Here is a 135083-nt window from a genome sequence, read left to right on the forward strand (position 1 = left end):
AGTTAAATCATGTGAATGATTTATGTAGATTTTATGTTGTGTGGCATGTTCTCTGGTAATAGTATTCTACGTGGATATTCTTCCATAAAAATATTTCTTTTTTATTATAATTAAAATTTTATAGTTTTTTTTTTTTTTTTTTTTTTTGTCTTCAGTCATTCGACTGGTTTGATGCAGCTCTCCAAGATTCCCTATCTAGTGCTAGTCGTTTCATTTCAGTATACCCTCTACATCCTACATCCCCAACAATTTGTTTTACATACTCCAAACGTGGCCTGCCTACACAACTTTTCCCTTCTACCTGTCCTTCCAATATTAAAGCGACTATTCCAGGATGCCTTAGTATGTGGCCTATAAGTCTGTTTCTTCTTTTAACTATATTTTTCCAAATGCTACTTTCTTCATCTATTTGCCGCAATACCTCTTCATTTGTCACTTTATCCACCCATCTGATTTTTAACATTCTCCTATAGCACCACATTTCAAAAGTGCTATTAATTATTTTCATAATTAATTTATAGTTATAGTTTTAAAAAATGTTAATTTTTTCTCTTTAAAATGTATACAGAATTATATTTTTCTCTGTATTCAACATGCACTTGTTTTATTTTACAAATAAAACAAGTGCTTTTTTCTAAATAGTTAAGAAAAGACACTTGATTTCAGATGAATACTCCAAACAAATTATTACCACTCAACTATATGAAAACTGCACTAAGACAGTTAAAATCATCATCAGTAAATCTTGCAAAAGTAAAAGCAGAAAACACCAAGACATATCGTAGACTGGTAGAAAATCAGAAAAAGTTTCAAGCAGATGATGGAGTTGAAGAAGTTTATCTAAAAAAGGGTCCTCTAGATGTATTCATTTACAGAGCAGTTGTTGCAGGTACAATACTTGGTGTAATTGACAGTTTTGCTACATTTTATACCTTTGCTCATCAATAACTTGTTACTTATAATGAAAAAATTTAAACAATTCATGAAGGATTTATTTAAAATTTGAAGAATATTTGTATTTTTAAGAATTTTTCTGTATGAATAACAAATAAAATTCATTGGTTTGAATTGTGAACTTATTTTGTAACGCATATTTTGCTGCGATGAGTCAAATGAATTCATTTCCATTGCCTAAGCTATTACATATGGATATCCAGATGAAACTTTGATCTACAGGATATTTTTATTAAGGTCTAGTGAACAGTTTGTCTGTTTTTTATTCTTGTTCACTCAGTCCTGAGGGGTAAAATTTAACCTTAATGTCCACAGAACTGTGGTACTATACTATTTTGGAATTGGATGCTATTTTGGAATTGGATGGAAATAAGCATCCAAGATATTTTAGCCAAAACCTTTATTATATACTATCGAAGTACCTACATCTTTTCAAGTGATCAGTTCTCATTGCTGTCCATGGCTTTGTGTTCCAAGAAATGATAGAACCCTACTCTAGTGAAAAATGAATTTTTACTGTCCTATATTTCAATGATGAATATTTTGACTAACATCCACTTGGTGATGCCAAACTTTTTCACTAAAATAAGCATGATCCAGCTTGTCAGTTCAATTTTCAATAACAAAAGATCAAGAACAGTTTGAGTAATTGAAACATTGATTGATTCTTTCAGTACATGAGTGGACTACCCAACAGGATAGTTCATAATTAGGTAGGTCTAAGTTGATGTAAGTATGACTTTGTCAGTACACCCAATTACCATAAATAAATCTAGTTAACATTAAATACATATAAAACCTTATTTTTGTCTGTTGCAACATTAAATACATATAAAACCTTTTTTTTGTCTGTTGCAGAGAAATAGTATTACATACCCCCCTCTAATCTGAAAGTGTTGGGCTCGCACAGGTTTGGCTATGTGTTAAGAGCCTATGTGCCACTTGGGGCTGGTTTTGTAGCACAACCCCGGGGGTGCTACAGCAGGGAGGTCCAGGAGTCCCACAGCTTCATCACTGACACCAGTGAGGGCTGATACCTCATATGCTATTATGTAATGGTCCAACAGAGCTGGCTTCCCTGTGACTGAAAGGTCATCACTGTTCATACAATTCAAACTTAAAGCACTGATTTTTCCTGCTAAACATCCCTAAGTTTCGCACAGTTCCTGAGTTCCTGCATCCCTAAGTTTCGCACAGTTCCTGAGTTCCTGCAAACTCTGAAGACTTAACATTAGTCGCCAGCCAAAATTATATTTGCCTCGTCTCTGCATTTGTGGAATGTACACAGTGACAGTGAAAATTACAGTATCAAGTCTGTCCAGATATAATGTTCTCCATCCTACCGAAGTTACTGATACATTATGCTCCGCAGCAATAATAAATGTCTGCATAGCCAGCTCCCAGCAGTTGTCATGTGCCAATCTGCTAAGATTCATATTTAATTGTAGTATCTTCATTTCTGGGGCATACACCTTCCAGTCCAGTGCCTCAGGCTCTCATATGGATAGGCTGGGTACATAGCTATTAACTATATCAGTACCTGAAGACAGATGCTGCTATTGTTGTTGGGCTTAGGGCTATCTCAGCAGATTGCAATGGAGTAGATATGAGCACTCAATGCAAAGGCTTGATTACATGCATGATATGTGGTTCTGGGGCACTGGACTGGAAGGTGTATTCCCCAGAAATGAAGATACAATTAAATATGAATTGTAGCAGATTGGCACATGAAGAGAGCCTCTGTTAACTTCATCGCTGCATGATATGTTGTCTATATTGCCAATGTCAAGTAAGTCTGTGGTCCAAAATCTTCAAAATTTACACATCCATTACTAATTAATTGAAACTTTCCAAATCAACAAAAACCCAAAAGAACCAATCAAAAAACCACTGAGCATTCGTCAGTACATCTTCAATACTCAATGTCTCTTACTCAACAAACTTAAAAATATGTAACTGTACTTAAAAAACAGCACAGATCTACCCTTAACACAATACATATTTTTTGATATATTATTTGTTTGTATTACGTACACAAATTTTAGGAGGCAAATTTTTTTCCTACAAATGTAGGAAAAATTTTAACTGTCTCCACAATACATATATTGTCCTTGAAAAACAGCTAAGCTGAACAAACAAAATAATATATAATATTACAAAATAATATAATAATGCATGTTACTAGATAGTGGTGGCTGCTTAGACAATGCTTTCACAATATAATTACATTTTTAAAAGCATGTGATATGTGCTCTTGCAAAAAAAAATGTAAGCTTCTTCTGTTAGACTGACTATGCAGTCAATGATTCACATAAGATTACCAGCTAAACCTGGTAAAAAATCTGAATATTGCAGTTGTATTATGATGGGCTTTCTTCTGATATATGAAGTGTAATCAGAATTGTGCATTTTTCATGTTAAATTTTTTACTGTTGACAAATTTTTTACCTTGACAAATACATTGGTCAAAGCAGTGCACTTGTAGAACATATGGTAGAGATGCAGTACTCTGGTAACAAAATGGAAGTGCTCTGCCAATTTCCAGAGAAGATAGGGTAAACATTGTTTAGAGGAATGGCATAAAATACAAAACCAATAAAGATTTAATTATTGCTTTAGTCTTCACTAATACTTCTAAGAGAAGAGAATAAATAAATTAGTAAAGACTAATGGATCTATATGCTAGACATTTGATTAATCCATTGGCATAACTTTTTCTGGCATACTTGTTGCATTAAATACAATTTAATTTTGCACTTTGTTGTTGCTATTAAACATATTTCTTTTTGAATATGCAAAACATGTACTCATGCTCTATGACCTTAGTTTATATTTTTTTCTAAAAATAAGGTTACAAGTAATTTTATACTAACACTACAGGTATTTAATTGTTCAAAAGGCAGAAACATGTTGAGAACAATAAAAGCTGGTCATTGTTGCTATTAAACATATTTCTGTTTGAATATGCAAAACATGTACTCATGCTCTATGACCTTAGTTTATATTTTTTTCTAAAAATAAGGTTACAAGTAATTTTATACTAACACTACAGGTATTTAATTGTTCAAAAGGCAGAAACATGTTGAGAACAATAAAAGCTGGTCATTCATGACATCAATGACTAATAATCATTAATGAAAATAACATTGAAAATGTCAACAAACAACTTCAAATCAAACAAAATAAGACAATGATAAAAAGTACCATTATATTTGATAATGGTTATTGTAGAGTGAAGGAGGTGGCGGCATATCTATAAATGAACTATGTACTTCAGATAATGATTTTCAGTTCATAATTAAATGTATATATAATCAAATTTCAAATTAATCCTTTCAATTTTCATATTAACATTTTTACTCCATAAAGTTCAAACAAATAATTCATAACTGGGACTTTTGAATCGCTGAAATGATGGAAAAAATCTTTTTTTTAAATAAGTATTACAAGTGGTAAAACAGGTTTGACATGGAAACCAAATTAACAACCATTACAGAAGTAGAAAATAATCGCCTGAACCAAAAATCAGCATGATAAAAAATTTAACTGAAACATCAAACTTATATTCAATTCAGTTCAATTCAATTTATTCAGGTACTCAAATGTAACATTATACACCTGGATTTAAAATTTATAAAAATTTACAAAACTTAGACAAGGCAAAAAAAAATGCATATATTGTCTTTTTGTATATTGGTGTCCATTAGAAAATTGCCCTGCAATATCTGTAGGTAAAAAGGGAATTTTATTTAATACCAGTGCAGAATTCAAAAGAGGCAGTGAGAAAAGAAGCAGCCATGGGTTCATCATTTGGACATGAGCCTTTTCTTATGAATTTTTAGAAAACTATGGAAAAAATTGCTGCTGTTCAACCTTATTCTCTGAAATTTGCTTCTCTAGAATATGTTATAAAAAAGAACAATTAACTTTGAAAGGTTATTTTTTTATAAAATATGCTGTGGGATCTATGTTATAGTAAATTTCTATCCTTAAAGGGCAAAATGACCAAAGCAAATGATACCATTGATATCATCTCAAAAAAAATTCAATGAGTTTATTAATAGTGAAAAAATGCTGGCAGTAATGCATTAATGGTGCAGGGAAGTAAACCATAAGGAAGTAAGTCAGAAAAATGTGTAAATTACCAAATAAATGCTTTAGAATAAAATTTGTTTCTTCATAGATCTTCTTTGGTTAATAGCTCTTAGACTGGTTGGCAGCAGCTCTCCACTCTTCTTGCTTATCAGCCTTTCTCTTTAGCTCCCAGTAAGAATCACAATTCATATTGTCCATTATCTGTTTTATGAACTCTAATCGAGGCCTTCTCCTACAATTTCTCCCTTCCATCTGCCCTTTTAACACATTATAAATTATCATCGTTTAAAAGTAATATACTATGTGAACATTTGAAAAGTTACATTTATTATTCAATGCAATCAGTCTCATTGTATTTCTGTTTGAAGGCTGTTTTATATGATTCTCGAGGGAAATGTTTTTAAAAATTATTTTCAAAGAGCCCACCTTCTCGATTACAGCTACCCAAACTCAAAAAACTTAAATGGCAATGGTAACATTTGATTACATTACTTGACAACCCGAAAAAATAATGAATTTTGTTGAGTGGGTGTATTTTTATTTTCTTTTCAACAAAAAATTTTCGCTTGCTAGGTGTGATAAACCATTTGGGGTAGTACTTTTTTAAATTTCAGTCTCCAAAAAAATAACTATATGACGTGATAACTAATTAAACCATTTGAAATAATCATCTATGAATTAAAATGTGAAAATTATTTTTAAAATTTTAAAACACAAATTTCACCCTTAAATGTTTTACAAATTATCAAGGGTTGAAAATTTATGTTTTTAAATGAAACTATATAGTTTGTGACCAACTCGTTGGAAGGCCCTTTCAATGACAAGTAAGTGGTGAAATTCTGTGTTGCTAATTTAAAAAATAATTTTCATAGTTTTAATTCACAGATTATGATGATTATTTCAAATGGTTAAGAAGTAAGTCATGTCACATAATTTCATAATTATTTTTGCTGGACTGAAATTTAAAACCTAATTTAAATTTAAAATTTAACCAAACCCAAATGGTTTTTTACACCTACCAAGCAAAGGGGTAGATGGATTTTAATTTTCTTTACACCAAAATTCATTATTTTCGCGTTAAGTAATGTAATCAAATGTTACCATTGCCATTTAAGATTTTTGATTTGGGGTAGGTGAAGGTGAGAGGGTGGGTTCCACCCCTTTGAAAATGATAAGTCCTCCCCTGATAATGGTATACAGCCTGCCAACAGAAACACAATGTGACTGATTGCTGTTGAATAATAATGTGGTAACTTTTCAAATGATCACCCGGTAAATTTTAACAAACTACTATGGTTAATGGTGTAAATTGTATATTTTTCTTAATGATAACTATAATTATATTAACAGGAGAATACCTATTAAACTTTGTGGAAACTGATTTTAACAAAAATTCAGTAAAAAAAAAAATTCTAAGAATAGATATTTTATTTTTAGGATAACAAAATTTCCTAAGAAATTTTATTGTCCTTATAGTCTTATCAGGAGGAGATAAGACTAGCTTATCTCCTCCTGATTTACTTCCCTGCAATATTAATGCACATCAGCCAGTATTTATTCAATATTTATAAACTCTGAAATTCTGTTTGGTTATTTATGTTTTATTTATAATTATTTTATATTTTATTTCTATTAAGAAATAAAACAAAGTACACAATTCTACAGCTCTACAGTTCTAACATAAAATACACAGTTGTCGAGTAAATTACCTACTTGTAGATATTTTTGTATTTTATTACTAAACAAATTAAGCATAAAAATACCACTTTTTTCTTTATTTTTATTAAGAAATAAAATATAAAAATTCCACTGAAACATCTTTGAAGAAAACAAAATTTTTTGAACTTAAAAACATACAATCCAGGAACAAAACTTTAAGAAAAGGTCTGCGTGAATAAAATATCCAGAAACAAGAAGTTTACTTTAAAACATACAAAAACTTGGAAACACTAACTGAAATAAACTACGCAAAAGTTAAGTGTAAATAAAAGAAAAGGAAAACATTGGTGATAATGTAATAATATTAAGGAAACCAAATTTAAAATCCAATAAATTTGGATAAAGCTCTCAAGCTTTCCACAAAAAATCCAATAAATTTGGATTTTGAACTTTTTAACTGCAGTAATAAGAGAGAGAGCTTTGATTGAGAGCTTTCCAACAATATATCATAAGTAGTATGTATTTTCATTGGTTCCAGAGTTATAGCCACATAAAATTTTAATTAATGTAATATTTGGATCTTACAAGAGGAAGGCACATCAGTTCAAATTTGATTTCACAATCTTTTTTTTTAATTTAAATATATTGATTAACCTCTGGTTATAAAAAAAAATAAAATAACAAAAAAAAAGAAAAAATAACAGAAGCTAATGGAATAAAATTTTATGTGCTTTTCATTTTTTAAAAAATGTGTATATGTAATTTAATAGGAATACAAGGATTTAATAGGAATTATATTAATTAATTTAATTTAATAGGAATCTGTTGTGTTAACTTTATAATTATTTAGTATTATTAATACTGTATTAATTATTTTTAAATAATTGGGATTAAACATTTTAACCTTTTAAAACATAAAACTGAAAAAATGTGTATTCGTAACAGTGTGATCAGTATAATCAGCATCATTCATATATTTATTTTAATCTACAACTGCTAAAGGATTAATAAATACTTCACGTACTCTTCGATTCTTTACTTTTACAAGATTTCCTTCAAATGCTGTAGAAATCACTTTGATCTTCATGTATTACTTTCATTATAGCTTTAAGCTTCAAGACTTGAATTCTAGTGGTGGATGCATCTTCCCAAATCAGCTGATTTGGAAGTCGAGAGTTCCAGCGTTCAAGTCCTAGTAAAGCCAGCTATTTTTACATGGACTTGAATACTAGATCATGGATACTGGTGTTCTTTGGTGGTTGGGTTTCAATTAAACATCTCAGGTATTGTCGAACTGAGAATGTACAAGACTACACTTCATTCACACTCATACATATCATCCTCATTCATCCCCTGAAGTATTATCTAAACTGTAGTTACCGGAGGCTAAACAGGAAAAAGAAAGAAAGGTTTTCCTTTGCAGTAGTTATTTTGCCAAAGTCACATTGGTGTAGTAATATCTATGAATAATTTGTGTCCTTTATCTAAAGATTCACTTCAACTTCAGAGTTGCCTACACCAATATACACAAAAATACTATAACGCAGGACCACTTGACTTGGTAAGGGCCATGTAAACTATAACTCCACAAGGTAGTTTCAAAAAGGTCCCTACTATGCTTATGAGCCAGCCTCCTTTTTGGAGGACAACACAAAAGTAACTTTCCTAATAGATGTAGCCATCCCATCAAGTAACAACATCAACACTAAACACAATGAGAAGCTGCAGAAATATACAGATATTGCTTTTGAAATTAAAGAAATGTGGAATCAAAAAGAAGTTTATATATCCCAATAATTATATTTGCGGAGATAATAATACCATCAACTTTGCACAGCAGTCTTGAAAAACTGAAGATCCAGTGGAAGTCCCACCCGCTAATGCAAAGGAGCATGATAATTGACACTTGCCACATTGCTCGGAAGGCACTTGGTCAGCAATAGCAAGCCTAATCTCGTTTGTATATACTCCAAGTTTAAGGAATGTCACTGGCAAAAGTAAAAGCTGTGAAAGTGTGGTATAATAATAATAAACAGTGGTTACATACAAAACAGAATTTAAAGTAATCATCAGGATTTATTCACTGGTAGATAAATAATGCAAGTAAGTATAAAGTTGTTTCACTGCAAATTAAACTACCTTAACAGTTTATGAATGAAATTTAGTACATTTACAGTAACTCACTGGGCCATTTCTTGTTTTCATGTACTGGAATTACAAGTAATTCCAGTACCATAATTGCATTAAACGTCACCATAATTTCATCAAACCTAAACTAGATATTCCCTCCTTATCATAGCACTCTTTTCCTGTTTAGCCTCCAGTAATTACCATTCAGATAATACTTCAGAGGATAAATGAGGTTGATATATATGAATGTAAATGAAGTGCAGTCTTGTACAGTCTCAGTTCGACCACTCCTATGATGTGTGTGTGTGGTTAATTGAAACCCAACCACCAAAGAACACCGGTATCCACGATCTAGTATTCAAATGTGTAAAACTGATTTTACTAGGATTTGAACGCTGGAACTCTCGACTTCCAAATGACCTGATTTGGGAAGACGCATTCACCCCTAGACCAAACCCGGTGGGTTATGCATTCCTAATGTGGGTCTGGTAACTCTGCTTGTGGAAGAACATCTATTTAGTGTCAGTGGTCAATATTAAAAGACAATTGTTACATGGATCTATTACCTTTAAAAAAGATTCCTTTTAGCCCCTTTCTGGATTCCTCCAATTAATATATTTTCTACTACTTTCTTCTTAGTTGGTAGGAATCCATTTCTTAGGTCTGCTGTACCAGTCTTGTTACAATATGTTACAAGCAACATTTGCATTGAACACTGCTGATGATTCCTTTTTATTTTTGTTATTAGATCAACATAGTTTCTGGTGGTGCAATTTGCAAATCTACAACTTTTTTTATACACTTTGCAAATCCACTGTTTCCATTTCTAAATTTGTAGAATTGAATAAATCATTTTCAGCACATCTAACTTCACTCAATTTCTGGGTATTTTGCAAATCAATTCCTAGTGTACAGTGTACAGTTTTTATAGGATCAGACAATTCATTTACAGAATCTCTTCTTGTTACATTTGGTAACAAGAAATTGTTTCTTTGTGAATCATCAAATCTTCATTGCCATGGAATGTGTATGTGCCTGCTAGGACATCCATTTCAACAATTGTAAAATTAACTAACTGAAGAAAAATGAACTTTATTATTAAAAGAAGAATTTATACTCTTGGTGAACTCATCATTGCAAATCAACTGATTTTGAAGTTAAGGTTCAAAAATCCTAGTAAAGGCAGTCTACTTCTATATGGATTTGAATACTAGATCATGGATACTGATATTCTTTAGTGGTTGGATTTCACTTAACCACACATCTCCAGAATGGTCAACCTGAGACTGTACAAGACCACTTCATTTAGATTCATACATATATTCCTCATTCATCCTCTGAAGTAATACCTTAAGGTGGTTCTGGAGGCTAAACAGAAAAAGAAACATTAAAAGAAGTATTTATATTCTTTGAAAAACTAAAGTACATATACATATAAAAAGACTAATTTAACAAATAACTTTTAAATTCAGAAATGGAACACTCAGGATGAAGCAAAAACATGAAAACAGTAGCATTTCACAAGTGAGACACCAGCACAAAATAATAGCAGAAGCAGCTATTTTTAAGGTAGGGTGTCCATTAGGCCCAATTTTCCCAGAACAAATGGGACTTTTTTTTGGAAATATCCTGGTGTCTTGTAATATTTTTTTGAGACTCTCAAATTCCTTTTTTTGCAATCATGCTTTAGTTTGTAGTTCACTGTACAATATAAATATTAGGAAGTGCTTCCTAGTACAAACAAGGAAACAAGAACATGGAACTGTATTTTATTATTTATGTTGGTAGCTCTAGTGCATTTTTCAATTGTCACCAGCTAATTTGAAATATGAATAACTTCCATTTCCAGTTTATGACTTTCAGTACTTAAATTTGATGAATGTGGCTACAGTATGTGGTCTTGCGAAGCTGACTTGGGAATATTTAGATATTTTTATTTATCTGTGCAATCATAGTTTATAAACATACCTAAACAAAAATGTAGTTTTAACAATAAATTGAAAAGTGAATTTTGTTTTGTTACTGGAAGTGGAGAAACCATGAAATGTACATTGTGCAAGTCAAAATCTGATAATGGACATGGTGGACAATTTAATGTGCAAGTCATGTTAAACAAAAAAAAACACTGTATGGCTTTTCAAACACATAGTGCTAATAAAAGCACTAGAGTGACTATTTATCTATCAAGGCAGAAAGAGAAATGGCCAGGCACAAGAAGTTGATGGCATAAGAAGCCATCTCACGTCATAGTAAATTGCATATCATAGTATTTAGGTGAATGGATTGCACAACTAATATATACATATACATATATATATATATATTCTGAGAATGGGGTGATGGTGGAAGTACTGGAATTCGTACATGAAAAAAATGTCAGATTATGACTATGTGAACTAGTGAACTATGTGTTGGAGTCTAAAGAAATATAAACTTGAGAAGGTGATTGAAATTTCTGCACATACAACTGTATCTAACAGTATGTCCATGATTCTGTGTAGGAAGTCAAGAAGTTGTGTCTAATATGTGACTTCTGATACTCACCATGTTATTGTCAAGCTTATCAATGGATGATTTTTTCTTCATATTTTCAATACAGGACCCCAATGAGGAACATTTGGAAAGATGGGATAGAATTCTTGGTTTTCTTCATAACTCTCCTGTTGTTTTAGGTGCTGCTGTGAATGCTGAATTTGTTCTTTGGCACAGTGAGGGTTACAGATGATGGTGGCAAATTAGTAGAAACTTTTATTGTGCAACATGGTTTGAGAGTTTAGTTTGAAATTAATTATGTAAATAATAAAACTAAAACTATTTTACTATACTCTACAACTAAGACGACTTCAAAGTTGAATTAACACACTGATGGAAATGTCTGCCAAGGCATTTGCATCAGTGGCATCCTGATGGATGCCAAACTGATGAATGAAACCTACAGTAAAGCCCACCAGAGCTAGGTACAGAGGTGATGGTGGGGCAACCAGGGTTGTCAAAAGGCAGATTCTTTCACTATGAGGTTTAGGATGATGTCCTCAAATAATTCTTTGTAAACCCTCTTTTTATTCTGTTATCTCTGTACATAATGCCAGTTGAAACCTTTTTCCACATCAATTAATTGTCTTGATAAACAAGATATCACAGCTGTGGAAGTGTGTGAAAAAATAATTTAATGGGCAAATATTGCAATGTAAAAATCAGGTTTCTGTGTTATGTTATACATGGTCAGCTAAGACACCTGGAAGAAAATGGACAATTAACTTTGCAAAAATTTCAGTTATGCTGATGTCTTTTATGATTCTTGCATTGAGTACATTAATGAATGGTGCTACGTTTCAGAGATCGGATGAATTAGTGAAATATCCTGGAATATTGTGGTTTGTAAAACACATTGTTCTAAGATTTTCTGTGGATGAAGATGAGCTGTTTGATGAATTGCATGTGTACAAAACTACAAGCGTAAGAAGGAAGATTGTGTTGAAATGAAGACATGAAGTGCCCATGAAAAGTGGTGTGAAATATGTTTGTCAAAATTAAGAATTAATTAACATTAAGAACATTGTTCATTTGGTAGAATTTTTCCTGGCAATTCCAAGATTGGATGCTGCTGTAGAATTTTCTCCTTAAATGAAATGTCTTTTTGAAAATGAAATATGTTTAGAATTTCATGAAAGATGATAAAACTTGAACTAATGCACATGTCATGGAAATATGAAAATAAAAGCATTTACCTCTGCAGAATAAACAAAATAGTAATTTAAATTCATTATTTGTCAGTAATTAAATAAATCTGTTGTTTTATTATTAACAGTGCTTGGCCATCCCTGAATGCATTTTTACCAGTTTCATTGAAACTAATTATGCAAATGATTATTTTGTGTCTTTCAGTGGAACAGTTTATTAGTTAGTTGATAGACGAGAAAAAACTAAAACTATTTTACTATCATCTACAACTAAGATGATTTTAAGGATGAGTTAACTGAATGTAAATGTCTGCTGAGGCATTTGCATCAGTGGCATCCTGATTGAGGCTAAACTGATGACTGATATGTAATTAGATTCTCTTAATCTATTTATTCTTTCTTTGGTTTTAACATTTTCTTCCTCTTTATACTTATCACCTTCTCTTAATGTTTATTCTTTCTCTGATTTCAACATTTTCTTCCTGTTTATTGTTTTTTTGGTTTGCAACATTTTAGTCCTTTTTTTAATTTAAATATACTGATTTATTAATAATTATTAACCTCTGATTGTAAAAATTTTTTACAGTAAACAATTCAATAACAATTTTTTTTTAAAAATGAAAAAATCATAAGTTATTTGTGAAATAACATTTTACGCACTTTTAAAAATGTAAATATGCAATTTAATATGCGTACAAGGAAGTTATGTGGTGTTCACATCAGACATTTTCATAATTATTATGTACTCTATAAGAGTTATGAACTGTGTATAAAAGAAGGGCAAAATGAATAAGAATGCATTTTTAAAGTTATATTTCTTTGTCACACCATTGGAACATTAGTAAAATACTGAATGACAACAGCAACAGTCAATAGTATGCATAAAATCAAGTATACATAGTTAAACCACCTAACAGGAGTAAAATTCTGTTCATAAACGCCTTTATTTTTTCCAAGGAATTCAGCATGGAAAGAGGTTTTTTGTCCTTACCAACAAGCAAGGAGTAGTTTTCTTAGGTGTAATTTTTTTGTAACATTTATAGATTGCTCATGGCGTATTTCGTGTAGTTTCATTTTTGGGTATTATATATTTTTGAGTAGTGGTAATATAAAAACAAAAAAACAATGATTGTTTTTTTTTGTCATTCTTGGTAATAATAATGTTTCGTTGTTTATCCATTACAAAAAGTCTGGTAATTGGTTCGAGGAAAATGTATAACTTTTTCACCGCTAAATAGATCCTATTCATCTATTTCTGGAGCAATTACGTGATCCCTTTTAAATGCTAAGGATAATAATTGAAATAAACTTATACTCGATTCTCTTTAAGAGCTATTCTGTTATAAACAAACGGCGTAGAGTTGTAACAGGCTATCTCGAATGTTACGCATACAAATTATGTGTTTTACGTTTTCATTTGGCTGCGACAGAATTTATTTACATGAAAGCTGTATTCTGAGTTATACGTGTTGACAAAAACACGATAGACTATAAAATATTATATAGATACTTGTAAGGACTAACGAATCACACAGTGCATTACTGCACTAACGCAATCACGCACAATGCAGTAATATCTCACTACCACAAACAACATCCAGGCTAGCTCTTAACTAAACACAGAACCAATGAGCTAAGATTGCGAGTGTAACGTCAAATGTATTTAAAACTGAAATGGGTGATTTTTTTTCTGTGATGTTGGTGAATCTGACTGAGCTGACCAATCATATTGAAGTATTTAAAAAGGTGTTGTTATTGCGTCGTGATACATTAAAGTAATTTGATATTTTAAAAACAAAAAAAAACTTATTTTCTGTTAAATGTATGTCTTCTACTGATTATTATTATATTTACAGTGACAATTACCAATACTATTCTTCATGTATGGTAAAAAATTGCAGAAAGTCATCACTTGAGGGACTATATTTTTTGGGGTGTCAATAGTGTATCGAGTGGCGTCGGTTTGTAGGATTCTGCATGGCAGTTTGAACGGATTTCGTGATCGTGTATTATTACTCCTTGTTGAATTTTGTGCTTTATATATTCGAAATTAGTGAGTATTTCTGGAATAATAATTTTACGTTAAAGTTGAGGTATTGTTTTATTGAGGACTGTGTGATCTATTCTTTAACCCTTACATGTAACTGCTGTATGTAGGCTAATATTATTGTATCGATTGTATGAGATAGATATTTAATGTTCTCTTTTTATATTAATATTTTATTTTAGAGTAATATTGTATGAGTACTATTTGGAGAGTTTGGTTGCTTATATGAAATAATAATGTCACTATTCAATTGTAATATTGAACTTTTGATGTTAGTGTGTTTTCCCTCCAAATAAAAACGGTTGATTCTCTCATATATCTGGTGTTTATAACTACCGAGAATTAGATTGCTTCATTTCTTTACATACTGGTAGTATATTTCTTTATTCATTTATTTTCCAATACTGTAGAATGCCCTGTTTATTTTTAGTGCCTGAACCCGGCATATACGTGTAACTTGCAGGTCTTGTAAGATCTTGTTCAGCATTTCACCTGTAACGACAACTATTGAAATTCTGTTTACATTGAGTTAAAAATGTTATTTATTAATTGATGTGCAATTTTTAATAAAACGTCCACTGGGAAATTCCTATTACATTATTACCAATGTGATTTATACAATTTAAAAATAATATACCCGTTTGGTTAAATTATATAGTAATATGGTAGAACTTTTATATCGACATTGGTAGCCCCTATTCTCTTTACATTCTTTATTGTTTGTTATTGTAAGAGAAATATGAGCTAATTGAAATTAAAAACCAAGTAGGTGAAACCAGTCTAATCTAATGTTTTCAGAATTTGGCATTGGTTGGGCATGAACTAGTTACAACTGGAGGCTTAAATCAAATACTTAATTTTAATTCTAGGAGAGCCACTATTTTTCTTTTTTTAATGAACAGATATGATGAGAAACTATTATGCATATAAAACTTAATACATATTGAGTTCATTAGATGCGAATAAGAGTAACTTCAAGTTGTGATGTAAATTTAAGTTATAATAAATAAATTAGTTAAAGCAGCTTAAAATAGTGTTCGGTGATCAATCGTGGTAGCAAACAGCCAAGGGATGTATGTTCACCTAACTGATTTCTGGATCATCGACATATGCGAACATTAATTTTTAGAAGCGTGTTTTATTATGTGAATTGTGATTCACATAATTTTTCCCTCGATTTATTTTTATCTTAGTGTTATGAAATCAATTGCTTAGTCAAAAACAAAAAAAACTTAATATGATTAAAAAAATTCCTTAAATGTTTTTAATGGAAAGATTGTCAGTCTGTTTAGTTATCATGTAACTGTTGATAAGCCTACCACCCGTTTACAGTTTTAGGCAATTAGATAGATAAATGTATTTGCTTAATTCAGAGTTTTAATACTTGTAGGGTTGCTTCCAGTTGATTTTAGATAAGACTCATTAAAGTTAACATTAAAAAAAATGTTTTTTATATTTCACTGACAAATATTTTTTAACACCTTTTCATTAACAAAAAATTTAAGTAACTTGGCAGAAATTATATCAGTGTTGAGAGGTATCAAATTTTATGCCACAATTCTGTGATCGGAATTTATTTTTTATAGTATTTATTATTTATAAATCTAAAATATTCATTTCCAGTTCAGAGAATCACATCAGAAATTATTATATCTTCATCCTTTGTAATGTTGTGGAATAGAACTTATTACTATTTACATTGGCTCATAGCTTAATTTATGCTCTCTAAGCATACTTAACATTGTTTAAGGCGTTTGACACCATTTGTAAAAAATCTGATTTTGACAACACATAATTTCCTTGTAGGCTTATTAAATTACATTTACACATTTAAAAAAAATGAAAAGTACATAAAATTTTATTTCATTAAAAACTTCTGATATTTTTTCCTTTTTTTGGGTTATTGAATTAGTATTCATTGTACTTTTTTTATAGTGAAAGGTTAATAATTATTTGAAGTCAATATATTAAAATTAAAAAAAAAATAGATTAAGTGTGATTCGAACCAATGTGTCTCCCGTAAGATCCAAATATTTCATTAATTAAAATTTTATTTGGTTATAACTGGGACCAATGAGCATAAGCATCACTTACAATATATTGTTGAAAAGCTCTCAATGGAGGGCTTATTACTGCAGTTAAGAGAAAGTCCAAAAACCAAATTTTTTATATTTTGGGTTTTTTGGACACTTTTAGCTCAGTCGATTGCAATCAAAAGGAGAGGTACACAACTAGATGTTACAACAGTCCTAAATCCAAAATTTCAACATCCTACAGCTAATTGTTTTTTGCGAGATATATATACATATGTACATACAGATGTCATGCTGAAACTAGTCAAAATGGATTTTTCTGTTGAAATCTGAAAACCTAATTTTTTGCGATCTTCCTTTAGTTGTACAAGGAAGTAATAAATCAGTGTTTCTCCTGATAATTAATTTCTGGATTTATATTTTATCTATTTGAGGACAAAGTAGGTGACAGTATTTGTTGCACATTTAAAAAATATATATATATCAATAATCATTATTTGATACCTGTAATATAAATTATTAACTGTTATGTCCAACATAAAAGAAAGTTTTTGTATTGTTTTCCAAAATATCTAGTGATGTGAAATAAACGAAGCTGGTCTTGATAACCAAACTGAGAATGTACAAGACTACACTTCATTCACACTCATACATATCGTCCTCATTCATCCTCTGAAGTATTATCTAAACGGTAGTTACCGGAGGCTAAACAGGAAAAAAAAAAAGGTCTTGATAACCATCCTTGATCAAGGTGCAGTAGGTACTATGATAGACTACTTGAAAATAATAATTGCTTTTGGCATAAAAATAAAATTTAGGACTCTTTTTAGACCTGTTTCATTGTGCTATTGAAGGCAGAGTTTTCTTTTGATGGAGTGTGAAGTTGTTTTTGCAATCCTGACACGTAATTACAGTTTGTACCACAAACAGTGTTTGTATTACAGTTTGTACCGTTATGTTCTCCTTATACATTTATTTTGCATGAATTAAGGTTCAGATTGATTAATTTATTAAAATGTGAAAATCAAATTAAAAAGATTATCAGATTTAAGGATGCAAGTTAATAAATAAGTTTAAATTTTTAATTTTAAATTGAATGCAGACCATTAATTTTTACCAACTTGTAAGTTAGCAAATTCATATTCACTCAAATAGTAATGTTTGTTAGTAAGAATCTTGATTTTATTAATGATTATTAAATGTTTTTACTTTTTATGTTTGATATTTATGCATAAAAAACCGTACTTAATCCTTAACCTTACCATGGCAGGATCATGACTTGTCAAATCAATTTTTATGTATTGATTGTAAAAATTAACAGATAAATTTTCATAGATGCGTGATATTTGCTTGTATTTTCCAGGGTTAAAAATTTTTTCCCATTATATCTTGTTAATTTACCATGCATTTTATTCCGTGACTATGATCTTATACATTTTTCTACAAGTAATAATGTCTAGGATGTTAAATTTTTTTTTTCTTGTAATAATAGCTAAGTTTAATAATCGTGCATTATAGTTTTAATCTAGGGATCGGTGATCTGTTCATTATTTCATATTTCTGAAGTTGGCTTTTCATAAACTATTGTAATTGTTGAAGTGAAATTGATGAATTGCAAAGCAGAGTACAGGCTGTTATACCGATTGTCAAAATTTTAGTAATTACATAGAGTTGTAGTATTTGGCATGAGTGTACTCTTAAAATTATTTTGCATTAGTAGTTGGAAAACTTTGCAGCCTACTTCAGTATTTTATTGTATAATAGTTTTTTACCAAGTATTTCAGAAAATAAATGTAATTTTATATGCAATATAAAAAATACAATTTTGAAAACATCTAATTTATTTAATGCAAAATTATATTAGTTTAATGTTTAAAATGTTTTAAGAAATAGTTATAACTTGTTTACATGACTGTTATTTTAATTATGATTTTGTTGATAATGATTTAATTATTTTTTTGTTTACTTAATTATTTTTTTTATGGATAACATTTTTTTGTAAAGGATATTAATTTTTAAATGGTAATGGATTTTATACTGACGTTCATCTAAGTCACCATTGTTTATTAAATTATTCTGTGTGTATCTTTACTGTCATATTTTTGTAACTTCTAATCTTCATATGTGTGGTCCCACTGTAGTATTTTTGTAATTTCTTTATGCTGGTGTCAAATAGTGCATATCTATACTACCAGTTAACACTCTCAAGGTTGGTTTGTCCTTTGCCATTCTTTATTTGGTTATTACAACAAAAAAAAACCCAAACTATATTGACAGTGTATTTATAGTTTGAAAGACTAAACTGATGCATTGGCTGGCACAAAAAGTATCATATCTACAATTTTTTTTTAATGAATAATTCACCATATAAGCCTGAAGCTTGTGTGTGGAAATTAGTAGTGTATGAAAAATGCCATGTCTGACCGGGATTTGAACCCCAGACCTGGTTGTAATTTGTCAGGAGTACAGACTGTTGATGACATGATTATAAACAATACAATTAAATGAGTTGAAAAACAAAAAGAAAGTTTTTTTATATGTATTTAGTAGCCTATGGAGGCAAACTCAATTTTATGAATGTTTGGTATGTTAAGGGAGCAGGGAATAGATTGTTTTTACCAAACTACCATTTTGTTTAAATTTTGTGCATCTCATCAGTGAATAACATACTTGTAATTGGTGATTTAAAATTACAAGGTATTCATTTAAGTGCTGTCTGAAACTGACAGTGTTTAATTTTTCAATTGCACTTTTTAATTAAAGGTGTAATGAGAAAGTAACATGATAATTTGTTTCATGTTTCTTATCTCACAGCATTTCTTGTTAATGAATGGATCTTCTAGGACATTTTTTCACTTCTTATTTTACTTAATCATTCCAATTAGTGATATAGAAGCATGACATTTTATATTACATTGCAGAATAATTCTTATGTTTAATATTCTTCATAATTATTAATTAATTTGTCAAACAGAGATTAGCATGCATGGGACTTTGATTACTATTACAAGAGATGGAAATGATGGCGGGAAGTATCCACTCGTGAAACAACATTGCTTTATTGGATCCAGTGATAGCTGTGACATTCAAGTAAAAAATTCATCTGTGTCTGAAAAACACTGCCTTGTTACTGCTTTCATTCATGGTTATGTAAGTTGAATTTTTTATTTCATTGGTGATATTCATAATAATTCACAGATATACACCCAAACATATGAAGATTGTGTTACTAAAGAAGAAACTCAACTTATGTTTTATGAAATTTCTTCTCCGGTTTTTTTATTTTCTCTGAATGATGTTATACATTTTTACTCTGTTGTACTGCATTTATTAGTAGAAATGTAGTGCAAGTACATAAACTTGAAGATCTTGCTAATATACTTTGTGTGTTTATTGAGAAGAGACTAATTGTATTTTGTAATATGGTGATGACCTGTTCTGAATAACAGCACATTCATTTTAAAACTAATTGTTTCTATAATTATATGTTTCTTAAAATAGATAACTTGATTGGTTGAATAATGTGATGTATTCATTCCTCCTTGCTCTTTATTTCTGCATTGCTACAATTACCCATATTACTCTACTTTATATACATTGTTGAACTGTGAGTAATCGGTTATCATTTGCTAACTTGTATTTAAAAAAAAATAATTATCCAAATATCACAGTTACTCTACAGTGATTCAATTATGGATTAACATCATATTTTTATAAGGAATCCCAAAAATTGTGCTTTAAATACAATTTATAAGTTTTTTTTGCATGGGATTTGTAAGTTTTTTTAGAGTAACAAAATTATGTTTCACTCATGGAGGAAAATATATGCTGCACATGAAATGTGAGAAAATATCAAATTTAGTTTTTGTGAAAAACCATTTTCATTAAATAAAATTTTGAAAATGCATTAAATTTGGTTTCTCTGCTCATCTTTTCTTAAGTTTATTGCAGGTTTGTTGCACTTTTGCAAAACGAAAATAAAAGAAAAGCAGACTTTAAATAAATTCTCTACAAATTAAGATATATCTTATATTTTACTTTAAATTTTAAGTTTTTAAAGTCTCAAAAATCTTGACTGTTGTCAGTAATATTTCATCCTAAATCCATTTTCATGAATCGGGATTTATATATTATACTAAATAATTTTCCAGCAAAATATTGAGAAAAATCTTTCTGTCAGCTTTGATAGCCCGGGAATTTTTAGTAGAATTTCAACCATTAAATTTTGAGCCTAAACGTTCTACTTGATTTTTTGATACTTTCAAATCTCTTACAAAGTCATTTAGCACAACTTGTCATATAAGCTGTGGCTCTTTTGATTATAATTCATAGTCTGAATCACTACTGTCTTCTTCCATAATGTTTGCTTCTTTACTTTTTTTCATAAGTTTTCAAAAATCTGGGGAACTGGAATTGATTCACTGTGTGGTACAGGTGTGAGTGCAAATGGCAGTGAAATATAGATTACAGTGTGTTTAGTCTTACAATTTCCAGAACATTAATTTAACAGAAATATTAATTGGTTAAGTGATTTTTTGATTAATGCCAAATCACAGTGACCCAAACCCAAAATGGCATGGTCTTCTGCGTGCCTTTTAGCCATAATGTTACATTGACTGCACAGTTGCACATTATATTAGGAACCCATATCTTATCCTGATTACTGATTTTTCAGAAAAAGTACAATGTATAGGGTTTTTAATTAAAGCTGTAATGTTTTTCTTATGAGATTTTATAATGAACTTGCCACACAAAACAAAATCTGTCCAAGCCATTTACACACTTAGTCGGCATTATGAGACTGTCCACTCATTTATTTCAGTCATTCCATTGACTGAATAGATTATAGTACTACTAAAAGCAGTAGGCTAACAAAGTCGACAAGCTTTGAGTTTTGTAGAATTTACAGACATGATGAATCTTGTTCATGTAAGCTTCAATAGATGTCATGGTATGTAATATTTATGTTATGACTTAAATTGTTTCATGGTTGACAACTGATTTAATAGTTAAAAAATATACAGAGTATATAAATATAATCATATAAAATAAAATAAAATATTCATATATAATCATGCAGATCATATATCAACAATTATCAGAATTTACATTTTGAGAGTTTTTCAGAAACAGGGTTATGGAAAAATTCTGATTTAAGATTCATTTTCAACATTAAAAAAATTGATTGGTTTTATGTATCACTTGTTAAGGAACAAAAATTGTGTTTTAAAACAGACATAGTAAATTTAAAATGATAAATTAATGAAGAATATATTTTAATGCGACAATATTAAAAAATGGATTTTAGTCGGCAAAAGGTTTAGCAAATATTCTATCGGCTGCAAGTTTAGCTTTTTGTGTAATCCTTATAGAACCAGTTTGAAGTCAGCCCACAGGTAAACCACTATTGTAATAAGTCTATTAAAGAACTAGACACTTTTCCTATTGTGGGAAGAAGAGATGAAGGATATTGATTATATTGATGTTGGTTATATTTCTAATATGTTTGATTTTCAATTTTACCGTAAGTGTTTTCAAAAAATCTTTTTCACCTTATTTTAATTTGCTTATTTTAATTAGGATTGCATGAATACTTTTCATGGTCTTTCATTTTTTGTCTCCTTTAAACATTTTTCTCCTGGTACCTCCATTCCAATCTTCCTTCCATATGCATTTTTTTACTCTTGTACTTGATATGTGCCAAACTAACTCAGGCTTTTGTAATAGCCAAGGGCGTTCTAATTCCTTCATTTCTCTTTATTGTAAACATTTCTGATTTCGTTTAAGGTATAAGCACTTATTTTTGCTGCATGTAGTTTCCTAAACTTTGATTGCAAATTCCAGTGTTTCAGGTCCAAAAGTTGATCTGCCACAACTTATTATACTTTCTTTCATAATTTTTTCATTTCCTACTTCACCATTGAACTGTCTCTAATTTCATTATTCTTGACTATTCTTTTTTGTACAATTCTTTGCCTTTGCTTTTAATGATAAAAAGAGTACTTTCACTTTTAGAATTAATGAAGAAAAAAAAACATAGTACGTTTAAAATGATGAATTAATAAGAATATATTTTAGAATAACAATATTCATTTAATGGATTTTATTGGTTTAACAAATAGGCACATCAACTGAAAGTTCAGCTTTTTGTGCAATCCTTATAGAGACAGTTTGTTGTCAGCCCACAGGCAAAACCACTATTCTATTGATCCCATTAAAGAACTAGACACTATTCTCATAGGAAGAAGAGTTGAAGGATATTGAAGAATGAGGGTGGTTGAGAAAGGTGATCAACTGTCAGAGAAGGTACCTCAATTTGAGTTGGCTTATTGCCTTAACAAAACTACTCATTAACAGATGCATTATTAATGGGATGGTTAACTTAAAAGTAATTTTAAATTAACAATTGAGTTAAATACTTGATTTTCAAAACAACTTGGAATGGTATTAAAACATGCCACAAAGCAAAATCCATGACAGTAGTTACTAATAATTTAATTACTTACCAGTAATACTTGTAATATTGACAGTAACTAGAAATATATTGCTGTAACATACCAAGAGAAAACAAACAGTATATTGTAGGTTATAGGGATTTTGATTCTGTAGTTATTCTTCATAATAAATCTGATGTGGATACCATATGATTTCCTTTTACGCCTGTTAAATTACATATACACATTATTTTTTCAAATGAAAAGTACATAAAATTTTATTTTATTAATAACTTTTGATATTTTTTTTATTATTATTGAATTATTATTTATTGTAAAAAAATTTTATACAGAGGTTAATAATTATTAATAAACAAATATATTTAAATTAAAAAAAAAAGTTAAAAAAGGAGCTGATGTGGGATTCAAACCAATGTGTCTTTCCCTTAAAGATCCAAAAAATTCATTAATTAAAATTTTATTTGGCAATAACTCTGGATCCAATGAAAATAAGTACCACTTAACGTTATGATTTATCAATGAGGGCTTATTACTACAGTTAAGAAAAAATCCAAAATCTAATTTTTTTTTATTTTGAGTTTTTTGGACACTTTTGGGCCAATTGATTGCAATCAAAAAGGGAGGTGCACAACTAGATGTTATAACAGTCCTAAATCCAAAATTTCAACATCCTACGGCTAATCGTTTTTTTAGTTATGATACATACATAAGTACAGATGTCACGCCAAAACTAGTCAAAATGGATATTTCTGTTAAAATCTGAAAACTGAAATTTTTCGCAAACACAGTACTTTGTACAAAGAAGTAAAAAGGATGGTGCGTTGGTTTGTTGTATCTGCTCACATTTTTCTTTTAGCTGGTATTGGTGCAGAGCGGACCATTGATGGTCTGCTGGGCAGCTGCACACCAACTCTTCCACTAGAAGCAGTCCGTTCTCAATTAATTTACAGATTACTTAATTTGATTTCTAAGCATAGATTATTTTTATTTGTATTTTATTTACTTACTATTATTATTTATTAATTTTGTTAACAAAAGAAAGGGATTATTAGTTAATATTTAGCAGTGAAAAAGAGGATTCTTCATTTAGCGGGAGAGAGTCAATGCACATCATGTGGTCTACTCTGTGTCAATAGCAGCAGCTGGACTGTCAACTAACACATACATACACAAGACTAAATGAAGAAGACGGCATCCCGAAGCCCATTCCCTGTTATCAATATGGCGAAACAGAATGCAAGGATAGTGGGAGTTTGTTTTCTCTCTACTAATTGCTGAACCTGGACAAATGTCCCTTGCTGCTGTGCCTTTCTATTTTATCTGGCGGGTTATCATCTGTTTTGTGACGGTTATAGGTTTTATTTGTTTTATTTTATTTATGAATGGATTTCATATTTGCATTCTGGTCCCTTAGACCAATGAGAAACAATTGATTGGGGCTGATACAGGGATACTACGCATGTATGTTTTATATACTTCTGGCAGTATTCCCCTTCAGTCCGTCCTCTGAAGTCCTTTTGGTCAAACAGGAATTTTCTTTCCATTGGGGCCCTAGTGTTTAGAGGAATCTTTCAGATACACGTGTGACCAGGAAGGGTTTGGGGGGGATTGCGTGGACACCGTCGTGCTAGTTCACCTGAAACAGACATAAAAAGGAGGCTTCTTCTGTATTGCAAGAAAGACAGACCTCGTTCAGGACAATATGACAAACTTTTCATGTTTCAACCTACCTACTTATTAAATTTTTATACAATTTTTTTTTATGAAGCGTGGCAAAATCGCTCTTAACGTTCCCACACACGCAAAAAAACCCTAATAATGTTGAAAAATATTAATTAAGATAGGATGGGCTTAGATTCAGATGTTTTCAATAAAATTTGAAAGTTAACAATTTATTTCATTTATCATTTTGAATAATTAAGTGGTTTTACTAGTAGTTAACACTGGTCAGGTAAGATATACTTCTGTTAGTAATAATAACTATTACATTAGGTTGAGATCAACAAAATATCAAGTCAATGGATTTGGTATAAAAGATTTAAAAGATATTTTATTTTATTTTGTTTATTTAATTGAAGATTCCACTAACATTACCGTAAACAATGAAAAGAGTTCGGTCAGGTAGCAGCATCTTATCTGTTTCCAGTTGAGGACACCTTCGGAGCATAGTACAACAAAACCATGTGTTCAATTATTATTAAGCACTCATTTGTACATAAGATTTTATCTATATCTATACTGTTGTAAGATATTTTAAATTAATATTGGTCCATGTATTTATTTTACATTTAATTTGAATAAAATACAACACACCTAAATGCTTAATTATTTGTTAAGCACTAGTAAGGGTGTTATATTATACTTTATAATTCAGTAGTATTGTATGATACTGAAATGGAATAAGTAAAATTGATTTAATTTTTCTCCAAAAAAAAACAAAATACGCATTTCTATACATTTATGAATTGTAACAACTTTATGCTCAATATGAGACTATGCACACATCTCTTTATAATGACCTCACAATAAAGGCTCGAATTCATTTGTGGAATTCCCTGTTGGCTCACCTGATGAAGAGGCTCCTGGACTGGTTTATCATACACAAATCCACGTCCTGCCTTTTCACTGTGGTTCATCTAACACGGCGTGAGGTCTTTTCCTCACCTTACGGTGTAGAGTCCTCTCGGCAGATGTTTCTGAGATGACTGTGCTCGGATACGGCCGCTTTCCCGAACAGTCCGCGCGCCTGTGCTACTTCCGACACGGTTTTTATTTCCGCGTCGTAGCAAGTGTGACGTTTCTGACAAACCACGACGCTCCGAAAATCGTCCGCAGCGCCAGGTTTTGGACGGCCTTTAGCTTTTTCTGAAACGTAGAGCACAACAAGCCCTCCCATGCCGGGTTGGCGTATGTCAGAATTGACAGACGAAGAGTCGGTATATGAGTATCTTAGTCGCCAGTGGAATGGGGTTGGCTCTTTAAGCACTGGGTATAGAGAAGGCCTGGCGGTCTTTGCCCTCTGGGTAACATATTTTACATGCTCCCCTAATAGCACGGCCACGGATTTTTCCTCGTTGACCCTGATTATCCACTTATCAAGCCACGGCTACACTAAATCCAGTTGCCGTTGGAGTCCCTCGACCGCGTAATCCATATTTCGGGATGTGTAGTAATATGCCGTATCATCGGCGTATAAAGCGGTGTTGATGCCTTCCGACAACGACATATCGTTTGCATATGCCGTGCACAGAATCGGGGAAAGGACTGCCCCCTGGGAACCCCGGCGGTTATCGCCCTGGTAGTTAAGGATTCCCTAAAGCGTACTGCGAACTGTCTTCCCAGTAGGTAAGACCTTATTAGCTTGACGTGGCAGCCAGGGACCGTCATGTGAGCTAGTTAATATATTAGGTCGTTATGCCAAACTTTATTGAAGACTTTAGCCGCATCCAGGAAAACGGCCGCGGTCACCGCTTTCCTGATCAAGGTTATCCACCAGTCGAACTAGTTGGAAGGTCGTCGAGTGGTCTTCTCCGAACCTGAACTGCTCAGACCGAACCCCCGGCCCCAGGCATCGCTGAAGTCGCTTGAGGAAAATTCTTTCGAACAACTTTGACAATGTCGGTAGTAAGGAGATCGGCCTGTAATTCTGGGGAGAATATAGAATTTTCCTCGGTTTGGGCAGGCATACCACCTTCGTCGTTTTCCAGCATTCTGGAAAATACCCTACCTAAAAAATGGACGTGAAAAGGGTGGCCATGGTCGCTATGAGAGCGGAGGGAAGGTTCTGGTGTGCTCGGGCCTTGTTCCATTCCTGTGGACTTGTCGGGGCTTGTGGCTTTGATAACCATGGTCACTTCAGCTTCAGTGACACGGTCTATTTCGCAGGGGACATCCTCTAACTGAGTGAAATAGTCCGCGAGGAAAGAGTCCAGCTCGGTTGCATGGTCGTTGTTCGGGTCGGCGTTGTTTGGAGTGAATTGTTCCTCCAGTGTGTCCGCGAAACACCGTGGCCAAGCCTCGCCACCAGCGGGTGGCGAGGTTTCCTTCCTTCGCTAGCCGTTTATTCAACCTGAACACCGAAGAGATGTCGTTCGATATCGAGACGAGATAATCTATCCAAGATTTTTCGCGATATTTTTTCAGTAATACTTTCACCTTGTACGTTTGTCTGAAAAATGCCCGCTTGTCGTCGGGGCACAGGGTGAGGTGATATCTCCAAAGCCGATGCTTTTCCAAGATTGCCTCGGAGATGTGAGGTGGGAGATCGTTACGGAGGGGCCGTGCAGCTTTCTCCGTAGTGCTATGAGACAAAGCCTCGTTTATAGATGACGTGACGCGATCGACCGTGTCGTCGATGTCCTGCAGTGTGGTCAGGAGTTCTAGATCTACTGGCCTAAACTCCCGTTGGAGAGCTTCATGGAACTTTCTGCCCCTGCTAGACCCAACTTCAATAAGACCGGAGAATGGTTGAGCTGAGGTTCTCGATAGTTTCTATTGCGAACGGTATTTGTACCGCCCTCAAAATCGCGATGTTGAACACGTCAGTTCTCGACCAACCATTTGCACTCACGAAGGTGGCCATTTCAGGGCCTGTGATGACTAGTCTGCGGGCCCTCGCAGACTCGCAGTTCGGCCTGCTATATGCCGAAACCATTCTGTATAATACGCCTAGATGTTGCATATGTATGCAGGTCTGTTCAATGACATTGGTGTGGATCTCGACTCGCATATGCGTGATTCGTCTGTGGACTAAAATAGCGGTTCCACTAGTGACGGGGCTTCCGAAGGGTCATGATTTGTCCGGCTTGAGGTGTGTTTCTGCTAACAGTATCACATCAATTGTAGGTCATCGGCCAGACACGGAACGCGCGTTCACTGCAGCAGTCGCAAAGTTTGCCCAGCCATACCGGGTGAGTAAGGTCATGAGGCATTCAATGAATGACTGTCCTAATTTTGGTTTTGGTCGGTTTTGTGGCTGCGACCTTCTCGGTCACTGAAACCAGTTGGGGGTTTTGTGGTCTGGGAGGAGGTGGCGCCTCTTTTTCCACTGCTGGGATAGCCACGGGCTGAACCTCTTGTGGCTGGGGTTTTGGTATTCCCCTGGCGACCTGCACCCAGCTATGCCCATCAGTGATCACGGGCTTTTGTGGGATGCCCTTCTGTCGTGCCAAGTGCTCCTTGTAATAAGGGCATCCCCCATAATTTGCTGGGTGAGGCCCCTTGCAATTCACACACGATGCAGACTCTTCTTGCGACTTTAGGCAAGATGTCATTTCTTGGTCCCCACCACATTTGACGCATAGCTGTGTCCTGCGGCAATAGTTCAACAAGTTGCCAAACTTTTGGCATTGTGGCATTGAGTGGGGCCTCCTTGTGACATGAATACCATCACAGTTATTTTACAGTAATACATACTGTCCAGGTTGTAAATGCCCCTGGTGGCTGGCGTTCGTTTAAGTTCCACAAGGCACGTAGGGGTTTCCCTACCGTCCCTTGTGTCAGCTTTTTCACTGACGCCACATCATAGCCTAGTGAGGAGAGCTCCTCTCCCACTTCTTCGCAGTGGCCCCAAAGGGGATACCCCGGACCACAACTAATTCTCTCTCCTTAGGGAGCTGGTAAGTGTGGAAGGTGCCCTTTGAGTGCAGAAAGCTCTGCACTTCCCAGAAATTGCCTTTGCTGCTTAATTGCAGCCTTATTGAGAGCTCGGTGCTCTTAGCAACGATTAATCACCATTAGCATTAGCGTAAATTACTAATACAAGGGGGTGGTTAAACCTGGAAAAGTCTCTGACTGTGAATGTCGAAGTAAAATTTAGGTAAAAATGATTTGCGTAATACTAATCACTACTTATCTATAAAATAGTTTGAAAGGAATATAATTACTTTGTCACAAGCCTAAAAATAAAATCTACATATTTAACTAATAGTTAGACACTTATTTAAAATAAAAGTAAACTGTGCTAAAACTTATCTGGTTTGACCAGAAGGTCAAACAAAAGATAACACTATCGCTGGCTGGACTAGGTGTCCTAATGATGGTACGTGTGTGTTGGTGATGACACTGGAAATGTTATTCAGGTATACACACTCAACACAGCACTAGAAAACACGTCATTTCATAACCACTGCTAAACAGAGACTATCAATACAGCTAGTATTAAACATTATATTTCTATTAAAAACTAAAATTCTATATCTACTCACTCCTTAAGCCTATTTTAAATATAAAAATACCAAAATGTTCAGAAAAATATTCTCTTTGCACTAATATTTCTTTTCTTAAAATATTTCTGTAAAGTACTTAATATTCTCACAAACATGAGGATACTAATGTGTCGAGGGTCCAGGGGGCAGAGCAAAGCAAGCTATAATAGATAAATATCAACAATATTTTTTATTCTGTTCTCTGTGGAATTTAAAAAAGTGAAAGTTTTGATGTAGTCATTTTGTCATTTGTTGTAGAAAGATATATGCTGGTGTGTTTGAAAATGAAGTTTACATTAATATATAAGTTTTTCATGGTTGTAAGCTTATGTTACAGGTTTATATACTATACATGCTTTAAAGAAGCACAAAAATATTTAATTTTAAGTATATTTTGAATTAATTTGTTTGATGAGGTTGTCTTTATATTATATTAGGTAACCCTACAGAACCTTAATGAAGATAATAGCACTTTTGTAAATGGGATTGCAGTTGGCGAAAATTCTTATCACCTAAAACATAAGGATATTGTTACCGTTGCAGATAGAAGTTTTCGCTGGGAATATCCAGAATCAAGGTAAGTTATAAATCTGTGTTCAAATAGAATGTTTAATGATTAATTCTGAGCAGTGTTTTTGAGAAGAAGCTGTTAATTTTATATCATCATTATTTCGTTACCTTGTTACTTTTGGATGTGTATTTTGTAAATCTTAATAAGTTGGTGGGAAGTTTCATATTCTAGTATTGTCTAGAATTTTTGGAATAAGCATTGATGGGAACTTCATATTACCATTGCTTGGTGTGAACAAATCTCAGTAAATAGTCAGTCTGTTAAATTTGTCATTAGTTATATAAAATTAACAATATAACAAACTGAAAGTTAAATTAAATGTGGATTTTATCAGTCAATTGACTTATTTGATGGTATATGGCAATCCTTTCTGTTATGTTAGTCTAGGCTTCCTTTACCTTTTTATTCTTTCTTTCATCTTGTGTTACCAGTTTAAGTGGGTGTGATATATGCTCATCCACAATTTTGACCTTTGTTCAAGATTCTGTGTGAAGCTTTTCTAGTTTGTTGCAAAACAATTATTTTCTACTTGATCAATCTTTGTGACAAAACATTCTGTTGTTCAAAGCTTCTATTCCTATGTGGTTTTTGAATTGTCCAGATATGGTTCTCATAGAAAACTTTACTCCTTACAATTAATTTTTTAAATTTTGCTAACAGCATGTAAGCCTATAATGGATACTAGCAGCATTATTTTCTACAAGTAAAAAGTTGTGTAGATGTTATTTAATCTCAAGACTTAAGCTGTACATCCTTAATAAATTCAAAGGATCATTCATAATAAAATAACAGCTTCATGAGCAATTTCTCCTCTTCCTAGTTGTGATTACATCTCTAATGAATTACTTTGAATGAATACTTGAATTAATTTTAGATAGGTTTATCTGTAAAAATCAGAAAATTTCAGTTCCTTCAGAATATTTATTGAAATCTTTTTTTGAAGAGGTTAAGATATTCACTATATTGTATAGAAAAACGTTTAAACACAGGATGTTAAAAAATATGATGTGGGCACCACATGACTTCCTTGTACCTTATTAAATTTCATTTACACATTCTTTTAAAATGAAAAGTACATAAAAACTTCAAAAAAAGTTCATTAAACATTAAAAACTTCTGATTTTTTTTTAATGAATTATTCATCTTAATAATTTTTTTGCAGAGGTTAATTATTAATAAATCAATATATTTAAAGTAAAAAAAAAAAGTTGAAGTGGGATTCAAACTGATGTACCTTTCCCTAAGATCCAATTATTTTATTAATTAAAATTTTATTTGGCTATAACTTTAGAATCAGTGAAAATAAGTACACTTACGATATATTGTTGAAAAGCTCTCAATAAGGGCTATTTCTGCAGTTAAGAAAAAATCCAAATTTTGGGGGATTGTGAGCTTTTTTGGACACTTTTGGTTCAGCAGATTGCAATCAAAAGGGTAGGTGCACAACTAGATGTTACAACAGTCGTAAATCCAAAATTTCAACATTCTACAGCTAATTGTTTTTGATTTATGCGAGATACATACATATGTACGTACAAATGTCATGCCGAAACTAGTCAAAATGAATTCAGGGATGGTAAAAATCAATATTTCTGTTGAAATCTGAAAATTGAAATTTTTTGTGATCAAATACTTCTTTTACTTTGTACAAGGAAGTAAAAAACTGTTATTTCAAAATTCAATGGTTTTTTATTTTACATTGATATTTATATTATACATACATACTTTGAAAGCAAATTGGGGAGATTTTATTAGTTATGATTTAAAAATTGCATGCTGGAAAGCCTCCCATTCTTATGGATGCTTTCTTGCAGGTGATGCATAAAATTTTCCATATGAAGATTATCAAGTATTATATTGTTAATTTCATGAGAAATTTTTTCTTTCAGTTCATTTAACATGTGAAATATAGTAGAAAAAATCTAATTAAGGTATCCCCCAAGAAAAGAGTCATTGCTTGTGAGATCTAGAGAGCAGCTGGTCATTTATCACTGAAACAAGAAATAAGAACCTGGTAACAGGTTGCAAAAATAAACAAGCTCTGTCAAGCAGTATGGCTTGCAGTGCCATCTTGTAACAATCATAGCTGTTGGCAATTCTCCATTTTTCAAATTTATATTTTATAATCTCTTAACATCTCACAGAAATGTTTAATTGTATTACTTACTTACTGCTTGCTCATCATTGTCTTTAAAGAAATATGACCCTAAAATTTTGAATGCTGAATTTGTGACCTTGGATGAATGGAATGATTTAATTGAGTTTGCTGTGGTTTGTTTGTATCCCAGAATCAATAGTTTTATTAATTCATGTCCTTAATGATGAAAATGAGCTTAATCACCATGAACATTTTTTTTAGAAATATTCAGAATCACAATTTTTAATTTAAAAAAATTACAGACCATTATTTTTATCCTGATTACTCCAATTTTTGTATGGGTGTATTTAAAATTGTGTAACAAACGTATGTTGAACTCTAGGCTCTGATATTTTAAGAACCTGAGCTCGTTTTAACTGAGTGTCTAGCACTCTTAATTAAGTGATTATTGCATTTGAACTGTGTTTTGAGGAGTTCTCATATTTCGTGATCTTTGTAGTGATTTGTCATCTCATATTGAACCTGATGAACAACACCTTTTCTATAAACGAATTGAGTTACTACTATGTACACTATGACTATTAAAATACACTCTAAATTGCCTTAGTGTTTTTATTGATTACCATTTTATAGAAAACTCGACAACAAGCAACACTGATTCATGCTCCACCAATCCATCTCAGTAACTATAATATGGATATAAATAACTCCTCCCATGTCTGTGCTCTCATCCACATTACTTTATACAGTTGACCAACCTTAGTAAAATTACACCTGAAAGAATTTTTTGACTGACTATTTATAGCTTATAATTTTTTCTGATGGCATAATCATACTGAAAAACTACTATAATATTTCCAGGTCTTTTTTGTATAATAAAAGATGGCAGAGAGGGCCATGTATAAACAGATTCCTAATAGTTCCATATGTTAGATTAGTTAAATATTTGTGTGCCGTATATGCTCTCTGTGATTGTAAAAGGTTTTTTATTTTTGATATCAACATTATGTTATGTCCAAAAGAACAATACCCTTCATATAACCTCCATTACTTTGCTTGCCATAGCTGTCTCTATTCAAAAAATTTGCACAAATAACAGTCAAATTTTGCTTTCACATCATCAACCATTTGTGATTTGTTGCTATAGACTTGTGACTTAACATAACCCCAGAGAAAAAAGTCTTAAGGGAGTCAAATGACATGATCTTAATCCAATTGACATTACCATTTTGTGAAATTATTGAATCACCAAAATTTTAACGCAATAACTGAGTTATTTTAGCAGCTGTATGGTATGTTTCACCATCCTGCTGAAAATACATCTCATTCAAATCCAAATTTTCCAAATTTGCAAACAAGAAATCACAAATCATAGCTTGATAGCATTCACTATTTATTATTACAGCATCATCTTGATCATTTTTGAAAAAAAATGCCCTAGTGACTATTTCATAATCTAGTGATTTATGAACCAGTAGGTGGGTTATGACCAGTTCATAATTCACCTAACAAACGTTGAATTTCTTTTTATGTAATGGTCACTGTTGAATCATTTGTGGATTGGAATCGTCCCAAATATGACATTATGCTTGTTTAAAAAGACACCAAACTAAAATTGAGATTCATCTGAAAAGATGATTTTTTGATGAAAATTTTGATCCACTTTGAGCTAGAGTCCAGTCAGCAAACTGTTGACATAATGAATGGTTTTCGAGCTTTAATTTTTTATTTAATTGAGCCTAAATCACGATTGTAATGGATGTAGACCAAAACCTTTATGAAAATTTGACTATGTTATTAAAGAAATTTTAATTTTCATGAATACTTGCACCTACAGCAGCAATAGTCTCTTGACTCCTTGCATTTCTTTTGTGAACTGGTGTTTCAACTCGTGTAGAAAAAATTCTCTCTTAAGTTTTTTAACCGAACAGTGAATTGTACTTTTGTTTGGTGATTATGCACACCATAAATATCGCAAAGTGCACAATACATAGCTGTAACCAATTCCATATTTTGATAATAAATTTTTATTATTTGTAAATGTTACTATAATACTAAACAATACTATACTAACAATATATATAAATGTATATAAAAAAATTGTTTATCTCCAATTATTTTGCAATGATTTCATATTTGTTTTATATTAAAAAAAGTTGTATCATTTAGTTACAATATTGGTAGAGGAATAAAATATTTGATATTCAATATATAGGAAGGAAGTATTTAACAGTATATTTTTTTTGTCTTTGAGAAAATTAAGTAGGAAGAAGATATATATCTACTTTTGTGATTTGAACAATGTCTTTTTGAAGAACTATAATTAAATAAATTGATTTTTGATTTTAATTGATTTTATTTGATTAATAAATTGATTTTTTTATGTTGTCAGTTAATGGCAAACTCTCGTCGAAACCTTAACAATTTTGTTGTTTTTGGAGTTTGGATATCATTTGTTTTTTTGCGTTCTGTTCATTTGTTAAATTGAAACTGTTTTTATTTTTATATTTATAAAAATTCTGGTATCTTGTGTATTTGCTTATAACTTTTCATCGATTGTATTCACGTATCTAATAAAAAATCAGATTTGTTCTAAAATTAAATCATAAACGTTTTTGGAATTTCATGGCCAACTGTTTTTTGCAATGTTTCATTAGCTTCAGTTTTTTCCAATTGTGATCATGCTAGTATAATGCCTTTTCACTGACTGCCCGTGATGAAATATTGCACTTATAACTATATATTTTTTCCCAAATAGTTTACAAGCATCATTAGACACTTATTTTATTCCTTTAGTTTTAGTTTTTTGCATAAACATACTGTGTCGTTTTCAAATAATTTTATTTGAATATCAACAGTTTTCCTAAAAAATGAATTTCCATTCTATGTATGAAATCTGTTTCCACATTCTGCACATCTACCTTTGACATGAGTTTTTTTAACTAAAATTATAAATTAAATCTTGGAGAATTAAACTGTTATTTTTCTTTAAACTATCCGTTTTAATATCTATGTGTAAAACTAAATTATTTTCTTTGTGTTCTGAAGCATACTTACATTTATCATTTGCACAAATAATCATGTATTGGATAGTGTGTTCTATAAATGTTCTTGAAAGGTTCAACTTTGTCAATTAAATATGTGAAAAATTCAACAGCATCTTGTCGTTGAATATTGAAAGTCTCTTGTACAAATTTTTTTATTTCTATCATTTCAACGTTTGCTCTATTTATATAATTTTTAAGTTGCTTATGTAATATATGATTTTACAGTAATTTCAGGATCTCATTCTTTAGTAATGAACAATTAAACAAACATTGAATAACTGAATTAGCATAACACGAAACTGAATCACCATTAGAGATAATCTGTGCAATTCTTTTGCGTGGTTTGTATTACTTGCATCGTTCGATTCTTGGAACTCATTGATGTGTTTAGGCATAACCCAGATATTATCATTGACTTTTTTAAATTAATTTTTCCCTTTCCAAGAACTAGAAGATCAGACCTATGTTTACTTTTTAATCTGTTTTATTCATGTATTGCTTCAGAACTGGTCTTGATCGTGGTGGATCAAATGCAATCTCTCAGTAGATGTTCTTGAGAAAGCGACATATGCTTGACCGACTGTAAAAATATTACCAGCATCTACAAAGGCATTTTTTATACTCATTCCTTGTGATTTATGTATGGTGATAGCATGGCGTAAACACATGAAATTGTTCTGTGTTAGTTAATGCTCTAAGAGCAAAATTCTATAGCTGACTACACAATGAAGTTGAATTTTTAAATATTGTCGAAATGATCTTGGGCAATATTGCTGTTCTCTCCTTTTCTTTCATATTTTGTAATGTATCTATTGATATTTTGGTTTTTATCACCACAGAATTGAATATCTATATTTCCTTCCCATGCAAATAATATTGATGGAATATAATCATTAATGTATTCTTCACTTTCATTTCGTGGTAAACATATAACGTACTTGTTTTCAAGGGTTTCCTGCTCGCAGTGGAAGACACAACAACCCTCAAATCAAGACTATCAGTCTGAGGTCATGGAAAACCAAATCTGCAAACCTTGATGAAACCTCTTGTCGTTTTTTTTTATTATGTTGGCAATAAGAATTGTGATGTCTTTGATGAGTATTATCATGTCAGTAAAAAGTTGGTGAAAGAGATTTATCTAGAATATTGCATGTAACAACATATTTCTGTATAAATTCAGCAACTTCTTTATTCATAGATTCCCCTATGATAGGAGCATTTTCCACCCACAACAGTAATTGAAAATGTTATGTTTCTCTACTTTGATATTCCTGCCACCAAAAGTAGTGCATGATTTTAACTAAAGGATTATCTTCCAAACAAATGAAGTTGTGTAGCATGAAATTGAATGTCGATAAATCTTGAAACTGATATTGGATCAGCTGCAATTATATGTGCAATTATTATATCCATGCGAGAATAAAATGTCAGATGCACAAAATGCCAAATGCATTTAAAAAAAGGTTAAAATTATATTATTTGCTAGAATGTATTTCATTTTATAATTAATAATGTTATTTTAAGAATGTGTTTTAGTTTAGTCTTATATCACTAAATTGATTTTTAAAATTATAATCAAGTTTTTACTTGAAAGAAATATGAATTGGATATGTACTTATGTGCAATATCAACCTAATAAAGACCTAATTAAAAAACATTAAATATTTACTCATTGTTAAAATTTACTTATTTATTCAAAGATAAAAACTTCAAATAGTAGGTTATGTTACAATGAAGCTATTAAAAGTATTGTTTTGTGTTAATATTGTTAAGAATGAGAACATGAGAATTATAATTCAAATTACCTATAAAATTAATAATATGTAGCTGATGGTCAAGTCTAAAAGATTTTACCAAATGCACAGAAAACAATTTAACCTAAGTTAAAGAGAAGTTTCAACTCAAGTAGAACAGCAAGAATACTCAATCTGAAATTATGTGATTTATATATCAAGTGTAGTCAATAACTAGTCATCTGTTAATAATAAGATTCTTCTTATTTTTATGAAAAAAACAACTTCAAAATTCTCATCAAATAAAGCATTCGATCTTCATGAATGAAAATCTTTATTTTTTTTTTGTTAAAATATGTTTTTTCATGGAATTAATTATATCAAGTTTTTTGTATGCTGCCTAGTACTATCAAGTGCTGCTATCTAGCGATGCGATTCATAAATGGGTTAGGAGAAAATATCAGGGTCAGAACAAAAATTTCACATTTTCAAATTAAAAAAAGTATAATTACAAAGATTATCATATATTTATAATATAAAAAAACAATCTATATTCATTAAGAATGTCTATTTCTGTGATGCTAAGTAGCTTTATTTCATCAAAATTATTTTTTTTATATTTTTAACAATTTAAAAAATTTTTAAATGTCGATTTGGAGTTGGTCAGAGTAAAAGTCTTCTGTGTTTCTGCTGTTGGACAAACTCTCACCAGCGTCATTCTACCAAACGACTTGATTTGATGTGATCACAGGTGATTTGATGATTTATGTATAGTAGTTTTGTTAGATGTGGGTTTCCTACATACTGAAGTTACACATTGATTATTTCTGTTATTAATTTCAATATTAACGTCAAAATTTATTTTTTTATTATCAATTTCATAGGTAAATTTCAATCCATTATAGTAGGAACTTAATTTGTTCAAAGTAATTAAATGCTCATTACATATGACTGGATTATAAACTAAAAAAATATTGTCAACATATCTAGTTGATAATAAAATATTACAAGTTTCATAGCACTACATGTTTTGCAGATAATATGAATAAGTGATCTTTTGTAAGATTTTGGCTTTGATTTGATAAAATATGATCATGCATAATGCCTTAAATGTTGCACTACATTATTGAATACTTACACAGACAAAAAATGTATTCAGTTGAGAAAAATGTTCTCTTTTATTAAATGAAAAAAAAAAAAAATTAGATGGCTGTTTTATTTAGATTTATGAGGTTTTTTGTATTTTTTTTTTTCAGTAAACAAATGGTTTTAGAGATAATGGATGTATCATCTTCAGCTTCTAGAAAAAGAAAGTATGAGTGTCTGTTACCAGATCGGTTGGTTGCTGTAGTCTCTCCACAGCCTCATGGATCTAATTATAATGTTAGTATGCACAATTATATTTGGACAGCTCAAGACTTGTATTAATAGAGAGATATGACTATAAAATAATATTTGTTATAATTTTGAAATATAAAATTCTAAAATTTCTTATAAATCTTTTGTTTCTGTCTGATTTTGTTATAAGTTGTGTAAAATTGGTTGAATTTGCTTTCTACTATTTGATGCAGTAGCTCTTAATAATACTTAATTGTGCTAAGTGCTTGGTACAAAAGTGGTTGTTAGTTGTAATTCATATTAGTTTTTTTTTACTTACTGTTTTATTTATTTATTAATATTTACTACTGCATAAGAAAGCTACCTATTGTAATGGGTACCATCGACTTCCAGAAAATTTTGCCATATCTTCGCATGTCACATCCCCCAGACCCCAAAACCACCTTCAGTCCAAAAGTTTATTTACACATTTATATATTTTTTTTCCACTTTCTTGTGGACACGATAACTGCCGTAATTTTGTGCCAGTCACTCTCATGTTGATATATAAAATATAACACCCCAAAATCTCAGTCAAGTTAATGGGAAAAATCAGACCATGGGGGTGGAATGGAGGCTTTTTAAAAAAATATATATATTTATTATCGCTATAACTTTTTTATTAAGTAAAATATCGAATTTGTTTAAAGTTCCTACTATTTGGATAATGGCCAAAAACTTAAGTAAGTAAAGTTTTTTTTTATATTACCAACCATTGGCCCAGGGGGTAGATAAATGGGGTTTAGAAGACAAAAAAATCATACCTCCCTTAATATGTACAATATAAAATCAATCTAAAGTGTTTGTTAGTCTTCTAAACATTACCTAAAACTTTTGTCTATAACAATTTTTGATATGACCAACCCTTATGGCAAGGGATGACCAAAATGTTGCTGGAATTTTAAGAAGATGGGGCTTGTTTTATGCTAAACATGTGAAACTTTTTTCACATGCAACCATTGTCGTATTGAGTAAATTTGAAGTTTTTCTTAACTTAAAGGTGGAAATCTTTTTTATCCCCTACGTAGCAGTGGTGAAATCTACCTCTGCCTTCCGGCATGCTGAAAGGGATTTTTTTTTACTTAAACACCTAATGTTAATATACAGGGTCATTCATGGGAACTGGATGTTTTTGAAGTGGGTTGTACTCGGGCGTTCGTGGTGGGAGGGGCACGTGGCTGGTGTCTGACGTTTCCTTTGTTCATAGCATTTACATTTTAGTCGTTGAGATGGAGCCATGGACGTTAGACCAACGCCTGTACGCGTATGACAGTTTTGTGCGAATTGACGAATCCGTAACTGCTGTTCAGCGAGATTTCCGCCGTCAGTTTAATATCCATCGTAATGCAAGTGTCCCTTCTCGTAACACAATATTGCGATGGGTAAACAACCTTCGAACAAGTGGTTCAATATTGAAGAAAAAACCACCGGGTCCCCCGACGAACTGCTAGCACTCCAGAGAACATTGAACGAGTAAGGGAGTCCCATCCGCGAGTTACGAAACCAGGGAATCGATTTTCAAAATGTGTTATTCCAGCAGGATGGAGCTACAGTGCACTCAGCGAGGGCAACGATGGCTGTTCTTCGTAACTTGTTTCCGGGACGGATCTTTCCAGATTCGGTGACATTCCTTGGCCCCCTCGGTCCCCCGACTTGAGTAGTTGTGATTTTTTTTATGTGGGGGTTTCTGAAATTGCGTGTGTACGGCAATAAACCGCGTACATTGGAGGACCTAAAGATCGCAATTCGTCATCACATCACCCAGATTGTTGTAGACATGCTGCAAAGAATTGAGGCCAGTTACCGTGAAAGGCTACAACAATGTATTGGCCAAAATGGACATCACTTACCGGACATAATTTTTCGTTCATGAGTAAGTAACAAATGCTTTGATTTAACAAGCGTTTCAGTACCAATAAAACTTTTTTAAACTAAATATTCAATTTTTTATGATTATTTTAAAAACATCCGGTTCCCGTGAATGACCCTGTATAATTATTTAAAAGTGAATATTGGAATTATTTATTAAAACATAATCTAGCTAAGTATTAATTAGATCCTGAATGCTTATTTAGGGTTTAAAAATAAATGTGTATATAGTTTCTAGCATTAAAAATTGAATACTTTGTAGAAAGGCAATAAAATATTTATTGTTTAAATTAAATCTGGTTTTAATCATACAGAAAATTCTAGAAAATATTAAATTCAGGAATTCTACTTGGAAAAGTTAAAAACAATGCAACATTTATGGGCAATGATGTTACTAGTTAACAGTTTAATTATTGTTACTACATTTAGGGGGGGAAAAAAGACATTTTTGATAATATAGATTTATAAGAAAAGGATAGTTTTATAAGAAAAATCATTCCATTTTTTTTATGAACTTAATATAACCTTTTAAACCCTGATTTTTTAAATATATATTTAGTTATAAATATAATTTTCATTCTTTTATTCATAATAAAAACATCATGAAGCAAAACTATTCAAGCCTGTATGATTTTTCTCATTTCTTTCCGTATTGTTTTTAAAATGAAATCATTGTAACCACAACATACTAACCAGTATGAATCAGTTTATATTAAGGATTTATATAACACGTCATTAAGTAATTCATTATTGTACTCTTTGATTAATCCTTGCAGTCAAGTTTTATTGCTGTATACCTTTTGACTTGCTTATATATTTTTAATTAAGCAAAGTGATACGAACGCACTATAAAACTTTAAAGTGGGTGCACAAATGTGAAATTTTGCAACTGTTACAAAAGGGTGAATGTGCAGTCAAGTTTTTGTTATTGTTAGAATATCATAAATGATATCAAGAAAAATTGAAGATTTGATATTGGTGGAGATGATAATAAAAGAAAAATGATAACATCTACTCATGCGCTACATAAAAGCAATGATCTTCGGGTTTTTACAGCAACACAGTTTAGGTTTTCAATTAAGTGGCCCTAATTAAAAAAAAGCTCGTCAGTTGGATTTACAACTAGAAGGTGATAATGGTTTTAAAGCCGGCAGTCAAGGCTGGTTAGACAAATTCAAAGCGCAACACAATGTGTCAGTTTGATATCAAAGGCAGAAAATTAAGCATATACAGTGATTTGTTGTTCAACACTAAGAAATTCACAGACAAAATTTCTAATCATGGCTTAACCTGTGACCAAGTGTACACTTGCGATGAGACTGGATAAAATTGAAAGACATTACCCTGACTTTTATGTCTAAAGGTTTAAAGTAAAAAAAAGAACGAATTACCATTGTGTGCATTAATGCCAGTGAACATCATAGATTATCTTTGGCCGTTACTGGTATATCTAAAAAGCTGAGGGCATATAAAAATTTGAATATAGATATGTTACAGGAAAAATATATTTTTCAGAGGAGTGCATGGATGACCCAAGAAATTTTTAAAATATAGTTTTATGAGTGCTTCGTTCATTGAGTTATAAGTCATCTAAACAATAAAAACTGTAAATGACTTATATAATAACTCATCTAAATTATAAAAATTTACCCAAAAAATAACCTGCTGGTGCTAGATAATGCTCCAGCTCATCCACTTGCAAGATCTTAAAACATCTGAAGGTACTATTATAGCACCTATGTTGGATATCAAATATAGATAGGTTTATGTGCTGACAGATCTAAGTGTAATTGAAAGTTTAATGTGATACTATGGAAGAATATTTCTGCAAAATATGGAATTTTGTGAAAGTGAGATGCAAGTTGAAAAATGTTGGAAGAATTATGAATTAAAGATGCTATATTTAATATTTGCAAGGCATGTCGTAACTCACTATCCACAACAAATATTGATATCATATTGGAACAAATTATAGCCTGTGTTACCAGGAACTGTCAGTAGCATTTCTGTTGAAATGGTAAACAACAATTTCATATTAGAATTCAAAGAAATATGCCAGAATATAACTGGGATGGAAAACGTATCTGGCCAAGATTCCAACTACATACTCAAACATTTCCTGTAAACGAGCACATTTTTTCCTGAGCCAATATCAGATTACAGTTTGTTTTGTCATCAAACCTTAGGGCTCTTTCTAAGAACTGAAATCGCTTTCGGGACATAGTACAATTAAAAATTTTCACACCGGTACCCTCTTTGTTCCCGAGTTTTTCAGTTTGCAAGTATGAAGATTTTAATACCTGTGCATAGTAAAGTAACCCAAAGAGGGCTTTATTCCTCAGTCCGTTTGTATCCCTTTCCTGTACATAGTTTCCTTTTATAGAATCAGTGTATATATTTGAATAATCTACTATTTTTTTTAATATCAGTAAAAAAATACTGCCATGCTTCCAGTGGAGTATTAGCTTGTCTTGCCATGCCCTTACAGTCAGGCAGGTAAAAAACTATTTTGTTGCCTGGTGCGCACTGATTGTGTAGGTTTATCTTTTTTCCATTTGGTCTGTTCCTTTCCAATATAATATCCTCGATAGTCTAAAGGAATTTCATCTTCGAAAGTGCTATTGTCAGCAGAGTCATCATTCTGTATTTCTTCCTCCAAACTCTGTTTCATATCCATATTTAAGATCGTCAACTTCTTGTTCTTCAGGATCAGCATCACTACCAATATCACTTATCTCCTCTGGAAAATTATCCTCTTAAAATTCATCCTTTTTCAAACACCGAAGAATTGATTGTTCATCCATGTTATGAAAATGTGAATGTATTCAGTGAATAATACGCAATAATTAATTTAAAGAAATATGTAGTCATAAAATATGCATAAGAAATAAATGTTTATTTTGTAACTATTTAGTTACTAAAACAAAGTTAAAAGGAAAAAATATAACAATGTGCAAGATTTTCAATAGAGTAAAAACAGTCACTGTGAGTCATGGTGACCTGCACGGGTTTCTCTTTGATCAACACTCTACTCAAACTAAATGAACAAGTTTGTGTTGTGTGGATTGGGAGGAGGGAGGAAGATATAAGGCATGGCCTAAAAGAGCCTCCTACAATGTAGTTGAACAGAAAAAACAATAGTGATGTGGGTCACAGCGACCTCTCCCAGGTTAACTCTGTTAAAAGAAAGGGATTCATGTTTTTTTTTATAAAAGGTTTGTTTTTTTAAAGTAGGGCGTTTTATTTTTAAAAGCTGTAATTGATAAAATACATCAAAATATTATATTAAAATAACTAACTGCTATACATTTTTCATGTCGTTATACTAGCTTTATTGTTCAGTCCTCAAAAAAAATTCCTTACTAGTGATTAAATTAATTATTACTTATCAAAATTCAGAAAGCTTATTTGATACGAGGTGAGAATGGATTGTGGATCAGCAACTGTGTTCTTTCTATCTATGATATTACATTGCAGTACATTATACTTTCCATTGTACTGTTAGCAGTGCCAATATGGCTCCAGACACCCCAGGTAAGCTACTGCACATCTGTGTGTTTTGGTTTTCTAATCTTCGAAGGATTTTATAATTACTTTGTCTTTCAATTTTTTATTATTTTCAAACCTCTGCTATACAAGTCACTGTTTTAAGTAGAGAAAAAGGTATAATCACTAGGTGTGAGACTGTACAGTGGTTCTTTGAAGATTTCCTAACAAAGTTGTTTTAATTATTAAACTGTGTATGTTCACTTATCATTCAGAAAAAATCCCATTAGACAGATTCCTAATTTTTGTTCTAAATCAATGTTTTTTTTAGAGAACCATTTTATTCATTTTTTTACATTTTTTTCTTTCATGATCAAGGAACTCAATAAGCAAATATCTCTTTGTTGTTTCAAAAAACATTGGCCATAAGTTTCCAGTCAGAATGTTCTTTCTTAAACTTCTTGGATCATGGAGATGAATGCTGTCTTGTTTCAATATATTGTTCATTATCCAGATCTCATCTCTAGCGCCAATGTAGTTACGTAGTTCACCCTTTTTTTTATTACATTTGTAAATCACTAAATGCAGAATGTTTAGAAATTTATTTGACATTGTAAAACTGAAAATGTCTTTTTTTTATGATCACATATTACTAACTGTAACACTCGTTATCATGAATGTTCATTCTGCTTTCTATTTGATTCTAAATTATTCCATTTTTTATTTTCACCTTCATACATAATAGATTTATAAACATGACAAATTTATTTATACATTTCAGCAGCAGATTTTTTTTTTTGTGTGTGGGAATTACTGCTAGAATTTATTACAACAAATATATTGTGTCCAGGCAATGATGACACAGAAGCGTTTATCACCCCCCACTGCCCCTTCCAAAAAAATATGCAGGATGAGCATTCAGGTAAAAAGTTATATGATTTGATGACATGAAAAAAGTATGTATTTAATATTTTTTTATTCATAGGAACAGATGACCAAACGACGTAGAACAGTGATTGGATCAGAAGATTTACAGAATTCATTTTCTTTGCCTGCAGTCACAAAAAAGTCAAGTAAAGTGTTTGCAAACAAACGTCCCAGTTTTCCAGCTACTGTTTTGCATTCAGTTAACAGGTATGTATGTGGGTCCATATTTTTTTAAATTATTTTTTTTTTTTACTAAATGATCTGTTAGTTCATGTATATTCTCATGAAAACTTGGTTTCAATCACTGTTTAACTTTGTATTATTTGTTGCATTGATATATCAGTTTGTAAAATTTTGATTCTGTCAGTTATCTTCTGCTAGGTATGTTTAGCATTAATCCTCAAGTGGGTGTGCCTGGGAATTGAATTCCATTGAACGAAAATTATGTTTAATGTTGATATTACTATATATACCTTTGCGGCATCAAATTTAACCTTCCCCAAAGCCATTTTTTTATGCCAGTTGGAGTTAGAAGTTAATGTATAATGTTATGTTATTGCTATAAGTGATATTTTGGTGTGAAGTTGTTGTTTTGGGTTACTTTTTACCCTGTTGCGCTCATCCAAGTAAGTATAACTGATTACAGATTACCAAATATTTTTTATTGCTTTTGGTTTCTTCTTGGAGTTGTTATTTTTATTTAATATTATTTGTAAAATAATTTATAATCTAAGTTTGTATTATGATTTTTCCTACATGGAGTTGGGTGACAATTTTTTTCTTATCTAGCTCAAGATTTTTGAGAAACCATGTATGAAAAGATTTGTGAGAAAATCTTTTAGTGTGAGAATTGGGTAAAAAGGATAACCAATTGAAATGATTTTTCATATGTAGAAGAGGAATTATCTACTCTAATCATGAAACTTGTTCAGAAATGGAATATGATCCTGGTTATGAGTAGATGATTTGGATATAGAACGATAGTTTCTTTAAGTCTGTTTAATTTTTACTCTAAAACAAAAGCTATAAATGTTATTAAAATATCTCCAGGGCCCAATGGATCTGCAAGATATGTAAAAAATAAAAAAAGAAGTTTTCCAACAGTAATTCTGTTGATGCGATCCTTGAAATAGTAAAATACACAAATGAGTATATTGAATGAAAAAAAAACTAGAAATAAAATACAGTTGTGACAAGTACACTTGTCTGACTTCTTGACCCAAAATTTATTCATTAGTCAACATGTTATGTTTGACAGGTTCAAGAAACGAGAATCATACTAATGTTTTAGAACATTGTTAAAATATGGAACTGGTAATCAACTATGAAGAGCATATATGAGTTACAAGGAATTTCGACCTAAATGTTTTGACAGCAAAATAATGAGGGAGGAAAGACAAAAGACTGACACAACTGGCTGCTGTTTGATCATTTGTAGCTGCTTTACAAAATAATTATCTTTGTTTTTACAACATAGGGAAATTTGCAACAAAACATAAAAAACTGGAACATTTTAGAGAACAATGCCACTTCATTGTTTACATGAAGGATAAACCAGTGAAATATGAAATCAAGTTATAGGCAGTGTGCAGTTACAAAATGTTTTATATCTCCCAATTTGAGGTTATTGCAGGAAACAGCCTCCCGGACTTAATGATGTGTCTAACAAACCTTTTGACATAATACACTGGTTAGTTTCTGATATAGAGGGAAGTAACAGAAATGACACACTTGATAATTATTATATTAGCTATTCACTAATATATATCATTGTTAGAGAAGAAAATAACATGTATTGAAGCATTTTTTTGAAAGAGCAAGAAAGTAATTCCATCTAAATCTTTTCCAAACAAAAATTGAAAAGTAGAATCCCTTATATTTGGATTCCAAGATTACATGAGACATCTTATGTACCCAAAATAAATAGGAAAAACACAACAGGAAAAACCACTTACCAACAATTATCAGTAGTAATATACATTCTAGCGCTTTCATAAAGTTATTTTCATCTTCAGGAACATATAGTAGTTAGTTATGTATGTTATTACAAAAAATTGAAATAAATTTAATTATTTTTTGCTTCTTCTGAGATGTCCTATAAATAATTTATATAAAAATAAATTCTGATGTACAATATTATTTTAAATGAATATTATGTACTCAAAAATAGTTTTTCTGCGTAAACTTAACTTATCGTCAATTATTTATGATGTCTATATCTAGACAAAAAAGTTAATGTTGTGTTTTTGCAACTTCAGTAGCAATGAATATTCATAAGGAAAGCAATGAGCCACCAGCAGTATAGAGATATAAAAAGAAATTAACATTTGGCTGACAAATGTAAATGATATGTTAAACACTACAAACAAGTTTTCTAAAGTACAGCCTTATGCTAATCTTCTGAATAAACACTTCGGCAAATACAGTGTTTTTGTTCACCACTTTTCAATTGATTAGCAGATGATACCATACTTTGGTTGATATTCTAGTAAAATATTTATGAAAGTAAAAAATAACATTCTACGAGTCGGAGCGTGGAATGTTAGAAGCTTAAAAAAGGTTGGTAGGCTAGAGAATTTAAAAAGGGAAATGGATAGGGTAAACGTGGATATAGTAGGAATTAGTGAGGTTCGGTGGGAAGAGGAAGGCGACTTTTGGTCGGGTGACTTTAGAGTAATTAACTCAGCGTCAAATAATGGGCAGGCAGGAGTAGGTTTCGTGATGAACAAGAAAATAGGGAGGAGAGTGGAGTATTTCAAGACGCATAGCGATAGAGTCATTGTAATAAGGATAAATTCAAAACCTAAACCGACAACGATTGTTAACGTCTATATGCCTACAAGCGCCCATGATGATGATGAGGTAGAATGTGTATACGAAGAGATTGATGAAGCAATTAAACACGTAAAAGGAGATGAAAATTTAATAATAGTTGGAGATTGGAATGCAAGCATTGGAAAAGGCAAGGAAGGAAATATAGTGGGTGAATACGGGCTGGGCAAAAGGAATGAAAGAGGGGACCGACTTATAGAGTTTTGCACGAAGTATAATTTAGTAATTGCCAACACCCAATTTAAAAATCATAATAGAAGAATATACACTTGGAAAAAGCCAGGCGATACTGCAAGGTATCAGATAGATTATATCATGGTTAAGCAAAGATTTAGAAATCAACTCGTGGACTGCAAAACTTACCCTGGAGCAGACATTGATAGCGACCATAATTTGGTGATAATGAAATGTAGATTGGGGTTTAAAAACCTGAAGAAAAGGTGTCAGATGAATCGGTGGAATTTAGAGAAGCTTGAGGAAGAGGAGGTAAAGAAGATTTTTGAGGAGGACATCGCAAGAGGTCTGAGTAAAAAAGATAAGATAGAAAATGTAGAAGAAGAATGGGAGAATATTAAAAAGGAAATTCATAAATCAGCAGAAGCAAACTTAGGCGGAATAAAGAGAACTGGTAGAAAACCTTGGGTTTCAGACGATATATTGCAGCTGATGGATGAACGTAGAAAATATAAGAATGCTAGTGATGAAGAAAGTAAAAGGAACTATCGGCAATTAAGAAATGCTATAAACAGGAAGTGCAAACTGGCGAAAGAAGAGTGGATTAAAGAAAAGTGTTCAGAAGTGGAAAGAGAAATGAACATTGGTAAAATAGATGGAACATACAGGAAAGTTAAGGAAAATTTTGGGGTACATAAATTAAAATCTAATAATGTGTTAAACAAAGATGGTACACCTATATATAATACGAAAGGTAAAGTCGATAGATGGGTGGAATATATTGAAGAGTTATACGGAGGAAATGAATTAGAAAATGGTTTTATAGAGGAAGAAGAGGAAGTTGAGGAGGGTGAAATGGGAGAAACAATACTGAGATCTGAATTTAAGAGAGCATTAAAAGATTTAAATGGCAGAAAGGCTCCTGGAATAGACGGAATACCTGTAGAATTACTGCGCAGTGCAGGGGAGGAGGCGATTGATAGATTATACAAACTGGTGTGTAATATTTATGAAAAAGGGGAATTTCCGTCAGACTTCAAAAAAAGTGTTATAGTAATGATACCAAAGAAATCAGGGGCAGATAAATGTGAAGAATACAGAACAATTAGTTTAACTAGTCATGCATCAAAAATCTTAACTAGAATTCTATACAGAAGAATTGAGAGGAGAGTGGAGGAAGTGTTAGGAGAAGACCAATTTGGTTTCAGGAAAAGTATAGGGACAAGGGAAGCAATTTTAGGCCTCAGATTAATAGTAGAAGGAAGATTAAAGAAAAACAAACCAACATACTTGGCGTTTATAGACCTAGAAAAGGCATTCGATAACGTAGACTGGAATAAAATGTTCAGCATTTTAAAAAAATTAGGGTTCAAATACAGAGATAGAAGAACAATTGCTAACATGTACAGGAACCAAACAGCAACAGTAGCAATTGAAGAACATAAGAAAGAAGCCATAATAAGAAAGGGAGTCCGACAAGGATGTTCTCTATCTCCGTTACTTTTTAATCTTTACATGGAACTAGCAGTTAATGATGTTAAAGAACAATTTAGATTCGGAGTAACAGTACAAGGTGAAAAGATAAAGATGCTACGATTTGCTGATGATATAGTAATTCTAGCCGAGAATAAAAAGGATTTAGAAGAAACAATGAACGGCATAGATGAAGTCCTACGCAAGAACTATCGCATGAAAATAAACAAGAACAAAACAAAAGTAATGAAATGTAGTAGAAATAACAAAGATGGACCACTGAATGTGAAAATAGGAGGAGAAAAGATTATGGAGGTAGAAGAATTTTGTTATTTGGGAAGTAGAATTACTAAAGATGGACGAAGCAGGAGCGATATAAAATGCCGAATAGCACAAGCTAAACGAGCCTTCAGTAAGAAATATAAGTTGTTTACATCAAAAATTAATTTAAATGTCAGGAAAAGATTTTTGAAAGTGTATGTTTGGAGTGTCGCTTTATATGGAAGTGAAACTTGGACAATCGGAGTATCTGAGAAGAAAAGGTTAGAAGCTTTTGAAATGTGGTGCTATAGGAGAATGTTAAAAATCAGATGGGTGGATAAAGTGACAAATGAGGAGGTATTGCGGCAAATAGATGAAGAAAGAAGCATTTGGAAAAATATAGTTAAAAGAAGAGACAGACTTATAGGCCACATACTAAGGCATCCTGGAATAGTCGCTTTAATTTTGGAAGGACAGGTAGAAGGGAAAAATTGTGTAGGCAGGCCACGTTTGGAATATGTAAAACAAATTGTTAGGGATGTAGGATGTAGAGGGTATACTGAAATTAAACGACTAGCACTAGATAGGGAATCTTGGAGAGCTGCATCAAACCAGTCAAATGACTGAAGACAAAAAAAAAAATTTATGAAAGGAAAACCTGTGTGCTTTTGGGTATAAGGTATGGTATTTATGTTCTTCTCAAGGATACCTTTTCAATTTTTCTCTTTAACAAGGAAAAGAAGTAGAAGTAGATTCTATATTTTGATGAGATGCTTCAGTTCAAAATTTATTCCACATTGTTGATAATCCTGGAAAGCAGGATTTATTTTAATTGATTTTTTAGTTTGTATAAATTGTTAGGTTTACTGAAACAATTGATTAGGTCAACTGGAACAATTGATTAAAATAGAATTCAAAACCTTTGGGAGATTCTCGTTCTCTCTATAAGGAACATCATGGAACGTACAATTATTATTTGATATCACCAGTTCAATTTTTATTACAAAATGGAGCCACAACTCATGTTGCTCTAATTACAAATTTTCAGTCCATTGAATGTCAAAAAGTATTCTAAGATGAAAAAAAAGGAAATTTCAATCCATCAGCCAGATCTCATCAAGCAATACAATTGATATACGGGTGGGATTGATTCACTGGAAAATGGTGTCAGCAACTATCAAATAACACTGAAAAGAAAAAAATGGTGGTGGCATTTGTTGTCAATCTTTTTTTGATTGTAGCTTTAATAAATTCTTGGAAGCTTTATCAGTATGTCCATAAAGAACAAGTGCAACTCAAATTTCAACAACCTGTAGTTTATCGCATTGTTTATCATACCACAAATCATTTACCACAAATGCAGAGTCTTGGACGACCAACAGTGCTTTCAACTACAACAACTCAGCGACACTTCAGTTGATGGGCATCTTCGTGGATAAAATGTAAATAATAGAAGAATCTGCTGCCAACAGTGTAAAAGTACAACAGTATTTTCATGTTATAAGTGTAAAGTTGGACATCTCCCAAAATGTTTTATTGATTACCATAAAAAATAAACTTGATATATTCATTGCATACTGAAATAAATCGTAAACATTTAATTTATATTGTTTCATAATTTCTGTTCTGTTTAATTTTTATTTAAGATATACAAAAAAAAAAAATAGTAAGCTAAATCAGTTAAGGGTGTCAATTTATACATTCTTTCCTGTTGAAGTTGCGCTTTCACATCATTTTATAAATCAATAAATAAACATACCTGATGGTAAAAATCAAAGCATCTATAAAACTTAAAAAATCATTTTATGACCAGTGCATCAGAGCAGGGTAAATTTATATAATTTTTTTACAATTTTTATTAGTTTTGTTTTGTTTGTTTTGAGTCTCAACTTCAGAATTTTTGTTGGACACAATTACCTCTAAACACTTAAATTTTCTTAAAGGTGTAATTTTCTATTCGAAACTTTCCTCTTATATTGTTAATGGATTTGTTCTTTCTGCTAAACTGCATTGTTCAGTTTTGAAGTCATTGATTTTAAACCAACCGTTTCTTTATTAAAATGTTAACCAACTTTTTCAGGTTTTTGAGACTTTCCATAGTTATTGCCAAAACATCAACAAATATAAGAACATTTACTTTGTTCCACTGTTAATTTCGAACTCTGATTTTTTAAGATTCTTTAAGGTTTCTTTGAAAACTATGTTGAATAGTACTGGTGCGTAAACCATTTCTTTGGGTTGCCTCAGAATTATTATTGAATAATGGAAAACAACCAAATTTATTTAGAGTAAATTTGTAATCCAATGTATTCAGACTAGCTACTCTTTTCAGAAGATCCTAACTCTTTTTTTTTTTTAACTGTAATAACCCTTACTAAAATCCACCAAAATACAACACTTTATTCTGGCCCCAATGAGTTGATTATTGATTACTTCAGAATCGAAACTTGGTCTGTTGTAGATCTTACCTTGATCCATGATAAAATTTATTTAACTCTTACAGTGCACTTGTATTATCTTGAGAAAAAACTGTGTAACTATTGTTATGATATCCATTTATAGCTCCTACCCAGTAGTTTGTCACCTTTTTTGTGAATTAGGATGTTGATAGCTTCTTTCCATTTTTCAGTCAACTTTTCTCCAAATTTCAAAAATTATTTTATGTACTTCAGAAAAAATCTTTTTTCCTTTCATAATTTCTTTTGTTATACCATCCTCATCTGGAGCTTTGCTGTTTTTTTTGTTGCTTTTTCTAGAGACATTTTCAGGACCCATGATCATACATTTTGATGTTCATTCTGTTCTTTCTTACTTTCTTAGTTCTCCATTAAAAAGTACACAAAAATAGTCTTTCCATATTTTTAAGCCTTCAATTTTTTGTATCACTTGTTCCATTCCCCCATATGTATTCTTTTGTAAACTTTTATCAATAAATTTTTAAAGAACTATCAACCTGTTTAAAAATAATTTTTTTTTGTAGTTTCTGGAAGATATTATGAAACAGTAAAAAAAACAAAAATAAACAATTGTGTAAATTCACTTTACAGTTGAGAAACTACACTATTCAGTAAGCTACGTTTTTTCTATTACCACAAATTTCACTAATAACCTGAAAATGTCATCTCTGTAATTAATAATTTTATATAAAAACTTCACTAGACTAAAATTAAACAGAATCATTACTTTACTAAGATGATATATTTTCAGGAAGTTTATTGGAATAATTAAATTTTGAATGTTTGTTAAAATGGTAAGAAAGCTTATTTACTCACCTCACTGATGACAATCTTTTCTCATTACATACAGTTCCAGCACCTTCAAAGAAGCAGTGAATAGTTCTTCCTTAAAATATATATATTTATAATTCACTTGACAGAAAAAGAAAAAAATTTTCTTTATCTCTGGAGGGGAATCCCTTGGTCAGAATTTAGTTAAGAACTGTTTCATACATAAGTTGTTTCTAATTTTTTTTAATTTTATTATTTAAAATTTTTCTAAAATATGAAGGTGACCAAATTATTAGTCTAGGTGTCTTAAAAATTGTTGTGATTTCACTCTAAAAAAAATTATTATCCTTAAAAAAGTGCTCTCAAATTTTTAACATTCTTGATGTAAATATTTTTTCTTTTGCCCTGTATTTGGCTTGTTTTACATAGATATTAGATATTCGTAATATTTTATTTCATATCAATTGACAGTACTGAAGGCAGTTATTGTTTGTGACCTTCAGATTAGCTTTGTCTAATCTCAATGATTAGTTTTTTATATAATACTGTTTTAGTGAATAGTTCTGTTGGTTTTTTTTTTTGTCATGAGTAGAATCATTAGGTTTAGCATAGCTGAATATTATTTTTGTGCCTTTTAAATAAAAATTTATGTCTTCAGAATGGATTAGGCTATTTTGAAATGTTATGTTTCTTTTTAGATTTCTCAGTTATATAAAATTCACACATCTGTGAAATAAATAAATGTGGAAATTTTGTTTTTGAATTTCTGAATGGCAGCCTTACTCTTAGCTTAATATTAAATTTCTCACTCCACTATTAGCTCAAGAACTAATCATGCTACAAAGTAATTATAAATTTTTAAGTGTTTCATAGTGACCAAGATGACACCTTATTCCTTTTTTCAAATCTGTTTTAAACCAATCTGGTCATAATAGAAAATGTTAGTGTGTGTCTATGCTCAAAACTACATTATGTGAAATGACATAAAATATGTGATGTATGCAGACCTTAAACATAGATTATTATATCTATAAACTTGGTAATAATGTTTACTGCATCACCGAAGTGCTTGCTAATTATCAATGAGTAATTGATTAATCATTGAAACCAATACTCATGCCATGAGATGTATAATTTTAAAACTTATATTAATAGATCTTTCTTTTATGGATGGGGCTCTGTCAGTAAATTTTGTATAAGTCTTAAAACATGAATCTTAATGCAAATCAGTTATGAATATATTTAAAAATATTTTTCTTCTTTGTCTATGGGGTGACATAAGTATTTCCCTCTTTTATTCTTTCCTTTTATATTTTTAAAAGTATGTATGCTTTCAACTATTACTTATTCTGCTACTCTTGAGCTATTACTTCATGATGATAAACCCCATAGTAATGTATTACAATATTCTACTCTGTTTCTCCATCTTCTAAATATTATATATGTATCAATTATATATATATATATATATATTAATTAAAGCAACTATCACTAACACATCTCTTACTAGTCTAGCTCATCAACGCTAAGCCCACTGAAGAGGCATTCCTGCCCTGCACTGTGAGGTGGTACCAAGCACACCCTTCCTCCCATACCATTAAGGCAGAGTATAATGGTTCTATTGTTAGGCAAAGTACATCGCAATTTATAGCCTTGGTAAACTCTTTATTGCCTTGCAATTGAATTGTATATTTTTTTTAGAGAAATAGTATATTTTTATCTGTTAATATTAAATACATTTAAAATGTATTCCTACTCATGTACTTATTCATGTATTTATGTTTTCAGGAAAAAGAAACGTTCATTTATAAGACAAACAGTTGCACTTCCAAATTATAATTCTTCAAAGAAGTTTCTTGTGAATGATGATGCTACTCAGGTGAATTTTGGAAATTGTAGTGCATTAGGAAGTACTTCAAAGACACTCAGTGGAAATGCAACCATAATTTCAACTTCAAAGAAAACAATAGAAAAGAAGAATCCATCTGCATTAAATAAATCTGTTGATAAAAGCACTTCAGCATCTGATATTCAGCAATCATCTGTTTCTGTAAAGTCAACCTCTCATATTTTATCAGGTACTGGTTACAAAATCCCCACATTAGTGACAAATTCTTTAAGGAAACCTGAAAAATTAATTTCTCCAAGAAACAATGCTTCTGCTAAATCATCTTCAAAGAGATATTCAAAACCTAAATTTATTCTGAAGAAGTCTAAATTGAATTCTGCTGTAAAGAAAATAACATTGAAAACCAAAATAACACCTCCAAAAAAGAACATAGTTGATAAATCATCATCTGCTGTGATGTCATCTAATTCTAAAATACCTGTAAGAAGTAAAATGGTAGGTATGACCACTTCAGGTTCTTTTAGAATCAGTTCTGGAAAGAAGCAGCTGTATGACTTTAAAAGTAAAACACCTAGTAAAATCAACAAAACGCCAAAAAGAACTAAAAAAAAAGATAAAACTGATTATGAAAAGCAGTCTACTAGTATGGAGACCTTTTCTCCTCTGGCCAAGGAATTAACGCCATCTCCTTGCAAGAAAAAAACAGAAAGACAATGCATAAAACCTTCCATTTCTTTTGTTTCAGAATCTAAATCACAGCAGTCGAGTTTAAAAAAAACACAACATGAAATTCATGATGGGTTTAAAATCCTTTCTGGAAAAAATAAAACAGAAAGTTTTCTACAATCAATGTCTAAAAGTATTACACAGTCAAGTAGTTCTTTGTCGTATGTATCATTGGAGGAAAAACATTTAACTAAATCTGCAAGAAAAAGTTCAAACCGTAATATGTTACGTGAACTGAATTGTTCACAAGAAGAGTTATCTAATGAAAATATAAACAGCTATAAAGATATAATGTCACCTAGGAATTCATGCAGTCTTGAATTACAACTTACAAAGTGTGACTTAGAAAAGAGTATACCTAATAGATCTGATACAATTAATGCCAGAAAATCAGGAAGAAGAGACTCATCATTGCAGTCCCTTTCCATTATGTTACAGTCAGTTAATAAATTCTCTCCAAAACACAAAAATGTACAATCCAGAAACCAGACACCTGTAAGAAAAGATGAGATGGATGATCAGTCCAAGAAAGGTTCATCATCAATATCTAATAATTCTGTTTCATTATCTGAAGCCTATAAATTCACTCCTAAAAGGGGAAATTTACTATCCAGAAATCAGACACCTGTAAGTCACGGTGAGATGGATGATCAGTCCAGGATATGTTCATCATCAGTGTCTAATAATTCTGTTTTACTACCTGAAGCTGGTAAATTCACTCCCAAAAAGGGAAATTTACGATCCAGAAATCAGACACCCGTTAATCTAGGTGAAATGGATACTCAGTCCAGGAGAGGGTCATCATCAATATCTAATAATTCTATTATACTACCTGAAGGTAATAAATTAACTCCCAAAAGGGGAAACTTACGATCCAGGAATCAGACACCCATAGGTCATGGTGAGATGGATGATCAGTCCAGGATAAGTTTATCAGTGTCTAATAATTCTGTTTTACAACCTGAAGCTGGTAAATTCATTCCCAAAAAGGGAAATCTACGATCCAGGAATCAGACACCCATTAATCAAGGTGAAATGGAGACTCAGCCCAGGAGAGGGTCATCATCAATATCTAATAATTCTATTATACTACCTGAAGGTAATAAATTAACTCCCAAAAAGGGAAACTTACGATCCAGGAATCAGACGCCCATAAGTCATGGTGAGATGGATGATCAGTCCAGGATAAGTTCATCAGTGTCTAATAATTCTGTTTTACTACCTGAAGCTGGTAAATTCACTCCCAAAAAGGGAAATCTACGATCCAGGAATCAGACACCCATTAATCAAGGTGAAATGGATACTCAGCCCAAGAGAGGGTCATCATCAATAGCTAATAATTCTATTATGCTACCTGAAGGTGATAAATTAACTCCCAAAAGGGGGAACTTACGATCCAGGAATCAGACTCCTGTAAGTCAAGATGAGATGGATTTTCAATCCAGGAAAGGGTCATCATCAGTATCAAATAATTCTGTTATATTATCAGTAGCCTATACATTTACTCCCAAAAGAGGAAATCTACGATCCAGGAATCAGACACCTGTTAGTCATGGTCAAATGGATAATCAGTCCAGGAGAGGGTCATCATCAATCTCTAATAATTCTGTTGTACTACCTGAAGGTAATAAATTAACTCCCAAAAGGGGAAATTTACAATCTAGGAATCAGACACCTGTAAATCACGGTGAGATGGATGTCCAGTCCAGGGGAGGTTTATCATCAATCTCTAATGATTCTTTTATACTACCTGAAGCCCACAAATTTACTCCCAAAAGGAGAAATCTACCATCTGGGAATCAGACACCTGTAAATCAAAGCGAAATGACTGCACGGTCCAGGAGTGGGTCATCATCAGTCTCTAATGATTCTGATATACTACCTGAAACTGATAAATTTACTCCCAAAATTAAAAATTTGCGATCCAGGAATCGGATGCCAGTAAGTCACGAAATGGATGTTCAGTCCAGAAGTTCATCATTATTGTCTAATTGTTTTATTTTATCAGATGCTAATAAATTCACCCCCAAAAGGAAAAGTTTATATTCCAGAAATCACACATTTACTCCCAATGGTCAAGTTGGGATTGACATTCATACTTTAGGTGCTGTGAGCAATAAAAGAAACAGTAACTTGTCACAATCAGTAATTGACCAAATTGAGACTGATGTAAAGAATGAATTTATTGATGAACTGTCCATTTCTGTTAATAATATTTTACAAAGTAATGAGAAGCACTTACATAAACAAGGTGGGAGGAAATCCTACTCATTTTTAGATGAGGTAAGTCCCTCTTCTATTATGAATTCATCTCTGATGACTACCATTGCAACAGAATTAGAAACTAATGACCAAGCATCTCAGAATGTGTTATCTAATGAAAATATAAAGAGTGATTCGGTTTCACTACCTTTAAATGAAAACATAACTTTAAGGAAAAAAAGAAACAACGTAAATTATTGTGTAACTGCAAAAAAACTAACGTCTCAAAGGAGATCTGTGAATTCTAAAATTACTGTCCCATTTTCTGATAGCAAAGGAGTTATACGAAGAAAAAACATTAGGGCTATAAAACATTTTGAGCGAAATTCTTTGCCTCCACAGTGTAATCAGAACCCATTAATAAATCAATTTGAAAATACAGCAGTTGGAAAAAGAGCATCATTTTTATCTCATAAAACAGTTATTGGGAAGAGACATTCATCAAATGGACCAATTAATTTTGCTAATATATCTGAAACAACTGTTAATCATCATAATGATTTTAAAAGGATTAGGAGCATTTCAAAGGGACTCTCTCCCAGTTTTCAGTCCATTCAGAGTCCTAAAACACATGGTTCTTCTATTAAAGACAAAGGGAACAATTTTGGTTCTGCATTAAATTCAACAAATTCTTGTAAAGTATCTATATCCCCAAGGTTTAAGTCAGCATCTAGAAGTTCAGTAACATCAGTGTTTTCTGAAAATAGTGTTTCTCTGCAAAAAACTACACAGAAGAATCAAGAATCAGGTCTATCTGATGAAATGCTTGCTAAAAGTATTTTAGTTTCTAGCCCATCAAAGAGTATAAATATTGGATTACCTGTTCAAGAAATATCAACAAGAAAGGCAAGGTCTGCTCACAAACACTTTCCTGAAGTTGATACTTCTGTCAGTAAAAGTAAACATTCTACTGAATATAAGGCTGAAAAAGCTGCTAAAAGATTAAAATCTGAGACACCGAAATCCCCAGGTAAGAATTTTTTATATAATAAATAAAATGTTTTTAGAATTTTATACAATGAAATTATTGATATTTGTCATTATATCTTTAGATTGTTACATCAAGTAGATGTATTAATTCTAGAAATTGCCTGCATATACCTAGGTGTTATTTTGTTACATCAGGTATGCCAATGGTATTACCAGAGCTCAGGACACAATGATAAACTTCTTCAACAGATTTTCCCACAGCTGTTAGAATATATCAAAGTACATTTTCAAAAGTAAAAGGATTTGAAGGAGGATAAATATCAGTGGTTATAACCCAGGAAACTGCACTGAAGTGAACTGTGTTAACGGTTCTCAGCATCATGTTATAAATATTACATGATGCTGACCTCGATAGCCAAGATCATGCTTGTTTGTGTCGTTAAAGACTGATTTGATTACGTTTTTATAGTTAAGATAAAAGGAAAAATAATATACAAATAACAAAAACAGTACCATCATATGACAATTTTCTTATTAGTAATGGCTATAAAATCCTTTCTTATTTACGGAAGGGTTTGGTTCAAAACATTCTTATTGGAAGCTCATTGTTAGTGGTTGTTGACAGATGCTCAGTTTCACAAATATTTTTGTACTTTATATATATACTCATTAAGTATACTTAGGTTTAAAATATGTTTATTTTAACTTAGTATATTTTCTAGAGCTTTAATGCACTATTTATTGTGTTATGAGAGGATTTGTAGAAGCAAATATATATTATACAATAAGAAGGAATAGATGTTTCACCCTGGTTTAGGATTTGTTGCCACATTTTTTTTACTTGTCATGAAAGAAGTACATGATGGTTGGGTGTACATTGTAATCTCCCTTATCGAACAATCATGTCTTGTCTTCAGTGGCTGTTAAAGTATAAGAGAAGCAGCCATAAATGTGTAGTCATCATGTGTGTAGCTGAGCAGTTATAGCAAGGCGCTTGCAAAGGGTAGTAGATATACGGCTGTAAGTAGAGGAAAAGCACCTTGCTAGAACAGCTCTACTGTACATAAATGAAAGGCATGATCTTTTCAACTCTTGTAATTGTTTTTACCTCGCTGATTTACACTGTTATTAACAACATGGGTTGATAAATACAACATAATTGCTACACTTTATAAAATCTAAAATCTTTTATATTTGAAAACTGTTAACAGACGTTGCTAAGATTATGGAACTATGAAAAAGTTCCGTAACCCTACATAAGAGTGGGGAATACCACCAGTTAATTGCCCAAATGATTATATTTACATGATTATCCTTGGGTAATGTTTTTTTTCTATTGTAAAATTAATAAATAATTGTGTTTGGTTTAATTATTTATTTTTTATACTAAAAAGAGTATTGTTTAATTATTTTCATCCTAAATAATACACTATGTTTAGTTTTTTAATACTGCATAATTAGGTTACTGTAATTATTTTTCAGGTTTTAACATTTTTACAATAGACAATGTTACTTGAATAATTTTTAATAATTCAGTTTTTTATATTCAATAATATTCTTCAAAGGAACAATTTTTTTCTAAAAATGATGGAATTACTCAATATTCTTACTCCCCATTAGCTAGGCAGATTCTATTAATGTAATTCATACATTGCAGTAGTCTTCAAAATCTTTCCTTTTTTAAATTATTTAATACTATAATAATATAATTTCCTTTGAAGAAAAGGACTGTAGTTTGAATTCCATTTAGTTAGACATTTTTTAATGCACTGTGAAATTCATAAAAAAAGTGAGTCGTAGATTAAAGATTAATGACGATCATATTTACCATTACAAAAGCAATAAAGGATAAGAAAACTCAGTTCAATTTTAGAATTGATATGTACTGTAAGGTCACAAGAAAATTAAGCAAATTAATTTGATCTTAGTACACCTACGAGGTGTTCAACTTAAAAGAGGTCCCATCAATCAGTAGTTTATTCTAAATGCATATTTTTGTTAAAATGCACCACATTGGTGTGATGGGTAAAATAATGTGGAAGATGTTTGTACCAACTGGACCGGGATTGGTGTCTGTTTATTGCCTGCACATTTATTAACCGATTACATTGATAGACAGAAAAAAATTTTTAATATTTCTCTAAGTGTGATACAATTTCTTGAATTGCTTTTTTGCGTACATTACAGATCTGTAAATACAATTTTTCTATCACTCTTAGTTTTAAATAAATTATGTTTCAAAAAAAATTAAGGGAAAATATAGTTCAAATCTGTAAAATTTATAATCTTGCATGGCCATACTGTGATAGAATGGTTTTGTTGATGCTTTTCTTTTATAAATAGCCTCAGGCACATCCCGAATTAATGTCCAACAGTAATCGGCTAGTATGTTAGAATTCTATTTCCCTTTATAGTGGCTTTTCTTCACCAAAACGCATTTATGGAAATGTTCACCATGTTTGTCGCTTACGTCTTTGAGGTTGTCCGGGAAAAAATTCAGATGTGAGTGGAGGAAATGTATTTTCAAACACATATTACATACCATAGCTCTGTATGAAGTAAGAAGTTGATTAACAATATTGTATATATTTTGTTTGCCAAGAAAATTTTTGCAAATGTCTATAAAGCCCAAGCTGCACTTTCTACATTATTATGAGTTTTTATATCATCATTGATCAACTCTCTTATTTGAGGACCAACAAATATTCCGTCTTAAATTTTTCCTTCACTTGCATTTGGAAATTTCTGCCTGATGACAAATCCAGGACTATCCTACTTCATTGCTTTTACAGAATTTTTCATTAGCACTAGCGTGATATGGTGAGGGGTAAAAAATATTTTTTTGGGTTCAACTAAGGGCTCATGAATAAAATTTTCCCCATTTGGAGTTGTTTCATTTCTTCCACTCTTTGGTAACATAATGTTTATCCCTAGCTCAGCTGTCCCGTTTGGAAAGAAAACACATACTTAGTGTAGCCTAACTGCATACCTAACAAAATAGCTATAACTTTCAAATCACCATGTATGTTCCAGCTATGTTTTCTATAATTTTTTTTTTCAAGAACATCTTTCATCACATCATATCTTTCAATTTAATATCATAAGCGATTGTATAGAAGGATATTTGTAACCATTGTTTAGTAGAACCACTTTTAAACTATACTTGGACTAATCTATGAAAAGGCGCCCGTTTTCAGGTTTATGAACTTGTCTACATAAGCTCATCAATAGTTGTGCAATAAACCAAATTATTTTCTTCGATAAAGTACTGTGAAAGTTCTTTTTGTCCGCTTTGAAAGCCTGAAATTTTTGTATTTTTGAAGTAAATTTCAACCTTGCATTCTTGATCCTAACAGTTCAGCTTGATTTTTTGATAAATTTCAATCCATAACCAAATCATTTAATTCACCTTTTGATATAAGATGTTGCTTATTGGAAAATAATTCAAAATCAAAATCATTGTTTTGTTTTTCAGTACTGCTTGATTCTTCATTGCTGCTTTCGAAACATACATTTACAGGTGGCTCAGGAACTGGAATAATTTCACTGGGGTACAGGCCTGATTGCAGAATGCAATGAAGGATATTTTACAGTATGTTTAGATTTTTTGAAATTCCAGATACACTTGTTAAAAAAAAAGTAACAATCAGTTACGTGATCCTTTGGTTCACGACAAAATGTAGATACACCAAATGACAAAGCCTTTCGTGTACCTTTCAGCCATCCTCTTAAATATACAGAACAATTAGTGCTTACTATATGAGGAGCCCACGTCTTATTGTGATCAGCAATTTTACATCGAAATTACAAATGATATGTTTTTTTAGTTAAAGGTGTAATGATTTTTCTATTTGATTTTATGATAAACTCACCAGATAGATAACAAACAAAAGGCATCCATATCATTTACATAATTTTGAGGCATTATAACACTGCACTGTTAACAAACTTATGACTGAACAAAATTAATTCATTCCTAAATCCAGTGTTTAATACAAACAACACAGCTGTGTTTTCAGCTACATGTTTTGACTTGCACGGACATGATTTATCTTGTCCATTAAGGCTCACCTTCAGTATTATATATGATGTCACAATATGACTATGATATGATTTAATTCATTGTCTAGTATTGTTTATTTATAGCTTACAAATTATGTTAACAAAGTTAAACAATAAAAAGTTAGATAACAAAATACAATATGGGGCTTAAAATGCTAACTATACATTGAAAAATGAAAAAAATCCTATAATTAAAATTTTTAACTTTTTCAAAAATGGTGGGTGATGGAAGGATTCTGAGTTAATATTTGTTTTCAGCATCAAAAAACAGAATAAAGTTGTGTGTTGCATGTTAGGAAACAAAAATTATGTTTATCAGTGTTAGTGGCAGTCTGTCGAGCATTGGCTATTGAACAACAAGGTTGTGTAATTTTGTGTTGTTAATTGTTAAAATGCAATTGACTATTGAAAAATGTGTTTTTGTGAAGAAACTTATTTAGAAATGAAATCTCGTGTGTCTGTGAAAGTTCAGAGAGAAATTTGAAAAGTAGGACCCTTGTTATTTTTATGAAACTGTACTGCCAAGTTGCATAAAAACACAAGGGTCCTACTATGTCACCTTGAAATCGCACACCATATGCCTACTTTTTGTAGATGTAGGGGAGATTCAAAGAAAATGTGTGGGTTTTCAGTACCCCCAGGTCCAGTAATTCACATCTCAGGAATGAAACCTGAGACTGTACAAGACTACATTCATACATAACGCCCTTGTTCATCCTAAGTAATACCTTAAGGTGGTTACGGAGGCTAAGCAGAAAAAATGAGAGGTCCAGTAGTTATAATTATTAACATACGCACCAAGGTGAAACCATGGTTCATCTGTGAAAAACATTTGATCTAAAATGCCAGTGTTGTCTCTAATGAAGTTATATACCTATTGACAGTGGTGAATCATTTTTAGCATAGTCACCTAGTGTGATGTACTTTTCCCAGCTTAGTCTCCACAAAGATTTATGAAATTTTGTAACTGACTTGTACAGTCTGAGTCGTTAAAATTGACGTGTGTTAGGCACATTTCTAGTCTTAACACCGAACCTGTTTCTTGAAATTTTTTACCTCTGAATAACACTTTTCTCTGGTGCCTCCTTTCCAAATTTCTTCCTGAGGTTTCATTTCTAAATAAGTTTCCATCATAAATACCCATTCTTCACCAGTCAATCACATTTTAACAATTAACAACAATTACACAACCTTGTTCAAAAGCCAATGCTCGACACAGACTACAATAATCAGTCAAAAAATGTGCAGGCAATAAACACACACCAATACCGGTCCAGTTGGTACAAACATCTTCCACATTATTTTACCCATCTCACACCAATGTGTGCATTTTAACAAAAATATGCATTTAGCATAAACTACTGAATGATGGAATGTCTTTTAAGTTGAACACCTTTTAGGTGTACTAAAATCAAATTAATTTTCTTGTGACCTTACAGTACATATCAATTCTAAAATTGAACTGGAGTTTTCTTATCCTTTATTGTTTTTTTAATAGTAAATTAGATCATCTTTAATTAAAATTCCACAGCGCATACAAATGATCAAACTAAATGGAATTCTAACTCAAACCTTTTCATCAAAGGAAAACTATATTATTATAGTATTTAATAATGTAAAAAAAACGGAAAGATTTTGAAGGCTACGGCAATGTATGAATTACACTAACAGAATCTGCCTAGCTAATTGGGTATAAGAATATTAATTCCATCATTTTAGAAAAAATTGTTCGTTTGATAACGGTGTAAATTGGTGAGGTAAGAACAATTACAAGAGTTAAAAAGATCATGCCTTTTATTTTAGTGTAGCAGAGCTGTTCTAGAAAGGCGCTTTTTCCTCTGCTCAGCTATACACATAACACACAGATGACTGCACATTTATACCTTTTCTTTCTTTTTCCTGTTTAGCCTCCGGTAACTACCGTTTAGATAATACTTCAGAGGATGAATGAGGATGATATGTATGAGTGTAAATGAAGTGTGTAGTCTTGTACATTCTCAGTTCGACCAATCCTGAGATGTGTGGTTAATTGAAACCCAACCACCAAAGAACACCGGTATCCACGATCTAGCATTCAAATCTATGTAAAAATAACTGGCTTTTCTAGGACTTGAACGCTGGAACTCTCGGCTTCCAAATCAGCTGATTTGGGAAGACGCGTTCACCACTAGACCAACCCGGTGGGTTTGCACATTTATACCTGCTTCTCTCATACTTAACAACCATTGAGCACAGGACAGACATGATTGTTCGATAAGGGAGATTACAATGTACACCCAACCATCATGTACTTCTTTCATGACAAGTAAAAAAAATGTGGCAACAAATCCTAACTCAGGATGAAACATCTATTCCCTCTTATTCTATAATACATATTTGCTTCTACAAATCGTCCTGCAACACAAACACAATAAATAGCATATTATAGCTCTACAAAATATACTAAGTTAAAATAACATATTTTAAACCTAAGTATACTTAATAAGTGTATAAATAAAGTACATAAATATTTGGGAAATTGAGCATCTATCAACAAACCATTAACAATGAGCTTCCAATAAGAATGTTTTGAACCAAACCTTTCTGTATATAAGAAAGAATGTTATTAGTCATTACTAATGAGAAAATTGTCATATGATAGTCCTGTTTTTGTTATCTGTATATTATTTTTCCTTTTATATTAACTATAAAAAGAAGGTATTCAGTCTTTAACAACACACCTGTCTCACCTTCATTAATTGTATCACTTCACTGCAGTTTCCTGGGTTATAGCCACTGATATTTATCTCGTCTGAGAAAATAGAATCTATAGTCTTTTCTCGGCTGCGGGACCCTTCCATTTTGCAAGTTTTTCTCAACAGATATCAAACTGCTATCATTCCTGATATCAAGTTTTAAGGTTTATTTTTTGATAGCCACCTTACATGTATCAAATACATCAAAGAATTAAAAACAAAATGTTCCAAACTGTTAGATATACCGCCAGTTTTTAGCAACACCAATTGGGAATCCGATCGGTCATCTATGATACGTTTTTACTTCTCCTTAGTCATTCCTGTTTATATTATGGTTGTGTAGCAGACTCTTCAGCATGTCATACCATGCTTAAAATGCTGGGTTCTGTACATCATGCTTTCCTTCGGCTTGCCAATGGGTGCCTTTAGATCAAGCCCTGTCGCAAGCTTACTTGTTGACTGCGGTGAGCCATCACTTTGGGATAGATAGGACCAGCTTTTAACATCTCAATTTGCTCTCCCAAAGGACAGCTAAATCACTTGGCTTTTGAGTCGGTCCTTAAGAAGGTATGAGGACCATCCACGTTGTACTGCACCTATAGATGTTCGTACCCGACGTCTACTGCATCAAATGAACATTGACACATCTTCATTTTTTCCAACATATCCATGTTTAAATCCTCCATGGGGAATAAGCCTTATAAATGTTATGTTTGATCTTACTGTATACAATAATCAACAGCACCTACTGTCTTCCAGGAAATGTTTCACTATATTCTCTCCAAGATAAACCCAGACACAGTAGTATACACTGATGGATCAAAACAGAACAATACCATTGGTTGTACATTTGTTGTCAATGATAGAACGTATATGTTTGGTCTACCTGGTATTACGAGTGTGTTTACTGCTGAATTATACGCTGTAAATAAGGGTCTAAACGTCATTAACCCTAAGTACCAACATATCCTTATTTGCAGTGACTTGTGTAGTGCTCTCCAAGCCTTAGAAAATTTTTATTCTAGACATCAAATTCATCATCATCAAAATCTACCACACCATCATTGATTTAAACCATTGCAACCACACAAGTGAGTTTCTGCTGTTTTCCTAGCCACATGAGAATTCCAGGTAATGAATGTGCAGATTCCATTGCTAAAGACATATGTAACCAACCTCCATTCAACACTCGTATTACTATGTCTGACTTTATTAATTGTATAAAACAGTCTCTTCGTGCAGTGACAAGGTGACAGGATAGCTACTGTTGATAACAAACTCCAACACATTAAAGATTCTGTGTTGTCATAGGACTCCTCATGCAGAAAAATTCATCATGAGGAAGTAGTCCTCTGTCAATTCTGGATAGGTCATACCAGAGTCACGCACAAGTACCTCATGTCAGAAGGACATGCACCACTATGCATACGATGTAACTGCTGCTTAACTGTGTGCCACATACTTGTGGATTGCATATGTTATGTGGTGTTGCATCGTAAATTTAAATTGCCCATAAATACCCGTCAAATTTTGGGCAATGATAATGATGTTTTAGATCATGTTTATATTATGTTTTATATTTTTGTGTCTTGTTGCTCTTAGACATAAAATTTTATTTTTTTGCATATAGTTTTTGTATTTGGAAAGTTTTTAGTGTGTTTTTGATTTAATTTTTACGTTTTGTGGTGGTTTTTTATTCTGTTATACGAGAAGGGGCCCCCTCATGGATTTTGTTAAATTCTATGTTTATGAAAATTGTATATTGTTTTTTGTTTTCATTTTTATGTTTCTTTTAAATAGTTTTATTGTATTTTTAAGATTCTGACTGTGATATTAGTTGCAAGTTTTTTTTAGTGATATTAGTTTTAAGTTTTTATTTCATTTTTAATATTTTAGTTTCACACAAATATGAACTTTATCTTGTCGACTTGTATATATTATTAAATCAGTAATAATAATATCCATAACCATAATAGTAGAATTACTAATAAATTAGAAAATTAAATTTCTTTGTCATTCATTCATTCACCCAGGAAGATAGGGAATGAAGAACTTATAATTAAGAGCACTTATCTATTGCTTACATGCACACAATTTCACGCTCATATATGTATGTATAAATAAAAATGAAATAATAAATTATATCCATTCATTAATTATGATTCTTGAAAAAGAAAATTCTTGTAAAGGTTCAGAACAAGATCTTGTTTCATTATTTAATATGTATATAAACAAACAAAATATAACATTACATCAGACTATTAGAGATTTATATATACATTTACAAAGGTCATTCAAACAAACCAGACTTTTGTCTTCGTCGCTTACATAAGAACATGAGTGGACTGGCTCAAAGGGATATTGATGACCGAAGATCCCGATCTCTTCAAGAGAGTGAATGTGCACTCTAGCCGCCTCAGCATTCTTATTTCTGTGGTTGTTAGCATTATGTCGGATCAAGAGGTTCGATCATCAGATGTTCAACATAAGAGGGTCATTCAAATATAAACTAAAATTTTGGCTTGCAGTGAATGAAAGAGCAGTGAATGTGGTAGAGTGCTGCGGACTAATTGGATATATATGGAGGGGAGCAACCAGCCAACCACAACTGTAGGTGATGTTTCCTCTCAGTAGCAGAATGTCTGATCAGGAGGCACCATCGTCCAGTGTCCAACAAATTATAATCAGATATTTTGCCAGCAAAGGTGTCAAGTCCTCTGAAATTTTGATTCTACCCTTGGCAGAGTTCAAAGACTCTACCCTGATAAGAACTCAAATGTTTGATTGGGCCAAAAATTTCAAAGTGGCTGTGATGCATTGTAAAATGAATGTCATCGCAGACCAGTGTCAATAATGACAACATTCATGCTGTTCATGAACTTATGGAAGGTGGCTGCCACATAACCGTAGCTAAAATTGCATTAGAGGTAGACGTAAATGTTTGGAGTGAGCATAATACAATGTTGTTAAGATGTTCTTGGATACCGCAAAGTGTCGGCGAGGTGGGTTCCACATCTTATTACTGAGGCACAGAGAAATGTCTGAAAGACATCTCTTAGCAACTTCTGAATCGCTTTGAGGAAGGAGAGGAATTTTTGGAACTTATTGTGATCTGTGACGAATGTAGATTACATTACTATGCCTCAGAAAACAAGAGAAAGCATGGTGTAATGGAAAAGTGGGGAGGCGCACCAGTCAAGGCCAAGAAATGCTTTTCAGTTGGAAAAGTTCTGGCAACTGTATTTTGGGAGTCAAAAGGTGTGCTGCTGATTGATTTCCTGCACGAGCAAAGGACTGTAATTACAACATATAATGTAAATGTCAGATGATATTAATGCTGTTTATTGCAACAAAAGATGCCAGCAACAGATTCACAACATTCTTCACGACAGTGAATGACCGCATACAGCAGCTCAGACTTGTGATAAACTTTCTAAAATTCATTGTACACCTCTTGACAATCAAAATATAATTTTCACATATTAAGAAGCTTTATGAAGGGAAAGATTCAAAGATGATGCTGCAGTCAAGCATTATGTGCGAAATTGGTTGTTGGGGCAGCCATCTTGTTTTTTGATTAGGGAATCAGGAAGTAGCCTATCAAATGCAGATGTATTTTCGTTAAAGGAAAGTACGTAAAAAAATAAGATAATTTATTTGAAATTTTATGTAATATCAATAAACTTATGTAAAAAAATTCTGATTTATACTTGAATGACCATCGTATTATTGTAAAGTTTCTTATGAATGAGACATCAAATTTTCCAACATTTTTAAACTAGGCTGGTGTGCGGTTTTGGAGTTTGGGCTTGTCACATACCCAGAACTAAAACTTGGCCAGCAAATATAAAGGAGGGCATGAAGCTGTAGAAAATTGAAATACAATAGGTGTTCAAGTACAAATGTGACAGATGGTTAATGATATTGCTTTGGAAGTGGGTATCAGTCATGAAAATGTGTGTTTGTTACTACAAAATTCCTTGGTTCTGCAAGGTCTGTGTAAGTGGGTTCCAAGACAGGCATGTTAGGAAATTTGTGAAAGGCTCTTGAATCAATTTTGATGACAGGGAAAATAATTTTTTGCATCAGTAATCATATATGATGAGATATGGGTTCATCGTTACACTCCCAAGTTAAAATCTACAATATTGGAGTGATGTAGGAGTGGAAATGCTTGCCCTGTAAATGCGAAAAGACATCTGTCCACTGAAAGAATCCTGACAATTGTCTAGTTGTTCTGGAAAAGCATATTGCAGATTGAATTTCTCCACAAATATCATGATGTAAATGTGCCAGCTTTTGAACAAGTACAAGCCACTACTGGAACAAAAGGCACCGTCAGCCAGTCAAAGATGCAACTTTTCTTTGCAATAATGCAAGTCCCTACACAGATGTCAGTACTTGGGATTAACTAGACAAGATTTACTAGAAAACCTTAAAACAACCCCTGAGATTTCTTTTGTTTAGGCCATTGAAGGCACTGGTATAACATTGATTCCAGAGCAATAAGGAAGTAGAGAAGGTTATGTGTATACAAATCTTAATTACAAGTAATTTTACAGTGTATTTAAAAATTAAAATTACAAAGATAATGTAAAAAAAATTAAACATAATCAGGGGCTTTAAATCATACTATAATATAAAGAAAACAAAAAATAGATATACAAGGTATAAAAAATTTTAATAAAGAACTTAAAAATATCATTTAAGAATTTAAAATAAAAAAAGAAAATTAACAAATCATACAGAAAGAATAAAAAGGGTGGAAAATGATATCCCTTTAACAATATAACTTATATAGGAACGAAAATGAACACATAAGATTCAAAAATAACTTCACAGTTAAGAAGCTGTAAAAATTTTCAACATTAAAAATTATTCAGTGATGAATAATTTAAAGTTGTGTATCCTTAAAATTTTTTCATATTAAAATAACAATAGAAGTAAATTAAATAACTATAAGCATTTATAGGTTTAGAAATTTTGTAGTTTAAAACATTTCAGAAGAAAAAAATCTGCTTCCATTTCATATATTTTAAAAAACATTGCGCTAGACCAATATAACCAATAAACTCTAACCAATATAACTCTTGTAATGCTATCATATTATCATATAAAATAATACAAGAAAGTTTTTTTTTTTTTTTGTCGTCAGTCATTTGACTGGTTTGATGCAGCTCTCCAAGATTCCCTATCTAGTGCTAGTCGTTTCATTTCAGAATACCCTCTACATCCTACATCCCTAACAATTTGTTTTACATATTCCAAACGTGGCCTGCCTACACAATTTTTTCCTTCTACCTGTCCTTCCAATATTAAAGCGACTATTCCAGGATGCCTTAGTATGTGGCCTATAAGTCTGTCTCTTCTTTTAACTATATTTTTCCAAATGCTTCTTTCTTCATCTATTTGCCGCAATACCTCTTCATTTGTCACTTTATCCACCCATCTGATTTTTAACATTCTCCTATAGCACCACATTTCAAAAGCTTCTAATCTTTTCTTCTCAGATCTCCGATTGTCCAAGCTTCACTTCCATATAAAGCGGCAATCCAAACATATACTTTCAAAAATTTTTTCCTGACATTTAAATTAATTTTTGATGTAAACAAATTATGTTTCTTACTGAAAGCTCGTTTCGTTTGTGCTATTCGGCATTTTATATCGCTCCTGCTTCGTCCATCTTTAGTAATTCTACTTCCCAAATAACAAAATTCTTCTACCTCCATAATCTTTTCTCCTCCTATTTCCACATTCAGTGGTCCATCTTTGTTATTTCTACTAAATTTCATTACTTTTGTTTTGTTCTTGTTTATTTTCATGCGATAGTTCTTGCGTAGGACTTCATCTATGCCGTTCATTGTTTCTTCTAAATCCTTTTTACTCTCGGCTAGAATTACTATATCATCAGCAAATCGTAGCATCTTTATCTTTTCACCTTGTACTGTTACTCCGAATCTAAATTGTTCTTTAACATCATTAACTGCTAGTTCCATGTAAAGATTAAAAAGTAACGGAGATAGGGAACATCCTTGTCGGACTCCCTTTCTTATTACGGCTTCTTATGTTCTTCAATTATTACTGTTGCTGTTTGGTTCCTGTACATGTTAGCAATTTTTCTTCTATCTCTGTATTTGAACCCTAATTTTTTTAAAATGCTGAACATTTTATTCCAGTCTACGTTATCGAATGCCTTTTCTAGGTCTATAAACGCCAAGTATGTTGGTTTGTTTTTCTTTCCTTCTACTATTAATCTGAGGCCTAAAATTGCTTCCCTTGTCCCTATACTTTTCCTGAAACCAAATTGGTCTTCCCCTAACAATTCTTCCACTCTCCTCTCAATTCTTCTGTATAGAATTCTAGTTAAGATTTTTGATGCATGACTAGTTAAACTAATTGTTCTGTATTCTTCACATTTATCTGCCCCTGCTTTCTTTGGTATCATTACTATAACACTTTTTTTGAAGTCTGACGGAAATTCCCCTTTTTCATAAATATTACACACCAGTTTGTATAATCTATCAATCGCTTCCTCACCTGCACTGCGCAGTAATTCCACAGGTATTCCGTCTATTCCAGGAGCCTTTCTGCCATTTAAATCATTTAATGCTCTCTTAAATTCAGATCTCAGTATTGTTTCTCCCATTTCATCCTCCTCAACTTCCTCTTCTTCCTCTTTAACACCATTTTCTAATTCATTTCCTCCGTATAACTCTTCAATATATGCCACCCATCTATCGACTTTACCTTTCGTATTATATATTGGCTACCATCTTTGTTTAACACATTATTAGATTTTAATTTATGTACCCAAAAATTTTCCTTAACTTTCCTGTATGCTCCGTCTATTTTACCAATGTTCATTTCTCTTTCCACTTCTGAACACTTTTCTTTAATCCACTCTTCTTTCGCCAGTTTGCACTTCCTGTTTATAGCATTTCTTAATTGCCGATAGTTCCTTTTACTTTCTTCATCACTAGCATTCTTATATTTTCTATGTTCATCCATCAGCTGCAATATATCGTCTGAAACCCAATGTTTTCTATCAGTTCTCTTTATTCCGCCTAAGTTTGCTTCTGCTGATTTATGAATTTCCTTTTTAACATTCTCCCAATCTTCTTCTACATTTTCTACCTTATCTTTTTTACTCAGACCTCTTGCGATGTCCTCCTCAAAATTCTTCTTTACCTCCTCTTCCTCAAGCTTCCTCAATCTCCAACTATTATTAAATTTTCATCTCCTTTTACGTGTTTAATTGCTTCATCAATCTCTTCGTATACACACTCTACCTCATCATCATCATGGACGCTTGTAGGCATATAGGCGTTAACAATTGTTGTTGGTTTGAGTTTTGATTTTATCCTTATTACAATGATTCTATCGCTATGCGTTTTGAAATACTCTACTCTCTTCCCTATCTTCTTGTTCATTATGAAACCTACTCCTGCCTGCCCATTATTTGAAGTTGAGTTAATTATTCTAAAATCACCTGACCAAAAGTCGCCTTCCTCTTCCCACCGAACCTCACTAATTCCTACTACATCCACATTTATCGTATCCATTTCCCTTTTTAAATTTTCTAGCTTACCAACCTTTTTTAAACTTCTAACATTCCACGCTCCGACTCGTAGAATGTTATTTTTTAATTTTCTGGTGACCCCTTTCTTAGTAGTCCCCACCCGGAGATCCGAATGGGGGACTAGTTTACCTCCGGAATATTTTACCAAGGAAGGCGCCTCCATCATTGCTATATGAAAATGCAGAGAGCCACATTTTCTTGCAAAAAAAACAGCTGTAGTTTTCCATTGCTTTCAGCTGCGCAGTACTCAGAGGATTAAGTCATTCTGATTCACGCCCCTAACAACTACTGAAAGAGCTGCTGCCCTCTTTCAGGAATCATTCCTTAGTCTGGCTCTCAACAGATACCTATCCGATATGGTTGCACCTTTGGTCCAGCAACTCTGAATCACTGAGCACTCAAGCCCCCTCACCAACGGCAAGGTCTCATGATTCATAGAGGAGGACAAGAAAGTAAATGCATTGAATCAACTGTTTTTAATTTTCGCTCATTTGGGGAAACATAAAACAATCTTTTTCCCACCTCTTCAAAGTCGGCTGGAAAAAAACTTATTTTTTAAGGAAATACTTAAACTCTATGTTTTATACTTTAATTAATGGGCTCTAAGAATAACATGTCTGCCGGCCTCTATGGCGTGAGTGGTAGCATCTCAGCCTTTCATCTAGAGGTACGGGGTTCAAATCCCAGTCAGGCATGGCATTTTCACACTCACAATCATTCATCTCATTCTCTGAAGCAATACTTAACTGTGGTCCCACAGGTTAAAAAAAAAAAAGTAACATGTCTAATCTATTAGGAATTTTTTTTGTCATTTGTTTGGTTAATTCAAAAAAAAATTTCATTGCATTATCAACAAGATATTAGCTCGTCTATAACTGGACTTTTTACTTACTATAAAATAATTTCTTTTGTCAATAGTCAAGTAACAGCTTAATGATAAAAAGAGAAATATTATTACCAATTTGAAATTAGTAACAATTTAATAAGTTTTTCAAATAGTTTTTAAATCATCATTTTACTTATTCCTATTTGTTCAGTACTAGTTTAATTTCAAATTGCCATTTGTATGGTTTATATTATTCATTTTTTGAATCTGTTCACTTAATTAAATGGTTAGTTATACTAGCCCCAGAGAAAGTTGTGACTGCCTTCTTGGTATATTTGCCACTCAGTACAGTCATTCTAATTTCTTAACAAAAATTCTGAAAAGGTCACTAACCTTTTAATGTTAAGATTAATATTATTCCATAAATATAAGCTCATTTTATTTAATTAATCATTAGATCTTTTGTGCAGTGGCTAGTGTAACAGAAAGTGCTTCAGCATACAAAATGTTTAGTACAGTAAATTTACTCAAATAAATTGTTTAAGTGCGTGTTCTCCTGCACAGTTTATAGATATACAAATTGTAATGTTTATGAAAAATTTCAGAGCTTAGCTATAGTTTTTCAGCCAAAACAAATTAATCAAAATATAGGAATGAATTCCTTCTATATACTGGTCATATAAAATATGGTGAAGTCTCCGTAGCTAAAATGAAAGCATTAGGGAGATTTAAAAAACGTATGTGGTAAAAAAATTGTGCAACAGCCATTTTAACCACATTGCCAGTCTGTATTGTTGCCAATGTGTTTTATGGCTTTGTTTTTTGTTCAAGAAAAAGAAACAGTGTTTTGTGGTACGCTGAACTGAAGTCAATTTTTATGTGCATATCAAAAGGAGGCTTTTCATGAAAACAACATAATATGCAGGTACAATCAGTTCAAAAAAACCTGCATTTCTTCTTAAACAAATTGCCTCGAAGGCCATCGGTATTGGAAGAAAATGTTGAACAAATTAGAGTGTGCTATCAGAAGTCCTAATAAATCCATTCCTTGTCTAAGACTTGAGTTACAGATTGCAAGAATAACCATTCATAAAGTCCTATTTAAAAGGTTACTTGTATGCATACAAAATACAGGTACTGCTAGGAATAAAACCATCCATTACAGATAAAATATTTCCAGTTCGCTGTTGAAACTTTAAACAAAATAAGTGAAAACAAATCATTTTTAAATGATGTAATTTTTACAGATGAATCTACTCTTCACCTTAATGAATGTTTTAAATAGACACAGTTCATGATTCTGGTAATCTGAAAACCAACATATAATTTTGAGAAAGCCCACAGTACCTAAAATTAATGTTGATTTTATGTAATAAAATATTGTGTAATTAGACCTTTTTTATACTGAAAAGACTGTTAATGGAAATATGTGTTTTGATGTATTAAATAATTGTTGGTTTTCTCAAGCATATAAACTTGAAAATTTACATCAAATTTATCTCCAGAAAATTTTTTTACCTTAAATTCATTCATTAGTGTGTGGCTTTTAAAGAAAAAATTGTAGATAGATGGATAGCCCAAGAAGGTGCTACATCTAGTCTCCAAGAAGTTCAGGCCTAACCCCTTGTGATTTTTCTTGTTGAGATACTTAGAAACAACTACATGCAAACATCACATGACTTATTACTTAAGGAAAGAATTAAAGCAGTTACAACTGTAATAGAAGATATGCTCTTCAATGGAAGGGTACACATATTGAAGTTTATGTTGTAATTTGAGATAGAGAATTTGACAAACAAAACAATATTTCTGAAATGCATAATTAAAAACATAGTTTTTTAAGTGAAGTCTGGAATGCATTTTCATAGGAATCAGAACCTTTAAACAATATGTAGAAATAAAAAAAAGTATTATTAAACTCAAAAAATTTTGCAATTTTTTCAACCTGTAGAAAAATGCCATCATCTCTGATCCATATATGTTGTTGTTACAGTTAGTCCACTTTATGTAAGCTGTACTTCATATCGATCTTCATTAACATCCATATGATAGTTATTTTGTCGTAATATAACTTGCTCAAAACAATATTTGTTTTAAAACTGATGAACAAACTTGTATTCAGAATTAACTTACATGTATCATAGAAACCAACTACTGCATATCAAACAGGATAATCTAGGATTTTATCAACATCTTTAAGAATTGTGACCAAATTCTTATTTGCCTCTTAATCATATGCTGTTAAGTAATAAAGTGAGTGAAATATTATCATTAATTAATTAATTTTCAAATTCAGCTATCATTCATTTCTGTGCTGTTTTCACCAAATTAATTTTATAATTTCTACATATTGCTTCAAATCATTTAAAAATATTCACTATCATGGAGAGAAACATTCTTTTGAACAGCTGCCTTTTTTCTTTGGTACATGTTTTTCATCTGTTTTAACTTTGCCATTTGTTCAGTCTTAACAATTTTTTTTTTCATACATTAGGATATTTTTCAGATGAACTTTTATTTTGCAGATTTATTTTATTATTGCAGATGAACTTTAGTTTTGACATAGCTGTAGTAAATCCATTGTTCATCATGTGTTACATGTTTAAAAACACTACATCACCATTAGAACAAGTTAATTCTCGTCATTGATTGCAAAAATGTTTCTGGGAGAATGAGCAGGGTATAAACTTTGCTGCAATTCAAACTTTCAGTTATAACGACATAATAAGAACCACTTGAAAATACTACAGTTGTCTGCCATTTCCTGACAAACCAGATTATACGAATGCATATAAATACATTAAATTTTGTGATATTAGAAGTGTTAACCTTAATAACATTCCTGAGCGCAATCTGTAATTGATTCAAGTTAATTTAAAAATAATTTATACTACTTGTAATAACATATGAGAGTTAAATAATCATTGCTTTAAACATGTTTTAAGAATTCCTTTCAGTAAACTTTTTCAGAGTAAGTGCATACTGTGTTAATCATGCAGTTGCTTATTAATCGTACTTTCAATAAAAAGTCACAGCATGTAAAACGATCAACAAACAAAGAAATTGAAAATGGAGAGTATGACTTGTAATCAGTGGTACCAGTCACATGTTACTAAAATTTCTCAATAGTGTGCAATTCAAAAAATTTGATTGCATTTTGTTCACATCTCATATCAATGAACTGCTCAATAAATAACTTTTTGCTTTTGACTGGAATATTAAACAACTTATTTTACCTGATTGTAGGTTATAACTTATATGTTACTTACTTTACATTAAAGAGATTTTGTAACTGAATTTGTAGCACTACCTGTACTGTAATTAATTTCATGCCATTTTATTTTTGATTATGTTTAAAAAATTATTTCTGTTCATTTGTTTTGATTATAAGTAATTTCTATTCTTTATTTCTCAAAAAAAAAAAGTGAAATGATTGTTAAAATATGTATTTTTATAATTCGGTTGTTTTTTTTTAATAGATAAAAAGAAAATGGCAGCTCTTTTGGTTTGTCATCTTAGAAGTCGATCAAGTGTTAAAAAGAAACCGTTATATTCTGATATTGTTAAATCAAAGTTGTCATTGCCTGCTGCAATGTCTTCACGTATTGTTCATAAACAAAAATTGAGGAAATCAAATTTATGTCAGGTAAGTTTTAATGCAGATTATTAAAAACTGAAATGTTAATAAAGAATAAGACTTCACAAAACATTGTGCATTCTGCATTCTTTTTGTTATTTGTTTCAAGGTTTTTAAGGGTGTATGTTAAACAATTTTTATTAAAATTATTACTTATAAAACAAAAACTGTTAGCTGGATGATGGACCAGCACTAATTTGATTCATGAAAGCATGCAGCAAACCAAAACATAACAGTATGATGATCTAATTTAATTTAGAATATCCATCCAAGAAAAAAAAACACTTTTCTTTATTTTTAAAATAAAAATGGAGTAAACATAACTTGTAATACAAAAATTAGAAAATTATGATAAAATGATATATTTATCTTAAAAATAAACATTTTTAGAAAGTATACCACTAAATTAAAATTTTATCAAGTAAAACAGAAAAAAATATTTGTTACCTCAATGTATTTCTTCAGTATCTGATAAGCTACTATCTTTTGATCTATTGTCATCATTTCCCAAATCTATCGCAATATTTTTACACAAACTATCTGATTCTCACACTTTTTTCTTTAATTATGTGTTGAATAAACTTTTTCCAAGCATATGCATCGACTCTATTAACATCTGTCAATAGATTTTGTTATTTTTCCCTTTGACTTGGTCCACATCAATTTTATAAAGTTAAAATTTCATTATATCAACGACGCACCATGACACAATTTTTTTATTTTTCTGTCTCGTCTACTTTATAAAGGATATTTTTTTGTTTAACTGATTTTACTAATCTTTATAAGTTCTACTTTTAACATGTCTTCAGTGTACATGATTTTGTTCGATTTTAATTTTTCTAATTTTGATTTTGTTCAGTTTCCTATTTTTGGGTCAAAGCATTTAGAATTTTTTCAGTTTTCAGGCATTGTTGCAGTGTATTATACATTATCATGGTGGAGCCTTCAGCAACAATTTCATCAGTTTTTTAAACCACTGCATAAAATTGTCACCATTTATTTCATTGTGATACTCTTTTGAAGATCTGGATTCAAATATCCATAAACCACCGTTCAAAAACCCATTTTCACTTCGTGCATGTGTTACTATTAATCAATTACCTTTTTCAGCAGGGGTTTTCACCCCAGTTGACAAATGTCTCATAAAAGCGTCTTTTATGTTCTATTTCTTTAACCATCCATACCTTTTCCCTGATTTATGTTTCACATAAACCAGTTTCATCTAGATGATAAATTGTCTTACCCTTTTCACAAAATCACTTAGTTTCTCTTAAATATTTCTTTGTTTAAGTTAGAAAGCTATTAAAATAAAACAAGTGAACTGTTTTTCTGATAATGGTTTTAGTAAAACCATCTTAACTTTTTAATTGTTTCCATACATTTTCAAGTCTTTTTAGAGCTAACATGTTTACCATGAATTTTGTGTTTCTTTATTAAATTGAAAATTATTCTTTCGCTAACGCCTATTCCACTACTTGCTTTTCCAGCAATATCTGACTGCAGTTTTGTAATTATCTTGTTTTAAGGTTTTACGTATATATGTTGCTGTTTTTTTTCTCTGAGCTGTTTAAAGGTTTTCCCGATTTGCACAATCCAACTGGCACAAAACCTTGGTAATTTAAAATTAATGAAAATAACACTGAATAAAAAGGAACTACAAAACTGTATCATACCATACAGTTACACAATAACATAACTGAAATACTTTCTTTCATTGAACTGATAATGGTGTAAAGCATTACAAATGATGTTGTTGTTATTAAATGTCAATGACAAAGACTAAACAAAATTTGTAGTTGCTTATAATCAGCATGCCACGATACCAGACAAGTGATAGCTTACAGTACATTATTATATACATAAAACAATAATTGCACTTGCTTGTAGAAGTGGCAGAATGACTCAGCCTAAATATAATTAGCCCAAAACTTCAACATGTACTTAAGCCTCTAGACATCCTTTTGTCTGTGAGATTCAGTATGTTATTTCACAAATTCATACTGTGAATAACAACTGTGAGCTTCTGCTGGGTCCCCAGCCATATTGGAATTTCAGGTAATGAGCACGATGATAGTGCGGCAAAGGAGGCTTGTTTCCAGCCTTTCTCTCCTTTCACCAGTCGTGTTGCCTCGAACAGTATTGTATTTTTTCTAAAGAGGATGGTTCATAATGAGTGGCAAACTGAATGGAATGCTACCATGAATAATAAACTTCGTCCAGTTAAGAACACTTTGTTGCCATGGAGCTCCTCAAGCAGAAATAACCATCGAGAGGAGGTATTATTTTACATTTACAAATAGGGCACACTAGGCTCACTTATGGATATCTGTTGACTCGCACAGATGCACCAGTTTGTGTTCATTGTGTGACTGCGTTAGGCAAGGTAGGCAACTGTCTATAGTGGCAAAACTGTCTGAACTATATACAAAAAAAAACCGACAGAAATATCTTTTGATTACTTGAATCTAGGAAATATTATTTACTATTTATTAGTATAATAATATTATTATTGTAATAGTTTTGTTCATTGTTTTAAAAGTGTATTTAAATTATCTCTGAAAATAGTAGGTACTAGTTTTAGTTAGGAAGTTCATTGTTACCTCATTAAAAATGTAAAATTTTTTTTACAATAAAACAATTTTTCATATATCCTGTATTAGTATTATTGTCTTAACTCCATTATATGTAATTTTTCTGGTTTACATGGTTCTTTGGTAATTTTGTTTTTTATTTTAATTTTAACATTTTTATTAAGCTTGGGGGTGGCATTTTTTGGGTTTGCCTGTAAAAATGCTAGGGCTGGCCCTGCGTCCATTTATATTTAAATTTCTGTAATGTATTTCAACTATTCTTGCCATTTGCCTTAAGGCAGATGATAATTTTATTATTTTAATTGATATATATATATATATATATATAAGCGATATTTGTTTTTGTTTTTAGCAGGTGTTAACAGGGTTTTTACTTTGAAGATATATTTCTGCATTGCTGGATTTTTTTTAGTTTTTAATTGTCCATTTTATAACATTAATTTTTTACAACAATTACTTTGCATCCAGGTGATGAAAACATGAAAGCGTTTTTCGCCCAGTAAAAATTTCAAATGACACCTTTAGTCTCACTACAGGGATTGGATGTTTAATGAATATATTACTCGGAGAGATAAACTCTAATTTAGTGCTGTTGGTATCTTATATGCTTTATATCTGTCACAATCTTAAGATAGACTGATACAGATATTATTAAATAACAAATTAATGAACTTTTTCTGTGGAAAAACAATGAATTAAATGTTTCTCCACCCAGGAAGGGAAATAATAACAGTAATGCAGGTGATTTGGTGTTAAAAGTTTCAGTGAACAGTTGAATGAGAATAAATAATTCACAACCTTATTAAAGTAGATATTTTGTTGTCAGGTTAAAACAGAAGTATAATATATTGATTAATAATTTGCTTGAATAAGTAAAAATGAGATTACATGTAGCCTAGTCGTAATCAATTCTTGTGCTAAAAATTAGCCTGTAATGAGTATAAGTATGAGGGTGAATCATATAAACAGTAATTTTTTTAAATAAATTTATTGATCAATAATATACACAATGCATACCTTCATCATTTCTCTATAGTCTCCTGCACGATCTACTCACTTTTGCCAATGATTTGGAAGGTTGAATATTGCTTCTTCATAAAAGGTCTGAGAAGTCATCAACCACTTGTGCATGCACTCCAACATCTTCATTGTTTTCAAATCGTTCCCCTCCAAGCAATTCTTTCAAGGGTGCAAACAAAAAATAGTCACAGGGGGATACATCTGGACTGTAAGGGGGGGGGGTCGAGTGTTTTCTAGTGCATATTTTCAAATTTATCCGTTGTCAAAATCCTGATGTGCAGCCTGGCAACATGAATTAGGATGACATCTTTGATGGGCATACCCCGTCTTTGTTTCAGTAGGCGGCTTTTGTTGACTATATCACCTGGTAATATTAAGCTGCATTCATTTGATTGTGGAGAAAATCAATGAGTAAAACTTCCCTTGAGTCAATAAACATTTTTTCAAGAGCTTTTTCAGCTGACAGACGGATTTTGGCCTTCACTGGGCAGTCCTCATCCTTCCTTCGCCATTTTGACTCCAGAGTGTAATGATGGACCCATGTCTCATCACATGTAACGATGCGCCTCAAAAATCGTCCCCCTTACTAAAATTGATTCAGAAGTCTCACAAATCTCCAACTGACCTGTTTTTGATTTTTGGTCACCAACCTTGGAATCCATCAAGCACTAATTTTTCTAAAGCCAAGATGATCAGTGATAATAGATTGAGCCCTCCCATACCTGATACCCACTTTAACTTTAAAACTCGCTCTCGAATGACAAGATTTTGTCAGCTGTGAGACTTGACCTTGGTTATCAATCATGACTCATTTTCTCACCTGCCCTTAAATTATCTAGACCATGAATACACTCTGTACTGGGACAGTGTAGAGTCCCCAAACTTTACCTTTAAACAAGTTAAAATTTCCTTGGGTTTAATGCCTTCATTGGTTAAAAAACCAATATAATTTATTTATGATTAATATAATTTATGATTATACATTTTGTAACAGATAACAGAACCTCTTGCTCACTCATGGCTGTACTGACGACAGAACACAGCAGAGGAGCTAACCAAGCTGGTTCTCCCTCTCTAACACACTAAACATATCTTACTCCCCCCTCCTACAGCAATCCAGCTTGGAGCTTATTGCTGCGTAGAAAAGCAAAATTACCATTTAAATTTGATTCACCCTTGTAATTGAAGATTTATGGAAATTAAATAGCAATCTAGCATAATCATATTTCATGAAGAATAAATGTATGAACATCTATATGAAAAACTAAAATAATTTTTCATGTAATTTAAAAGATTCCAATTCATATTAAATATAATTTTCAGTATGTAATGTTAGAAAACTACCTAGCAAGAAATGAGAAAAACCTTTCCTTAAGTAATAGCCTCTTAGGGTTTGGTTTAAACTAAGACTATTCAAGGGTAATTCAGTTTCTTTTCAAATCAGTTATCTGAAACTTTAAATTAAATTTTTTTTATATGCTGAATTTTGGCCTCCCTAAAAATTGCTTGAATGGTCCAAGTGAGTGATAACAATGACCACTAGAGCTGTGTTGAATAAGATGGTATTTCCCATTTGAATTTTCATAATTACCATTGTTAAATGTTGAATATAAGGATGGGCATTACTTTGAAGATATAAAATGTTTCATCTGAAGTTTTTTTAAATATTATTGTACTGTAAATTTGGAAATGTTTATTAAAAATATTCAGTTAAAATAGTAGGGGCACAAATCACATATTATGAAACTTCAGTGGAAAATAAAATAACTTGTTACAAAATGTGTTTGTAAGGATATTCAAATTCATACCAGCAGCTAAAATCAATCACAATATTGAACTTGCTTCTGAATTTATTGATTGTATAAAGATATTACATTATCATAACTTAAACTAGTAATAGGTAGGTGTTAGCTGTTACAAGAGAAATTATTCTCCACAAGCATATTCATCATGATCGCCATTAAAATTGAGGCACTTTTCTCATCAAAATATTCAACCAGTCTCATACAGAATTATGCCGGTGAGGAGGAATTAACACCATGTTAGCAAATGAAATTCCCTGGTCCATCTTGTAGCTGAGTAGAGAACCATGTTACACCATATCCATATAAGCAACTTTTATTACACTTGATCCAACATTAAAGAAAACTTATACATTTCCCATTAGGATTTTGCACTGAAAACATTAACTTTGGGGAGTCTTTCGCATTGAAAGAGGTAAAGGGAATTTTCTGATCTCCACATATGGATATTACATACGTTAATTTTTTTCTCCAAGATGAAATATTGACTCATCACTAAACATAATACGATAAAGAAAATCATCACCTTTGTGCAGCATATAGATTGTGAGTTGACACACAACATAGGCTTCAAAGCCTATAACAGCTACAAACAGTATTAAAGTGAAGCATATGTAAGTGTTTTCTTTAAACATCCACACTGGTATTGCAAGTTTCCAGCTGGTTTTCATATCAGAATTTTTAGGAATATACAGAAAAAACTGCGTACCATAAAATATATCTGGTTGTTTCAATCTGGTTATGCTATTCAAAAGACGTTATTGACATTTAGAGGATCACAATTAAATTTTCTCTGAAACACAAGTTAAATTATAACTACAGATTCACTCTTAGCAGACTGCAAAACACAGAAAGTTTTCTTTTCAGGAGTTGCCATCTTTATTAGTGGTGCTATCAAGTGAAAAGGTAGGAAATCAATCTATGGTTTTGCATGCAATTAATACTGTCCTTTTCACTCTTTGAGTCTTTCTTTATTTTCAGGAATTACAACTGTTCAGGTATTACTTGTGGAGAAATGAGGGTGATATGTATGAGTGTAGTCTTGCACAGTCTCAGTTGGACCATTCCTCAGATGTGTGATTAATTAAAACCCAACTACCAAAGAACACTGGTATCCATGATCTAGTATTCAAATCCGTATAAAAGTAACTGCCTTTACTAGGACTTGAACACTGGAACTCTTGACTTCTAAATCAGCTGATTTGGGAAGACGCATTCACCACTAGACCAACCCGGTGGGTTCGCTCTTTGAGTCTAGCCTTAAATCAAAAGTACATCTCATTTAAGAGATGTAACAAATTAAAACCCCAATCTTCCTTTTTATACACTGTATTTTTTTCAATCCTAACAAAAAAGACATTTTATCAAATTATCATATTTAAATTTACTTTGAATCAACTGAAACTATTGTAAAAAACCCAAAAATGCTAAGAAAAAGAAAATTGTAAATAATGTTAAAATGAATAGTTATACTTGGATTTACACATTTCAGATCCCTCAAAGATAAAATCTATTTGTATTTTATCACAATCTACCACATGTAGACAGTTGAATACTGGGGCTATTATATTTTTAGAGTGGCCATTTTGTACAGGAGCATTAGCCAGTTTTGTATATTTTGTTTAAGTTAGTGAGAACGTTATTAATGTCCATGATTTCATCAAAATATATCAAGTTATATAAAAACCAAATTCATCTGTATAAAACATACTAAATTTTATGACCAGAACATATTCTTGCTTATACTAAAAGAAATAGCTTAAAAAACTAATCGAAGTGTTATAAAAACATAAAACCTCAACTTTATTATTAAATATTTTTGGGAAAAAATAAAATTTTAGGGTCAAGTCATAATGGTGATTGCATGACATTTTTTATTTTTGTAATTTTTTTTTGTATATTCATTTTCTTGTTTCCAGGGTTCAAAACCAACTTTTCCTAGATTTTTAAAAATATTGTTTACGCTAAATGAAAGTTTACAGTGCCCATGTTAATTTTGCATTGTGGTTTTTCCAGTATCTCAGAAATTAAATGACTTAGATGGTTAAAACAAAAACCATTGTATTCTGTACAAACATTTCTAAATATTATATTATATTCACAGTTCTCCTATATTGTTTATTTATGCCCTAAATTAAAATAAAACCTAACATCAGCTCTGAATTACAGCATTTAGAATGCAAAATTGAAATTTTTGCATTCTAAATGCTTTTTAAACCCTATATATAAAAAAGGAGAGGAAATAAAAATTCAAAAATTGTTTGGTTTGAAGCCCAAAGGAATGACATAAACAGTAAAAATTACAACATTGATATTCAGCTGATAGATACTTTAGTTGCAATATGCCTGAAAAATTGTAAAAACTGAAATCATTATTTCTTCTTTTAAGAAACATCTTGAACTTTCAAACAATTGAATTAGCTAAACAAACAATTTTTGTTTAGCCATAGAGTAACTAATTTTATAAAAGTTCTCGGATGTTAATGAATAATTTAAGTCCAAGTTATGTGATAAGAAAATATTTGAAATATGGATACGTGGTAATGAAAATGAAACTTTGAATATTAGGTATTTTATAAAACATAAATTCAGTATGTTCCATTAACTATATGTGAAGATTATTTGGAGATTTAGTATTGCAAAAAATGCCAGATGTACAAAAAAAGTATTGGGTTTTAATTTGTTAAAATATATTTTGGATGAGATGATCAGTGTTAGGCAAACTCAAAGAGCAAAAAGAACAGTTTTAATTGCACACAACACCGTAGATTGATTTATTATCCTTTCAGTTGACAGACCACTAGTAAAGATGGCGACTCCTGAAAAGAAAGCCTTATGCAGTGATTTGTAGTTTGCTAAGAATGAATCTAGTTATAATTCAACATGCGTTTCATAGAAAGTTTAATCGAGATACTCCAATTGGTAATAACATTTGTTGATGGAGAAATTGGTTTGAAACAACTGGATATATTTTATGATATGCAGTCTTTGCTGTGTATTCCTTAAACATCTGTTAGGAAGGCCAGCTGCAGACTAGCAATATCAGTGTATGGAATGTTTTAAGGAAATGCTGAAATATGCCCCCATACTGTTTTCAGCTGTTACAGGCTTTGAAACCTACCAATTATATGATATGTGCTAACTTAACAATCAAAATGTTGCAGCATGAAGATTTCTTGACTGTATTTTGTTTATTGAGTTAATGTTTCATCTTGGTGGAAAAGTTAACTGACATAATATCTGTATCTGGGGGACTTAAATTCCCTTGAACTCTTACAATGCGAAAAGGAACGCCCACAAAATTAAATGTCAATTTAATTTTAGATTTGGATGGAAAAATTAATTTCTAATATGATTGACTTTTTCCTTCAAGTTTTCTTCCAAATAACCAAGAACTAAATTAGCCACAAAAAAAATTGGAAAAAGGGGAAAATTTCAGATAATTATTAAAAGTTTGTATGAACTTCGTGAAAAAGTCTGAGACCTGAGTCATACTTCTTTTAAGAACCCTTAACTCTTCACAAAATAATCTTTATAGGTGAAGTAATGAGTCAATGAAATTTTATCACTGAGACTTAACTAATATAAATGATTCAGGTGCAAAATGACTATATGCCACAAACACACAAAATACATTACACCCACAAAATTTGTGGGTTTAAATACATTAAACCCACAAAATTTTATTAAACTAAATCAAACTAAAATAATACAAAAATCTGCCATATATTTTTTTATAACATTACTAAGTAACATACTTAAAAGTTTTGTTATTTATGACTGCATTTGAATTTTCAATGTTTCTTGGATGGTAATTATACAATTTTTTTTTCTAGATTACTGATAACTACAATGAAAAACTACTTAGTTCAGCCAGAGCAATGAAAACTATAAAATTGTCTGACAGCTCAGAGAATATCAAAATTGCAGATATAGATAATTTTAATTTAAATCCTACAAGAAGTGGAAATCAGAAAAATGAAAATGAGTTTTCTCTTAACTTACATGGCAGACAACCAAGGAAATCTGCTCTTATGTCTGCCCAGAAGAGCTCTAAAAAGAATCTGAAAGTTAATTTTCAGTTGAATTCAAATCAGTTATCTACTCCTAAACAGGATACTTCATTTTCATTGCGTTCATCCTTGGCAGGTAAAAGCAGTAGTAACAGAAAAGAATCACGTTCTATTGTGAAACCTTCAAGGAAATTTTTGGAAGCATTAGAATTATCCAGTGACAGCACAAAACCTGATTCATCAGAAAACTCACAAAAAATAAGAAAATCTGCCAGGAAACGTAAGTTGTGTTATCAGCTTGCTGATTCTAAAGATACCTTTGCAGTTTCTGTTATAACTTCACATACTAAGAAACGTACATTGCAGAAAAGGTCTAGTGATGGTTTGGAATTGTCTGGCCTAGTTAAAAACCTCCTGCCTTTCAAAAATGGAAGTTCCAAAAAAAATGTTAAATCTGAACAGGAATTATTTGACTCTAATAAAACTAGATCGTTAAGCAATTCTACCTTATTGAACTCTTCTTTAGACTTATTGGGTAAATCTGAAGATTCAACTACCAACAGTTTTAAGACCCCTGATGGATCAGTTGTTGATAGTGAAGGATCTGAACAGTCTTTCAAACTGCAGTTTGCAACTCCTACTGACACATCTCAGACAACTTATGCCTCATGTGCTTTAGATAATTCTTTTGTCAGACAAGATTTATTGAATTCAATTAAAAAAAGTGATAATAAAAGGCAAAGTAAAAAACTGGAAAGCCTGGAACCAAGAAGCGCAGAATCTAGTATTACCAAGAGGGCTAAGAAAAGTGTCTCTTTTGTTGAAAAATCTGAAAATGTTAGTAATTCTATGTTTGATTTTACTACTGAACAAACGCAAGCTAATATCAGTAAAAGCATTATTATATCTCCATTATCGACTGGAAGTAATCGAAAAAAGAGCAATTCTAGTGATTCATTTAATATTAGAAAGGTTGAAACAGTAATCTCACCAAAAAGTCCTGCTACCAGCTATGTTAATGTTACTGGTGTAAAGAAAATTTTAAGAACACCAAAAAGTCCCAAATCAAGTTCTTTTTATATGGAAGGTGTCAAAAGGCTCCTAAAAACACCAAAAAGTCCCAAATCAAGTTATCTTAATGTGGAAGGTGTAAAAAGACTCATGAGGACACCAAAAAGTCCCAAATCAAGTTATCTTAATGTGGAAGGTGTAAAAAGGCTCGGAAGAACACCAAAAAGTCCCAAATCAAGTTATCTTGATGTGGAAGGTGTCAAAAGGCTTCTAAGAACACCAAAAAGTCCCAAATCAAGTTATCTTAATGTGGAAGGTGTTAAGAGAATTTTTGAAACACCAGAAAAGCCAGGACCAAGTTATAATGATGTAAATGTTAAAAAATGTGATGTACATAATTACACTAAATCACCAAATACACCAGAAAGTTTTAAAGGTACTCTTGAAGATACAAAAGGTTTTTCAGAAATTACGGAACTTGAATTAAAACCAGTAGCCATCTCATTACCCAGAACTCGTGCTTCTAGGAATTCAGTTTTAAGTGGAAGTTCAGTGGCATCTTCTGAAAAAAGCATTTCTAAAAGCCCAAGACGTAGCAGAGGATTTAAAGCTGAAGTGTCACTGCCTTGGGTCAGTTACAGTGAAAAAAAAACTCATGGTATTTCGTTTGATGAGCAGTTAGTAAACATAAGCAATTGTGTTTCTGATTTTAGTACTTTACAGACGCCAAGTAATATTAGTACTAGTATTTTTGTGTCACCTTTGTCTGGAAACAGCAGTATACAACAGACAAGTGATGATCTTGATATTATTTCAGATAAGAAAGTTACTCCCAAAAATAGAAAATCAAATCATCTTGATGTAAAAGGAATCAAGAGATTAGCAAGAACACCAAGAAAATCAAATTCTGCAGAAATTGAAGGAATTAAACAAATTTTTCAAGTTTCTCCAGTTCCTGATTACACTGACGTTATTGGTGTGAAACGTCTGTTTGGTGAAGATGAAAAAAGATCCTATTTAGATGTTACAGGTGTAAGAAATGCACTGAAGGATGTTCAATCTCCTTCAGTAACTGGTGTTAGCCTTTTGTTTTCTTCTACAAATTTACCATCCACTTATGCGAAAGAGAATTCTGATGAACTGGAACATAAGTTTAACTTGCCTAAAGGAACTACAACCAGGTTTCAACAAAAGAACTCTATTACATCTCCAGAATCTCAAACTATGTTTAATAATTCTGATGTAGACAATATCAAACTGGAACCTACATATTTCAGAGGTGTATGTGATACTGGGTCTGAGCATACTTCTTCATTGAGTACCCAATCTAAGAAACAAAATAAACATTTTAAGAATAATGAAGTGCAGTCAGTTTCCTCCGTAAATGAAATATCGCCCAAAAATCTTAAAAGAATGACCAGAAACAATGCTAGAGAATCACAATCAGCATCAAAACAGATATCAACGGATGAATTGGTTAAGAGTAATGTTTTGAATCAAAATCTCACCAATGCTTCTCTAAATGGAAAGTGTAGTTCAAAAAAGACCCAACAATTTGTACAGGTAATTTCCGAGGAATCAGAAGTGAATGAAAGTAATATTTCTCCTTTAAGGACAAGATCACGAAAAACTGCTGTTGTAAAAATGTTAAAATCACGTGCAGTTAAAGTTGAAAAGAAAAAAATTGCTAATGTGGGGTTACAAAAAAGTAAAAGAAACTTAGAAGAAAAAGAGCCAGAAAGTGTAATTTGTACAAATTCTCCAATAATTTTCAAAGCAAGGCGTGGAAGGAAAGTTAAAAATAGTAATGCCTTAGAAAATAAATCATCACATTTAGAGAAAAAAACTGTATTGGTGTCCCCAAGTGCAAGTAATAGTAATTTGGAAAAAGATGTAATAGATACAAAAATTGCCAAAAATACTGGAGCGAAAAGAAAGGAAGTTAAAAGGAAATTGAAATCTGATCTTCAGCAGATTACTGAAGTTAAGGAATCTATTCCTGAACTTACTGTGGTTAGAAAATCAAAAAGGCTCAAAGGTGAAAGACCTTCTTTTGCTAGCATTTCTTCAAATGATTTAAAAACATCTAATAGTAGACCTTCCTTGTTAGCTAACAAAAAGAAGGTTCAATTTAAACCGTAAGTATTGAATAAACATTACCTTTCTTTAGTTTTTTTTAAATAATTTTATTTTTAGGTGATTAATTTATCCATAGAAATTAAATTTCCATTAATAGAGCTCTGATTTGTTTTAGTTGAAGTGAAAGGAAGGTTAAAAATATTTGAATTGTTGAGCAGTATCTAATAAATTTAGTTAAAGGATATACTGTTTGAAAGTCACATTATTAATGTTTAAAAGTAATACAGATGCTGCTTAAAAGTTAATCCAGACTAGGCTAGCTATAAAACGTTTTACTAGATATGATTAACAGTCACTATTTTGCAAAATTTCTCAAAAACAGTTTCTAAATTTATAAAAATTAGTATTTTAGTTTGCACTTAGACAGCAATCATCACAGATTTGTTTAAAATTAATTCTTCAATCTTAAAAACTGAAATTCAGAATTGAATTTCCTAAAGATGGCATGTAGAATTTTTATAAATTTTTTTGTTGTGTAGAAAATTAGATTTTACCTAAAGGAGTTGTCACAGAGTTATTGGGAGAAAAACCACTTATTTTATTTGTTTAATGCTCATTAAATTATTGCCCTCCACTTTTTCCAACAGCATGTTTTCTTCTGCACTACATTTTCTCAGAGGCTCATCCTACATCTTTCACATTATTTTGTCTGTACTAATTATTCTTATACTTGGTTTTGTCCTAAGGAATAAAATTTTAAAACTCTGGTAACAATAATTTGGACCATTGAATAACATTTTCCTTCTATGAATCATGAGACATTGCTGATGGTGAGGGGGCTTTAGTGCTCAGTGATACAGTGTAGCTGACCAAAGGTACAGCCGTATCAGAGTGGTATCTGTTGAGAGCCAGACTGAGGAATGATTTTTAAAAGCGGGCATGTTAAGGGCTTAGGTCAGGAAGACTTAAACGACCATATCAACATCACTCAATCTTCTGAGTACTGCACAGCTGAAAGCAGTGGAAAACTACAGTTTTTTTTTTTTTCTAGAAACTAGCTCTATATATTCGTGTAACAAAGATGGAAACACCTTCCTTGGTAAAATTATCCGGAAGAAGTAAACTAGTCCCCCGTTCGGATATCCAGGTGGAGGACTGCTTAGGAAGGGATAACCAGAAAATAAAAAATAACATTCCATGATTTGGAGCATGGAATATTAGAAGTTTAAAAATGGTTGGTAGGTTAAAAAATTTAAATAGGGAAATGGGTAGGTTAGTTGTAGATGTAGTAGGTATTAGCAAGGTGGTAAGAAGAGTAAAACGACTTTTGGTCAGATGATTCTAGAATAATTAACTCAGCATCAAATAAAAGGCAGTCAGGAGTAGGATTCAAAATGAACAAGAAGATGGGGAAGAGAGAATAGTATTTCAAAAGGCATAGCAATAGAATCATTGTAATCACAATCAAATCAAAACCTAAGCTGGCAGTGATTGTTAACGTCTATATACCAACAAGTGTCTATGATGATGATGATGAGGTAGAGTGCATATACTAAGAAATTGACAAAGCAACTAAACACATAAAAAGGATGAATATTTAATAATAGTTGGAGATAAGAATGTAAGCATCAGAAAAGGCAAAGGAAGGAAATATTAATAATATATATATGTTATATGTTAATATGTATTATGTTATATGTATTCACCCACAATATATAATATTGTGGGTGAATACAGGCTAGGCAAAAAGAATGAAAGAATGGACTGACTTGTTGAGTTTTGCCCGAAGTATAGTTTTGTAATTGCTAACGCCCAGTTTAAAAATCATAATAGAAGAATATACACTTCGAAAAAGCCAGGCGATACTGCAAGGTATCAGATAGATTATATCATGGTTAAGCAAAGATTTAGAAATCAACTCATTGACTGCAAAACTTACCCTGGAGCAGACATTGATAGCGACCATAATTTGGTGATAATGAAATGTAGATTGGGGTTTAAAAACATGAAGAAAAGGTGTCAGATGAATCGGTGGAATTTAGAGAAGCTTGAGGAAGAGGAGGTAAAGAAGATTTTTGTGGAGGACATCGCAAGAGGTCTGAGTAAAAAAGATAAGGTAGAAAATGTAGAAGAAGAATGGGAGAATGTTAAAAAGGAAATTCTTAAATCAGCAGAAGCAGACTTAGGCAAAACAAAGAGAACTGGTAGAAAACCTTAGATATACTGCAGCTGATGGATGAGCATAGGAATTATAAGAATTCTAGAGATGAAGAAGGTAAAAAGACCTATCTACAGTTAAAAAGTACTATAAACAGGAAGTGAAAATTAGCAAGAGAAGAGTGGATTAAAGAAAAGTGTTCAGAAGTGGAAAGAGAAATCATCATTGGTAAAATTGATGGAGCATACAACAAAGTTGAGAATTTTGTGCTACATAAGTTAAAATTTAATGTGTTAAATAATTTATAATACAAAAAAAAAAGGTTGATACTGGGTGGAATGTATTAAAGAGTTATACGGAGGAAATGAATTAAAAGCTGGTGTTATAGAGGATGAAACGGGAGATACAATACTGGGATCTGAATTACAGGATTTAAATGGGAAAAAGGCTCCTGGGATAGACAGAATTCATGTAGAATTATTGCGCAGTGCAGGTGAGGAAGTGATAGATAGATTATACAAACTAGTGTGTATTATTTACAAAAAGGGAAAATACTGTCAAACTTCAAAAAGAGTACTATTGTCATAATACCAAAGAAAGCAGGAGCAGATAAATGTGAAAAATAAAGAACAGTTAGCTTAACTACTCTTGCATAAAAAATTTTAACTAGAATTCTGTGAGAGGAGAGTGGAAGAAGTGTTAGGAGAAGACCAGTTTGGTTTCACGAAACGAATAAGGACTAGGGAAGCAATTTTAGCGCTAACATTAATAGTAGAAGGAAGATAAAGAAAAATAAACAGGTATACATGGCATTTGTGGTCTTAGAAAAGGCTGTTAGCATAGACTGGAATAAAATGTTCAGCATTTAAAAAAATTAGGATTCAAGTATAGAGATAAAAGAATAATTGCTAACATTTACAGGAACCAAACTGCAACAGTAATAATCAAAGAGCATAAAAAGAAGTAGTAATAAAAAAGAGGGAGTTTGACAAGAATATTTGCTATCCCCATTACATTTTAATCTTTATATAGAACTGGCAGTTAATGATGTTAAAGAACAGCTTAGATCTGGAGTAACAGTGCAAGGAGAAAAGATAAAGATGCTACATTTGCTGATGATATTTTAATTCTAGCTGAGAGTAAAAAAATATTTAGAAGAAACAATGAATGACATGGGTGAAGTCCTACGCAAGAACTATTGCATGAAAAATAAACAAGAACAAAACAAAAGTACTGAAATTTAGTAGAAGTAAAGTAGATGGACCACTGAATATAAAAATAGGATGAGAAAAGACTATGGAGGTATAAGAATTTAGTTATTTGGTAAGTAGAATTACTAAAGATGAACAAAGCAGGAGTGATTTAAATATCTACTCTCAGCTCTTGTGGCTTATCTATTCCCTTTATTTTTAGTAAGAATTCTTTACTGCTGTATAAATAAAAAAATAAGAGAAAAAATTAATATGTGGTCTGATTGACTGTTTAGTACACTTTCAAATGGAAAACTATAGACTAATACTTCAGGTTGTTACAGAAAGCACTGAACAAACATTAACAACAAGAAAATGATTCCATGGAGGAAGGCTATTGACCTTAAGTTGTGTTGCAACTAAGAGTAGGAGTGTATACATTTCAGACGAATTCTCATACACCATATAATGCATATTCCAATTTTTAATTAATTTTTTTTATAAAAGGTGCACATAAGATTCTAGAAGATAAGCTTTTATATATATATATATATATATATAGTTCAGAGCACAGGAATCAGGTTGGATGGACGAAACCTTAAGTTAAGATTGGATCAGGTGTGTATGGCAAAAGCGATCAGGAGATTTACTTAATAAAAAAAAAATACTGGTATGCTAATAATGAATAGTTATCGGGGGCATACCTCTGATAAAGTGAAAGACATTTTAAAAAAGGGTATGACAGACCAAGTAATAATTCCAGGAAAAAAACTTTTTTTTTCGTTTTACTGGCCTACTGATCCTGACCTAAGCTAGTACTTACCGTAATTAATTATTAATGTAATATTAATATTGTAATTTAAATGAACGAATTAAACGCTTTACTTTCTGAATATTTACGTATTTTTTTTATCATATCTGCTGTACTTTAAAATACCGGTATATACTCAAATTTTTTTTTAGATTTTTGGTCCTGAAAATCGAGGTGCAGGCTTATTCGGGGGCAGGGGGTACTTGAATAAATACAGTAATTAAGTGGCAAAAGAAGGCCTGTTAGAGAAGAGGTGTAATGAAATAGAAGTTGGTAATGTAGACGGAACATATATAGAGACAAGAAAGATAAAGGCCCTTCTTTTTTTTTTACTGCATCTACTGATAAAAAATGATCAAAAATAGTAGTAATACTTGCATTGATTGTAAATAACTCATGATGGAAAGCAGTGTGGAAGACAGAAACTTTTGTAGCGGGTGAAAGTTGGAAAAGTTTCAAGGTTAGTAAATCACTCAGGGTAAGGTTGAAAATTTAAATATAAATAAAGGATATTTTTATTACAAAACATACATAATGGCAGGAAGCTGAGTGGAAAATAAGTAGCTGGCATGGAAAGTCTCAATAATTGGAAAATTTTGAGGAAATTTAAACCATGAGGTATATGTCTGCTGATTCATTTGTGCAATATATATATATAAGTGTATAAGCTCACGCAAAAAGGCGGAAACCCGCCTTCATTAAGAATATGTGAAATTATTTTTGATCTAATGACATGACTTCTAGACCATAGTTAATTTGTAAAATGAGTATCACCAGTAAGTCTTCTAGCAGCATTAGCTTTTATGGTTTGTTCTAAAGTAAGATCTACAGGAATTTTCAAAAAAGGTTTTTTTTTGTTCTTTTTATAGGGAAAAATCCTTTTTTTAAATCTTCAGCTAATAATGGACATTTATCATTTACTAGTAATAAATTGTTATGATACATCAGTAACCATTTAGCATAGGTGTGGTGATTGAATATAAAAAATAAATTAATGAGTTTTGGAATAAGAAATTTATTAAGTTCAAAATTACCAATAAGTATACTTTGGGAAACATCAAATAATAATGGAAAAACTATATTCTTCATATAATATTGTGCACTTTTAACAAACTTTCCTTCAAGCGTTATTTTTATATTCGGCATATTTGTTCAAAAGGTTTAGTTTCTATTAACAAAAATTTTTAAATAAAACTTTATTGAAATTTAAAAATAATATTTTATGAGTAAAGTTGTATAAAATAGGTAAGATGTTTTCATCTAATAGCAATTATATTTTGTAAATAAAAAATATGTTTGAAAACCACTTTTATCTCTATGAGATAAAAATTAATTGATTGTTTAAATTATATTAAAAAAGTAAAATAATTTCTTTTAAATTGACCAAACTACTTGAAGAAATTCAGTACAATACTATTTGAAGAAATGTTGTTACTTATATTGTAATCTGTGTTACATGTTATTCATATTTATTTATTTTTTTATATAACTATTATCTTCCATTTTGGTATCTACCCTTTGGAAAATGGGCTTAGACATAAACAAAAAGGTGTACCTACACTGGCGAGCGTACCCTAATGATTTTTATTAAGAAAATTATTAAGAAAGGAAAACTACCAATTTTTTCCCCCACTTTTTTTGCATGTGAGCTTATAAACTTATAACATTCCACATAAGAGTTGGCAGAGATAGACCTTATGATTTAAATATCCTCAAAATTTTCCAAGCGGGGTTTTCTGCCAGCTACTTATCTTCCACTCAGCTTTCTGCTATTTTGCATGAAGTGTAATAACAATGACCTCTATTTCTTTTCTTCCTTTTTTTTAACTTTACCCCAAGTGATTTACCAACCTTAAAACTTTTCCAACTTTCACCCTCTACAGAAGTTTCTCTGTCTTTTGCACTGCTTTTTATCATGAGTTATTTACAGTCAATGCAAGTATTACTACTATTTTTTATCATTTTCATCCGTAGACTTAGTAAAGAAAAGGCCCTATCTCTTGGACTATTCGAAATGTAAGAGAAAACTATGAAAAAATGAAGTCAAAATATATTAGTATCAGAGTGTGGATAAATAAACTTTTTTTTATACAGAGAAGAAAGTGCTAATAGACAGGAGGCTGTATGGAAGAAAATATTGTGTGATGGAAAGAGAAACTAATAATTTCAGTGATTTTATTCTACTGTTATGAATAATTTGACCAAGCTTTAAGAGACATTCATTTGAATAAAAAGTAGTAGTTGACATATCCCCTAAATAATTAAAAATCCTTTATAATTGCCAGGTTTTTTTTTTAATCAGCAGTGTATTTTGTTTCTACAGATTTTTCACATCACCAAAAAAGAGTTTGGTTTTTGTTTACATTAAATAAGTACTTTTCTGAAAAATGTAGTAATGTCCCATTTCTAAATATAATTTAATTTTTTAACTTTTTTTTGTTCTATTCAAATTATATTGCACCAATTTGTGCAGAATTAAATTCTTTACAAGTTTTGTTTAAAAGTTTTATCTGTTTATTGCCCATTTAACAAAGATATTGTACATCAAACATAAAAAACAAGGTTTTTTACCCTAGATTTCTCAAAAACTACTGCAGCTACAGTTGTGGGACCTGTTTTATCCAATTTTTCAGATCAAAAACCATAAGAAATCACTAATTCTGCTCCTTAATTTAACATGTTAAAAATTTTAGTGTGACCTCATTTCACCAGGGTAGTAGAAATCTGATTGAAATATTTCACTAGCTGTAACTCACAAATGAAACATTTTAGGACATAGTTTATGTGTACTTTTTTTATTATTTTCACGAGTAGAATAGGTTATGAAGGTCCTGGGAAAATTGTTGATACTCCCTGTGTATCCTAGTCTAGAGTATTTTTACTTTAAATCTGAAAAAAATTAAAGAGTGTAGAGGTGATTTTAGTTGCATAGAAAATGCTGGACAAATGAATAGATATAAAATTCATTGTTTGTCTGATTGGTGTAATCCAATATAGATTCACTGAGAGAGTTTTTTACCTAGATGAACAGTCACTTTTGTAAAGTAGGAATGACATTTTATGTTTTACTTTTGTGATATAATTTACCAGAAATTTATTTTATTTTCAGAACAGTTGTGTATATTTCACCAAGAGTAGAATCTATGAATTTTATTGCATGGTGAGAAATAAGTAATATATATTTGTATTCTATGTGTTCATATTAACCACATTGTATTAAAAAGGATAATAATTATAATTAGATCATTTTGCATTATCATTTTTCACTGTTGTAAGGATTTATAGTGATGGTGTGCATATGAAAATTACACTGCATCACTAAAGAAAAAATTTGTCTTTAAAGAGTTATATCTCATAAACCGTGTTGATAGGAAAGATACAGTTTTATTCTGTGTCAACCTTGTTCTTTTTGTGTTATTGTTGAGAGTTTCAGTTTATTGAAGAGAATCTAATTGCAGCAAATTATATGTAAAAATACTCCATTTTCTGCTTCTTTTTTGTGGAAGTACAATATCAGTAAAATTTTAATAGATCATGTTAAAAAATTCATTTAAGTCATATTTAAGAACAGTTTTGTTTGTCATTAAAGTATTAAAAGATTTAAATAGTTGATTTTTATTAAGTGCAACCATAATAATGTTATTGTAATTTGTGATTATTGTTACTACTTTGGCGTCTGTGATTATAGGAATTCTATTTTTACACTGAACTATAAATTTTCAGTTACAAATGTTATGGTATGTACAGTTTTATTGTTTAGTAAATGATAGATTGAAAAAAGGGTGAAGAAATTCATTAAAAGATGGGAGTCTTGGCCTTGTTTAGTGAATTATATATAGTTGACAGCAAAACAACATCCATCATGTTGTTTTTGTTATTTTATCATTTTTAATATCTATACTGAAACAGTGCTATTCTTAAAGTGTGTTGCAGTATAAAAAAACTTGTATTTTTACACAAGTGAAAAAACTATTTAAAAATGCCAACCATTTTAAAACTGACCATTTCAAAAACGTTTAAAAATTCTTTAACATTGAATAAACCAATCTTTGTAAATATACTTAAGTACTAATTTTTAATATATAATCACTTATGATTATAGAATATGTAAGTTGCACTACCATAAAAATTAGTACTTTTTATATTATTTTTTTTATAATGAGTAATTCATGAAGAATGTAACATACTTTCGTGATATGTTCAATTGTTGAAAATAAAGAAGAAAGATCATATAAACATAGGTTCAGAAACACTTTCTTCGCAAATGTTCCCTTGATTTCTACACTTTTGCTAAAATTAAGCCAGACTTTAAAACATACTATTTTATGTTTAGCTTAAAATAACTTTGTCAAATGGGTAAACAAAACAGTTTTGTTTAAAACTGATAAAAAGGTTTAATAAGTTGTAAAAACTAATATGGAATTCGATTCTGAGTAAAATTGTATGAATAAAGTCTGCAGAAACTAAATACAAACATAATTTCAAAGTTTATTAAAAACAAAGCATTAGATCTGAGAACTTTTTTTCAGTTCAAATTTCATATAAACATCAAATTTATCCCGTAATTTGGGTCCAAAGAATTATAGTCTGGCTTAATTTTACCGAAAGTGCAGAAATCAGTATTTCACCAGCCAACACTCGCTAATAAAGCAATTCTGAACCTATGTTTGCATGAACTTGTTTCTTTATTTTCACCGATAGAAAATGCCTTGAAAGTTACATTCTTTGTAAATTATTCTGTATAATTCTTATAAGATTTTCCTTGAAACTGGAACTCAAGAATAATAGAAAAAAAAAAATGGTTTAATTTTGTCATAAAACTTATTTTTTCCTTCTAATAATCTGTAAGGTATAATTCAAGCTTTTTATAAATTTGATCTTTTTCATTTATGAAGTCGAAGTTAATAGTGTTTTTAGGGTGTAATATTTTGTTCACAATTGAAAGCAGATTTTGCAATAACAAATTAAATATTATAAATATTACATATATTGTATAAAATTGTGTACTTATCACAAAAATACTTTGAACATTTCATTTTATTTATCTTAATTTCTAAAACAGTATCTTCAAGTAATCCATTACACCTGTTAATATAGAGAATATAAATAAAATGTAAAATTAAAGATAAATTATTTCAAATTTGCTTCTGATGAACAACTAATTGTACTACCTTAAAAAATAATTTCCTGGTTTACATTTTCAAAGGGAAACATCATAAATTTAGCACAAAGCTGTGTATATTGACAGAATCTTCAGGCTAGTCTCCATGGAATTGTTTATAAAAGGTTTTCTAATCCATAACTTTGTAGCGAGAGGATGGCCAAATAATAGAAGGGAGCTAGATAGTGGTCATTCATTGTTTATGAACAACTTATTGTAACAGTAAGAATCTCTTCAAAGATTTAAAGAAAGGAAGAAGGCTCTTGTTATGGATACACTGCCTGTAAACTAGAAAGGAAACCTCTGAATAATGTTACTTAAAGAAATTGAAGCCAGGAGAAGTAAGCTCAGCTGTTCTCTAATGATGGGATATGTATCCTTAAGTGAAAGATAGAAATGATATATTAATAATCAGTTTTAAATTAGTATAGATATGGTTAATGTCATTATTCACAGGAGCCAAGTTTAAAAATCATAGCTTTTGTAAGTATAGTGAATTGTTAGCTATTGTTAAGCTTCCTCTTTAAATTAATTCTTTAACAGTTGTTCAGATGTCAGACCCATTACTGAGCATAGGCCTCTTCCCGAGTATTCCATGCTTCTCTGTCTAAAGTCAATATATTCCTGCACCTCCAAATCATCCTTGCAAATTCTTCTGTCTACTGCTTTTACTTTTCCTTTTCCTATAGAAAGCTTTTCAAATGTAACTTTTTTTTCCGCTTCCTATTTTACAACCTTGCCAGATAGGAGCCCATTTCTACTTCAATTGCTTAATTCCTCTAACTACGTCTGCCACTTTAGTGCGTTGCCTTACCTTTTCACAATTAATTCTGTCTTTCTTTTTCATACCAAGCATGTTTATCACCATTGATCATTGGGTAAACCTCTTATTTTGAATGGATTTCTTCAGCAGATTGTTCATGAGACAAGGTGTTTACACAACAGTCTAATAATTTACCTTTCTGTATACTGTTCACTTGGTTGTTTTTCATAATTGAATTTAAGGGAACAGTATTTTTTCTGAGCAGCTGCTATCCTTAAGATCTTTTTTGTCTGTCCTCAAAGCTCACTAGTTGCTTTAAATATATTGTCTTGTTTTCCCATTGTAGTTTCCTAGCAGTTTCAATTCTTTCTAAAGTCTGTTTGTTTGAAGAACAGTCATTAATTATAAAACCAGCTTCCCAGCTTTGATTTTCCAATTCATTCAATATTTCTGGAGATGAAGCAAGTACCAGATTGGCAGCAAACCTTAGATATATTAACCTTTAGACCTTAAAAATATTTAAACCTTAGATATATTAAACCTTTTGAATATTCTACTGTTATTACTAATTCCACATTTTTTTTCTGTCCAATTTAGTTTTATAAATACTTCCTGCAAGACTACATTGAACAAAACTAGCAATAAAGGATTTCCATTTTATGCCTTTTTCTATTTTAAAATACAATCCGACTTTGTCACTCACTATTCTCCCCTTACTCTGTGAATCTATCCTTTTTTATTAAATTGAAGTATTTAGGAGGCACATTTTGGGAACTTGTTGTTCTAAAGTAATTGGTGGTTTATGGAATCAAAAGCTTTATCATAATTAGCGAATGGTATCTATTCCTGTATTTAAAATTCTATTGTTTTTCAATAACCTGGATGTGATCTATTGTAAAGAAACCTGAACGAAATCCTTCTTGTTCCAGTAGTGGATCATGTTTACCAATTCATATTTAATTTGTTTCAAATAATTTTTTTAAATGTCTTTTATGGCAGAGGTTTATATCAGAGGATAATCGTCACTTATTTCTTCTGTTGAACAGTTTTGTCCACAAATTTTTAAGTATTGGGTAGGATATTTTAATCATTTCATTAGTAATGGAATCACTCCCTTGTATGTTTTCATTTTTTAGCTTCTTTACTGTGTTTTCCACTTCATACTCGTTAATCTGTGTAACTGAGTATACACTTTCCTCATAACTTATGACTCCATAACTACACAGTTCTCTAAAGAAGTTTGATGCTATTTTAACTTTGCCTTTCCTCTTTCTTTCCACCTGTCCAGTTTTATCTGTTAACCTAATAGTCCAGGGAACTCCTTGCTTATTTGCTTCTTTAGTTTTCTGATTGATTTATTACCAAGCTCCGCTAAAAATATTTTCTAAATGCCACATTCCAGAACTTGAGTTTCTGATAAAAGCCTTATTTTGATTTCCATTGTATGTGTAACTCAGTTCCGTTGAACGAAGTAAACTAATTTCTAGAGTGCGTTGAACTTATTTTTTTCTCTTGATTTCCTGTCCCTCTTCTTCATATCATCTATGCTTTATTAAATCTAGACTGCTATGGTAAATAGATTTACGTGGTATAGCTTGAAAAGTTCTACTTATGTTTTCTGTTTTAAGAAAAAAAGGTTGTACTGTCATATATATACTGAGAACCAGTTTGGCTACTTCCTATTGTAGTACTTTAATCTGTTCCATGTTTCCTTCTCTTTAAATCAGAATCATGTTCCAGCTCGGTCTAGGACTTAATGATATTCTTCCAATTTAAATGAGCTGTAATTAATCAGTGAGCCATGAAATATTTAAAATTGGAGCTGACTTCAAAATTTATAATTACTGTTTTATTTCCCTGAATGTAGTCTATTTCCATTTTAACTTATACATTGGGAACAGTCCATCTCCATTTTTCCACCCTGCGTTTCTTAGAAAAAGGTGTTCATTATGAAAAGTTGATTTGCCTGGCAGAAACTGACTAATTTTTTCCCTGTATTATTCCTCTGTCCATACCCATAAGGAACCATCATAGTTTTGTTTTCTACCTCTTTACTCCAAACTGTTGTTAAAATTTCGTAATTCTATTACTATATTATGATAGTTATTTTACAAATTGTTTCAAAACAATATGTATATGCCATAGAATGCTTAACATGGTTTTTCATCTGATTCGGTTGTGGATACATATACTTGAATTAATATCAGTTTTCATCAGAAGTAAACCTATGCTATCTATAATACCTTCAAACCTTAGTAATTTCATTCTTTAGATTTAATTTAATTAAGAATTCAATGCCTCTGTTCATAAGTAATTCTGTAGTATGCAAATAAATATCCAGACTTTCTGTTGAATTCTCTCATTACTCATTCTTAACCTCTGAATTCCCAGAATGTCTATATTTGTTTCAGATAATACGTGTTCCAGTTCAATTAGTCTGTCTTCTGAATGGAGTGATCTTGCATTAAGATTTTTTATTGTCAGGGTGGATTTAGTATAATTTCATATGTTGGTTTTGTTTTCTTTTCCTTAAAAGAAGGTTATTTATTGGAGAGGAAATAGTCTATCGTTTCTCCTTCACTGATAAGCTTTCTTGGAGGATGTGAATCAGTTTTTGAACAGGCGTAGTTTTAGTTTTACATCCTTATTGTGTTCTTCCGTTGCACTCTGTGAATGGGATTTTTCAAAAAAGAAAGCTGCCTTATTGTACTGTGATCATTTTTTTTATATTTTTGTCTTTTGAGTTCTTTTTTTTTTCTGGTTATTAATCTATAATGCTTGTTTCATCTTTAAGGAAGGGGGTGTTGCTCAGTTATCTTTAATCCCTTTCCTGTTATACTCAGTTTGTTGTCTTTCTGAGATTTATATAATTAATTTATCACAACTAGTAATTACAGCTTACCCTCTTCCCATACTTTAACCAGTTTACTAACAAAGTTCTTTTTTTTTCAAGTACACTTCTTAGAAAATGTTCAGTTATGTATGAATTTGTTTTAATTTTCTTTTTTTTAAGATTCAATTTTCTTACACATAGTATTGAGCAATTAGTATGGATCTAACCTTGTCATCCATTAGCTTATCTAATCTTTAGCATTGTTTATAACTTCTACAATTTTTATTAGGTCTTTCCAACATTTGAGTCACCTCTTTTAGTAATGTTAAATTTGATAGTTCATTTTCTTTTAGGCCATCAACAATTTGTTGAGGCTTGAATAATCATTTTATGTTGTAAATTTACAGAACAGTGATTGATTAATATCTATTACATGTATCTAAGGAAGAGAACATATTATAACTGAAATTGTAAAAACAGTTGGTATATTACTTCCACCATTGTTCATAAGTTCTATCCAATAAAACTTAATTGTATAGTATCTTTATAATCTTACTTATGAATTCAATGATTTCATCTTGCAACCAATTGTTACTGCTAATAGATCAGCTCAAAACAGCAACTTTTTTATAAAAAAGTTAATCCACTATAATAGTGTTCTCATAAAATAAAAATTATCAGTCTAATTTACTATTTTGCTAAATTAATAAGATTTGCTGAATCCAAAAATTAGAGGAAAAGATAATTAGAAAAAGTATTTGCAATTAAGCTATATAGCTTTGTACACCAGTGAGCTGATTAAGTGGACGATAAGATAACATTTTTTTCATTTTCCACAGCAAGGAATACACCAAATTTATATAACCATACCCTGTTGTGCATCGTGAAAGACCAAAATATTTGTTGACCTTATATTGCATTTGATATATATTCAAATGGAAATTAATTTCTAATCATTTTTTTCTTTAGGGCCAAATCAGATGTAGGATCTGAACATAAGAAGAGAGGAACCAAGGGAAAAGTTACAAAGAAAGAAGATTCATCTGCATTACTTGAAGATACATTTGTGGAAGTAAAGAATCCAAGGAAACGTGCTCTGTAAGTGCAGCCCTATTGAAAGATGTATGAAAGATAGCTTTACCTTGTACTATTTATCTTTTTGTGAAAAAATTTATTTTTTCACAGTCGTATAAATATCCTTGCAACATTCTGTTTAGTTTTAGCTACTTGATTACCTCCTTAATATTGGAAAAAAGATTGATTACATGTCCACTCTTCTGAAGTTGTAATTCTGAGGCATGATCAGGTTTTGAAGGATTTGTTGTAATCACTATTGAAACAAGAATAATTATCAGTTTCTAATGATCCCTTTTCTGGGCTGATTGTAAGGTATATTTAATGAATTTAATTATTTATTTAGTAATTAGATCAGTAATTTTAACTTAAATTATAATTATATAACTGTTTATCATAAAATTAGATTTCCTAAATACAGTAGAGCTCTGTGTTAAAACTGTATTAATATTTTTCATTCCAGTTGAGACATATAAAAGGCTAAATTACAATTGATATTGTTTGTTTACATTTCACTTTGAGACTTAAGTAATCAGGTGTTTTCACCTGATTTCACGTTGTGTTTAAATTATATAAATAAACGTTATATTTTTATTATTACATTCAAGACTATACGAGTTTTATGTTGTCAACATTGTATTTATAAAACTTCTGCAATTCAAATTTATTGTTGTATTCTAACAACAGTTTTCCAGAAGTTCAAGTCTACATCCAAAGATTTGATACATAGAAAAACGTTTTATTACAGAAACAAAAAATTTGAGAGTATAATAGTACTATAGACTAACAACTTTGCTTTAAAATTTCATTTATCTGAAATTTTACATAGCTGACTTTTTTATTGAATTTGTTTCATATAAATTCAAAAGTGCCAAATATTAACCTACAGTTATCTCATAACACTACGGGCTTGAATTTGCCAGGATTTAATACATTATTGTATATGATAAAAATAAATAATTCGTTCTTATATTTTAATATAAAATATAATTACATATTTTTGGGTATCACGCCATTAGCTTGAAAATGCCAAGATCATGCTAATAAATTGATTCTTATAGATAACCAAAATTTAGCATCATTTGAAAACTCGTTGCATTTTGTTGTCATTTTTTAGTGCTAATAACTGTATTAATTGTAATTGATGTCACTAAAAATTATTTTTCTTTAATTTCATGAAAGTTTAACAGAGTTCTGTGTAATTTTTACTCACAATCAATAGGTAAATCATTTTCAATTTATCTAAAGTATGATACAGAGTTTGTTAGTTTTGATTCAGTAAGGTTTGACTTAAATTGCTAAACTGATAAAAATTTCTCCTTTGTTTTATAGCTTACTTCTTCATGTGTGTTGTAGGCTATACAAAACTTATGTTTTAATAATTTCCCCTAATTAACCCCCTTTGAAATTCTTTCTGATAGCCTGATTAATAATATATAAATAATGAATTATGACTTTTAGGAAATTATTTATCATGTATCCCCCATCTTAATTAGATGTTAACTCATCTCATAAGCTTTACTCTTGTCACAAGCATATGGAATGGACATTTTTTTGCAACTTACAAAAAGATCTTGCTTGACCAGAAAACTCAGAATGTTATTTTAAAAACACTGTTGTGATCATACAGACTAGAGAAACTTAAGTGTTATGTAGTTTGGTTTCTCGTTTACCTCTTGATGCCCTAGAACTACTGGCTTCGTTAAATTAGAAAAACATAATCTCCATAAACACAGTATTTTCTTTTCCAGAGCAAGACTAAACTTAATAGTGTCGAAAATGATGAAGTCTCTGTGCCCTCAGCTTCTCTAGCCCAGTAATCCCTTTCCTTGTAGAATTACAGGATAAATAAAAATATGACTCCAATATTTGAAGCCTTACTCTTTATAACTTTTTCTACTTTTACAGACATGTACAAAGCTTAGTGTTACTAAGACAGACATGTACAAGCCTAATGACCTCATTGCTTAAAAAAATAAAGTATACCTTTATTTAAGCTCATAGGACCTTAACCTCCCATCTCTTTTTAAAGTAATATAAATTGAAATATTTCACATTAAAACCATTATTTCAGACAAAAAAAAAAACATTTTTGATGATATAAAATGAACCAAAGAGTTTCAAGTCCTCTCTTGCCCCTCTGCACCCTAACATCTTCGATTAACAAGTACTGTAATGTTCAGACTATTTTGCCTTCCAGCAAAAATTAAAAATTCAGTGGTTTTAAAGAGTATATTTTTAACAGTAATTTTATTTATACAAAACATTAACAAATAAGCCTGATTTTTATGTTTATGTTGCTACACTAGTTGAAAAGTCAGCTACTAACATTTTAATGATGGAACTAATTGCCCATTGTAAGCAGTTAACTGATAATCTAATGTTTAACCAAGGTATTTGTTTTTAAAGTTAACTACTTCTTAAATTTGACTACAGCAGTATGATGTGTAGGAAGTGGTTAGGACACTCCTATTCATAGAATTCTTAGTATATGGAAGTTTTCAACTTAACACTGAATTACTCAACCAGGCCCATCCTGAAGGATGTAAATATGATATACATTAAAATTTATTTTATTTGCTTTTATAAGTTTCAAATTCATTCAAACATTGACTTTTGTTATTGTTCTTGTATAGCTCAAAAAAATCTGTGAAACCTGAATCTCCAGAAAAAGAAAAAAAGATTACTTCAGGTAAACAAAAAAAGACTTCACCAATGGCTAAAGGAAAAGTTAGAATTATGGGTCATAACAAAACTACAGCAAAGTAAGTTGAGTTTGTAATGTATTTTGTATAATTTTCTGAGATTTATTATATGAAGGTAAAATACATAGGAAGGGAAAATTAAAGCCATGACGTAAGGGTAACTGCCTTTCTTATTTCTGGGTTTAGGTAATGAATTGCACTGTATTTTATTTTGTGATTGAAAATTAATTGTACTGTTGTACATAATGTTTCATTGCCTCTGCTTCTTTTTTTTAATGCATACCAACATTCAAAATACCTTAGATATATTAGTAATGAAGCAGTATAATAATTCTCTCTTTCATCTCTGAAAGTCTTATATTTTTATTTTGCTTGCATTGATAACAAAATTTTATCTCATTTGTTATTTACAAATTATAAATAAAGAATTTAAAGTTTTTGAAAAAGAAAGAATCAGTTTTTACAATGATCATGAAATTATTATTATATTAACTTTGGAAGTTGCAACTTTTGACAGATACAGTTGAAGATTCAACTGTTGAAAGATCAGCACTTAGTTTTCTGTTTTCAGAAGTTCTAAAACTGTTCCATTGTTGTTGTGGCATATCCCTTGTTATTTTTCATTGATTGATATAGGTGCATTTGTATTTTTATTTGTCTGACATATTTCGAATATAATAATGTAACAGCTGTTGATCATGAATATTATTAAAAAAGATCATCCTTATGTTTGCATCTTATAAAGTGCAAGTTTTTTACTGGAATAAGCCTTTGAAAAGAGGTACATATTTTTATTATATGAATTTAGTTACGGTAAAATTAATAAGTAATTCTGTTTTCCTGCATTGAAAACATTGCATTTACGTGAACATTGATAGGTCATATTATATTACTTCTAATTTGACTGTATTTATATTAAATAATAATTCTGAATGCATTTAGGGTTAGTTGCAAAACATTGATAAGAATTTACATTCTTATAAACAATTATATCTGCATTCTTATAAACATATTCAGTTTCTAAGGTTGTGTTTTGTGTGCAGCACTGAAAAAATGAAAACCAAATTTGGTATATTTAGATTTTTTCATTACAAATCAAGACTGATGAATTTTTGTTAAAAAGAAGTGTGCAATATCTCTGGTATGTAAGAATTTCTAATGGGTTAACACTTTTAAGACTGAAAAACTTTTGGGACTGTCTAAAATGACTACCAAGAAAGACGGTTAGTTAAAGTGACTATCAAAATGTAAATTTTGCATGTTTTTACAGAAAAAGTATTTCCTTTAATGATGGATTTCAAGTCTCTTTTTTAATTATACTCGGAAAGAACTGCAGTTTCTCATAATAAGATACAAATTAATATCAATTATTTGGGAGAAATTAAACAAAAAAATTTGTAAACGAAATTTTTTATAAATATATTTTTAAAGCTGTACAGTTAAAAAAATAGACAATCAATGAAAAAGAAATTAGTTATCCAGAAAATTATTTTCTACTAAATATTTGTTTTCTAGCTTTTTTTTAAAGAAATCATGAAAGACTTTTTAAGTGAAAAAAAAATTTACATCATTCAGTGTAATAAAACATAAGTGTTAATTTGTTTACAACATAAAATATATCCATAACTAACAAGTTACAAAAGATCAGTTCTATATTGGGTCAAGTACTACAGAAAATGTGCAACAACCAAGTGGAAAAATTACAGTAAATAGTTTTTACAAGATATGAATACAATTTTTCATGAAAAAAAAATTTTTCTGTGGTAAAAACCCAAAAACAAATCAATGAAAATATTAATGTATTTTCTAGGTTCAATAATTCAATTTTTCTTTGGTTTATAGTATTCTTATTTAATTAATTTTTGTATTTGGCTCAAGCACACTTGAAGAACCTAAAGCTGAAACCAAAAGAAAGAAGGCTGGTGCTAATGAACAGATTGGTTTATCAGCTGTGGTTGAAGAAAATGCTGGTGGAAGTAAAAATAAAAAACAAAAAGGAGCAAGAAAGAAGATAACGTAAGTAAACTTATTTTTGTACTTTGGTTCTGGAATTCAGTATTATTTTATGTGTTATATTTAGTATCATTACAAGGACCCTACCAGTATTACTATATCCATTGACAGAAAAAGTGATTGGCATTCATTGTAATTTAATTGTTCATTGTGTTTAAAACTATTTTGATCATTTATTTTGTGTGCTCAACACAGTGTTAATACATATAAAATATGGATGATTTATAAATAATGTTGTCAGATCATTATCTGATGGCCCATTTTTGTATCTTAAAATATTTTTTTAACTTTTCAAGCTAGCCCCAAAAAATGACATTATACTTTGTACGAGAAATTATGTAAGCTTAATAAATAGTTAATAATGATGACAAGTTTACCATTTTACTAAGGAACTTTAAAGCCAAATGGTAGTTTTTTTTTACAAACATTCATGTTCCCATAAGAACACTCAAAAATTTCATTTTTTTCTTTTACTATTGGCATCATTAATGGGAATTCTATCCACACAATCAGCAATGTTTCGTTACCTGAGAAACATAATGCAACCAACAGTTCTGTCCATATTTAAAGTTTGATGGTTGCAATTCATCCAGTGAATAATTTTTAAGCTGCTATTACAGAATTTTCAATTTCTTTTGAACAGTTATCTTCAGATATTGATGCAGTTGTATTATCTGCAAAAGCATTACAATGAATTGCCTAGATTTTGAGACAGGTCACAAAGGGGTCAAGATCTACTGCCCTCGGGCACTTTCATTTTACATCTTGAAATTAGGATCTAAATTTACATGTTTCTTATGAAAGATGAAATTGAAAGTATTTCTTACAGTGAGTAAGAAATGATTTGAACCAGTTATAAGTAACTCCTCTTATACCATAGAAAAATTTGAATTTTTGGTATGAAAAATTTGAAACTGAGATGGATGCTTTACTGAAATTGAAAATGGAATTTGATTATTTTTTTCAAAAGCTGGGAATTATCTGTCATTGAACAAGTTTTTCCGAAAACCATGTCGAAGTTATATCCCAAAAGGAATTGTGCTGATTTTTTTATTTAAATATATATTTCATTCATCTGAAATAAGTTATCTCACTCAAAGATTCTTGGAAAGTTATGCAGAGGTTCTAACTTCTTTCCGCTAATCAAAACAGTTCTTGTTAATGTTAGTTTATTTGTTACAATTTTTTTGTTCATAGTTCTAAAATAAAGATCTTTCTTTCAAATTAAATAGGGAAGATGTAGAAATTGCAGAGAGTCAAATTTATTATGTAGAAATGTAGGACTGTTTTCTTCATTAGAAATTCTTAAAAAAAGTATAATGTTGTGGTGGTTCAGCACGAAATTGTTCGCAGTATTACTTTAGACTATGGACCTGTTTTTGGTGTTATCAAGACATCTAGATTAACTACTTGGGCTGGAAATACAAATTCTTTGTTCACAATGCCGCACACCCTTAAAAAAATAAAAAACATTGTTTTCATATGATTTTTTCAGACAAGAAGAATTTTTCATGCACCATTTCACATTTTGGCATTTTGTCTCAGGATTACAATTGAACACTTATTATTCAGATCCTATTATTTCTTTGTTGATTTGTTTTTTGCTCTGTGGGCAATTCTGGAGCTATGCATAAATGTTTTGCTTGTGCAAATGGTCTGTCAGACCATACTAAATTTTATCTAAGCCTGTTCTTTCTGTAATTAGAAATATTTCATAATTATATCTTGCAGTTCTTCCAAATTTTGATTTGTTGATAAGGTTGGCCTTCCAGAATTATATTCATCTTCAACATTTTCATGGGCTCCATTAACAACCATATAAACCACACTTCTCAATAGAATGTCATCTCCATAAGGGTCTGTTTAAAATCTGATTTTTCACTGAAAAGTTGGTGTTTTCCTTGTATCATAAACATACTTAAATCATACTTACACACAATCAGCAGTAGCATAACTGTTAAGTCAGCACATCTGATTAACAGTTGTGATGCAGTTGAAACAATTAGGACATGCAGCCAAAAGTTACAGTCCAAATTGTCATGTCATTGAAAAATCAATAAGTTACTTTTGTGAAAAAATCTCATATTGCAGTTGAAAGAAAAATGTTTTCCAAACGTTGGCTTCAAACCTAGCCACAAATGGAGATGGTACTCTAAATTTCTTTTTTTATGCCATTGAATAACTTTTGATAATATCCCTAAAAAACTTGCAATTGGTTTTAATCAGTACTTATTTATGTTATATAAATCAAGAAAAAATAGATCGTTACATGTTAATAAGTAAGAATTTGTCTGTTACTTCAATAATAGATTTGTAATCATGCTTAAATATTTTAAAAATCTTAAGTTGATTTCACCTATAACACTATTAATTGTGGACTTCTAATTTTGTTCCAGAGATCAGAAATCAGGTGCAGAATTTCCAGTGATTTCTTTAAGGACTAGATCTGTTGTCAAAAAATAAAAAGTAGTACTAAAAGTAGACTACTTTTGTAATTTTATTGAATTAGCTATAAATATTAATATATTAATGGTTTTTAATTTTAACATTGTATTCTAATCAAGTATTTTGAATTTTACATAATAAATTTTTTTTCCTTGTTTTTACTACTGAGAAATAAACATTTCTTTTTAATTTTTATTAATTGCATTAATAAGTATCATCAATTTAACCATTATTCTGTATCGTGACAAGCTATTATGCTTGTCATAACACCTAAAATATTGTGTACAAGTTTCTAAACAGATTGGGATGTTTTTAACTTTTTTTTTAATGCATTGAGAAGTGAAACATGTTTATGGTATTAAGGTATACTATGACTGCATGTCTGAAAAGTAGATAAATAAGTTATTCAGTTACTCAACACCAACAAATTAAAAAAAATACCAAGATTCAGACTAAAGATTTTCTCAATCCCATATAGAAAAAATATTCTAATGACTTGGAATTTATTGTGCTTAGTTCAACTTGGTGCTGTAAAAGTTTTGTCGATCAGAATAATGACTATAGCATGTTTTGTGATAGAAAAAGTATGTTAATCTATTGTTTTAAACTTCTGCTAGTCTTGTGTGTAGATGACTTGTGTAAAGCACCTAATGTGAAAGGCATCAGTTGAAAGTTAAGAGATCACAACTAATTAATATTGTGTCACTTGTAGAGCTGAATATCACAACTTTTTTGAAATGCAGTTATATTCAAAACAGTGAAGATGGCTGTACTATTTTTGGGGTGTTTGTGTCTCATGTTGGATACCAGTCAGTCATCAAATGTAAATGTGGAGAAAGTTTTCTTATATTTTCAGTTAGCAATTTAAAGGCAGAATATACACACCGTATTTCACCGCATAATGGTAGAACATTTTTTATCTAAAAATTACCATCAAACTAGAGTGCAACCATTATGTGAAATATTTTCATACTTATATGAAAATTAAGGATTTTCTGGGGAAAAAAGACTGAATAAGAAAAAACAATTTATTTTCATGTATTGTTGTAACATTAGATAATTTTCAAGTAACACATTTTATTATTCACTAATATTTTTTGATCAAGAATTTATTGTTCTGCACGTGTTTTCTAAGCAGATAGGCTGTAATTTTTTCTAACCTGGAAAGAAATAAAAGAAATCCCTATAATACGACATTTTATTGTTTTGGTTGCAAAATAAATGTTGGTAAACAGCTGTTACCAGACAATTGCGAATGAGACTGCTTCATCTTTACTAAAAGTAGAGTAGCTGTTCTATAAAGCATCAGCGTCTCACAGCGTCCAATGCATTAGAAATCCATTTTTTTTTTAACTGTTGCACGCACTTTCCATTTTTATGGAGTCCCAGTTCTTCACTACCCACATACACAAAAGAGTTCTACTGAAGGACGCTTAATTTTACCAGTTTGAGTGAATTGGTGGTCTCCACTTCCGATCCAGTTTATATAGTCATTTTTAAAGAATTGTTTTTGAATGGCTTGCTCAAACTCATCTACATCTGTGAGTTGAAGAATGGATATAAGACCACTAGGGATGATTATTTGTTCTGTGTTATTTTATTGTAAAAGTAATTTTAATTCATCAGTGGTGTAACCTCAAAAACTGTCTATAACCAGAAGCACCGGATGTTTTAACAGTGCACCTGGTCTCTTTGTTCCATTCTCATTTGACCCTGTGTGTTTGGAATCAATCCAACCATCCCTTTAATTGTGTTTCAATGCTTATGACACCCTTTTTGTAACATGGCATATCAAAACACAGGAATCTTATCTGTGTTGCCTATATGTAATAATTAATACAAAGTAGCTTGCGTAAAACAAAATGATGAAATTATAAAACTTTTTCTGTGTAATTCTCTGGCAGTTTTTGGCAAAAAGACATTTGTCTTCTCACGGAGAAGTCGTGCTGCTGCATAAATCTATGCACCCAACCATAACATCGTTGGAAGAATTCTTCATAAATGTTTTTACTTCTTGCCTCTTTACTTGCCTTACTTTGAATCATATATACTTAATGCAGAAACCATTGTTTCTTAATTCATCAGCGTAATTAAAAATTTCCACATCTGCCTCAGGATACTTGCCAAATTGCCCCTCTGAAAACATGGCAAGATCATTCTTGTTTCTTGATTTGTCTTAATTTTTTGCCATCCTCTTGCCATCTTTTCACTAACAGAAAACTGTTGTTTGGCCGCTCTTTTACCACGTTCAGCATAATTAATAACTGTTAGTTTAAATCTAGCAGAATAATTACTATATTTTCCCATTTTTAAAGGTGCAGTGGTAGTTGTAGGATCAAAACACTAAACAGGCAGAGATGGGTTGTTTATGGCACAGCACATACTGAGTACTTGACAATAACGAATAGTGTGGGCATCAATGACCACTTCCCTATGCCTTGTTAATTGATAGAGCAAGAGAGTTAGAGAAAGATGTGGCAACTACCAGGTACAACCGTCATAGTAACAGCAGTGCCAGTTTTTGTTTACAATTTTGAGAAAATCCATATTGTATGTTGTCTAAACTAAAGTACATCAGTCTGCAACAGAAAATTTTAATATCATTTTTTGACCTTAAGGATTAGGGTACAACCAATATACAGTGAAACATAGTATGTGAGTATATATATATATATATATATATATAAAGAGAGAGAGAGAGAGAGAGAGAGAGTGTGTGTGTTTCTAAAATGGTAGGATGGCTGTACTTTTTCAGATTCTACTAGTAAAACTGAACAAACAATATCCTTAGGAAAAGTGGCAATTCCTCCTTTGTTCTCCCTCTGTCTGCTATTTTGTTATTTTTATATAAAATATATTTGAAGTTCAGATACACAAATCACATTAATATTTGTTAAGCGTTTTGGTAACAAAGTTTTAAAATTAGAAAAAAATCAGAACTTGAATACCTTCACAAATTACAAAATGGCAGCCGTTTATTTTTCAATTCGTTACATCTCCATAAATATTAGTTTTATGAAAATTTATGCTATTTGCTAAAATATTAAGCCTTTTATTTTAAACAAATGACATTTTATTTTTTAAAATGGGTTATGAAATAGCTGAGTTATGGCAGAAAATTGATGTAATTTTATATCTGTTTTCATGTCCTCCTTTACATTCTATTCCGTTAAATATTGTTTTTATTTATTGTTAATTCTAGTATTGTAAATTAGTATCAAATTAAGTAATAATTTTCTCACAATAATAGATCTAATAATTATGACATAAAATTACATCAATTTTCTGCCATAACTAGACTATTTGATAACCGATTTTAAAAAATAAAATATCATTTTGTTCAAAATAAAAGGCTTAATATAGCAAATAACATAAATTTTGATAAAACTTTATGGAGTTATAACGAATTGAAAAATAAACATGGTCGCCATTTTGTAATTTGCGAAGGCATTTAAGTCCTGATTTTTTTGATAATTTTAAAACGTTACTACCAACATGCTTATCAAACATTAATGTGATTCATCTATCCGAACTTCAAATATTAATTTTTATGAAAAAAACAACAAATTGGCAATGAAGGAGAAATTGCCAATTTTCTTAAGGATATTTTTTTTAGTTTTACAAGTAGTATCCAAAAAAGTTATAGCCAGTCCATCATTTTAGAAACACTGTATATATTACATAAAAATTTTTTTCTTTATTACTATCGGTTTAAACTGTTTTATCATTATTAGTTGAATTAAACTGACATTATTTTTCCTTCTGTCAATTTTTTGCAATAACTTGAATATTTATGTTACTGTTAACTTTTATTTATATTTTGCTCTTTATAATTACATAGAGAATTTATTTATTATATGTACATTTAAAATGTTATTGTGTGTATTAAATTATACTTCTGTTTTCATTTTGTGTTAAATAATAAAGACCTTTTTTTTGTTTTTGGTTTTTTTTTATATTTTGTCTGCTGATAAATGAATTTGTTCAGGGGTCTTGGCTTATGCAAGGCCTAAGTAGGTAATTATGTAAGTTTATAAAATGTTACTTATTTATTGTACCTATAAAATACTTTATACTTATATTTAACTATTAGAAGTTGATTAATCAGTTTAGTGAAATTTTAATATATATTCCATGTATTGTGCATTAATGTTTGGATAGGTGTAGTGTTTATTGTAGACATTATATTTAGATTGTATTTTGAAGATTTGATTTGATTATAAGTTTGAAAACTTATAATTACTTAATGGATGAATTATATACTTACACACTTGGTATATTTTGTAACACTATTTTACTAAAGTAAAATTTTTTTTAGATTAGGATAAGGTATATATTATATTCTGAATTTTTCATATTAAAGTTTTTTTATGTTTATTAATGGCAGATGTAGTGTAAGCCACTTCAAACTTTGTTTTCTGATTTTTAAATGTTTGTGTATGCTGTTATTCTATTTAACTGTTGCACTGTTGGCCTGAATTCTTATGAAAGCTGTGCCACAACGTTGCAGTTAATTTTATCTGACAGCCAATACAATATTTTTGTATCACTTATTTTGCTCCATGAAACTGTGTAAGCTGCACAAGATGAGATTTTTTGTTATACTATTATCTAAATAAAAACTAATTTGATAAGTATACTAGATCGTGAATACCCAGTGTTCTTTGGTGGTTGGTTGGGTTTCAATTAACTACACTTAACTTACAGTCATATATATCATCTAATGAAGTAATACCCGACAATGATTTCCGGAGGCTAAACAGGAAAACAAATTTGCTAAGTAAGTTGTGTTTTAAGTTACTTTGCCTTTCCAAAGTGCTTACTTCGCAATTATTCCGTAAAATTTTATTTGTAATTCTGAAATTTCAGAATTGTCATTTTCACTGTAGATGGCTTGGTAAGATTATGAAATGTTATCTTATAGAATGTTCTATTTGTGTAAATTTACTTCATCATCTGGTTTACACTGCCACCCTTTTTTTAAACAGTTTTGTATTTTTCAGTCTTTTAAACAAAATTTCTACTTTTGTCTGACAAGTCATTGTGTATGTCATCACCACACCGTTTTAGTTTTGATGTATAATATGGTTTTTATTTATAAATTTATCACACGAAAAAATTGTAAGTTCTTAGCTTACCCACAAACAGTGCACATTCTAATTTTCCTTCTTTAATAGCTTTTCATTACTACAAGCAACGTGTTCTACTAGATATTATCTGTAGGTAATGATGTGAGTAGATGTTACATTAAGGTTTGCTTTCATTAGATAGTTCTAAATTTTTAAGGATTTAAAGCATGAAGTACTTAAGAATTTACTTCTAATTTAATAGGGAAAAAAGATGATCATTGGCCAATACCTTATTTTGCATGAAACCTTATGTAGCACAGACCCAATCAACTAGATCAATTTATTTAGTGTTGTTCATTGATGAAAATAACAAAAGAGTCTTGTTTTGTTTTAGAGCAAAAGTATCCATAAATTATGTCTTTATTGTAATAAAAGTTGCTATAAGACCTATTCTTATTAGCTTAAAATTGCATTTCTTCTTTTTAACTTACAGCGATTGTTAATATTAAGAGAAGATAGGGAAACTGGTGCACAAATTGTCTATAGCAACATTTATTGCTTCTTTTAATATTAATGAACTGAACAATGTCTATCTGTTTTATTAAAGACAGAGATTAGCTTATAGCAGCAAGTTTTAAAATTTGACTATGTTGCACTGAAGGATTGTCTAAAGAATACTTACCTATTATATATGTTAGTGTTTCTAACAAAAAATTCAGGGATCAAATTTTTTCTTGTAGAAAAGTAAGGAATTTTGAATATTGTTGGCAAATAAAAAAAAATTGTTTGAATAATAGCTTTTTAATTGTAACTTATGGAGAAACATAATTATAATCTCAGTTTAGCAAAATTATATATCTTTATGATGCAGAGTGGAGAGCAAACTAGAAAAGAATGGCACAAATCTGCAGCAGTTAACATATCAGAATTTTATTCTTGTAGGTTCTTAAAATAATTGAATTAAATTCAATATTCATTTTCGTTTATAATTATTTAAAAATTGTATAATTTCTTTTAATTCTTATGTACTGTTACATGATTAAAAATAGACATCTATTGTTTGTTATATGTATTTATTTTTATTTACCCTTTTTTACTTTCTCTTCTCAAGTTTATGCATGAAAGAATGAAGTATAATATCCTGTGTACTGTTGCCAGCGAATTTATTTATGTTAATTTTTAACACTAATTTTAAATCGTTAGATTGATACCAGAATTTTTAGTTAAATTTCACAAAATTAGGTTATAATTCTCAGAAGCGGAAGCCTTTTACGTTCCAGTTTGAATCACATAAGTCTTGATTAATGGATTTTTATGTTCAAGGTGGGTTTTTTTTTTTTCAATAATTTTTAGAACAATTGCTAACATGTACAGGAACCAAACAGCAACAGTAATAATTGAAGAACATAAGAAGCCGTAATAAGAAAGGGAGTCCGACAAGGATGTTCCCTATCTCCGTTACTTTTTAATCTTTACATGGAACTAGCAGTTAATGATGTTAAAGAACAATTTAGATTCGGAGTAACAGTACAAGGTGAAAAGATAAAGATGCTACGATTTGCTGATGATATAGTAATTCTAGCCGAGAGTAAAAAGGATTTAGAAGAAACAATGAACGGCATAGATGAAGTCCTACGCAAGAACTATCGCATGAAAATAAACAAGAACAAAACAAAAGTAATGAAATTTAGTAGAAATAACAAAGATGGACCCACTGAATGTGAAAATAGGAGGTAGAAGAATTTTGTTATTTGGGAAGTAGAATTACTAAAGATGGACGAAGCAGGAGCGATATAAAATGCCGAATAGCACAAGCGAAACGAGCCTTCAGTAAGAAATATAATTTGTTTACATCAAAAATTAATTTAAATGTCAGGAAGAGATTTTTGAAAGTATATGTTTGGAGTGTCGCTTTATATGGAAGTGAAACTTGAACAATCGGAGTATCTGAGAAGAAAAGATTAGAAGCTTTTGAAATGTGGTGCTATAGGAGAATGTTAAAAATCAGATGGGTGGATAAAGTGACAAATGAAGAGGTATTGCGGCAAATAGATGAAGAAAGAAGCATTTGGAAAAATATAGTTAAAAGAAGAGAGACTTATAGGCCACATACTAAGGCATCCTGGAATAGTCGCTTTAATATTGGAAGGACAGGTAGAAGGAAGAAATTGTGTAGGCAGGCCACGTTTGGAATACGTAAAACAAATTGTTAGGGATGTAGAGGGTATACTGAAATGAAACGACTAGCACTAGATAGGGAATCTTGGAAAGCTGCATCAAAACCAGTCAAATGACTGAAGACAAAAAAAAAATTTAGTAGTGTTTTGAATCATTCCTCACCCGAAAATGATTTTGTTAACATTTTATAATAATTAAAAGTATATTTTTAATAAACCTAAATATGGGTGTATATTTCTTATTTACTTAAAAGATTCATAGGGAGTTTCACTACAATAAAGAGTGAGAGAAGTAAACACGTTCATTTAAGACAGTATTAGTGAAGTGGAAACAGCATTTTGTTAATACTAGGATATAATTGAAACTGACCAGTGACATATCACTTTCTACTACATCTCTTAGATGCCAAGAAAATGAAGTTTCCAGTGCAGTTTAGTGTATACATTGCTATAGAAATGTTGAGTGTTGTTTCATTATACATTTACAGAGTAAATAGAAAACTAGGTATTTTCTTTATATGAAATAATCTGATAATAATTATTAGTTCCTTGGATAATGTTACTCAAGTTATTGGGAATATATAAAAAGTGATCAAAAATTGTGTTTTCATCTGATAAAAAATAACAACTAAAGATGTTATTTGTTTTAGTAATTTTGATCTGTGGCATATGTATTTGTGAAGGTTTATGAAAATAGATTGTCAAGATGCACAGAAGGTTTTTAGAGGTTAAAAAATATTTTACGTGAAATAATTTTTGAGTAAAATAAATAAATCTTTTTAAAATTAACAAAATAAAATTTATTCAAAAAGACAAATATCTACAATTTAAAAAAAAACCTTAATTAGAAGTATGAAAATGTCAAAATCACAAGTATGGATCCTTGTCATCAATGTGGAGCATTTACTATTCGTTAATTTTAATATATATAACTTACATCAGTCATTCAATATTGGAAAATTCACTTCTGAAGAACAAAGTTCTGTAATAAGATTTCTGGGCTGAGAGGCTATATTACCAAACATTATTTTTATTTATCATATAAATTTTGAAAATTATAATGTAAACATTGATACAGTTATAACAAACATAACTACCACAAAGGCACATACAAGATTTGTTACTTGACTGATGATTATATCTAAAAAAAAAGAAACATTTGTATAGGCAATTAAATCAATAAAGCCCAACTGAAAGAGATGATTCTTTTGAAAATAATAGTTACTTCAAGGATACCTCGATCCACTATTATGAACCATAATCCAAGTATAAATGTCATGGAAGTATATTAATTTTAGTGCCAGAAAAACATAAGACTTGACTATCAACCAATAAAGTGATAACAGTAATCCTTTGAAAAGCTAAAGTCCACTTTTCAGTGATTCTTTTTAGAACATATTGTCATATGATTACCAGGAATTTTTTTGGGGAATGTCCCCTAGGAATTTAATTTTTTTAATGGGAATTTATATTTCATACTCTCCCCTTTCCTCTAAAAATATCTACTGACAAAATATAGATACAATTGCACATTTTTATAACTATGTGCCCTTGCTGCTTAGTCGCAAAGGGCAAATTTGTAATAGCCTAAGTATAATGCAATCAGATCTTTTACTCTAATCATATTTAAAATTGTAAAGATATACGAATTGATTTAATAACTATTATTACTACAATATTTTAACATTAATTACAAAATTCATTGTTTATTTATTTTTTATGCCTTTTTCTTCATCGTCCTCTTCACTTTTTTGAAGAGAGCCATTACAATTAGTTGGTTTTGAAGTCCAATGAGAAACAACTAGGATCTTACTGAAGATGATAATTGTTGCCTATAAATGTGATTTTCTCAGCAGTTTGTGTTCTTATATGGTTCTTTTTTATTGTAGATAAAACTGAAATGACTGAAGCTCCTCTCGGTCACCACTGATGTTTCTCAAACTTACAAAATGCAACTAGCTACTTTACTTAAGTTAGTACCACACACTAGTCCTGTTCATCACTATGGGGGCCATGCTTTCTACTGATCACAACCCAGATATTTTTCTTGCCCCTGTAACCTGCTAATAATGCCACAACAGATTTCATGGTCATTCTTTGGGCTATTTGGTTGATCTTAGCTGCAAAATGAATTGGGTGCACAGACGTGTTCGTTATTTCATGAAAATCTTTCTGTAAACTGTGTTGTTCCACTCTTGAGAGGAAGCTGTTAGCAACAAACCATTAAAATGTTAGATAAAAAACCATTAAAATTTTTTTCTAAATTCTTTAAAATACCACACACTTGTGAATTAACTATGTGTCACTTTTCAGAACAAAAGTTGCCTTGTTTATTGGTTTTGACAACCAAATCATTTTTTCTAAGAGAACCCAAAAATACTCATTATCTAAAACATCAGCTTTTACCTTTTTTTGGTGCTGAATATGACCTCGACATCTTTTTTTATGGCCAGTTATTGCAAGCAATTTTTATTATTACATAAACTTTCTAGGCAATTAAATTTGTCAACCAATGAGTTTTACCAGGAAACTTTAATATGCATTTTGTCTTTCCCAAATTAGCATTGAGCCTTTGGCTATTTTTTATTGTTCTAACAACAAATTGCATGTTTTTTATCAAAGTGGATGATGTAGAAGAAAGAATGTCACCACATATTGAATGTAGTGTATGATCAAGGCAACCAAGGTGCACGATAAAATTCTGTGCATTGTTCTCTTGAAAAATTTCAAAAGCTTTCTGTAAATTTCTGGCGTTATCTTTAAAAATGTAAAACCTCGCCTATTAGTACCAATGATTTATAGGCATACTCATCTATTATATGAATTTTATAAGCAAGGTAGTTGAAATCATGCCTGTTTTTTTCTGTATTCACAAACTAAGTGAAGACAGACTTTGGACACACTGATGTGGAGATCTTGAAATTGAAAACATATTCATCACAAACATGCTCCAACCATCACACTGAAGATGCACATAGTCATTTGTGTCAATGATGTTTCAAAGCATCAATCGTCGTACAATTGTACTCCATATATAAGAATATTGAAGAAAATCCTTCCATAGCTCATGCTCAAAAATCCTTAATAATGGTCCAGTGATGTATACAGCTCGTGCCATCATAATGTTTACTTTCTTCTGAAATAAATAAATTTACATTAGTCAACTTAATACCTTAGAGCACAGTGCATTCACAACAAACAATATTAATTCAGGACCCCAAAAACCTCAAACTGGCAAAAATATATTAGTTTCCCTATCTAATATGTGGATTTACAAGAGGAAAAGAAAAATATGTATGGATTTAACACTAACCTGTTTACTTTCCCCATCGAGTCAAAATAACTAGCAACAGATGCGGCAGACCCACATGAGTGAATAGAGGATAGGGTACTTCTTTCTGATCCTTCAAGTATATAGATGAAGTATGTCTTTCTCCTTGGGTTCCTCAACATCCACTTGCTTCCTGAATGTAGATGATTTTAAATGTTTATTCATTTTATGTAAAAATTGTTTCGTATCCATTAGATTACTTGGCATTTTAAAACATTTTATCAAATGAGTGTTTTTTCAAAGCTTTTTCTGCAGGTGCCTCAGTATCTTAAAAGATACCAAAATAATTTAGCATAAATATTGTTGAATATGTAATAAATGAATCATATTGTGTTTGGCAAATTTCTGTTTAAGTTGGCAGCGCCATAAAACAGATGACAAAAATGAATATATAATCATAGTCTTTGGTACACATAAATAACTGAATATTCACTATTATATTTGAATACTTTTATGTTATTAATGATTAAATAAAATAAGTTCATAAAATTTTATTCCAACATTATATTATTTTATCTGGTTGCATTATAAAAATAAATATTAAGCGGCTGTTGAAAGTTAAAAACAAGAAAATTTCAATTTTTTTGATTAATAAAAGCTAAGCAAAATAGTATTAATGAAAATAGATGATATTGTAATGGGACTGCATATTCAAATTTGAGAAGAGATTTCTGAAATTTTTAGTTTAAAACTTTTGCTATAAAAGATAACGGAAATGTGATTAATATTGATGTTTGGAAAGCAGCTGATAAAATATCTGTAGTGCCATTTTGATTTCGCAACTGTAATATGTCGGTGAACTGGATTCACCGCATAAAATTATGAAAAAGTTTGATGAAATGTATTTGAAGAAATTTATGTCATTACAAATAATATGTATAAATCATCTTGAAAGTACAAACTGAAACATTTTCAAAACTTATTTTTTTATGAATTCAACAAAATTAATAATCTCTAAATGGCTGGTATAATAAACTGATGCAAATGTACATCAGCTTATTATAAAGAAGAGTATACATTCCACGCCCAACTTACACCTTGAGTTAAATGGTGTAGCAGAAATATACAGGTTGAGCACCATAATGTTAACTGCTGCAGAATTGGTAGGTTATGTAGGAATGAAATTTTATGAACATGAGAAACTACAATACATGTTGAAAGCATTTCCACCAACTAAGTCAGATTGGAGATTTAATCTGCATATTATGAGAAGAAGAGAGTATTTCATAAATAGTATTGGGTAGTGGTTTTATGTTGCTCACTTTGTACAACAAATCAATTATGGATATGGGTAGGTGTTTGTTGGCTGAAGCAAAAATTAGTATTTATTGAACAGAACTGATGAAAACAGTAGCTTGAACTAATACTATTAAACATAAAACACTATGAAATATTTTTAGGTAAACACCTGGTACCAAGTTTGTAAAATTTTATGGAAGTAGTTTTTGTGAGAATAGATCAGTTAAATATGGGATGATAAAGTGAAATTAGGATATACCGAAGTATGCTACTGAATTCTAGTAAATAATAAATGCAAGCATGACATAATAAAAAAAATATAACACTTACAGGTTTAAGATAATATAATCAATGATGGTAGAAAATGAATCAAACCAAAATAAATCAGATTCAATTAATGAGTGTGAAGAGAATAAAACTAATGATGAAAATAATAAGATAGAACCTAGACGGTCAATAAGAATAAAAAAAATAATAGGTATATAAATAATGGTTTTTTAACCATATGTATGTTAATTTTTATGATGTAACTGCACAAAATACATATGAGCAAAGCTGAAAATTGGAAACAAGCTATGAATACAGAAATAGAAAGTTTAAATAAAAGTAGAAATTGGAAATTAGTTTAAAAGTCAAAACTTAAAACACTTATTGATGTAAAACAGATTTTTGAAAGAAAAGGAAAGCAAATACAAATTTAAGAAGGTATGTTGAATATAAAGAAAGTACAAATTTAAGGAGGTGTGTTGAATATGTAGGGTTTGGTAAATTTGTGTTTGCAACGCCATATAACAGATTAGAAAAATGTATATATAATTTTAGTCTTAATAAAATAGTCAAATATACACATCAATAACTGAATATTAACAATTATCTAATTTAATATTGGTGTTTATTTTAATAAAGTAAGTTTATACAATCTAATTCTAACAAATACAACATTTAAAACATTCTTTAAGAATTAACCTTTATAGCAGAAGACCAACTTACTTCAAATAAAAATTTTAAAGCACTCATTATATATTTGCCTTACCTTACCTTGTTGGACGAAATTAACCCATTAATAATGTTGTATGAAGTTCTTACCTGCATACATGAACTTTCTTTTAGTTCATTACTATCGTTTTGAAGAGTTCCCAAACGGAGTTTCTTTTTTCTTACCATTTTTAAACCATATTCAAAAAATGTGCAGCGAAGAACTGTTGATCGCTGATTTTAAGACACAATGATTAACACGAAAATTAATAAAATGCGAAGTTAAATACATTACAAGACAGCGCAAACTGGCATGGATTCTAATAGCGGGTTTTGATGATTGCCGTTCCTTTTTACTAGCAGCTCAATTTATTGTCGAAATGAAATAATGAATGAATGACTGAACTGGTGTGGGTATGCGCGGTCATCGCATTGATTACCAGTATCGTTTAACTAGTACTGTGATGCAAGGGGTTGGGGCTGACACTGCCAGTTGTAGGCTTCGGACACAATGACTTATTTACATTTGTATCTAACGGGATGGTAGTTAGCTTGGTTACTATTGTTTTATGAGTAGCTCAAAACAATAATCCTATCCTATTTTCAGTGTAAGTGCATTTTGACTCTTTACTGCCAAATTTTTTTCATTCATTTGCCTAGGCGGACAGATAGTCAGGGCTGTTTCCTTAAGATTTGATAGGTAGGAACTGAATGATGTCTTCCGAGTTTGTGGTGGACATCTCTGCTCGCCATTTTTAAGACAGATTCTAATCACCAATTTTGAGGTTAACCACCGGGTTGGTCTATTTTGGCGGATAGGGGTTTCTTGATAGTTACGTTGCGAATATGGATTTGAAAGATTCTTTTACTCCTACTAAGAGTTTACCTAGATTTCCTCTGGTAGGGCAGTAGGGAACGAGGCGACTGGTGTGGCGATCGGAACGTCACTAAGCGGATGTCTTTCCCTTCGGGGTTGGGATGGTAGGGCAGTAGAAAAGAAGAAGAAATCTGGTAATGGATCATTTGCGGTCAAGTTGATAAGAAAAGTACTTACACTTGTACGTTGATAAGAAAAGTACTTAGAAAGGAACTGGAACGCTCTAAAATTCTGGAGGATCTTGAAAAAGAGGTTGGCTAAGGTGATACCAAAAAGATGTTAGCGGAAGACTTGACGAATGGGAATCTGAGTAAGCTTTTGCTGCAGAAGTAGCTTTTAAATTCGTTGACAAGTTCCACGGTAGAGGCGGGTATACCTGGCGCTGAGGTGGGTGATCATATATGGGTTCTCGACCTCGCCGTGGTGACGCAGTCTGTTGCTGAGTAGTAATAGGCTAAACAAGGGGGCGGTAGTAACTCTGGCGTCGACAGTTGCAGTGCTAGGAGATAACGAGGAGTGTTCAGTTGTATCCACGGTGTCAGTTGTTATTGTTGTTACTTGCTGTTTAGTAATGGATACTGTGAATGATCTGATTGGAGGAATGCAGAAAATAGATAGTTCATGGGGAAGGAAGCTCCTCGTGTGTTCCTACAGAGTAGTGGGGGATGAAAACCTACTATGGTGCTGTGGAAATTGCTTGAGCATCACTGTAGAAGATGTGATACTAAGTTTATAGGAGGAGATGCTAAAATTCATAAATATCTTACAAGCATAAGAGACAGTCTGTGTACAGTATGGGAACTATAGTCGTAAAAGCTCAGGGTCAGAAATACTCCGAGATCCTCAAGACAGTTAAAGCCGGAATCAACCCACGAGATATGGCAACAGAAGTGTTGTCTGTAAGGAAGGGAACTCAAGGGAGACTGGGGATAAAGGTGAAGGAACATAAGGAGAGCAAGAGTTCCTTCAATGTCCGTGGTTGCACAAACAGTTAAAGACTAACAATTTGCGGTATCTGATAAAAAGAAGATGGCAGGATACGTAATAGAGTAAAAGAAGCATTCGGAGCAACGGTTCAAGCTATTCTCAGGGTTCCTGAGAAACACTTATCAAAGTGGCTCTTATCAGTGTCAGCTGGGTGTCGTATCCAAGGATCGACAATTGGCGGGTGTAACCCAGATGTTATAAATGCTGGACCACAAGCCATATTGCGAAAAGGTGCAAAGAACCTGATAGGAAAATACTTTGTTATAATTGTGAAGAGGCGGGACATGTGGGGCGGCCAGCAAGTTTCTCGATTGTCTTTCACAGGATCACTGAATTGGAAGACTAAAGTGTTTGAAGAAGCAGTGAGGCATCACTGGAGAGGCGGCTGTCACTTCGGGATGAGGGCAATTCAACTTAACCTGAACCACAGTGCACCTGTTCAGGATGCTGTTACAAAATGCAAAGAAACTTTCTTAAGATTTTGCCGTAATATCAGAATATCATCAAGAGTTGAACAATCCTGAGTGAGCTTCAGATCGTTGGGGAAATCACCTTGATATCTTGGGGGAGTCGCCTAGGCGAAATGGCTCCGACGAGGAGTCTTATTCTTTAAGAGTGGGATTTGGCGTCCCCACAACCCTAACCTCCTGAGCTTTTCTTCCCGTTACACACTGAGCTGCAGAACACACTACACTAATTACAACATACTCCCTTACACAACTACATAACATTTTATAATACCTCTTCTTACACTTACACTCGATGCTGTTGCGACACCTGACGAAACGCAACCGTAACCCAAGGTGGAAACTATCGTGCTGATGGGTGAATGCCTTTACGTATTGAGTCTTGAACGATGTCCTCTGGGTACCTGGCGAACCCAGTTGTATTTAGCTCTAGCCTCTTTATGCGTGGGCTCTGCAGAGGTAGTTTTGTATTTCCCCATTACTCGTGGGACCAAAATTAGTAATTCCCAAGAAACCCCTATGATAGTTGGTGGTCCATTTGAAAAAACCACCACCCGAATTCATGTGAAAAGACCTCACTCAGAGTTGTGTGATGAAAATAAAAATTCTTTCGATGATAATAGTTTAACTGGTGACGCATCCCGTCCAAAGTATAAGAACATAAGATTTGTTGTTGTTAAAAATAATCAGGAAGGAGGCTCCCTTCAAAATATCTCGCCTTTCCTGATAAATAAAGTTAATAGCAGGCTCAAGTGATTCACCAAAAAACCTCGGTAAATTGAAGGACGGAACGATACTGGTTGAGCCATTTAGTGACGAACAGAGTCGATCATCCTTGCGTCTCACAAACATGAGTGTTATCAACATAAAAGCAGAATGCCACAAATCCTTGAATAGCAGTCGAAACCTTAATCTTTGTCGAAACCTTTTGTAGATCGATATTAATGAGATTATGATGAACCTCGTCCTCAAGGTGTTGTATAAATGAGATGAATTATGAAACGTCAGAGCGGAGTAGAGGAACCTTCTACTCCCTCTCTTATACTAACGTTTAACATTCCCGCACCACCGGAGAAAATATGACTAGGTTAAATATCTATTCGAGTTCGACCATTCATTCCCAACCCTAGGCGATGTTTCCAATGTCAAATGTATGCCCACACTACAACTTCTTGCTCGAACACTCCAGCAGTTATCCGAGAATGGGCCTTTTACACCCATTCCGGATTTTGTTTCCTGTGATAGTAGTTTTAACTTTTAATTTTATGTAACAATTTAACAATTTTAATTACTTTTATTTATTTATTTTCCGGGTGATGATAACGTCCAACCGTTTTTCGCCCTAAAAAAAATAATAAAAAAAAAAAAAAACAACTTTGAATGCCAGGAGGAAGAAAAACATGTTAACGTGAGGATCACATTCAGCTTGCTCACGAGATTGCCCAACTTTTAAAGAAAAGAAGACAATTCTCAAAATTTGTACCGATCAGAAGCTTTCTTTTCCGACCCCCAAGAAAAGAGTATAAGAACACTTTAAACTCCTGGAACCTGGTAAAAACAGATGTCGCTTTTGCAGCCGCTACATCAAAGCAAACCCATACAAATGCTGGTAATTAACAGTGCGGATTCTGCAGTGAGTTGAAACAGCTTCTTCAGATGCTATCTGATCAGCTTGCTTCACTCACAACCACTACTTCGTAATTAAATAATAGTTGAAACAAGAAGGATAGTTCCGATGGGGAGACCAACAGTTGTGTAACGAAAACCACTTCTGTCACATCACTAAATAAAACTTCTGCTCCACCAACTTCGCAGCAAACTACCAAGATCCCATGTACAAAATAATCGTCGCCTGCCACGGTATATCCGGCCTCCCAGGGTTCAAAATCCCCACCACCATCTCGAAGTCTTTTTGAGGATATGGAGGCCAATGAAGTGCCTGAAGAAGCAAAGCACTTTTTAAAAATTATTAATACAAAAAAGAGAAAAACGGATAGTATTTGACAAGTAATCCGCACACAGTTTTTGTATATCAGGAGAAAAATATTACCTATAGTTACGAATATTATTCAGTGGAATGTTTGAGGTCGCCGTTGTCGCCGTGAGGATATAGAAATCCTAATAAAGGAAGTAAATCCCATAAGAAGACTCGCCTCCGTCCTAAGGATGATGTTCTTTCATGCATACATCTGCGAAAGATGTGACCAAACTGAGGGGTGAGAACGTGAAGGTGTGGCTGTTTTCCTGAAAGAAGTCGTAATTGCCACCCGTATTCCGCTAGCGGTAAACATTGGTGCAATCGCAATAAAGATATTGGCGCCATTCAAAATAAATATCTGCAACTTATACCTTCCTTTAAATTCAAATAACAATGAGGATGATATGTCCAGTCTGATTTCCCAAATTCTTATATCCTGCCAAATAACTAGCGATTTCAACGCCCATCATAATTCTTGGAGCTAATTGTCATGTTCTCACGGAGGCAGTATAGTTGATCGACTGAGGCAAATTTTAAATCTCTGTTTATTGAACGAGGGATCGTACTCGTTTATATCATCTTCATCAGGTATATTTTCGTGCATCGATCTGTCCTTATGTTCAGCAGCCTTATTCCCATGTCTTAACTGGTGCAGACCAGATCGGGTACAAGGATTCCTTTGGTCAGTATGACAAGAGCAGTGGTGCGATCCACCAACTTGCCAAGTTTACACACCAAATTCTCGATAGCGCGAATGAATTCATCACTTTAATACCTGGAAAGCCAAGGCGGCCTGCTGTTTCTTGGAGGTATGAAGCTGCAAATGTGTTCTAAGAGATCGGCGTAGGGCTTTACGTAATTTCAGTCGTAGACCGACGAATGAATTGCTCTGCGCCTTCCGTAACGCGAGGGCAGTTTGTGAATAGTTACACATATTTTTAATAGGTTTTTGTTTGAAGGATATTTCCCGAGGTGTTGGAAAAGGGCCTTGTCAAGTTTTTGTGCAAGGTCGGCCATAAGGAGATCCCACCGTTAGTTCTTCATATAAGCCCTAACATTACTACCGGTTATTGATAAGATTTTCGAGAAGGTATTGTATCTCCTTGTAAATGAGAAGTTGACTTCGCGTCAGTTATTAATGGATGAACAATATGGCTTTCCGTCCCGGTAAGGGTACGGAGGATACGATACTTAGTGTGATAACTATTATTTCTTCTAGCGAAACGGAATATGTCTTGGGCATTTTCCTTGACATTTTCGGAGTCTTTAATAACCAACCTGTGGTGGCCATCTGCTATTTATCAGCTGCAAAGAAGGGAGTCAACTGAAAGTGAGTTGCGTGTGTTGGGCAGTTACTCCAGTTATAGGATATGTTGCTCCGCGAGGGCAGCCATGAAGTGGGTAAGAAATTGTCTAAGAGTTGCTCCCAAGATAGTGTGTTGGGTCCTCTTTGTGGGTAGTAGAGTTCGATAGTTCGATTCTCTTCTGCGGCTGAGATTGCCTAGCGGGTGCTGCGTGGTGGCTTGTGCCGAAGATGGGCTCCAGCTGGTCGAAGGACTTCGCGGAGGGAGGTCGAATTAAGGGCTAATGAAGCTTGTCGGATACTCGAGTTATGGGAGTCATCAACACAAAATAATATTTAGCCCCGCAAAGACCACGATGATGCTCAAAGGCCTTAAGGCTGTGGTGTGGCGAGCCCGCGTTTCGATGCAGGCCAGCGAATAAAATATTTTCAGGTTCAGAAGTACCTCGGGATGTTATACCTTGATGAAGATTCCGATTTAAGGAACACTTGAAATACTCGCGCCAAAGGCTTGTAATGCTTTCTTTGGTATTCGACGTGTGGTCAATCCTGATTGGGGTCTTAATTTTAAGACCATGAGTATCCTTTACAAGGGCGTATGCAAGGCGATTATGTTGTATGCTACGCTAGTGTGGGCGGTTAGGCTAAAATTTAAGATCTATCGGGATATTTTGTTGAGTATCAAACGCTTTTGTTATTGAGAGTAACTGAAGATTATTGAACGAAGTCTCGAGAGGCAGGTGATTGCAGGTGTAAAACTAATAGACGTTCTTGCGTCTGAGAGGAAGCAGCGTTATATTGCTAAGAGGTCTGGTGAGTTGACTTCGGAGAGATGAGGAGATCGAACAACATTGCTTTGAGTTGTGGCAGGCCTGATGGGATGAGACAGTAAGTGGGTGTTATACGCATGGTCCCTTCCCCGACGTTAGAAGTTTGCGGGGTGCCTCTTGGGTAAGTCCAAATAAATATTTGACGTAGTTTCTTTTTGGGCACGGAGCTTTAAGGAGCAGGCTGGCTCAGTTCTGCTTGGTGGATTCAGGATTATGTCTTCAGTGTCAGGCGTTGGATGATGCCTTTCACGTATTGTATGAACGAATGAAGTGTGGTTTGAAATGTACGGAGGTTATTTGCAGGCTTTACGTTATCGGGTCGATCTTTGATTTACGAGAAAATGGAAAAACCAGGCTGAGTGGAGTATAGCAGAGGAGTTTATGCAGTTTTTGGTTTTGGAGATACTTGCTGCGGGCGTTTAGGATATGAGTCCCATATGGGCTTTTCCTCCTTTTATGATTTCAGTTTAACTGTTTTTGATTTGTCTTCGTTGATTATTATTTTCCCTTAATTGTTTTTTGTGGCGACGTGTACGTTTGGTTTCCGTTTGTGGGGTTTGTGTGTTGTTGCGTAAGGCTATTGTTTCGTGTTTATTATTTTGGGCTTTTTGGCTCATGATTTCTATATTTTGTTATATTGGTCAAGTTCGTTTTTAGGTTCTTTCTTGTTTTGTTTGTTTTTTGTGTAAGGTAGTTTATCGGTTTAAGACACCGATGGAAATCTCATTGAGACATTAGCATTGGTGGCATCCTGACAAAGGCCGCGCTAATGACAGAGATGTCAATTGGTTTGAAGGTCTGAAAATGACTTCCGGTAAAGTCCATCAGGGCTAGGTATGGAGAGGGTGGCGTGGCAACCGGAATCATCACATGGCGGGATCTTCTCCTTCAGGGTCAGAATGTAGTAAACGAAACTTTTGGCCGAATTACGTCGAATCCATTTCTCGGACAATACCATCATCTGTTATATGGAGAAAGGTTCGAACCATGAATAGATCGGTATATTCACCTCAGCCAATTGAACTGCAGAGCGGTGGAGACCTTCTTACCGCGATAATTGATGTAGCGAACACATTTTGAAGGTCGTTCAGGGCAATTTCAATTACATCATTGTACTGTCCTGAGTTTGTGAAATATAAGTTGCAGGTAGAAAATATTGCCTTGGTGAATAAAGACTCGCAAAATAAATTTAACGTACTCGTTTCTTATAATAAGCTAAGGTGTGCCTTGAATAATTCTAGTGACACTTTTCCCGAAAATGGTAATATCCGGCTCAGTATATTAGCACACCTTCCAGGTAGTGCACTACGACATGTTTTGTGTATCTATAATAGAATATTCTCTGACGACATATTTCCAGAATCTTGGTCAGAGGCGCTGATAATCCTCTGGTACTACTGAGACCTGGTAAAGATAAATCATGCCCCACAAGTTATCATCCTATCTCCTTGACCAGTACCCTGTTCAGTCATGGAACGAATGATAAACCGTCATCTAGTGTAGTACCTTGAGAGAAACGCCGTAATTATCCCAGAACAGTTCGGTTCTCAGCAGGGTAGATCACCTATTAATCATGTAGTTGTACTGTTCCTGCTATTCAAAACGCCTTTTTATTTTGACAACGCCTAGTTGCTTATTTTTCGATTTAAAAAGGCGTACGACACGGCATGGAGAAGAGGAATCCTAAATACCCTTCATAAATGAGGTATACAAGATAATTTCATTGCATTTATCAGGGGTTTCCTCAGTAGTCGGTCCTTCACAGTTCGAGTTGGAACGATGGTATCTGAAAGTTTCACACTAGAAAATGGAGTACCTCAGGGAAGTACACAACGTTTCTACATATAAAGATTAATAAAGAATTTACTCAAAATACAGTTACTGGTATATTTAATTGATATCCGTGAATTAGTGCTATGGTGAAAAATAATGTAAAGAAATTCTCTTATGTGAATCTACATTGGTATTCAAAACGCCTTTTTTTACTTCGCCAACACCTGGTTGCTGTATTTTTCAATTTTCAAAAGGTGTACGACATGGCATGGTGAAGAGGAATCATGCAGACACTTCATGAATGGGGTATACAAGAGTCTCCTTGCATTTATCAGGGTTTATTCAAGGGTTTGGTTTCCTCAGTAATCTGTCCTTCCGAGTTGGAAAAATGGTATCTAAAAGTTTCACACTAGAAAATGGAGTATCTCAGGGAAGTATCCTAAGTATTACTTTATTTGCCATAGCCATAAATAGTATAACAAACTGCGTGCGAAAACCCTTTATATGCTCTTTATTTGTAGATGATTTTTCTATTTATGTAGCAGGTAGATGTTAGCTACAGGTGATAGGATGCCTCACAATAATCCGCTTCGAATCGTGGTGTAAATCTACTGGATTCACTTTTCCCCCTTTCCCCGGAAAAAACGAAGTACATTTGCCTTTCCCAATTGATCGATTGATGGAACATGTTGGCCCTCATCTGTATTTACATGATGAACCAGTTGAAGCATGCACACAGATTAGATTTCTGTTAATGTGGTTTAACCAAAGACTAATGTGGCTAACACATTTGAAGGAACTGAAGGTAAATGTCTAAAAATGATAGACATGCTGAGGATTTTTTCTAATACTTGTTGGGGAGCCAGTCGTATATACATGTTGTGCTCTACCAAAGCTCTGATCCGTTCCCACTTAAACTACTGCTGCGTAGTGTATTCATCAGCACAGGCCATCACTCTAAAGATGTTTGATGCAGCCATCATTATTCATCCATCTTGTCACAGGTGTGTTTCACTTAAGCCCTGCAGTAAGTCTTCTGGTGGACAGTGAGCCATCTCTTTGGAATAGGTGAAAGCAAATGATATGTCCCTATGTGACTCAGACTAAAGTGCAACTTACTCATCCAACCTTTAATGCAGTATTCTCCAACCAGCATGTTAATAAATATCAAAAACAACCGAGATCTACTGCTCTGTTAGGCATCAGAGCTCAGCACCTTTTTTCAGCTCTAAATATGCAATTACCTCCAATCCTTTCTGTTACTCCATATTATTACACCCCTTGGCAACACAAATCCGAACAAAAAGAACACAAATCTGGTTATTTTGCGAAACAAATTTTATATTATAAATTGCATGAATCCTGAAGTTACAGTTTATACAGATGGTTCTAAAAATGTTAATTTTGTTGGTTATACTTTTGTGGCAGGCAATGGAACATATATATTTGGCTTTGATAACATCACCAGTAATTTTGTTGTGGAGCTATCTATTTGTTATTAATAAGGCCTTAAATATAATTATTTCAACATGTACTTATTTGCTTGGATTCCATGAGGGCCTTTTAGGCAATTAGTGATATGTGAACTCCAGACACTGTGTGAGATTCAGTGTACTATTTCGCAAATGACTATATGTAATACAACCGTGAGCTTCTGCTGGATCCCCAGCCATGTTGGAATTTCAGGCAATGAATGTTAAGATGTGCAGCAATAGAGGCTTGTTTTCAGGGTACTTCTATCAATTGCGTTTCTTCTAATCTAAAAAGGTAGAAGACTGTCTGTTTCCTAAAGAGGGTAGACAAATTGCAGTAATAAAAGTATTAAATTGCATTTATAGATGAACTGAAAGATCTGTTTAACTTCTATAAGATGGCTGGTGAAAAAAACAAAGGACTGTCCAAACTGTTCTTCAGACTGAATTTGATAGTATAGAAGATAGGTTTAAAAGATCAATAAAACACTAGAAGTTTTTTGATGAATCTGACTCATCTGGACCAGAAGAGAAGGAAAGAAGAAAACACAGAACATAGTTTTCAAGAAAGCTTTGATATGATCCTTAATAAGCTTCTTTCAGACTTGAACAAAGGAACCATTGTTAATATTGAATTTTTCCGCAGATTCTCCTTAACAAATTTATGCAGCTTGCATGCTGAGACAATTACAACAGTGTCTTGTTTGCAAAAAATTTATGCAACTGACATTGAAGAATATTGATTTGCTGTTAATGACTTCATTTAAAAGGAGTTTTTAACTCAAGACAAATTAGACAATGCCAATGCAGAAGAAATGTCACTATCGCAACTTAACAGATTTCTAATATCAAAAAATCTTCAGGACTTAACATAAATATTGGCCATTAAGTAAATTTATGTATACCAGTAATAAACTGTGCAGCTGAAAGATCATTTTCTGCACTATCAATAATCAAAAATTATTTGAGATCTACTCTTTATCAGAAGAGATTGGTTGATCTAGCTGTTTAGGACTTGAAAAACACTTTGCTATGAAACTTGATTTTTATGATGTTAATAATTTTGCTCATGTCAAAGCAAGATGTAAGCATTTTCATGTACTACACTTTCACTTGGTTTACAAATTTCACATACATACATTAGCTTTTAGGTATTATAACCTTTATATTATACTTTAAAATTGTTATTTTCTGTTAATATCTTTTATACCATGCTCTAAAAAGTCGATTTTCTCCTTTGTAATTACAGTAGAAAGTAGAAAAAGTTAATGTAGTAAGTATGAGTTTACAATAAGATGTATCAATGTAAAGTGTATAATTTGTCTATGGTGTTTTAACATTTTGAAAGAAAATGATAAACTTTTATGATTTATGATGGTTGGAGTAGTTTTGGTTAAAAACTGGATTCAGAAGAAGGATAGCTGAGAATGTGGGAAGGGATGAATGTTGGAATGTAAAGTTGGCAATTTTGCCTGGGCCCATGGGAGCAAAACATGTAAATCCAGCTCTGACCATACATAGATATGACATTATGGCAAGACTATAGGGCTTTACATTACAATTGCTACAGCCTAGCAGTTATTTAAATATTTTGTGCTGGGCATTGCTTCTACTCCTGACAGATGAGATATAAAACATATATATGCCGCATCCTTGATGCAGCAGACTGAATTTATTGCAATTCAGTTTTGACTGCTACTCACTGTGACCATCTTATAAAGTTTTATGTCCCATAAACAATTCTTAAACAGTTTTGGAAAAGAATAATGTTTTGTTATAAATTGAAAACAAGCAACTTTTTATTAGTAAAAAACAGCTACAATGTCTAGAATTATGTTTATCTTGTAACATAACAGTAGAAAGTTGTCTTTGAATCCAAAATGATTTTATTTGGAGATAACTTTCATAATCTTTTCTAGTTTTTTTTTTGAGAAACATTATTCTTTCTTTTTTTGAAAATCATATTCCTAGAAGTATTCTATTGTCAAAAAAGATG

The 135083-nt window shown here is 31.6% G+C and overlaps 1 protein-coding gene across 2 annotated transcripts; it reads left to right on the plus strand.

Annotated features, from left to right (window-relative positions):
- Positions 1 to 14291: 14291 nt before the first annotated feature.
- On the plus strand, positions 14292 to 116746 carry LOC142334249 (uncharacterized). Of its 2 annotated transcripts, XM_075382121.1 has the most exons (13): positions 14292 to 14571; positions 19573 to 19748; positions 29697 to 29836; positions 37965 to 38091; positions 44426 to 44574; positions 54123 to 58141; positions 76783 to 76949; positions 86190 to 89515; positions 96725 to 96775; positions 103342 to 103470; positions 106083 to 106211; positions 108030 to 108167; positions 110561 to 116746. In XM_075382121.1, exons 2-13 carry the CDS (start codon positions 19581 to 19583, stop codon positions 110625 to 110627), a joined length of 8610 nt encoding a protein of 2869 aa, XP_075238236.1. In that variant the 5' UTR covers positions 14292 to 14571; positions 19573 to 19580; the 3' UTR covers positions 110628 to 116746. The 2 variants fall into 2 exon arrangements, with proteins under 2 accessions (XP_075238236.1, XP_075238237.1); XM_075382122.1 differs by lacking the exon at positions 96725 to 96775 and having other exon boundaries at positions 14293 to 14571.
- Positions 116747 to 135083: the final 18337 nt, after the last annotated feature.

Source organism: Lycorma delicatula, chromosome 1, assembly GCF_047948215.1.
Source record: "Lycorma delicatula isolate Av1 chromosome 1, ASM4794821v1, whole genome shotgun sequence".
Classification (NCBI taxonomy): Eukaryota; Metazoa; Arthropoda; class Insecta; order Hemiptera; family Fulgoridae; genus Lycorma; species Lycorma delicatula.

Coding starts and splice junctions, on each gene's coding strand:
- LOC142334249 (XM_075382121.1), top strand. CDS start 19,581: ATGCATGGGACTTTGATTACTATTACAAGAGATGGAAATGATGGCGGG. Junction 29,837..37,964: donor TGGGAATATCCAGAATCAAG/GTAAGTTATAAA, acceptor TTTTTTTTTCAG/TAAACAAATGGTTTTAGAGA. Junction 106,212..108,029: donor CATAACAAAACTACAGCAAA/GTAAGTTGAGTT, acceptor ATTTGGCTCAAG/CACACTTGAAGAACCTAAAG.